We start from the raw sequence: 144179 nt of genomic DNA, 5'->3' as shown, positions 1-144179 counted from the left end.
GAGTATGAATTCCAACAACAATTCGATGCAAATTCTCATTCAACCTTTCAAAAGGAAGAGATGAGGGTCTCTTAAATAGACTTTCCTGGAATTCATCAACTGTTGAGATCGATTTCAATCAATGGTCAGGATTAAAGGTGAAGTTCAATCATAAAGGGAGATTTTCAAATTAAAGTGAGTTAACAGATTTAATTTGAGTAAAATAAGGAGTTAACTAATTCAATTTGAGTAGAAAAAGGAGTTAACTGATTTAAATCATTTTTGATCAATAGTGAACTGGAAATTTCCCTTTTTGAACTGAAGAGAGATTTTGTTGGGATATTTAATTTAATAAAATGAGATATGCTCTCATAATTACTTTTTCTATTAAATTAAATAATCTTTAATTAATTAGAGACACTTTTCTTATTCAATTAAATAACTTCATTTAATTAATTAGGAATGGATTCTCATTTAATTAAATAACTTTGTTTAATTAATTAGAAGTAATTACTCCATTTAATTAAATAATTTTGTTTAGTTATTTCAAAATTCTTTTCAAAACTAGTCAACTCAAGTCAACCGTGGTTAAATCTGGTCAACTTTTGGTCAAACTTAATCTCTGCATATGTGAATATGAGCAAATGTGAGTATGAATTCCAACAACAATTCGATGCAAATTCTCATTCAACCTTTCAAAATGAAGAGATGAGGGTCTCTTAAATAGACTTTCTTGGAATTCATCAACGGTTGAGATCGATTTCAAACAACGGTCTGAATTAAAGGTGAAGTTCAGTCATAAAAGGAGATTTCCAAACTAAAGGGAGTTAACAGATTTAATTTGAGTAAAATAAGGAGTTAATTGATTCAATTTGTGTAGTGCCTACCCTTGTTCACATCTTTTCTGGACATTGTTATTATTATCAGACTGTGATAGACTAGTTTTATGTTGATGGATTAGTGGTATTGTTTTGACACTATCAAACATTATGTTATGGATTCAATGGTTAAATGCTGAGATCATTTAGATTTTACATTTCATGCATACATGATGATCATTATACTATTTTCAGTTATTATTCATGATTAGATGGATGGTTATTATCTTATGTGTTTTATTATGGATACTTAGCCCATACTTGCATGTGAATGGTGTGCGTGTTTTCTTATTGTATGGCGTTTCTGATGTGGTTAAGGAAGGGAGTCGTAGTCACCTGCTTTGTTGGGATCTACACAATGCACCACTTCTTGCCATTGTCTATTTAGCTTAGCATTATATATTGTATGTACATGCATGGTTTTTTTGCAGGTTGTAGGTACCGGGTATCGACTTCTTTGAATTGTCAGGATGAGCGTACCCTATTATACTATCTCAATGATAAGAGAAGGGAGATAAATTCTCAAGTCCAAATTCCAAACCCTTAAACCATTTGTCCTAGTGAGTTAGGACAAGTATCAGAGTTGAGTACCCACCGAATGTGTCGGATGACATATTTCGTGATTTTTAACCCTTTAGACTGATTTTGTATGATTTGTTCTATGATGGGTTTTCATATTTTATCTTGGAGGTCTATGGTGAATTTTTTATTAATTAAGTCTTAATAAATGGATTTAATTAATAAATTAATTATTTTGGAGAACATTAATAAAATATCATGATCTTTGATGTTTTGATTGTAATTAATTAAATGTGAATTATTGAGGAGAATGAATTAAATAAAAGAAAATTAGAAATTAAAATTAATAATAATTATAAAATAATAATAAAGTAATAAATAAATAAAATAATAAAAGTTACAAAAATTAAAATAAAAGTTATAAATATTTAAATAGAAATTATATAAAAAGTGGATTGGAGTTATAAGCTTGCATGAGAGTTAACGTAGTTTTCTATTTCTCATGTGTCAACAACACGGGGGTTAGTGCATTAATTAAGCACATGGTGTCTACAACCCTATGGCTCATCTTGATGGTTGGAAAAGACCAATGCTTAGTTGGTGACACCTTCCAGTTGTTTTTAGAAACATTCTAGAGGTTTCCTGAGAGCTCTTTATATTCAGGCATCCCTAGAAGCTTAGATATAGCGTTTGGAGTGCAATTGGAGCATTGGAGGATTTGAGAATTCTGAAGAAGGGAGCTTGCTCTGCGGGTTTTCTGAGGAAGAGCGAATTAGCATCAGAATCTGGGTAGATTCTTGTGATTTTACTTATGCTATTTTTGCATCTTGCATTCCTTGTCTTCTTCGTGTCTTCCATATGTCTTCTCAGGAATTTCATATTTTTATTGTATGCATTCTCAATATGGGCAATTGAATTTATGTGGAAATCTTTATATGCATAGATCTGAAAGAAAATGGGGCTAGGGTTTAAACTCATAGCATTTCAAATCGCGATAGAGTTTCATGTTAATAGTATTTCATATCGCATGGGAACGTTTTTATAAAAATGTTATTGAAAATTGCGTTTAAAAAAATATATATATGATGAATTGGGTGGGTAGTAGATACCCCAACCACCATAGGCCTGCGAGACCGCAGTGTACCTGCGTGCAAATGTATTGGGCCGCACAATTTTAAAATCGCATTGCGATTTGAGTTTGGTTTTAAATCATATAAAGTTTTATTTGCAACATTATTTCATATGAGATTTGGGTATGAATCTCGATTTTGTTGCAATATCATTAATTATTAAATGTTATTTTATATATATATAAAAGTATATATGTATTATAAATGAATATTATAAAGTTCTAAATTAATGGATCACTATTTTAATGATTTAAAATATTGATATTGAGCTTGTCAATTATGAAGAGATATTAATAATTAATTTAATTAAACTTAGTTTAATTAAGATTAGTTATTAGAATATATAATCGAAGTTTTGATTCATTGGGAGTGTCAATTTTCAAACAATGTTATATAAACAAAATATTATTAGATCAATTAAAAAATTGAGTCTAATAGTTTTGGGGAGAAACTTTTATCTATCAAACAAATACATGGGTTAGGAAAAACGTGAAATTTCTCCACTTAATATAATTTGGAAAAATGTAAACTGAGACTTTTAAATTCAAATTTGAAAACTTAGCAAAACCAAAATATGTGTTTACATTGTGTATTCTGTATGCTATTATTTTGGGTTTATGGTTGACTAGTGTTGACCAGTATAGGACGTCTACCAGAGGCTTGGGGGTTATGTGATTGTGATGTCATGATGATGTTTTAATCTCGATCTTTATAAACCCAACCATGGTTTGTGATGGAATGCTCTATGTATTAGATGTGATTACTGACTATTATAGTTGAGATTCTTATGTATGAGATACTTGACTTAACCATTATATTTTTTCATCGATCAGTTATCGTTGATTATTTTCTAGTCGCCATGATGGGACTAAAATGTGGATTTATTCTTGATGATGTAATGTTGTGACATGTTTGACTCAACCATTTTTGGAGTCTTCAATCAGTATGATTGAGATATATATTTTGGTTATTGAGAACCATTGGATATTTGATTATTAGTGATACTTCAGTTGCCAATAGAGAGCTGTTGTGTTCATGATTTTCTATGGATGTTTGCTCATGAGATTTGATGCTTTTATGCATATTTGATGATTTTATTATGGATTATCTTTTGTGATTTTGAGATTTATGAGTCCATGAGCATTAAGGTAGGATATCTGCATGTAGTGATGGGAAGTGGCTTGCAATGGGGGCCGGGGCCCTAAGAGGTTGCTAGGGTAACTCATTGTAAGTTGGATTAATAAGTGATAACATTCACACCTAATACTAACTGAATGAACCTAAAAAGATAAGTGTTTTGTTCTCGCCCATGCCTTGAGTGCTTGTACAAGCTAGGATGGGAGTAGTGAGACGCATGGTTGCGACCTTGCATTCTGTAGTATGCCTCGTCAATATGAGAGGATACTAGTGGCCGCATGAAATCAATATGGACTCGTGGAGTTTATCTAACTACCAGGGTAACTTGTACGTGATAATTGCGATGACACTTTCCCGCTTGCATAGTAGGTTCCTACATGTCATTGTGTGTCTCTGGGATTAGATGTCAGTTTTGTGATTGGAACCTTTGAGTTAGTATACTTTTAGGATTCCTATACTTATGGAGATTTGTGCTATGTGATTTTGATAGCCTATTTGGGACTTGAGATTATCTCCTCAGCACGGTGGGAGTGGACCACTTTGGTACCATGCGGTCGGGTGGTAGTGTATTTTCCACTCTTATCATTTTGAGACTCATTGAGACATAGTGGTTGATGCGTCCTTCATGATGGTGGATATGTATCATTTTTCATTAATGTTTAGCATATGTTAGATGATGTTATCTTATGCTTTTATTTGCAAGTTAGATTACTTTCTACATATGATGTTGTATATATTAGGAGTGACATTCCTACTATGTTAATATCGATGATCTCTTCGGTGATTTGGAATGTTACGCACAGAGGGATGGCTAGGATCCATGATGGTCTAATGATGCTATAACGGTTGGGAGGAACGTGCACTTAGTTTATTATGTTTGATCTTTATGATGGATATATATGTTCTCTATGATGTTGTATCATGTGATTATCTCTACTTTGATGTATCATCGATTAGAATAGGATGATGTACCTTAACCTATGTATGTATATTTTTGTGCCTATCATACCCTGTGACATGTATAGTGGATGATTGTGCATTCTAGAATGTAATTCAGAAAGGAAATTTGTATATTGGATGTATCATTATTATTTCATGTGGATGTTGTGCTAGATGGATTCATGTATGTAAGGGATCTTTAAGAATGTAACCTGTTATTTATGTTATGTTTACTTTCGGATGGACAATGCTATTGCTTCCGTTATTGTGCATAAGTTATATGTGATGTTTACTTCTATGAAAAAAAAATGTTAGTGAAATTCTAGGTTAATTCTTTGGATCCCTTGGTGGGGCATTACAATTTGAGTAGAAAAAGGAGTGAACTTATTTAACTCATTTTTTATCAAGAGTGAACTGGAAATTTCCCTTTTTCAACTGAAAAGAGATTTATTGAGATATTTAATTTAATAAAATGAGATATGTTCTAATAATTACTTTTTCAATTTAATTAAATAATCTTTAATTAATTAGAGTAAAATAAGGAGTTAACTGATTAAATTTGAGTAGAAAAAGGAGTAAACTGATTTAACTCATTTTTGATCAATAGTGAACTGGAAATTTCCCTTTTTCAACTGAAGAGAAATTTTGTTGAGATATTTAATTTAATAAAATGAGATATGCTCTCATAATTACTTTTTTTATTTAATTAAATAATCTTTAATTAATTATAGGCACTTTTCTTATTTAATTAAATAACTTCATTTAATTAATTAGGAATGGCTTCTCATTTAATTAAATAACTTTGTTTAATTAATTAGAAGTAAGTACTCCATTTAATTAAATAATTTCGTTTAATTATTTTAAATTTTTTTTAAAAACTAGTCAACTCAAGTCAACCGTGGTTAAATCTGGTCAACTTTTGATCAAACTCAATCTTTGCGTATGTGAATATGAGCAAATGTGAGTATGAATTCTAGCAAAAATTCGATGCAAATTTTCATTCAACCTTTCAAAATGAAGAGATAAGGGTCTCTTAAATAGACTTTCCTGAAATTCATCAATAGTTGAGATCGATTTAAATCAACGGTCAGGATTAAAGGTGAAGTTCAGTCATAAAGGGAGATTTTCAAATTAAAGGGAGTTAACAGATTTAATTTGAGTAAAATAAGGAGTTGACTGATTCAATTTGAGTAGAAAAAGGAATTAACTGATTTAACTCATTTTTTATCAATAGTGAATTGGAAATTTCCCTTTTTGAACTGAAGTGAGATTTTGTTGAGATATTTACTTTAATAAAATTAGATATGCTCTCATAATTACTTTTTCTATTTAATTAAATAATCTTTAATTAATTAGAGCCACTTTTCTTATTTAATTAAATAACTTTATTTAATTAATTAGGAAGGTGATGTGTGCAAAATATTTCATCAAGTCATCAACCATGCGTTTGTAAGGAATTAGTTTTTCATCCTTTGTTTGATACACATCATTTACTTGGTTGATGACAAGCTGAGAGTGACCGAAGATATCTAACTGATCTACTCTCCATTTAGCTGCAATTTTCATACCATTGATCAAAGCTTCATATTCAGCAATGTTATTTGTACAAGAAAATAGAATCTTGTATGCTTTGGGCAATGAGAATTTTTGTGGTGTGATGAAAAGTAATCCAACACCTGATCCTTGCTGTGTGAAGGATCCATCGAAAAACATAACCCATGTATGTTGAGTGAGTGTTAGAATTGAGTAATCTGCAATTGCCTATCCCTTTATAGCTTTGCATTCAACATATTGGATGTCAAAATCACTTAGTATCATGACCCATTTAGCCAATCTTCCTGTGAGAGCTGCCTTACTGAGCAAATACTTTAATAGATCTATTTTAGCTACAAGCTGTGTAGTGTGGGCAAGCATGTAGTGTCTCAACTTTTCGGAAGCAGAGACAACTGCCAAGCAAGCTTTCTCAATAATACTGTAGTTTTTTTCATAAGAGACCAATGTTTGGCTCAAGTAATAAATAGCTCTTTCTTTGTTATCTTTCTAATTAAATAATTTCGTTTAATTATTTCAAAATTTTTTTTGAAACTAGCCAACTCAAGTAAACCATGGTTAAATCTGGTCAACTTTTGGTCAAACTTAATCTTTGCGTATGTGAATATGAGCAAATGTGAGTATGAATTCTAGCAACAATTCGATGCAATTCTCATTCAACCTTTCAAAATGAAGAGATGAGGGTCTCTTAAATAGATTTTCTTGGAATTCATCAACGGTTGAGATCGATTTCACTTAGGGGTCGGGATTAAAGGTGAAGTTCAATCATAAAGGGAGATTTCCAAATTAAAAGAAGTTAACAGATTTAATTTGAGTAAAATAAGGAGTTAACTGATTCAATTTGAGTATAAAAAGGAGTTAACTGATTTAACTCATTTTTTATCAATAGTAAACTAGAAATTTCCCTTTTTCAACTGAGGAGAGATTTTGTTGAGATATTTAATTTAATAAAATGAGATATGCTCTCATAATTACTTTTTCTATTTAATTAAATAATCTTTTATTAATTAGAGACACTTTTCTTATTCAATTAAATAACTTCTTATAATTAGTTAGGAATGGCTTCTCATTTAATTAAATAACTTTGTTTAATTAATTAGAAGTAAGTACTCCATTTAATTAAATAATTTTATTTAATTATTTTAAAATTCTTTTCGAAACTAGTCAACTCAAGTCAACCGTGGTTGAATCTGGTCAACTTTTGGTCAAACTTGATCTTTGCGTATGTGAGTATGAGAAAATGTGAATATGACTTTCAGCAAAATTTCAATGCAAATTCTAATTCAACCTTTCAAAATGAAGAGATGAGGGTCTCTTAAATAGACTTTCTTGAAATTCATCAACGGTTGAGATCGATTTCAATCAGCGGTCAGGATTAAAGGTGAAGTTCAGTCATAAAGGGAGATTTTCAAATTAAAAAGAGTTAATAGATTTCATTTGAGTAAAATGACGAGTTAACTGATTCAATTTGAGTAGAAAAAAGAGTTAACTGATTTAACTCATTTTTTATCAATAGTGAATTGGAAATTTCCCTTTTTGAACTGAAGAGAGATTTTGTTGAGATATTTAATTTAATAAAATGAGATATGCTCTCATAATTACTTTTTCTATTTAATTAAATAATCCTTAATTAATTAAACAAACTTTTCTTATTTAATTAAATAACTTCATTCAATTAGTTAGGAATGGCTTCTCATTTAATTAAATAACTTTGTTTAATTAATTAGAAGTAAGTACTGCATTTAATTAAATAATTTCGTTTAATTATTTAAAATTTCTTTTCGAAACTAGTCAACTCAAGTCAACCGTGGTCAAATTTGGTCAACTTTTGGTCAAACTTGATCTTTGCATATGTGAATATGAGCAATTGTGAGTATGACTTCCAGCAACAATTCGATGCAAATTCTCATTCAACCTTTCAAAATGAAGAGATGAGGGTCTCTTAAATAGAATTTTTTGGAATTCATCAATGGTTGAGATCGATTTCAATCAACGGTCATGATTAAAGGTGAAGTTCAGTCATAAATAGAGATTTCCAAATTAAAGGGAGTTAACAGATTTAATTTCAGTAAAATAAGGAGTTAACTGATTCAATTTGAGTAGAAAAAGGAGTTAACTGATTTAACTCATTTTTGATCAATAGTGAACTGGAAATTTCTCTTTTTGAACTGAAGAGAGATTTTGTTGAGATATTTAATTTAATAAAATGAGATATACTATCATAATTACTTTTTCTATTTAATTAAATAATCTTTAATTAATTAGAGACACTTTTCTTATTTAATTAAATAACTTCATTTAATTAGTTAGGAATGACTTCTCATTTAATTAAATAACTTTGTTTAATTAATTAGAAGTAATTACTCCATTTAATTAAATAGTTTTGTTTAATTATTTTTAAAAAAATTTGAAACTAGTCAACTCAAGTCAACCATGGTTAAATCTGGTAAACTTTTGGTCAAACTTGATCTTTGCGTATGTGAATACGAGCAAATGTGAGTATGAATTCCAGCAACAATTCGATGCAAATTCTCATTCAACCTTTCAAAATGAAGAGGTGAGGCTCTCTTAAATAGACTTTTCTTAAATTCATCAACTGTTGAGATCGATTTCAATCAGTGGGCAGGATTAAAAGTGAAATTCAGTCATAAAGGGAGATTTTAAAATTAAAGGGAGTTAACAGATTTAATTTCAGTAAAATAAGGAGTTAACTAATTCAATTTGAGTAGAAAAAGGAGTTAACTGATTTAACTCATTTTTGATCAATAGTGAATTGGATATTTCTCTTTCTAAACTAAAGAGAGATTTTGTTGATATATTTAATTTAATAAAATGAGATATGCTCTCATAATTACTTTTTCTATTTAATTAAATAATCTTTAATTAATTAGAGACACTTTTCTTATTTAATTAAATAACTTCATTTAATTAGTTAAAAATGGCTTCTCATTTAATTAAATAACTTTGTTTAATTAATTAGAAGTAAGTACTCCATTAAATTAAATAATTTTGTTTAAATATTTCAAAATTCTTCTCGAAACTAGTCAACTCAAGTCAATCGTGGTTAAATCTGGTCAACTTTTGGTTAAACTTGATCTTTGCGTATGTGAATATGAGCAAATGTGAATATGAATTCCAGCAACAATTCGATGCAAATTCTCATTCAACCTTTCAAAATGAAGAGATGAGGGTCTTTTAAATAGACTTTCCTTAAATTCATCAAAGGTTGAGATCGATTTCAATCAGCGGTCAAGATAAAAGGTGAAGTTTAGTCATAAAGGGAGATTTCCAAATTAAAGGGAGTTAACAGATTTAATTTGAGTAAAATAAGGAATTAACTGATTCAATTTGAGTAGATAAAGGAGTTAATTGATTTAAGTCATTTTTTATAAATAGTGAACTGGAAATTTTCCTTTTTGAACTAAAGAGAGATTTTGTTGAGATATTTAATTTAATAAAATGAGATATGCTCTCATAATTACTTTTTCTGTTTAATTAAATAATCTTTAATTAATTAGAGAAACTTTTCTTATTTAATTAAATAACTTCATTTAATTAGTTACGAATGGCTTCTCATTTAATTAAATAACTTTGTTTAATTAATTAGAAGTAAGTACTCCATTAAATTAAATAATTTCGTTTAATTATTTCAAAATTTTTTTCGAAACTAGTCAGCTCAAGTCAATCGTGGTTAAATCTAGTCAATTTTTGGTTAAACTTGATCTTTGTGTATGTGAATATGAGCAAATGTGAATATGAATTCCAGCAACAATTCCATGCAAATTCTCATTCAACCTTTCGAAATGAAGAGATGAGGGTCTTTTAAATAGACTTTCCTTAAATTCATCAACGGTTGAGATCAATTTCAATCAGCGGTCAGGATTAAAGGTGAAGTTTAGTCATAAAGGGAGATTTCTAAATTAAAGGGAGTTAACAGATATAATTTGAGTAAAATAAGGAGTTAACTGATTCAATTTGAGTAGAAAAAAGGAGTTAACTGATTTAACTTATTTTTTATCAATAGTAAATTGGAAATTTCTCTTTTTGAACTGAAGAGAGATTTTGTTAAAATATTTAATTTAATAAAATTAGATATGCTCTCATAATTACTTTTTCTATTGAATTAAATAATTTTTAATTAATTAGAGATACTTTTCTTATTTAATTAAATAACTTCATTTAATTAATTAGGAATGACTTCTTATTTAATTAAATAACTTTGTTTAATTAATTAGAAGTAAGTACTCCATTTAATTAAATAATTTCATTTAATTATTTCAAAATTATTTTCGAAACTAGTCAACTCAAGTCAACAGTGGTTAAGTCTAGTCAACTTTTGGTCAAACTTGTTCTTTGCGTATTTGAATATGAGTAAATGTGAGTATCAATTCGAGCAACAATTCGATGCGAATTCTCATTCAACCTTTCAAAATGAAGAGATGAGAGTCTCTTAAATAGGCTTTCTTGGAATTCATGAACGGTTGCAATCGATTTCAATCAACGATCAGGATTAAAGGTGAAGTTCAGTCATAAAGGGAGATTTCCAAATTAAAGGGAGTTAACAGATTTAGTTTGAGTAAAATATGGAGTTAACTGATTCAATTTGAGTAGAAAAAGGAGTTAACTGATTTAACTCATTTTTTATCAATAGTGAACTAGAAATTTCCCTTTTTGAACTGAAGAGAGATTCTGTTGAGATATTTACTTTAATAAAATGAGATATGCTCTCATAATTACTTTTTCTATTTAATTAAATAATCTTTAATTAATTAGAGACACTTTTCTTATTTAATTAAATAATTTCATTTAATTAATTAGGAATGGCTTCTCATTTAATTAAATAACTTTATTTAATTTATTAGAAGTAAGTACTCCATTTAATTAAATAATTTCGTTTAATTATTTCAAAATTCTTTTTGAAACTAGTCAACTCAAGGCAACCGTGGTTAAATCTGTTCAACTTTTGGTCAAATTTGATCTTTGCGTATGTGAATATGAGCAAACGTGAGTATGAATTCCAACAACAATTCGATGCAAATTCTCATTCAACCTTTCAAAATGAAGAGATGAGGGTATCTTAAAAAGGGTTTTTTGGAATTCATCAACGATTGAGATCGATTTCAATCAACGGTTAGGACTAAAGGTGAAGTTCAGTCATAAAGGGAGATTTTCAAGTTAAAGGGAGTTAACAGATTTAGTTTGAGGAAAATATGGAGTTAACTGATTCAATTTGAGTAGAAAAAGGAGTTAACTGATTTAACTCATTTTTGATCAATAGTGAACTAGAAATTTTCCTTTTTGAACTGAACAGAGATTTTGTTGAGATATTTGATTTAATAAAATGAGATATGCTGTTATAATTACTTTTTCTATTTAATTAAATAATCTTTAATTAATTAGAGACACTTTTCTTATTTAATTAAATAACTTCATTTAATTAATTAGGAATGGCTTCTCATTTAATTAAATAACTTTGTTTAATTAATTAGAAGTAAGTACTCCATTTAATTAAATACTTTCATTTAATTATTTCAAAATTCTTTTCGAAACTAGTTAACTCAAGTCAACTGTGGTTAAATCTGGTCAACTTTTGGTCAAACTTGATCTTTGCTTATGTGAATATGAGCAAATGTGAGTATGAATTCCAACAACAATTCGATGCAAATTCTCATTCAACCTTTCAAAATGAAGAGATGAGGGTCTCTTAAATAGACTTTCCTAAAATTCATCAACGGTTGAGATCGATTTCAATTAGCGGTCAGTATTAAAGGTGAAGTTCAGTCATAAAGGGAGATTTCCAAATTAAAGGGAGTTAATAGATCTAATTTGAGCAAAATGAGGAGTTAACTGATTCAATTTGACTAGAAAAAGGAGTTAACTGATTTAACTCATTTTTTATCAATAGTGAACTGTAAATTTCTCTTTTTGTACTGAAGAGAGATTTTGTTGAGATATTTAATTTAATAAAATGAGATATGCTCTCATAATTACTTTTTCTATTTAATTAAATAATCTTTAACTAATTAGAGACACTTTTCTTATTTAATTAAATCGCCTCATTTAATTAATTAGGAATGGCTTCTCATTTAATTAAATAACTTTGTTTAATTAATTAGAAGTAAGTACTGCATTTAATTTAATTATTTCATTTAATTATTTCAAAAAAAAATTTGAAACTAGTCAACTCAAGTCAACCGTGGTTAGATCTGGTCAACTTTTGGTCAAACTTGATCTTTGCGTATGTGAATATGAGCAAATGTGAGTATGAACTCCAGCAACAATTCGATGCAAATTCTAATTTAACCTTTCAAAATGAAGAGATAAGGGTCTCTTAAATAGACTTTACTGGAATTCATCAACTGTTGAGATTGATTTCAATCAGCGGTTAAGATTAAAGGTGAAATTCAGTCATAAAGGGAGTTAACAGATTTAATTTGAGTAAAATAAGGAGTTAACTAATTCAATTTGAGTAAAGAAAAGAGTTAATTGATTTAACTCATTTTTTATCAATAGTGAACTGCAAATTTTCCTTTTTGAACCGAAGAGAGATTTTGTTGAGATATTTAATTTAATAAAATGAGATATGCTCTCATAATTAATTTTTCTATTTAATTAAATAATCTTTAATTAATTATAGACACTTTTCTTATTTAATTAAATAACTTCATTTAATTAATTAGGAATGGCTTCTCACTTAATTAAATAACTTTGTTTAATTAATTAGAAGTAAGTACTCCATTTAATTAAATAATTTTGTTTAATTATTTCAAAATTCTTTTCAAAACTATTCAACTCAAGTCAACCATAGTTAAATCTGGTCAACTTTTGGTCAAAATTGATCTTTGCATATGTCAATATGAGTAAATGTGAGTATGAATTCCAGCAACAATTCGATGCAAATTGTCATTCAACCTTTCAAAATGAAGAGATCAGGGTCTCTTAAATAGACTTTCCTGGAATTCATCAACGGTTGAGATCGATTTCAATCAACGGTCAGGATTAAAGGTGAAGTTGAGTCATAAACGGAGATTTCCAAATTAAAGGGAGTTAACAGATTGAATTTGAGTAAAATAAGGAGTTAACTGATTCAGTTTGAGTAGAAAAAGGAGTTAACTCATTTAACTCATTTTTGATCAATAGTGAACTGAAAATTTCCCTTTTTGAACTGAAGAGAGATTTTGTTGAGATATTTAATTTAATAAAATGAGATATGCTCTCATAATTACTTTTTCTATTTAATTAAATAATATTTAATTAATTAGAGACACTTTTATTATTTAATTAAATAACTTCATTTAATTAATTAGGAATGGCTTCTCATTTAATTAAATAACTTTGTTTTATTAATTAGAAGTAAGTACTCCATTTAATTAAATAATTTTGTTTAATTATTTCAAAAAAAATTTCAAAACTAGTCAACTCAAGTCAACCGTGGTTAAATCTGATCAACTTTTGATCAAAGTTGATCTTTGCGTATGTGAATATGAGCAAATGAGAGTATGAATTTCAGTAACAATTCGATGCAAATTCTCATTCAACCTTTCAAAATGAAGAGATGAGGGTCTCTTAAATAGGCTTTTCTGGAATTCATCAACGGTTGAGATCGATTTAAATAAACGGTTAGGATTAAAGGTGAAGTTCAGTCATAAAGGGAGATTTTCAAGTTAAAGGGAGTTAACAGATTTAGTTTGAGGAAAATATGGAGTTTAATGATTCAATTTGAGTAGAAAAAGGAGTTAACTAATTTAACTCATTTTTTATCAATAGTGAACTAGAAAATTCCCTTTTTGAACTGAAGAGAGATTTTGTTGAGATATTTTATTTAATAAAATGAGATATGCTCTTATAATTACTTTTCCTATTTAATTAAATAATCTTTAATTAATTAGAGACACTTTTCTTATTTAATTAAATAACTTCATTTAATTAATTAGGAATGACTTCTCATTTAATTAAATAACTTTGTTTAATTAATTAGAAGTAGGTATTCCATTTGATTAAATAATTTCGTTTAATTATTTCAAAATTCTTTTCGAAACTAGTCAACTCAAGTCAACCATGGTTAAATCTGGTCAACTTTTGGTCAAACTTGATCTTTGCATATGTGAATATGAGAAAATGTGAGTATGAATTCCAGCAACAATTTGATGCAAATTCTCATTCAACCTTTCAAAATGAATAGATGAGGGTCTCTTAAATAGACTTTCCTGAAATTCATCAATGGTTGAGATTGATTTCAATCAACGGTCAGGATTAAAGGTGAAGTTCAGTCATCAATGGAGATTTCAAAATTAAAGGGAGTTAGTAGATTTAATTAGAGTAAAATAAGGAGTTAACTGATTCAATTTGAGTAGAAAAAGGAGTTAAATTATTTAACTCATTTTTTATCTATAGTGAACTGGAAATTTCCCTTTTTGAACTGAAGAGAGATTTTGTTGAGATATTTAATTTAATAAAATGAGATATGCTCTCATAATTACTTTTTCTATTTAATTAAATAATCTTTAATTAATTAGAGACACTTTCTTATTTAATTAAATAACTTCATTTATTTAATTACGAATGGCTTCTCATTTACTTAAATAACTTTGTTTAATTAATTAGAAGTAAGTACTCCATTTAATTAAATAATTTCGTTTAATTATTTCAAAATTATTTTCGAAACTAGTCAACTCACGTCAACCGTGGTTAAATCTGGTCAAGTTTTGGTCAAACTTGATCTTTGCATATGTGAATATGAGCAAATGTGAGTATGCATTCCAGCAACAATTCGATGCAAATTCTCATTCAACCTTTCAAAATGAAGAGATGAGGGTCTCTTAAATAGACTTTTCTGGAATTCATCAACGGTTGAGATCGATTTCAATCAACGGTCAGGATTAAAGGTGAAGTTCAGTCATAAAGGGAGATTTCCAAATCAAAGGGAGTTAACAGATTTAATTTGAGTAAAATAAGGAGTTAACTGATTCAATTTGAGTAGAAAAAGGAGTTAACTAATTTAACTCATTTTTGATCAATAGTAAACTGGAAATTTTTATTTTTGAACTGAAGAGAGATTTTGTTGAGATATTTAATTTAATAAAATCAAATATGCTCTCATAATTACTTTTTCTATTTAATTAAATAATCTTCAATTAATTAGAGACTCTTTTCTTATTTAATTAAATAACTTCATTTAATTAATTAGGAATGACTTCTCATTTAATTAAATAACTTCGTTTAATTAATTCGAATTAAGTACTCCTTTTAATTAAATAATTTTTTTTAATTATTTCAAAAAAAAATTTGAAACTAGTCAACACAAGTCAACTTTGGTTAAATCTGGTCAAGTTTTTGTCAAACTTGATCTTTGCGTATGTGAATATGAGCAAATGTGAGTATGAATTCCACCAACAATTCAATGCAAATTCTCATTCAACCTTTTAAAATGAGGAGATGAGGGTCTCTTAAATAGACTTTCCTGGAATTCATAAATGGTTGAGATCGATTTCAATCAGCGGTTAGGATTAAAGGTGAAGTTCAGTCATAAAGGGAGATTTCCAAATTAAAGGGAGTTAACAGATTTAATTTGAGTAAAATAAGGAGTTAACTGATTCAATTTGAGTAGATAAAGGAGTTAACTGATTTAACTCATTTTTGATCAATAGTGAACTGAAAATATCCCTTTTTGAACTGAAGAGAGATTTTGTTGAGATATTCAATTTAATAAAATGAGATATGCTCTCATAATTAATTTTTCTATTTAATTAAATAATCTTTAATTAATTAGAGACACTTTTCTTATTTAATTAAATAACTTCATTTAATTAATTAGGAATGGCTTCTTATTTAATTAAAGAACTTTGTTTGATTAATTAGAAGTAAGTACTCCATTTAATTAAATAATTTCGTTTAATTATTTCAACATTCTTTTCGAAACTAGTGAAATCAAGTCAACCATGGTTGAATCTGGTCAACTTTTGGTCAAACTTGATCTTTGTGTATGTGAATATGAGCAAATGTGAGTATGAATTCCAGCAACAATTCAATGCAAATTCTCATTCAACCTTTTAAAATGAAGAAATGAGTGTCTCTTAAATAGACTTTCCTAGAATTCATCAACGGTTGAGATCGATTTCAATCAACAATTAGGATTAAAGGTGAAGTTCAGTCATAAAGGAAGATTTCCAAATTAAAGCGAGTTAACAGATTTAATTTGAGTAAAATAAGGAGTTAACTGATTCAATTTGAGTAGAGAAAGGAGTTAACTGATTTAACTCATTTTTGATCAATAGTGAATTGGAAATTTCTCTTTTTGAACTGAAGAGTGTTTTTTTGAGATATTTAATTTACTAAAATGAGATATGCTCTCATAATTACTTTTCCTATTTAATTAAATACTCTTTAATTAATTAGAGACACTTTTCTTATTTAATTAAATAACTTCATTTAATTAATTAGGAATGGCTTCTCATTTAATTAAATAACTTTGTTTAATTAATTAGAAATAAGTACTCCATTTAATTAAATAATTTCCGTTAATTATTTCAAAATTCTTTTTGAAACTAGTCAACTTGTAAGGTCCCTCCATGCATGTACTTTTTAAATATGAATTTCTCGGTCAAATCTGTTGTAGGAGATTTGAATGGATATGGAGTAATGTTGTAGGTTTTTAGATGTCCTAATGAAATTAAGACCAACAGATACATCCATGCTTTAATAATTAAAGATTAGAGAATGACTATGTTGTCTCGACTGTTTAAACATTAACTTTGCACTAACAATAATACAAGGTGTTTCACTTAATGATGATGTTATTGATTTTGTTACCTCAATGATTATTCTTATATTTAATCTGAATTAATGAATAAGTTATGTGTCATATTGATTATGTAATTACTGATGATTAAATGTGAGTAGAAATGAATTAAATAGTTAAGTAATTGAAGCATTATGTTCTAAGTTCGCCCTGATCCATCGTAGCATAGTGATACATTACAATTATTTTGATACTCACGAATCGAGATATCGAGACATTGTCCGATGCTTGAACATATTGATTGTTCCATGGTGTGTGATGTTTCTTTTAGATATTTGATATTCATCATTTAAGGTTTTATGTATATGTATGTTGATGAATTAAGTAAAATGTAGGATTAACACATTGATTTTGGAATCTTTATGATTAAGGATAAGGATATAAGTAGGATGAAAGAAACCCTGATTGATGTACATTTCAATTTATGTGAATTTTTGAAATGCATATACATATGTACATGTGATTTTATGAGACTACTGATGTGTATTTTAGCCGAGAAACCCGACGAAGGAATAGAACTGATCTCTATGTGCTAATTTTGGAAACTTTGTTGTTCATAGTTAAATTAATTATGAGATGTATGTATGTATCTTTCTGTGATCGGTAAATGTTAATGTTCGTAACTATGTTCTTATAGTGTCTCTTGACACTCATGAATTTACTTATGTTCTCCAGCGTGCTAGTTAGGGTTGGCTGTGTAACCTTTGGACCTAAGTCAGTTTTAGTCAGTGTCAATTTGCTAATTGAGTTCTTAATCGAGTTTAGTCACCCTTAATCCGGATTAGTGCTTAATCTACTTATTAGAGTTGTTAGTTGGTCCTAGTTTTTCCTAGCCTTTGTTTGGCTCTAAACCTATTCCTAATGCTTCAAAACATGGAATAATTATACCCAAAGGGTATGGGTATGGGTTAGGGGTCTTTTCCAACCCCTAAGCCCCTTTTATTGACTTTTGAGGTCACTCAAAAGGTCTCTTTTTGCCTTTGTGCGAAAATTGACCATGGTTATCTTGAGTCACCTCACCTCACCTCCATTTAGGGTTTAACCATAGTGTAGGTTGAGTTAGGAGTTTCTAGAATTGCAAGTGGGTGGGGGTAGTTATTGATCCTTTTGGGTGGTTGAATTTGAGGCTTATTTAGAGGCCTTTCTTGGACTAGTAGAGGTGGTGACCCAATCTCTACATTTAGAGAGGAGTTTTAAGATTGAAGCAAGGAAAGGGAAACTCTACTCAAACTTGTTCATTTGCCATTACCTCTTGTGAAGGTAGGAAATTCTCATCTCCCTTGTTCAGTTTCCATGTTTGTTTCATGCTTATGCTACCTTGTTGTTGTTTCAATGTTTGTATGTTTGTGGGTATGTTGGGAAGCTTTGAAAACCATGTTATTTTTGGATGATTTCCTTTCATGTTTATGTTTGCAATTTTGAGTTTTTCTTGCATGGGAGTTTTGGTATTACTCACCCTTGGAGAGGGCAAAAGTGACCAATTTTGGGAAAGGTTTGTTTAGTCGAACTCCAACCAATGTAGAGTCTTTTCTCAAGATGGGAATAGGGAGAAAGGGTAGGGTGTTATGGGCCCCTACCTGTCAGCACAAATTTTGTATGATTATGATATGTTGAAATGGAAGAACGGAAGTTCTTGGTATATAGCCCCGATTGGGCATCTGTTTGGTATTGTGCTTGACTTCTCTTGGTTGGAAGAATCCACCTTTCCCTAGTTTTGATTCATTGTGAATCATGTTGTGATAACCTTGTATGTATATGCATGTTTGAATTGTTCTTGGTCATGCTTTTCGTCACCTGATCAGATTCTGTTCCCTCTACGATTCTCAGAAATGTGATGCAGAAAAAGATAAATACCCCTTGATAAGGGCCATGAAGGAAACTTATTTTGGATTGTTGAAAATTTGGAGATTGGAATCCTATGATTATTGTATTTCTATTTTGTTGTAGTAGCCATGACATCGGGTTTTCTTCCTGGTTCTTTCTCGGCTGAGCCTTTGAATCAAGTTTGCCAATAAAAATGAGATTGAGTAAATATACTTGCATTGAGTCTTATAGCTTTGTTTTCCTTTTTGCACATGTAATTTAAAAATCAGATGTGATGGTGTTACCTTACTGCACATTTTTATGTTTGGAAATCACATTCGTTTAAATTAGATTAATCAGATAACCTGTTGATATATATACTTAGCTATGAAATTTTAAGTTTAAAATATGTTAAGAAAATTTGCTTTTGAGTTGTGCTTAAATTTTATAATTATACATGTGCGTGAGGAAGTTAAGTGAATTTATTTGAATACTTGTTTATTACATTTAATCCTATTATCACTTTTAAATATTAAAACAAAACTTGTTGGTGTTTTTGGGCATGACATTTTGGTATCAGAGCGCCAGGTTTCATGACACTGGGGCAACAATGTGTCTTGTGTAAATTTTACATTCTTTGAGCTAAAATTAATTTGGTATGTGTTGGGGAAGGAATTTGAATCATGATATATTTTGAATGATGCACTGCACCTCATCACCTTGTTATCTCCATCTTTTCCAATTTTCTCTAAGGAGAACATTGTATGAGATGTTAAGTTATAATCTTTAAATGTTAACATATTAAGAAGAAGGATCAAGTTTCCTTGCAGACATTAACATAATGTAATTTACTATCTATTATTGTTGATGATCTGTATGTTATTAGATTGGTTGGAGAGCTTGGAATCAATTCAAACTCCTACATAGTGTAGAACAAATACATTGATAGATAGAGACATCATATTAGCTTCCTCTATACCATGGAAAGGATTCATTTTGTCTTTGAATACTAGTTTGTTAAAAGATGCATACAGAAGTTTATATCTCTTTGTGAGGGAAAATGTTAACTAGGAATTCATAAAAAGTTTATGTAGATTTTGATTAACTTGCAATAGTGGTTCATGTTGAACATGATGAACAATATAACGTTAATATTACTAAGAATTTAGACAAAAATTCTGAAAGATTGCATAGAATGATTTGTACCAACAAGTAAGCTTCAAAAATACATATAGAAGAGGCCTGTAGAAGCACACTTTACATTTTGGAAATTGTATGGCAAAAAAAAAAAAAAGTCAATCTATTACAGCCTATTAAAATAATAGCTTGATTAAAATATTAATATGTTGTTGGTAAGTAGCAACAAGTCCTCTCAAAATCCTATCAACTTCCAATCAACACAAAATTACTTTTAATGTGAAGGTGATACCTTGCATGGGATTTACAATTATGTGACAAGCACTAAATCTGACATGTGTCAGATTACCCTCCTTCCTTCTTAGCGCTTGGAAACTTCTTGATTGAAAGTTGCATTTATCATATCCTCTCTTATCATGCTGTACGTTACCAAGGACCCTTTTTGTCTATATCATTATTATAGGGGAGAAATCAATTTACCTTTGAGAAAGGAGGGGGCAGATAAAAGTCTTATTAGCTACATCAAGTTGACGTGATGGGGGGCATTGACTTGATGTAATGTTGTGAGCTCCACATAGGACAGACCTTTGATCCACGTGGGAGGACCTTTGGGAAGTGCCTTGGGCAACTGTTGTTTGAAGGTCGGTGGCAATTTGAATAAATAGCTAATGTCTTTAATGAAAAAACTTTGGTCCTAGTGATAAGACAGCCCCCTTACACCCTTCGTTGTTTGGTTGCTGCATGGGAGGAGGTGGGACAACATGTCCTCCCACTTGGGTGATGTGGGTGATGTGACTTGGGGGGGGGGGGGGGGGGGGACTTTTTTTTTTTTTTGAGGGACGACTGCCTTATCTTCTCACCCACTCGCATTTCACCTCTAATTCACCTTTGGTAGAGACAGCTCACGTGGATGGGGTGGTACGAGGAAGGCGGTATCCCTATGGTGGATGGGCCGTTGATCTTTGACCCACGTGTCACATGGGGGGGGGCATACTTGCTGCACTAAGTGCATTGAAGCACTAGTGGGAAGGACGTGGGAGTAGGGTGATGGGGTAGGTTAGAGTTTAGATTAAGTGGGGTGGGTTAGTATTATAGTTAGGATGTTAGGTTTGATAGGTTATTAATGTTAGAATTGATTAAAGTTGATGAAAGTTTTAAAACTTAGTTAGTATTATGTTGAAGCAATTTAAATTTTTAAAAATATTAGTTACGTAGTATTTTTTTTTTTAAATGTTAGCATTTATATTTGTTTAATATTTTAGTTAAAGTTCTTAGTAATTTATTTATTTTCTATATAAGTTAATAGTTAGAGTTTGAAATTAGATGTTAGAATATATATTTTGATGTTAAAGTTAAAGTTAGTTGTTAGTTATTAGTTTGCTTAAGATTTTTTTTTAGTATTTAGTTTAGTAGAATGTATTATAAGATTTGTATTAAGTTAGATTAATAGATAGTTCTTAATTTGGGTTAAAGTTATTTTATTGCTATGTGTTGGTGATAAAATTATATACAGTTTTGAGTTAATAAAGTTAATAAAGTAAAGCTAGAATTAGTTCACTTAGTTAATATTTTATTTAAGTATGGATTTGTTTTAACTTTTAGTATTAGCATAATGGTTGTGTTAGTTGTTAGAAAATTGTTATTTATTTTTTAAGTATAAGTTGGGTTAGATAATGTCGTTTGTTAATATTAGATAAATGTTAAGTGTTATTAAGTGTTAGCTAGTGTTATATGTTGGTTTTAGAATTAGTTGTTAAGGATTATTAGAAAAGGGGTTCCTTGATTAAATTGTTAGAGTGCAATATGGTATATTGAGTAGAATAGTTAAGTGTTAGGTTAGATAGAATTAGTTAGTAATTTAGCTAGTGATAGAAAGTTATGATTAGTAAGAAAATTAATTAGTGTATTGATGCTCTAAATTATGTTGTAATTAGATATTTTCAATTAGTAAAGTCATTTTGAAGTACTATTGTAGTATCTTTATGATTAGTAATCATTCTTTTAATAAGAGTAAATCTTGGAATAAGTCTAGATAAGGGCTAGCATAAAATGAACTTTTTAGTTGTGCGACTTCTAGGAGGAAGTCAAAGGCTAGTGGGGGAGGATGTAAGGTCCCTCCTCGCATGTACTTTTTAAATATGAATTTCTCGGTCAAATCTATTGTAGGAGATTTGAATGGATATGGAGTAATGTTGTAGGTTTTTAGATGTCCTAATAAAATTAAGACCAACAGATACATCCATGCTTTAATACTTAAAGATTAGAGAACGACTATGTTGTCTCGACTATTTAAACATTAACTTTGCACTAACAATAATACAAGGTGTTTCACTTAATGATGATGTTATTGATTTTGTTACCTTAATGATTATTCTTATATTTAATCTGAATTAATGAATAAGTTATATGTCATATTGATTATGTAATTACTGATGATTAAATGTGAGTAGAAATGAATTAAATAGTTAAGTAATTGAAGCATTATGTTCTAAGTTCGCCCCGATCCATCGTAGCATAGTGATACATTACAATTATTTTGATACTCACGAATCGAGATATCGAGACATTGTCTGATGCTTGAACATATTGATTGTTCCATGGTGTGTGATGTTACTTTTAGATATTTGATATTCATCATTTAAGGTTTTATGTATATGTATGTTGATGAATTAAGTAAAATGTAGGATTAACACATTGATTTTGGAATCTTTATGATTAAGGATAAGGATATAAGTAGGATGAAAGAAACCCTGATTGATGTATGTTTCAATTTATGTGAATTTCTAATATGTATATACATATGTACATGTGATTTTATGGGACTATTGATGTGTATTTTAGCTGAGAAACCCAACGAAGGAATAGAACTGATCTCTATGTGCTAATTTTGGAAACCTTGTTGTTCGTAATTAAATTAATTGTGAGATGTATGTATGTATCTTTCTGTGATCGGTAAATGTTAATGTTCGTAACTGTGTTCTTATAGTGTCTCTTGACACTCGTGAATTTTCTTATGTTCTCCAGCGTGCTAGTTAAGGTTGGTTGTGTAACCTTTGGACCTAAGTCAGTTTTAGTCAGTGTCAATTTGCTAATTGAGTTCTTAATCGAGTTTAGTCACCCTTAATCTGGATTAGTGCTTAATCTACTTATTAGAGTTGTTAGTTGGTCCTAGTTTTTCCTAGCCGTTGTTTGGCTCTAAACCTATTCCTAATGCTTCAAAACATGGATTAATTATACCCAAAGGGTATGGGTATGGGTTAGGGGTCTTTTCCAACCCCTAAGCTGCTTTTATTGACTTTTGAGGTCACTAAAAAAGTCTCTTTTTGCCTTTGTGCGAAAATTGACCATGGTTATCTTGAGTCACCTCACCTCACCTCCATTTAGGGTTTAACCATAGTGTAGGTTGAGTTAGGAGTTTCTAGAATTGCAAGTGGGTGGGGGTAGTTATTGATCATTTTGGGTGGTTGAGTTTGAGGCTTATTTAGAGGCCTTTCTTGGACTAGTAGAGGTGGTTACCCAATCTCTACATTTAGAGAGGAGTTTGAAGATTGAAACAAGGAAAGATAAACTCTACTCAAACTTGTTCATTTGCCATTACCTCTTGTGAAGGTAGGAAATTCTCATCTCCCTTGTTCAGTTTCCATGTTTGTTTCATGCTTATGCTACCTAGTTGTTGTTTCAATGTTTGTATGTTTGTGGGTATGTTGGGAAGCTTTGAAAACCATGTTATTTTTGGACGATTTCCTTTCATGTTTATGTTTGCAATTGTGAGTTTTTCTTGCATGGGAGTTTTGGTATTACTCACCCTTGGAGAGGGCAGAAGTGACCAATTTTGGGAAAGGTCTGTTTAGTTAGACTCCAACCAGTGTAGAGTCTTTTCTCAAGATGAGAAGAGGGAGAAAGGGTAGGGTGTTATTGGCCCCTACCTATCAGCACAAATCTTGTATGATTATGGTATGTTGAAATGGAAGAACGAAAGTTCTTGGTATATAGCCCCAATTGGGCATCTGTTTGGTATTGTGCTTGACTTCTCCTGGTTGGAAGAATCCACCTTTCCCTAGTTTTGATTTATTGTGAATCATGTTGTGATAACCTTGTATGTATATGCATGTTTGAATTGTTCTTGATCATGCTTTTGGTCACCTGATCAGATTTTGTTCCCTCCACGATTCTCATAAATGTGATGCAGAAAAAGATAAATACCCCTTGATAAGGGCCATGAAGGAAACTTATTTTGGATTGTTGAAAATTTGGAGATTGGAATCCTATGATTATTGTATTTCTATTTTGTTGTAGTAGCCATGACGTCGAGTTTTCTTCCTGGTTCTTTCTCGGCTGAGCCTTTGAATCAGGTTTGCCAATAAAAATGAGATTGAGTAAATATACTTGCATTGAGTCTTATAGCTTTGTTTTCCTTTTTGCATATGTAATTTAAAAATAAGATGTGATGGTGTTACCTTACTGTACATTTTTATGTTTGGAAATCACATTCATTTAAATTAGATTAATCAGATAACCTGTTGATATATATACTTAGCTATGAAATTTTAAGTTTAAAATATGTTAAGAAAATTTGCTTTTGAGTTGTGCTTAAATTTTATAATTATACATGTGCCTGAGGAAGTTAAGTGAATTTATTTGAATACTTGTTTATTACATTTAATCCTATTATCACTTTTAAATATTAAAACAAAACTTGTTGGTGTTTTTGGGCATGACACAACTCAAGTCAACTGTGGTTAAATCTGGTCAACTTTTGGTCAAACTTGATCTTTGCGTATGTGAATATGAGCAAATGTGAGTATGAATTCTAGCAACAATTCAATGCAAATTCTCATTCAACCTTTCAAAATGAAGAGATGAAGGTCACTTAAATAGACTTTCCTAGAATTCATCAATGGTTGAGATCGATTTCAATCAACGGTCAGTATTAAAGGTGAAGTTCAGTCATAAAGGGAGATTTCCAAATTAAAGGGAGTTAACAGATTTAATTTGAGTAAAATAAGGAGTTAACTGATTCAATTTGAGTAGAAAAAGCAGTTAACTAATTTAACTCATTTTTGATCAATAGTGAACTGGAAATTTCCCTTTTTGAACTGAAGAGAGATTTTGTTGAGATATTTAATTTAATAAAATGAGATATGCTCTCACAATTACTTTTTCTATTTAATAAAATAATCTTTAATTAATTAGAGAAATTTTCTTATTTAATTAAATAACTTCATTTAATTAATTAGGAATGGCTTCTCATTTAATTAAATAACTTTGTTTAATTAATTAGAAGCAAGTACTCCATTTAATTAAATAATTTTATTTAATTATTTCAAAATTCTGTTTGAAACTAGTCAACTCAAGTCAATCATGGTTAAATCTGGTCAACTTTTGGTCAAACTTGATCTTTGCGTATGTGAATATGAGCAAATGTGAGTATCAATTCCAGCAACAATTCGATGCAAATTCTCATTCAACCTTTCAAAATGAAGAGATGAGGGTCTCTTAAATAGACTTTCCTGGGATTCATCAATGGTTGAGATAGATTTCAATCAACGGTCAAGATTAAAGGCGAAATTCAGTCATAAAGGGAGATTTCCAAATTAAAGGGAGTTAACAGATTTAATTTGAGTAAAACAAGGAGTTAACTGATTCAATTTGAGTAGAAAAAGGAGTTAACTAATTTAACTCATTTTTGATCAATAGTGAACTGCAAATTTCCCTTTTTGAACTGAAGAGAGATTTTGTTGAGATATTTAATTTAATAAAATGAGATATGCTCTCATAATTACTTTTTCTATTTAATTAAATAAACTTTAACTAATTAGAGACACTTTTCTTATTTAATTAAATAACTTCATTTAATTAATTAGGAATGGCTTCTCATTTAATTAAATAATTTAGTTTAATTAATTAGAAGTAAGTAATCCATTTAATTAAATAATTTCCTTTAATTATTTCAAAATTCTTTTCGAAACTAGTCAACTCAAGTCAACCGTGATTAAATCTGGTCAACTTTTGGTCAAACTTGATCTTTGCGTATGTGAATATGAGCAAATGTGAGTATGAATTTCAGCAACAATTCAATGCAAATTCTCATTCAACCTTTCAAAATGAAGAGATGAGGGTCTCTTAAAAAGACTTTCCTGGAATTCATCAACGGTTGAGATCGATTTCAATCAACTGTCAGGATTATAGGTGAAGTTCAGTCATAAAGGGAGATTTCCAAATTAAAGGGAGTTAATAGATTTAATTTGAGTAAAATAAGGAGTTAACTGATTCAATTTGAGTAGAAAAAGGAGTTAACTCATTTAACTCATTTTTGATCTATAGTGAACTGGAAATTTCCCTTTTTGAACTGAAGAGTTATTTTGTTGAGATATTTAATTTAATAAAATGAGATATGCTCTCATAATTACTTTTTATATTTAATTAAATAATCTTTAATTAATTAGAGACACTTTTCTTATTTAATTAAATAACTTCATTTATTTAATTACGAATGGCTTCTCATTTACTTAAATAACTTTGTTTAATTAATTAGAAGTAAGTACTCCATTTAATTAAATAATTTCGTTTAATTATTTCAAAATTCTTTTCGAAACTAGTCAACTCACGTCAACCGTGGTTAAATCTGGTCAAGTTTTGGTCAAACTTGATCTTTGCATATGTGAATATGAGCAAATGTGAGTATGAATTCCAGCAACAATTTGATGCAAATTCTCATTCAACCTTTCAAAATGAAGAGATGAGGGTCTCTTAAATAGACTTTCCTGGAATTCATCAACAGTTGAGATCGATTTCAATCAACGGTCAGGATTAAAGGTGAAGTTCAGTCATAAAGGGAGATTTCCAAATTAAAGGGAGTTAACAGATTTAATTTGAGTAAAATAAGGAGTTAACTGATTTAATTTGAGTAGAAAAAGGAGTTAACTGATTTAACTCATTTTTGATCAATAGTGAACTTGAAATTTCCCTTTTTGAACTGAAGAGAGATTTTGTTGAGATATTTAATTTAATAAAATGAGATATGCTCTCATAATTACTTTTTCTATATAATTAAATATTCTTTAATTAATTAGAGACACTTTTCTTATTTAATTATGTCATGCCCTAAATTTAACCTAAATGTACATTAAGCACAATTTTTTATTTAAAAAATTATTATTATTATTATTATTATTATTCTTAATTAATTAATTTCATAAGCCTAAATAACCTCCAAAAGACATATGTGTGTTACAACTATATCATCACTGAGTTGGACATCCCTCTGACATCTACTGACCTAGGGTTTGGAAAGAGAATACTCATACCTACTACTTCAATCTCCACTCCACATTTCAATGTCATCTTTACTAATTTCTAATATGAGTTAACATTTCTTCAATGCATGTAACCCTCGATTAACCATCCATTAGAATTATCATCAAATTTGATGCCAACTATGCTACTCTAGGCAATGGATTCAAATAACAATATATATATACATAATTAACACTTTTTGTAGAGTATTTAAAATGTTCCCAAAATCAATGGGTGTATATTTTTATTTTTTTCATATCCCAACTTACATCTTCATTGACATAGTTATTAAGATTGAATTATCTATTTATTATTCATACTATATCTCTAATGAAAGCGACATCACATTTTAATATTAGGGTCAATACCTACTACAATTGAAATTGTAGTGAAAAGAATGATCAATTCATTTATATAAACATATATCATAAAAGAATGATTTTAAAAGATAATCTATCCTTACTAATACTAAGGTAACAAAATGAATGCATATGAACATATTAACTATCCATCTATCTAAAATACCCTATTAGTCATAGTCCATTAACTTGACCCCACTCACATTTCTTTTAAGAAGATGAAATACTTTTTCTCTAGCAAAGTTCCAAATCACCCTACTACCCACATGCTACTACCCCATAATCTTCTTCACTTACCCATAGACCAAGCAAATTCCTTGGGTTTCTCTCCATGGTGGACTCACTTACCAAATTTTTGGCCAAGACAAGCATAGGCACCTTTTCCATGAGTCAAATCCTATTAATTTTGAGCTAGAAGATATGCATTTTGAATTCCCATGTTAAATCGACTTGCTACTTGGTCCCATATTGTTGGCAGCGTGGAGTTTTTCCTAGTCTTAATTAGGTGGGTGAAGAAAGACATATAAAATGCCATAACTTCTTCCAAGGCAAATCAAGGCGTCAAGGACAAAATGGAAGCCATTCCCTCTTGTCAGAATTATGTCATAAACTTGCACGGTATTCCAATATAATATTTGAAGGCACAAAGTGCCTAGGGAATAGGTGGATGAAATAAGTCTTGTTCATGTCAGAGAAATTAAATACCATGGTCTCCATAGCATATTAAATTGTTTTCTCATAAACCATCCCATGCTAGCCTAGGGTAGATAATATAGTAGGTTATTTGTCACACTATGTTTTGTTTAAAATATTACTTGGTGCTAGTTTAGGTTTGTTTAACATGAGCATTGTATATTTTTTTTAAAAAAAGTTTCTTTTGATTTGATAGGTGTTGACTCGAGTTATGTGTCTCATATGAGGTCCCTTCTAATGCAATTAATATGATGGTTAGTTTATTATGTGAAAATATGCTTTATAGCTTATAGGGTCCTTGGAGTCTAAGGAATACTCTTGAATATTTTAATGTCTGTATTAAGAGAAGAGATTTATTTTACTTTCTCATACATTTTCTAGAGTACAAAATGTGCACCTACAACAAGCTTATGTCTTAAGTCTTGTATATTTTATATCATCACTTGATTTTCTTCTTATGTAATCTAGGATATTCAAGGTAAGTTATTGCAAGGATAATTAGAAGATAATTATAAACTAAGTACAGTTTTAAAATTGTGATTCATTTAGCATTCAAAACATTAACTTAATCAAATAACTCAACATTTCATGACAAGACTTTATATGAAGTTATCTGGATTATCCCTATCTATGAATTATGAAATTTAGAAACCATTTTCTCAACATTATCTTCTTATGCAGATCTAGATTTGAATGTACATTCACAATTGGTAAACAATGGAACTAAAATGATAATAGCAATCCACCAGGATAATCCTTCCTATGAATATTATCTCTTCTATGATATCAAATTTCTTTTGCATTCCACTCAAGATCATCAAGTAATTTGGATCTCTGATTGGTGTTACCATCCAATAAAACAACAATATTATTACAATGAATTATCTTCAGTGATACCCTCATGATACACAAAAAGGTGGTGAAGTCAACATACCATAATATACACAATGAAAAATACTTTTACTACACATGAGCACTCACAACCTTTCCATTGACAATCAAACCAAGACAGTAGCTTTCTCTTACAATACATTTAGGCTCACATAACAAAATGGAGTTTTTCTCTCTATCTCATCTCAATGCAATATTGTCTTCTCCTCCTATGCACATGGAAGATAACAAGGACTCCAAGTTTCCAAGATTTTTCTCTAAGAACTTGCAAATGCATCACAACAAAATAACAAGGACCATGGGTGCTTTCCACCCAACCATAGGCCTCAAAGAGACCACCCCCGCGCTAGGGGAACAAGGCTCAAACAAAATCCACATACACACTTGTAAGAAACATATACACCACATAAAAAAACTACAACAAATCCCATGCCAAGGATATTTCACAAAGGCTCACCATTGGAAACTTGAACATAGGGTGAAGGTGGAAACACAAGGAGGTTTACCATTTCATATCATATTTGCCATAAAACTCATGCCCTTTCGGGGCTAAATCAACAAAATACAAGGCCCTTTCGGGGCTTCATAATATCATGCCCTTTCGAGGCTTCATAAACATCTTCCACCACACACACTACCAACACAAAATCCTCCACCACACACAACCAACAGCTTTGGCTTCCTACAAACCCATACTTCAGTTACTTCCTTCCTCAACATTTTTTTTTTTTTTTTCTCATCTTCCCTGAAGAAAAAATATGAATATGACAATGGCATACAATGGAGCCCATACTCCAAGGTCCTCAACTATGAAATCCAACTGCTGCCCATTCACCCTGGACATCTCTTCCCTTCCCACAAGGGTGAGTGTAAGTCCCACACCCATAAGAACACTCAAGAACAACAAGAAAACAAAACCAAGTAGCAATAAAACAATAGATTTTCAAGAGCACATCATATTATCACAACACAATATCAACACCCATAATGCAACAAGGAAATAGAGGAAATCCAAACCTCGTACTCACAATACTCCACACAATACAACAAGGTGCACAATGGTGTCACACTAATCTACATGGAATGAACACCATTCAAACACTCACATGAATTCTACTCCACAATGCAATGCAATGCATACTCCATTGATAAACTCCACACTTGCAGATTGGCTTAACCATGCTAAAAGATAGAAAAAGGAAAGGAAGCAAGCTTGAGATACCAACCTTGGTCCAAGCTATGGTAAGGATAGTTGCAGTAGAGCTCCCCTACTCTCCCTCCAAAACCTAACTGTCTCTAAAATTAGAGAGTGGCCAAGTGGTTCCTCATTTAGCCATACCTCTATATACATATCCTTTTCATTTTCGGATTCCATAAAGAATGTCATTTTCATGTGGTCTCCTAGGTCCACTAGACACCCTAGAGGTCATTAATAGCTCCCTAGCCTATAGTACTAACATGGGTGGGGTTAATTTTAATCCCAACTTACCTTAAAGTTACTTTATGACCCTCCCAAAGCTAGGTGATTCAAATTTCAAATTCCCCAAGGTGATGACCTTGTCCTTTTACTGACTAAGGCAATAATCAAATTCCTGAATTGAGACATTTATCATGGAATAAGGTGGCCACATGATGCATTGGCGAATAACATGTCAGATCACATAACAAGCACAAGTGTCAAGTGACACACACAAAATATCACATTATATTAAAAAAAATGACTTGTTTTAGAATAATACATGAACTAGGCTACTAGGCACACATACAATTCACATATATGAAATAAAACACATTACAATTAGGTTTGAATCTTTTCCACTGATTCAACCTTGGTTATGTCATGTTTTTAGTAGTTTGAGCCTTAATTCCCCTTTAACCCATGGTCAAATTCTTGCACACTAAACTCGAGCATCAGTAGTCCAAGAAAATCATATAAGCATATGTAAAATAAATCATTATCTCATTCAACATTAGACTTGCATATATTTCATCATCTCAAATTAACTTTCCCTTTCTTAATCATTTCAAATATAACCTTCAAAATATTAAAATATCAAAACTTATATATCACATTCGACATTTGAGTTCCATACTTCATTCCTTATAATTACATTACTTCTTCTAACAATTTCCATGTAAAATGTTCAAAATACAATAAAACTAAACTTTATATATCAACATAACATGGTCAATTTAATATTCTGAATAACTTCATATTCTACGACAAGATGCTGAATCCATAACTATTGAATCCCTAGGTATGCGGGTTAGGTCTCAATGCATAACAAAATTTATCTTTTAACTCTAATTTGCACTTCAACATTACCTTCTTATATTACAAGCATTTCTACCATTCAAATTCTATTAAAGCAATGTCAATAGCTTACAACATGAAATAGAATCATTAAATGCATCTATTAGGTCATAATATGTAGAGGTAATTGCGGATCATCAAAATGCAGATATTAAAATGACATAACCCTATAGTTTTAAAAGTGTATCAAACATAGGATTAAAATCATCGTAATGCAATTATCTCATTGGTACTATGATGAATTGGGCGAGTCCTCACATCCTCCCCCCCTAGGCATGAACCTCCTCCTGAAGTTCATCAACTAGGTATTAGTGTTGTGTTATTGCCTATGTTGTAATTATTAGAGCTGACCCTACTTGAGTATTCTACTGTTGGTGCCGAGTAATCCAATCCTTTCTTTACTAAGGTCTAACTACTAAATTGCTTACGTCCTGGCTTATGGTCCCCAACATAACAGGCATCTATGGTCTTAACTAGTTTAATATACATAACATACCTATGGTAAAAGAGGTTGGTCCTTATTCCATAATTATGACATACAAAGGGGTTAGTGTCTTAGAAATCTTGTGTAGCAACTTTTCAATGGATAACTAGAAAGTTTATAGGTACATTAATTCCCTAAATGGTTTTTCAAGGATTCTCCTTGGTATGGCCATTTCAATACAATCCAAGAAAATGCCTCAAAAGAAACTCACAAATAAAAGGAATATTTTACAAGAAAATAATACATATGTGGCCACATTAGTAAATTTTAAAATAACACAAGACATGTCCCTGAGGCACAATGGGACCAACTTCAAGAAATCTAATGAAATGTGAAGTGTCAAATTATTGGTAGAAATAAAGATGATATAAATGTAAAGTTTGAACAAATGACCAACAAGAATTCACATCCAATATGAAGCTCATAGAAATAACATAGCCATACCAAGGTTCCCTAGTGGAGAAGAGGATACATTGTTGTTTTATGGAACTAATGGCTTAGTAAGAAGTCTCATATCCCCCTATGTCTCAAAGTGCTTCATCCATAGCTCATGGTTTAATTGGGTGTACTAATACATCTTACACCAAGTTGTCATTTATTGCATATGTTGAAACATAATGGGTTAGGCACCTAGTGTTGTAACTAAACTCTGCTAATAGTTGATCTCAGAAGGAAACATATTCTTACGCAACCTTACTATAGAAATATCCTTTATCAATGATTCAATTTAACATCCTATCCTTGAGGGTAAGCATGATATCTATAAAGTAACATGTAAATTCTTTTTGAAACCTAGATTCCCAATTTGAATTGTGTCCAAATGGATGTGCCTAAATAAGTAATTATCCAGCTTATCCAACATGTACACTACCCTAATTTATATGCTATATTTTTATGACACCTAGACCCTTCAACACTATTATTAAATATAATCAATTATAATTGTCATATATGTACAATTAATCATAAATAGTTAATGTTGTTAGTTATAGGAATAGTATTAAATTGGATCATAATATAATGGATGGTATACCTTGTATTTTTATATTTGTAATACCTCAAATTGGTCTCAAAAACTAACTTACTCCTAATCTTTCTAATGATCAACAAAATCCTAATTTATTAGGCATTTCTAGTCCTAATTGACTCTATTTGATTTAAATATCAATTGTAGAAAATCATTAATCTACAAAAATCACTATAAGAATAAATAAAGAAATAAATATAAATAAAATAATAAGCTCATGAATATTGACATCTTGGCTATTAAACCCACTAAATCAATTAATTTAATTTAATTTTCCTAATACTTTGATTATATTAATTTTGATATTTTCTAAAATTACATGCAAAATGAATTTATTACTTATTTGAATTAAATATCTACATATATATATTATTTGAATTTAAATATTCAAAATATGAGACTTAATTTTAACAAAATCTCTAAAATCTTCTTTTGATTTGTTTTTATAGAAAAAAATGGAAACATTGAGTAATTTTAAAAAGAACAAGGAAACAAATCAATTAACTCTCTCTTAAATCGAAACTTCCATTTCAAAGTGAACATTCATTCAATCTCCACCATTCATCTAATTGATATACACCATTGATTTATTTTGGATTTCTCTATAAATTGGGAAGTTATGTCTCTCATTTGAGAGGATGAAATTTGTGAATGAATAAACTCTATCAGTTTGAGTACTCCATTTTTGTGCTTTTTAAAACAGTTTATTACATTCTCATTCAATACTTTCATTTTACATGTTCTAGCTTCAATGTTTTCTTACTAACTCTTAGATTAAATTTGTATTTAATCTAGTTTATATTCATTTACTTGCATAGAAAATCTTAGATAAATCTTGCATTTATTTTCTTTACAATTCCTTCATTCTAGTTCAATCTATGGTCACTAAGCTCTCTTACATGTGACAAATGTGAATGGCATATAGGAACATTTTTGACACATAATATTAACTTAGTATTCCTTTATCAATGGAATGAGTAAAGAAATACAAGTTTAGCTAATGTTAGTTAAAAGCAAAACTGTATAGATTATATTTATTTATTTTTAAAAAAAGAGTAAAATCTTATAAAATAAATTTAATCTTTTAATTGAAATTCAATTCTTGTTTATTGTTGATTTCTTTCTTTTCTTATTTTCACTATAATGATATTAGTAGTGCCTCAGAAAGATCTTTCATCTAGGAATGTTAGAGGTAAATGTTTTTATATATGTCTTATCTTTAAGTTGAGAACGACACTAATGATAGATCATTGTTCACCTATGAGATAAGGAAAATGCTAGCTCCTTGATGCTATCTATATAACTCTTTAGATCTATATGTAAGTCCTTATTTATAGTAATTTTATGACAATGGCTTGTACTAAATCTATAAGTAGTGAGAGAAGGGTTTGGTGAATGTTTTATTAGGGTTAATTATTTTATTTTAGTATTAATGAAATTATTATTACGATGATGAACAAAGTTACCTAATACTAGGAGAATTATATTGGTTAGTATCATTTAGAATAATCTATTTGATATGATTAAAAGTCATTTATAAAAAAAATTGGTCAAAGGTTATCTTATCAACAGGTCAAGAACAATAAGGGTGTTATGCTTTAGTTGACTCTGTCATAGCAGATACTAGCTTAAAAGATGAGTCAATTGAAGTTTTTCTCTTTTAAAGGTAACATTTAAATTTTACATTTGTTTATGGACCCATCAATGCCCAGTGCTTCAACTAGGCTCTGATACCAAAATGTCATGCCCTAAATTTACCCTAAATGTACATTAAGCAATATTTTTTTAAAAAAAAAAATATTATTATTATTATTATCATTATTATTATTCTTAATTAATTAATTTCATAAGCCTAAATAACCTCCAAAAGACATATGTGTGTTGCAACTATATCATCACTGAGTTGGACATCCCTCTGACATCTACTGACCTAGGGCTTGGAAAGACAATACTCATACCTACTACTTCAATCTGCACTTCACATTTCAATGTCATCTTTACTAATTTGTCATATGAGTTAACATTTCTTCAATGCATGTAAACCATCCATTATAACTATCATCAACTTTGATGCCAACTATGCTACTGTAGGCAATCGATTCAAATAACAATATATAAATAATTAACACTTTTCTAGAGTATTTAAAATGTTCCCAAAATCAATGGGTGTATATTTTTATTTTTTTCATATCCCAACTCACATCTTTCATTGACATAGTTATTAAGATTGAATTATCTAATTATTATTCATATTATATCTCTAATGCAAGCGACATCACATTTTAATATTGGGGTCAATACCTACTACAATTGAAATTGTAGTGAAAAGAATGATCAATTCATTTATATAAACATATATCATAAAAGAATGATTTTAAAAGATAATCTATCCTTACTAATACTAAGGTAACAAAATGAATGCATATGAACATATTAACTATCCATCTATCTAAAATACCCTATTAGTCATAGTCCATTAACTTGACCCCACTCACATTTCTTTTAAGAAGATGAAATACTTTTTCTCTAGAAAAGTTCCAAATCACCCTAGTACCCACGTGCTACTACCCCATATTCTTCTTCACTTACCCATAGACCAAGCGAATTCCTTGGGTTTCTCGCCATGGTGGACTCACTTACCAAATTTTTGGCCAAGACAAGCACAGGCGCCTTTTCCATGAGTCAAATCCTATTAATTTTGAGCTAGAAGATATGCATTTCGAATTCCCATGTTAAATTGACTTGCTACTTTGTCCCATATTGTTCGCAGCGTGGAGTTTATCCTAGTCTTAATTAGGTGGGTGAAGAAAGACATATAAAATGCCATAACTTCTTCCATTGCAAATCAAGGTGTCAAGGACAAAATGGAAGCCATTCCCTCTTGTCAAAATTATGTCATAAACTTGTACAGTATTCCAATATAATATTTGAAGGCACAAAGTGCCTAGGGAATAGGTGGATGAAATAAGTCTCGGTCATGTCAGAGAAATTAAATACCTTGGTCTCCATAGCATATTAAATTGTTTTCTCATTCACCAACCCATGCTAGCCTAGGGTAGATAATATAGTAGGTTGTTTGTCACGCTATGTCTTGTTTAAAATATTACTTGATGCTAGTTTAGGTTTGTTTAACATGAGCATTGTATTTTTTTTTTTTTTTAAGTTTCTTTTGATTTGATAGGGTGTTGACTCGAGTTATGTGTCTCATATGAGGTCCCTTCTAGTGCAATTAATATGATGGTTGGTTTATTATGTTAAAATATGCTTTATAGGTTATAGGGTCCTAGGAGTCTAAGGAATACTCTTGAATATTTTAATGTCTGTATTAAGAGAAGAGATTTATTTTACTTTCTCATACATTTTCCAGAGGATAAATTGTGCACCTACAGCAAGCTTATGTCTTAAGTCTTGTATATTTTATATCATCACTTGATTTTCTTCTTCTGTAATCTAGGATATTCAAGGTAAGTTATTGCAAGGATAATTAGGAGATAATTATAAACTAAGTATAGTTTTAAAATTGTGATTCATTTAGCATTCAAAACATTAACTTAATCCAATAACTCAACATTTCATGACAAGACTTTATATGAAGTTATTTGGATTATCCCTATCTATGAATTATGAAATTTAGAAATCTTTTTCTCAACATTATCTTCTTCTGCAGATCTAGATTTGAATGTACATTCACAATTGGTAAAAAATGGAACTAAAATGATAATAGCAATCCACCAGGATAATACTTCCTATGAATATTATCTCTTCTATGATATTAAATTTCTTTTGCATTCCACTCAAGAGCTTCAAGTAATTTGGATCTCTAATTGGTGTTACCATCCAATAAAACAACAATATTATTACAATGAATTATCTTCAGTGATACCCTCATGATACACAAAAAGGTGGTGAAGTCAACATATCATAATGTACACAATGGAAAATACTTTTACTACACATGAGCACTCACAACCTTTCCATTGAAAATCAAATTAAGACAATAGCTTTCTCTTACAATACATTTAGGCTCACATAACAAAATGGAGTTTTTCTCTCTATCTCATCTCAATGCAATATTGTCTTCTCCTCCTATGCACATGGAAGATAACAAGGACTCCAAGTTTCCAAGATTTTTCTCTAAGAACTTGCAAATGCATCACAAAAAAACAACAAGGACCATGGGTGCTTTCCACCCAACCATAGGCCTCAAAGAGACCACCCCCGCGCTAGGGGAACAAGGCTCAACCAAAATCCACATACACACTTGTAAGAAACATATACACCACATAACAAAACTGCAACAAATCCCATCCCAAGGATATTTCACAAATGCTCACCATTGGAACCTTGAGCATAGGGTAAAGGTGGAAACACAAGGAGGTTTACCATTTCATATCATATTTGCCATAAAACTCATGCCCTTTCCGGGCTAAATCAACAAAATACAAGGCCCTTTTGGGGCTTCATAATATCATGCCCTTTTGGGGCTTCATAAACATCTTCCACTACACACACTACCAACACAACATCCTCCACAACACACAACCAAAAACTTTAGCTTCCTACAAACCCATACTTTAGTTACTTCCTTCCTCACCATTTCTTTTTTCTTTTTTTTCTTATCCTCCCCCAAGGAAAAATATGAATATGACAATGGCATACAATGGAGCCCATACTCCAAGGTCCTCAACTATGCAATCCAATTATTGGCCGTTCACCCTGGACTTCTCTTCCCTTCCCACAAGGGTGAGTGTAAGTCCCACACCCATAAGAACACTCAAGCACAACAAGAAAAAAAAACCAAGTAGCAATAAAATAAAAAATTTTCAAGAGCACATCACATTATCACAACACAATATCAACACCCATAATGCAACAAGGAAATAGAGGAAATCCAAACCTCATACTCACAATACTCCACACAATACAACAAGTTGCACAATGGTGTCACACTAGTCTACATGGAATGAACACCATTCAAACACTCACATGAATGCTACTCCACAATGCAATGCAATGCATACTCCATTGATAAACTCCACACTTGCAGATTGGCTTAACCATGCTAAAAGAAAGAAAAAGGAAAGGAAGCAAGCTTGAGATACCAACCTTGGTTTAAGTTAGGATAAGGATAGTTGCAGTGGAGCTCCTCTCCTCTCCCTCCAAAACCTAACTGTCTCTAAAATTAGAGAGTGGCCAAGTGGTTTCTCATTTAGCCATACCTCTTTATATATATCCTTCTCATTTTCGGATTCCATAAAGAATGTCATTTTCATGTGGTCTCCTAGGTCCACTAGACACCCTAGAGGTCATTAATAGCTCCCTAGCCTATAGTACTAACATGGGTGGGATTAATTTTAGTCGCAACTTACCTTAAAGTTACTTTATGACCCTCCAAAACCTAGGTGATTATAATTTCAAATTCGCCAAGGTCATGACCTTGTCCTTTTACTGACTAAGGCAATAATCAAATTCCTCAATCGAGGCATTTATCACGGAATAAGGTGGCCACATGATCCATTGACGAATAACATGTCATATCACATAACAAGCAAAAGTGTCAAGTGACACAAACAAAATATCACATTATATTAAAAAAAATGACTTGTTTTACAATAATACATTAACTAGGCTACTACGCACACATACAATTCACATATACAAAATAAAACACATTACAATTAGGTTTGAATCTTTTCCACTGATTCAACCTTGGTTATGTCATGTTTGTAGTAGTTTGAGCCTTAATTCCCCTTTAACCCATGGTCAAATTCTTGCACACTAAACTCGAGCGTCAGTAGTCCAAGAAAATCATATAAGCATATGTAAAATAAATCATTATCTCATTCAACATTAGACTTGCATATATTTCATCATCTCAAATTAACTTTCCCTTTCTTAATCATTTCAAATATAACCTTCAGAATATTAAAATATCAAAACTTACATATCACATTCGACATTTGAATTCCATACTTAATCCCTTATAATTACATTAGTTCTTCTAACAATTTCCATGTAAAATGTTCAAAATACTATAAAACTAAACTTTACTTATCAACATAACATGGTCAATTTAATATTCTGAATTACTTCATATTCTATGACAAGATGTTGAAGCCATAACTATTGAATCCCTAGGTATGCAGGTTAGGTCTCAATGCATAACAAAATTTATCTTCTAACTCTAATTTCCACTTCAACATTACCTTCTTATATTACAAGAATTTCTACCATTCAATTTCTATTAAAGCAATGTCAATACCTTACAACATGAAATAGAATCATTAAATGCATCAATTAGGTCATAATATGCAGAGGTAATTGCAGATCATCAAAATGCAGATATTAAAATGACATAACCCTACAGTCTTAAAAGTGTATCAAACATAGGATTAAAATTACCATAATGAAACTATCTCATTGGTACTATGACGAATTGGGTGAGGCCTCACAAATTAAATAACTTCATTTAATTAATTAGGAATGGCTTCTCATTTAATTAAATAACTTTGTTTAATTAATTAGAAGTAAGAACTCCATTTAATTAAATAATTTCGTTTAATTATTTCGAAATTCTTTTTGAAACTAGTCAACTCAAGTCAACCATGGTTAAATCTGGTCAACTTTTGGTCAATCTTCATCTTTGCATATGTGAATATGAGAAAATGTGAGTATGAATTCCAGCAACAATTCGATGCAAATTCTCATTCAACCTTTCAAAATGAAGAGATGAGGGTCTCTTAAATAGACTTTCCTGAAATTCATCAACGGTTGTCATCGATTTCAATCAACGGTCAGAATTAAAGGTGAAGTTCAGTCATAAAGGGAGATTTCTAAATTAAAGGGAGTTAACAAATTTAATTTGAGTAAAATAAGGAGTTAACTGATTCAATTTGAGCAGAAAAAGGAGTTAACTGATTTAACTCATTTTTTATCAATAGTGAACTGGAAATTTACCTTTTTGAATTGAAGAGAGATTTTGTTGAGATATTTAATTTAATAAAATGAGATATGCAGTCATAATTACTTTTTCTATTTAATTAAATAATCTTTATTTAATTAACGACACTTTTCTTATTTAATTAAATAACTTCATTTAATTAATTAGGAATGGTTTCTCATTTAATTAAATAACTTTGTTTAATTAATTAGAAGTAAGTACTCCATTTAATTAAATAATTTTGTTTAATTATTTGAAAATTCTTTTCGAAACTATTCGACTCAAGTCAACCGTGGTTAAATCTGGTCAACTTTTGGTCAAACTTGATCTTTGCGTATGTGAATATGGGCAAATGTGAGTATGAATTCTAGCAACAATTCGATGCAAGCTTTCATTCAACCTTTCAAAATGAAGAGATGAGGGTCTCTTAAATAGACTTTCCTTGAATTCATCAACGGTTCAGATCGATTTCAATCAACGGTCAAGATTAAAGGTGAAGTTCAGTCATAAAGGGAGATTTCCAAATTAAAGGGAGTTAACAGATTTAATTTGAGTAAAACAAGGAGTTAACTGATTCAATTTGAGTAGAAAAAGGAGTTAACTGATTAAACTCATTTTTTATCAATAGTAAATAAGGAATTTCCCTTTTTCAATCGAAGAGAGATTTTGTTGAGATATCTAATTTAATAAAATGAGATATGCTCTCATAATTAATTTTTCTATTTAATTAAATAATCTTTAATTAATTAGAGACACTTTTCTTATTTATGTGAATAACTTCATTTAATTAATTAGGAATGGCTTCTCATTTAACTAAATAACTTTATTTAATTAATTAGAAGTAAGTACTTCATTTAATTAAATAATTTTGTTTAATTATTTCAAAATTCTTTTCGAAACTAGTCAACCCAAGTCAACTGCGGTTAAATCTGGTCAACTTTTGGTCAAACTTGATCTTTGCATATGTGAATATGAGAAAATGTGAGTATGAATTCTAGCAACAATTCGATGCAAATTCTCATTCAACCTTTCAAAATGAAGAGATGAGGGTCTCTTAAATAGACTTTCCTAGAATTCATCAACGGTTGAGATCGATTTCAATCAACGGTCAGGATTAAAGGTGAAGTTCAGTCATAAAGTGAGATTTCCAAATTAAAGGGACTTAACATATTTAATTTGTGCGAAATAAGAAGTTAACTGATTCAATTTGAGTAGAAAAAGGAGTTAACTGATTTAACTCATTTTTTATCAATAGTGAACTGGAAATTTCCCTTTTTGAACTGAAGAGAGATTTGGTTGAGATATTTAATTGAATAAAATGACATATGCTCTCATAATTACTTTTTCTATTTAATTAAATAATCTTTAATTAATTAGAGACACTTTTCTTATTTAATCAAATAACTTCATTTAATTAATTAAGAATTGCTTCTCATTTAATTAAATAACTTTGTTTAATTAATTAGAAGTAAGTACTCCATTTAATTAAATAATTTTGTTTAATTATTTCAAAATTCTTATCAAAACTAGTCAACTCAAGTCAACCGTCGTTAAATTTGGTCAACTTTTGGTCAAACTTGATCTTTGCATATGTGAATATGAGAAAATGTGAGTATGAACTCTAGCAACAATTCGATGCAAATTCTCATTCAACCTTTCAAAACGAAGAGATGAGGGTCTCTTAAATAGACTTTCCTAGAATTCATCAATGGTTTAGATCGATTTCAATCAACGGTCAAGATTAAATGTGAAGTTCAGTCATAAAGGGAAATTTGCAAATTAAAGGGAGTTAACAAATTTAATTTGAGTAAAATATGGAGTTAACTATTTCAACTTGAGTAGAAAAATGAGTTAACTGATTTAACTCTTTTTTTATCAATAGCGAACTGAAAATTTCCCTTTTTGAACTGAAGAGAGATTTTGTTGAGATATTTAATTTAATAAAATGAGATATGCTTTCATACTTACTTTTTCTATTTAATTAAATAATCTTTAATTGATTAGAGACACTTTTCTTATTTAATTAAATAACTTCATTTGATTAATTAGGAATGGCTTCTCATTTAATTAAATAATTTTGTTTAATTTTTTCAAAATTCTTTTCGAAACTAGTCAACTCAAGTCAACCGTGGTTAAATCTGGTCAACTTTTGGTCAAATTTGATCTTTACGTATGTGAATATGAGCAAATGTGAGTATGAATTCCAGCAACAATTCGATGCAAATTCTCATTCAACCTTTCAAAATGAAGAGATGAGGGTCTCTTAAATAGACTTTCCTAGAATTCATCAACGGTTGAGATCGATTTCAATCAATGGTCAGGATTAAAGGTGAAGTTCAGTCATAAAGGGAGATTTCCAAACTAAAGTGAGTTAACAGTGTTAATTTGAGTAAAATAAGGAGTTAACTGATTCAATTTGAGTAGAAATAAGAGTTAATTGATTTAACTCATTTTTTATCAATAGTGAATTGAAAATTTTCCTTTTTGAACTGAAGAGAGATTTTGTGTAGATATTTAATTTAATAACATGAGATATGCTCTCATAATTACTTTTTCTATTTAATTAATTAGAGACTCTTTTTTTATTTAATTAAATAGCTTCATTTAATTAATTAGGAATGGCTTCTCATTTAATTAAATAACTTTGTTTAATTAATTAGAAGTAAGTACTCCATTTAATTAAATAATTTTGTTTAATTATTTCAAAATTCTTTTCGAAACCAGTCAACCGTGGTTAAGTTTTGTCAAATTTTGGTCAAACTTGATCTTTGCGTATGTGAATATGAGCAAATGTGAGTATGAATTCTAGAAACAATTCGATGCAAATTCTCATTCAACCTTTCAAAATGAAGAGATGAGGGTCTCTTAAATAGACTTTCCTGCAATTCATCAACGGTTGAGATCGATTTCAATCAACGGTCAGGAGTAAAGGTGAAGTTCAGTCATAAAGGGAGATTTCCAAATTAAAGGGAGATAATAAATTTAATTTGAGTAAAACAAGGAATTAACTGATTCAATTTGAGTAGAAAAAGGAGTCAACTAATTTAACTCATTTTTTATCAATAGTGAACTAGAAATTTCCTTTTTTGAACTGAAGAGAGATTTTGTTGAGATATTTAATTTAATAAAATCAGATATGCTCTCATAATTTTATTTTTATTTAATTAAATAATCTTTAATTAATTAGAGACATTTTTCTTATTTAATTAAATAACTTCATTTAATTAATTAGGAATGGCTTCTCATTTAATTAAATAACTTTGTTTAATTAATTAGAAGAAAGTACTCCATTTAATTAAATAATTTCATTTAATTATTTCAAAATTCTTTTCGAAACTAGTCAACTCAAGTCAACCGTGGTTAAATCTGGTCAACTTTTGGTCAAACTTGATATTTGCATATGTGAATATGAGAAAATGTGAGTATTAATTCCGGCAACAATTCGATGTAAATTCTCATTCAACCTTTCAAAATGAAGAGATGAGGGTCTCTTAAATAGACTTTCATGGAATTCATCAATGGTTGAGATCAATTTCAATCAACGGTCAGGATTAAAGGTGAAGTTTAGGCATAAAGGGAGATTTTCAAATTAAAGGGAGTTAACAGATTTAATTTGAGTAAAATAAGGAGTTAACTGATTCAATTTGAGTAGAAAAAGGAGTCGACTGATTTAACTCATTTTTAATCAATAGTGAACTGGAAATTTTCCTTTTTGAACTAAAGAGAGATTTTGTTGAGATATTTAATTTAATAAAATGAGATATGCTCTCATAATTACTTTTTCTATTTAATTAAGTAATCTTTAATTAATTAGAGACACTTTTCTTATTTAATTAAATAACTTCATTTACTTAATTAGGAATGACTTCTCATTTAATTAAATAATTTTTTTTAATTAATTAGAAATAAGTACTCCATTTAATTAAATAATTTCATTTAATTATTTCAAAAAAAAATTTGAAACTAGTCAACTCAAGTCAATCGTGGTTAAATCTGGTCAATTTTTGGTCAAACTTGATCTTTGCGTATGTGAATATGAGCAAATGTGAGTATGAATTCCAGCAACAATTCGATGCAAATTCTCATTCAACCTTTCAAAATGAAGAGATGAGGGTCTCTTAAATAGACTTTCTTAGAATTCATCAACAGTTGAGATCGATTTCAATCAACGGTCAGGATTATAGGTGAAGTTCAGTCATAAAGGGAGATGTTCAAATTAAAGGGAGTTAACAGATTTAATTTGAGTAAAATAAGGAGTTAACTGATTCAATTTGAGTAGAAAAAGGAGTCAACTGATTTAACTCATTTTTTATCAATAATGAACTTGAAATTTCTCTTTTTGAATTGAAGAGAGATTTTGTTGAGATATTTAATTTAATAAAATGAGATATGCTCTCATAATTACTTTTGCTATTTAATTAATTAGAGACACTTTTCTTATTTAATTAAATAACTTCATTTATGTCATGCCCAAAACTCGAAGGCAAAAACACACAGTAATTTTTTTTTTATAATAATAAAAGTGCTCTAAGTTGAAAGGATAGATAAAATTTTTAGTACAAGTTCTCTACATTAACCTTCAACAATAATAAATAATTATTTAAATGACAATGTAATGTATTCGAGTTTAGATTAATAGAAAGGATCTAATCAACATCAACTATAAATTCCTTAGACAATTATCGATTGAAAATCTTAGTCGAGAAAGGAAAGTCACTCTAAGAAAACAATTAACTAAAATTAAAACTGAATAAATAGGTATCTAAAATTTATTAACTTAAACATTCTGACTATTTTAAGATAAAAATCAACTATCATAAACTTACTAATTTTAAATTTAATCCACTAACAACTAAATAATTTCTAACTAATTATGAAATTTAAAGCTTCCTAAAATAATTAGACAATTTAAAACAAATCTAAAACCTAAACTATCTAAATCCATATTAAAACTAACTTCTCTTAAATTCATTCAAATTATCAAAACAAGAACTCATTAAAAGACGTATCGCATCTACCCACACACCTATATAAACTGTACTTAATTTTATTCCAATCGTAATTTTATAAAAAATAAATAAAACATTTCTAATATAATGACCATATGAATTTAAATTAAGATAAAAATATTTCATGAAACGTTATCTACAATTTTTAACAATACTTAATAAAACTAAATACATTTATAAATTTAAGAATTATTCTAAGTTAACGATGACATTAATAATATAACAAAAAATTAAATAAATTAAAATCTAAACTAGATTTCATTAGTAAAATCTTACTAACCTAAACTAAACTACTAAATAAATTATACAATTTAAAACAAATAACAACTAAACAAACTTAATTAATAACTAACTTTTAAACCAAAACTTTTAAAATAACAAAACAAACTAACCTAAAAATGTAACTGACATTTTAACTTAAATCTAAAATTAACTAAATTTAATAAAATCTAACTATAAAGAATATAAATTACCACTCACTAATCTAAACTAAAACTAACCTACACTAACATCTAAATGCTACTCTAACCCCAAACTCCCACTCCATCTCCCCCCTCTCCCATCGGTCACATCGATCTCCCAACCCCCAAACCCCTGCGCAATACCAAGCGCTGCATCAAGTACAACACTCTGCCCAAGGGTGGGCTCAAGCGCAGACCTAGGGCCTTAATACATGCTTAGGCCAACACTTGAAACGGAGGGTGAGATCATGCAAAAGTTTTAAACAAACTTTGCCCACTTGCAAGATAAACCATAATACAATAAAATCAAATAAAAACATGTAAGCTCTCCAAGTTTAGGAAAAAGTAGATGGGACATGGGGACAGGGTTACGTCACCCCCCCATGTACATTTCTAACTTTGCTTCCCTAAGATACGCCTAGATTTAAGGGTTATGGGTGTGTAATTATGTTTTAAAGTTTATTTGGTAGGATAGGATATTTTCTTACTTTATATGTTCATTTTTGTATTTATTTTATTTTTACTTTATTTTATTTAAACATTTAATATTAACAAGTTCAAGGGAATATTAATAGAATCCTTTTGATGCTCTGTGGTCAAAGAAAAATATATCTTGCTCCCCATACAAAAGGCAGTGAGCATTTTTGCTCTAAGAATAAATTTTCTCTAAGTGTAATTTTTTTGAAATTGATTGATTTATTAAGAGGGGTTATCCTTTTTTCTTTTTTTAAAAAGATCTAATAAGAGCTATTAAAAAATAAATATTCTAAGAATATGAATGATCCATTTACTATAATGTAAGAATTGTTTTTTGCTTCCAATAATCCCGAAACTGAACCTACATTCATAACATAAATTTCATTTTTTTTTTCCAACATAAAGAAAACTCAAAGTTTTAATTAATTAAACCATCATCATTTCATCCTAATTTGATGTGCATCCATCTAAATTAAAAGTTACGATTAAAACGCAAGATAAACAATTTTACTCAAACACCAATTTTATTGGCAAACTTGATTCAAAGGCTCAGCCGGAAAAGAATCAAGAAGAAAACCCGGCTTTGTTGCCAATTACAACAAGGTTTAAAATAAAATTTACAATAGGATCTCAATCTCAAATTTCAACAATTTAAACAAATTTTCTTCATGACCCTAATCAAGGGGATTATAATGTTTTCTACAACTCATTTCTACAACCATGGAGGGAATAGAATCTGATCAGGTGACCAAAAGCATGACCAAGAACAATTCAAAACATGCATATTTATACAAGGTTTTAACAACAAGATCTACAATGAATCAATACTAGGGAAAGGTGGATTTTTCCAACCAGGAGAAGTCAAGCACAACACCAAACAGATGCCCAATCGGGGCTATATACCAAGAACTTTCGTTCTTCCATTTCAACATACCAAAATCATACAAGGTTTGTGCTAATAGGCAGGGGCCCATAACACCCTACCCTTTCTCCCTCTTCTCATCCTGAGAAGAGACTCTACACTGGTTGGAGTCCAACTAAACAGACCTTTCCCAAAATTGGTCACTTCTACCCTCTCCAAGGGTGAGTAATACCAAAACACCCATGCAAGAAAATCTCAAAATTGCAAACATAAACATGATAGGAAAACATCCAAATAACATGGTTTTTCAAATCTTCCCAACATACCCACAACCATACAAACATTCAAACAATAAAAAGGTAGCATAAGCATGAAACAAGAATGAAATCTGAACAAGGGAGATGAGGATTTCCTACCTTCACAAGAGGTAATGGCAATGAACAAGTTTGAGTAGAGTTTCCTTCTCCTTGCTTCAATCTTCAAGAACTCCTCTCTAAATGTAGAGATTGGGTAACAACCTCCACTAGTCCAAGAAAAGCTTCTAAATAAGCCTCAAACTCAACTACCAAAAGGATCAATAACTTCTCCCACCCACTAACAATTCTAGAAACTCCTAACTCAACCCACACTATGGTTAAGCACTAGAAGGAGGTGGGGTGAGGTGACTCAAAATAACCACTTGCAATTTTCGCACAAAGGTAAAATGAGACTTTTTAAGTGATCTCCAAAGTCAACAAAAGGGGCTTAGGGGTTGGAAAAGACCCCCAACCCATACCCATACCCCTTGGGTATAACTATTTCATATTTTAAAGCTTTAGGAATAGGTTTAGAGCCAAACAAAAGCTAAGAATTAATTAGGACCAACTAACAACTCTAAATTGCAAATTAAGCACTAATCCATATTAAGGGTGACAAACTCGATTAAGAACCAATTAGCAAACTGACACTAACTTAAACCAACTTGGGTCCAAAGGTTACACCACGAACCCTAATCAGCACACTGAAGAACATAAACAATTTACGAGTGTCAAGCGATACTAAAAGAACATAGTTACAAACACTAAAATTCACTGAACACAAAAGATACATACATACATCTCACAATACAATACTAGGATTATGAACAACTAAGTTTCCAAAATTAGCACATAGAGATCAGTTCTGTTCCTCCTTCGGTTTTCTCGACTAAAATATCTGCACACTCATTGCACATATCAGTAGTCCCAAAAATCACATGTACATATATACGTATCAAAATTTTACATAAATTGAAACATACATCAATCAGGGTTCCTCTCATCTTATTTAATTCTTAACCATTTAAAATCTCTTAAATCAAAGTCTCCATCCTACATTTACTGATTTGCTCAACATACATATACATGAAACATTAAAAGACAATCATCAAATGTATCTGAAATTAACATCACACAACATTATAAAAATATAGTATAATATGTTCTAAGCATCAAATAATGTCTCGACATCTCAAGTCGTGAGTAACAAAATGATAAGGTAACAACTTAGGCTATGCAGGGTCGGGGCGAGGCCTCACAATTTAATTAATTAGGAATGGCTTCTCATTTAATTAAATAACTTTGTTTAATTAATTAGAAGTAAGTACTCCATTTAATTAAATAATTTTGCTTAATTATTTAAAAATTCTTTTCGAAACTAGTCAACTCAAGTCAACTGTGGTTAAATCTAGTCAACTTTTGGTCAAAATTGATCTTTGCGTATGTGAATATGAGCAAATATGAGTATGAATTCCAGCAACAATTCGATGCAAATTCTCATTCAACCTTTCAAAATGAAGAGATGAGGGTCTCTTAAATAGACTTTCCTGGAATTCAGCAATGGTTGAGATCGATTTCAATCAACGATCAAGATTAAAGGTGAAGTTCAGTCATAAAGGGAGATTTCCAAATTAAAGAGATTTAACAGATTTAATTTGAGTAAAATAAGGAGTTAACTGATTCAATTTGAGTAGAAAAAGGAGTCAACTGATTTAACTCATTTTTTATCAATAGTGAATTGGAAATTTCCCTTTTTGAATTGAAGAGAGATTTTGTTGAGATATTTAATTTAATAAAATGAGATATGCTTTCATAATTACTTTTTCTATTTAATTAAATAATCTTTAATTAATTAGAGACACTTTTCTTATTTAATTAAATAACTTCATTTAATTAATTAGGAATGGCTTTTCATTTAATTAAATAACTTTGTTTAATTAATTAGAAGTAAGTACCCCATTTAATTAAAAATTTTCGTTTAATTATTTCAAAAAAAAAATTGAAAGTAGTCAACTAAAGTCAACTGTGGTTAAATATGGTCAACTTTTGGTCAAACTTGATCTTTGCGTATGTGAATATGAGGAAATGTAAGTATGAATTCTAGCAACAATTCGATGCAAATTCTCATTCAACCTTTCAAAATGAAGAGATGAGGGTCTCTTAAATAGACTTTTTTGGATTTCATAAATGGTTGAGATCGATTTCAATCAACGATCATGATTAAAGGTGAAGTTCAGTCATGAAGGAAGATTTCCAAATTAAAGGGAGTTAACAAATTTAATTTGAGTAAAATAAGGAGTTAACTGATTCAATTTGAGTAGAAAAAGGAGTTAACTGATTTAACTCATTTTTATCAATAGTGAACTGGAAATTTCTCTTTTTGAACTGAAGAAATATTTTGTTGAGATATTTAATTTAATAAAATGAGATATGCTCTCATAATTACTTTTTTTATTTAATTAAATAATCATTAATTAATTAGAGACACTTTTCTTATTTAATTAAATAACTTCATTTAATTAATTAGGAATGGCTTCTTACTTAATTACTTTGTTTATCTAATTAAAAGTAAGTAGTCCATTTAATTAAATAATTTTATTTAATTACTTAAAAATTCTTTTCAAAACTAGTCAACTCAAGTCATTCGTGGTTAAATCTGGTCAACTTTTGGTCAAATTTGATCTTTGCATATATGAATATGAGCAAATGTGACTATGAATTCCAGCAACAATTCGATGCAAATTCTCATTCAACCTTTCAAAATGAAGAGATGAGGGTCTCTTAAATAGACATTCCTGGAATTCATCAACGGTTGAGATCGATTTCAATTAACGGTCAGGATTAAAGGTGAAGTTAAGTTATAAAGGGAGATTTCCAAATTAAAGTGAGTTAACAGATTTAATTTGAGTAAAATAAGGAGTTAACTAATTCAATTTGAGTAGAAAAATGAGTTAACTGATTTAACTCATTTTTGATCAATAGTGAACTAGAAATTTCCCTTTTTGAACTAAAGAGAGATTTTATTGAGATATTTAATTTAATAAAATGAGATGTACTCTCATAATTACTTTTTCCATTTAATTAAATAATCTTTAATTAATTATAGGCACTTTTCTCATTTAATTAAATAACTTCATTTAATTAATTAGGAATGGCTTTTCATTTAATAAAATAACTTTGTTTAATTAATTAGAAGTAAGTACTCCATTTAATTAAATAATTTCGTTTAATTATTGGAAAAAAAATTTTGAAACTAGTCAATTCAAGTCAACCGTAGTTAAATTTGGTGAACTTTTGGTCAAACTTGATTTTTGCGTATGTGAATATGAACAAATGTGAGTATGAATTCTAGCAACAATTTGATGCAAATTCTCATTCAACATTTCAAACTGAAGAGATGAGGGTCTCTTAAATAGACTTTCTTGGAATTCATCAATAGTTGAGATCGATTTCAATAAACGGTAAGGATTAAAGGTGAAGTTCAGTCATAAAGGGAGATTTACAAATTAAAAGGAGTTAATAGATTTAATGTGAGTAAAATAAGGAGTTAAATGATTCAATTTGAGTAGAAAAAGGAGTCAATTGATTGAACTCATTTTTTATCAATAGTGAACTGGAAATTTTCCTTTTTGAACTAAAGAGAGATTTTGTTGAGATATTTAATTTAATAAAATGAGATATATTCTCATAATTACTTTTTCTATTTAATTAAATAATCTTTAATTAATTAGAGGCACTTTTTTTATTTAATTAAATAACTTCATTTAATTAATTAGGAATGGCTTCTCATTTAATTGAATAACTTTATTTAATTAATTAGAAGTAAGTACTCCATTTAATTAAATAATTTCGTTTAATTATTTTAAAATTCTTTTCGAAACTAGTCAACTCAAGTCAACCGTGGTTAAATTTAGTCAACTTTTGGTCAAATTTAATCTTTCAATATGTGAATATGAGCAAAAGTGAGTATGAATTCCAGCAACAATTCGATGCAAATTCTCATTCAAGCTTTCAAAATGAAGAGATGAGGGTCTCTTAAATAGACTTTCCTAGAATTCGTCAACGGTTGAGATCGATCTCAATCAATGGTCAGGATTAAAGGTGAAGTTCAGTCATAAAGGGAGATTTCCAAATTAAAGGGAGTTGACAAATTTAATATTAGTAAAATAAGGAGTTAACTGATTCAATTTGAGTAGAAAAAGGAGTTAATTGATTTAACTCATTTTTGATCAATAGTGAACTGGAAATTTCCCTTTTTGAACTGAAGAGAGATTTTGTTGAGATATTTAATTTAATAAAATGAGATATGCTCTCTTAATTACTTTTTCTATTTAATTAAATAATCTTTAATTAATTAAAGACACTTCTTATTTAATTAAATAACTTCATTTAATTAATTAAGAATGGCTTCTCATTTAATTAAATAACTTTGTTTAATTAATTAGAAGAAAGTACTCCATTTAATTAAATAATTTCGTTTAATTATTTCAAAATTCTTTTTGAAACTAGTCAACTCAAATCAACCGTGGTTAAATCTGGTCAGCTTTTGGTCAAATTTGATCTTTGCGTATGTGTATATGAGCAAATGTGAGTATGAATTCCAGCAACAATTCGATGCAAATTCTCATTCAACCTTTAGAAATAAAGAGATGAGGGTCTCTTAAATAGAGTTTCATGGAATTCATCAACGGTTGAGATCGATTTCAATCAATGGTCAGGATTAAAGGTGAAGTTTAGTCATAAAGGGATATTTCCAAATTAAGCGAAGTTAACAAATATAATTTGAGTAAAATAAGGAGTTAATTAATTCAATTTGAGTAGAAAAAGGAGTCAACTAATTTAACTCATTTTTTATCAATAGTGAACAGAAAATTTCCCTTTTTGAAATGAAGAGAGATTTTGTTGAGATATTTAATTTAATAGAATGAGATATGCTCTCGTAATTACTTTTTTTATTTAGTTAAATAATCTTTAATTAATTAGAGACACTTTTCTTATTTAATTAAATAACTTCATTTAATTAATTAGGAATGGCTTCTCATTTAATTAAATAACTTTGTTTAATTAATTAGAAGTAAGTACTCCATTTAATTAAATAATTTCGTTTAATTATTTTAAAATTCTTTTCGAAACTAGTCAACTCAAGTCAACCGTGGTTAAATCTGGTCAATTTTTGGTCAAACTTGATCTTTGCATATGTGAATATGAGCAAATGTGAGTATGAATTCTAGCAACAATTCGATGCAAATTCTCATTCAACCTTTCAAAATGAACAGATGAGGGTCTCTTAAATAGACTCTCTTGAAATTCATCAATGGTTGAGATCGATTTAAACCAACGGTCATGATTAAATGTGAAGTTCAGTCATAAAAAGAGATTTCCAAATTAAATAGAGTTAATAGATTTAATTTGAGTAAAATAATGAGTTAACCGATTCAATTTGAGTAGAAAAAAGAGTTAACTGATTTAACTCATTTTTGATCAATAGTGAACTGTAAATTTTCCTTTTTGAACTGAGGAGAGATTTTGTTGAAATATTTAATTTAATAAAATGATATATGCTCTCATAATTACTTTTTCTATTTAGTTAAATATTCTTTAATTAATTAGAAGCACTCTTCTTATTTAATTAAATAACTTCATTTAATTAATTAGGAATGACTTTTCATTTAATTAAATAAGTTTGTTTAATGAATTAGAAGTAAGTACTCCATTTAATTAAATAATTTCGTTTAATTATTTCAAAATTCTTTTCGAAACTAATCAACTCAAGTCAAACATGGTTAAATCTGTTTAATTTTGGTCAAACTTGACCTTTGCGTATGTGAATATGAGCAAATGTGAGTATGAATTCTAGCAACAATTCGATGCAAATTCTCATTCAACCTTTCAAAATGAAGAGATGAGGGTCTCTTAAATAGACTTTTCTGGAATTCATCAATGGTTGAGATCGATTTCAATCAACGGTCAGGACTAAATGTGAAGTTCAGTCATAAAGGGAGATTTCTAAATTAAAGGGAGTTAACAGATTTAATTTGAGTAAAATAAGGAGTTAACTAATTCAATTTGAGTAGAAAGAGGAGTCAATTGATTTAACTCCATTTTTATCAATAGTGAATTGAAAATTTCTATTTTTGAAATGAAGAGAGATTTTGTTGAGATATTTAATTTAATAAAATGAGATATGCTCTCATAATTACTTTTTCTATTTAATTAAATAATTTTTAATTAATTAGAGACACTTCTCTTATTTAATTAAATAGCTTCATTTAGTTAATTAGGAATGGCTTCTCATTTAATTAAATAACTTTGTTTAATTAATTAGAAGTAAGTACTCAATTTAATTAAATAATTTCATTTAATTATTTCAAAATTCTTTTCGAAACTAGTCAACTCAAGTCAACCATGCTTAAATTTGGTCAACTTTTGGTCAAATTTGATCTTTGCGTATGTGAATATGAAAAAATGTGAGTATGAATTCCAGCAACAATTCGATGCAAATTCTCATTCAACCTTTCAAAATGAAGAGATGAGGGTCTCTTAAATAGACTTTTCTGGAATTGATCAATAGTTGAGATCAATTTTAATCAACGGTCAGGATTAAAGGTGAAGTTCAGTCATAAAGGGAGATTTTCAAATTAAAAGGAGTTAACAGATTTAATTTGAGTAAAATAAGGAGTTAACTGATTCAATTTTTGTAAAAAAATGAGTCAACTAATTTAACGCATTTTTTATCAATAGTTAACTAAAAATTTCTATTTTTGAACTGAACAGAGATTTTGTTGAGATATTTAATTTAATAAAATGACATATGCTCTCATAATTACTTTTTCTATTTAATTAAATAATCTTTAATTAATTAGAGGCACTTTTCTTATTTAATTAAATAACTTCAATTAATTAATTAGGAATGGCTTCTCATTTAATAAAATAACTTTATTTAATTAATTAGAAGTAAGTACTCCATTTAATTAAATAATTTTGTTTAATTATTTCAAAATTCTTTTTGAAACTAGTCAACCGTGGTTAAATCTGGTCAACTTTTGATCAAACTTGATCTTTGTATATGTGAATATGAGCAAATGTGAGTATGAATTCCAACAACAATTCGATGCAAATTCTCATTCAACCTTTCAAAATGAAGAGATGAGGATCTCTTAAATAGACTTTCGTGAAGTTCATCAACGGTTGAGATCGATTTCAATCAACGGTCAGGATTAAAGGTGAAGTTCAGTCATAAAGGGAAATTTCTAAATTAAAGGGAGTTAAAAGATTTAATTTGAGTAAAATAAGGAGTTAGCTGATTCAATTTGAATAGAAAAAGGAGTTAACTCATTTAACTCATTTTTTATCAATAGTGAACTGGAAATTTCCCTTTCTGAACTTAAGAGAGATTTTGTTGAGATATTTAATTTAATAAAATGAGATATGCTCTCATAATTACTTTTTCTATTTAATTAAATAATCTTTAATTAATTAGAGACACTTTTCTTATTCAATTAAATAACTTCATTTAATTAATTAGGAATGGCTTCTCATTTAATTAAATAACTGTGTTTAATTAATTAGAAGTAAGTACTCCATTTAATTAAATAATTTTGTTTAATTATTTCAAAATGCTTTTCAAAACTAGTCAACTCAAGTCAACCATGGTTAAATCTAGTCAACTTTTGGTCAAACTTGATCTTTGCGTATGTGAATATGAGCAAATGTGAGTATGAATTCTAGCAAAAATTCGATGCAAATTCTTAATCAACCTTTCAAAATGAATAGATGAGGATCTCTTAAATAGACTTTCTCGGAATTCATCAACGGTTGACATCGATTTCAATCAACGGTCAGGATTAAAAGTGAAGTTCAGTCATAAAGGGATATTTCCAAATTAAAAGGAGTTAACAGATTTAATTTAAGTAAAATAAGGAGTTAACTGGTTCAATTTGAGTAGAAAAAGTAGTCAACTGATTTAACTCATCTTTGATTAATAGTGAACTGAAAATTTTTCTTTTTGAACTGAGGAGAGATTTTGTTGAGATATTTAATTTAATAAAATGAGACATGCTCTCATAATTACTTTTTCTATTTAATTAAATAATCTTTAATTAATTAGAGATATTTTTCTTATTTAATTAAATAACTTCATTTAATTAATTAGGAATGGCTTCACAATTACTTAAATAACTTTATTTAATTAATTAGAAGTAAATACTCCATTTAACTAAATAATTTTGTTTAATTATTTGAAAATTCTTTTCGAAACTAGTTAGCTCAAGTCAACCGTTGTTAAATCTGGTCAACTTTTAGTCAAACTTGATCTTTGTGTATGTGAATATGAGAAAATGTGAGTATGAATTCCAGCAACAATTCGATGCAAATTTTCACTCAACCTTTCAAAATGAAGAGATGGTCTCTTAAATAGACTTTCCTTGAATTCATTAATGGTTGAGATCGATTTAAATCAACGGTCAGGATTAAAGGTGAAGTTCAGTCATAAAGGAAGATTTTCAAATTAAAGGAAAATAACAGTTATAATTTGAGTAAAATAAGGAGTTAACTGATTCAATTTGAGTAGAAAAGGGTGTTAACTAATTTAACTCATTTTTGATCAATAATGAACTAGAAATTTCCCTTTTTAAACTGAAAAGAGATTTTGTTGAGATATTTAATTTTATAAAATGAGATATGCTGTCATAATTACTTTTTCTATTTAATTAAATAATTTTTAATTAATTAGAGACACTTTTCTTATTTAATTAAATAACTTCACTTAATTAATTAGGAATGGCTTCTCATTTAATTAAATAATTTTGTTTAATTAATTAGAAGTAAGTACTCCATTTAATTAAAAAAATTTGTTTAATTATTTCAAATTTTTTTTCGAAACCAGTGAACTCAAGTCAACCGTGGTTAAATCTGGTCAACTTTTGCTCAAACTTGATCTTTGTGTATGTGAATATGAGCAAATGTGAGTATGAGTTCCAACAACAATTTGATGCAAATTCTCATTCAAACTTTTAAAATGAAGAGATGAGGGTCTCTTAAATAGACTTTCTTAGAATTCATCAACGGTTGAGATCGATTTCAATCAACGGTCAGGATTAAAGTTGAAGTTCAGTCATAATGGGAGATTTCCAAATTAATGAGAGTTAACATATTTAATTTGAGTAAAATAAGGCGTTAACTGATTCAATTTGAGTAGAAAAAGGAGTTAACTGATTTAACTCATTTTTGATCAATAGTGAACTGAAAATTTCCCTTTTTGAACTGAAGAGAGATTTTGTTGAGATATTTAATTTAATAAAATGAGATTTGCTCTCATTATTACTTTTTCTATTTAATTAAATAATCTTTAATTAATTAGAGACACTTTTTTTATTTAATTAAATAACTTCATTTAATTAATTAGGAATGGCTTCCCATTTAATTAAATAACTTTGTTTAATTAATTATAAGTAAGTACTTCATTTAATTAAATTATTTCGTTTAATTATTTAAAAATTCTTTTCGAAACTAGTCAACTTAAGTCAACCATGGTTAAATATGGTCAACTTTTGGTCTTTGCGTATGTGAATATGAGAAAATGTGAGTATGAATTCCAACAACAATTCGATGCAAATTCTCATTCAACCTTTCAAAATGAAGAGATGAGGGTCTCTTAAATACACTTTCTTTGAATTCATCAACGGTTGAGATCAATTTCAATCAACGGCCATGATTAAAGATGAAGTTCAGTCATAAAGGGAGATTTCCAAATAAAAGTGAGTTAACAGATTTAATTTGAGGAAAATAAGGAGTTAACTGATTCAATTTGAGTAGAAAAAGGAGTTAACTGATTTAACTCATTTTTTATCAATAGTGAACTAGAAATTTCCCTTTTTGAACTAAAGAGAGATTTTGTTGAGATATTTAATTTAATAAAATGAGATATGCTCTCATAATTAGTTTTTCTATTTAATTAAATAATCTTTAATTAGTTAGAGACACTTTTCTTATTTAATTAATTAACTTCATTTAATTAATTAGGAATGGCTTTTCATTTAATTAAATAACTTTGTTTAATTTATTAGAAGTAAGTACTCCATTTAATTAAATAATTTCATTTAATTATTTCAAAATTCTTTTTAAAACTAGTCAACTCAAGTTAACTGTGGTTAAATCTGGTCAACTTTTGGTCAAACTTGATCTTTGCGTATGTGAATATGAGCAAATGTGAGTATGAATTCCAGCAACAATTTGATGCAAATTCTTATTCAACCTTTCAAAATGAAGAGATTAGGGTCTCTTAAATAGACTTTCCTAAAATTCATCAACAGTTGAAATCGATTTCAATCAACGGTCAGGATTAAAGGTGAAGTTTAGTCATAAAGAGAGATTTCCAATTTAAATGGAGATAACAGATTTCATTTGAGTAAAATAAGGAGTTAACTGATTTAATTTGAGTAGAAAAAAGAGTTAACTGATTTAACTCATTTTTGATCAATAGTGAACTGAAAATTTCCCTTTTTGAACTGAAGAGAGATTTTGTTGAGATATTTAATTTAATAAAATGAGATATGCTCTCATAATTACTTTTTCTATTTAAATAAAAAAAATTTAATTAATCAGGGACACTTTTCTTATTTAATTAAATAACTTCATTTAATTAATTAGGAATGGCTTCTCATTTAATTAAATAACTTTGTTTAATTAATTAGAAGTAAGTACTCCGTTTAATTAAATAATTTCGTTTAATTATTTCAATATTCTTTTCAAAATTAGTGAACTCAAGTCAACCGTGGTTAAATCTAGTCAACTTTTCGTCAAACTTGATCTTTGTGTATGTGAATATGAGCAAATGCGAGTATGAATTCCAGCAACAATTCAATGCAAATTCTCATTCAACCTTTCAAAATGAAGAGATGAGGGTCTCTTAAATAGATTTTCCTTGAATTCATCAACAATTGAGATCAATTTCAATCAGCGATCAGGATTAAAGGTGAAGTTCAGTCGTAAAGGGAGATTTCCAAATTAAAGAGAGTTAACAGATTTAATTTGAGTAAAATAAGGAGTTAACTAGTTCTGTAATGCCCCGCCAAGGGATCCAAAGAATTAACCTAGAATTTCACTAAGTTTGGTAACATTTTATTTTTTTTCAAAAATAGCATGAAAGTAAATACCAGATATAACTTGTACTTAATAACAGAAGCAATATCAATGTCTATCTGAAATTAAACATAACATACATAACCAATTACATTCTTTAAAGATCCCTTAACTTTGAATTAGATACATGAATCCATCTAGTACAACATCCACATGAAATAATAATGATAAGTCCAATGTTTAAATTTTATATTTCAAATGCTCATTTATCCTCTGTACATGTCACAGGGTATGACAAGCTCAAAGAATATACATATGTAGAATAATGTACATCATCCTATTCTAATCCATGATACATCAAAGTAAAGATAATCACATGATACACATGATATATCATCATAGAAGACATATACATCCATCATAAAGATCAAACAAAATAAATTAAGTGCACGGTTCCTCCCAACCGTTAATAGCATCATTAGACCATCGTGGGCCCTAGCCATCCCTCCATGTGTAACATCCCAAATCATCGAAGGGATCATCAGTATTAACATAGTAGGAATGTCACTCCTAACATATACAACATCATATGTAGAAAGTAACCTAACATGCAAATATAAGCATAAGATAACATCATCTAACATATGCTAATCATCAATGAAAGGATACATATCCACCATCACGAAGGATGCATCAGCCACGATGTCTCAATGAATCTCAAATGATAAGAGCGAAAAATACACTACCACCCGACCGCGCGGTACCTAAGTGGTCCACTCCCACTGTGCTGAGGAGATAATCTCAAGTACCAAACAGGTTATCAAAATTACATAGCATAAATCTCTATAGTCCAGGAATCCTAAAAGTATACTAACTCAAAGGTTGCAATCATGAAACTGACATCTACTTCCCAGAGGCACACAATGACATGTAGGAACCTACTATGCAAGCGGGAATGTGTCATCGCATTTATCTCATACAAGTTACCCTGGCAGTTAGCTAAACTCCACGAGTCCATACTGATCTCATGTGGCCACTAGTATCCTCTCATACTGATGAGGCATACTATGGAATGGAAGGTCACAATCATGCGTTCTCACTACTCCCATCCTAGCCTATACAAGCACTCAAGGCATGGGCGAGAACAAAAACTCTTATCTTTTTAGGTTCATTCAGTTAGTATTAGGTGTGAATGTTATCACTTATTAATCCAACTTACAATGAGTTACCCTGTCAGCCTCTTAGGGCCCCGGCCCCCATTGCAAGCCACTTCCCGTCACTACATGCAGACATCCTACCCTAACGCTTATGGAATCATAAATCACAAAAGATAATCCAAAATAAAATTTTTAAATATGCATAAAAGCATCAAATCTCCATGAGCAAGCATCCATATAAAATCATGACCACAATAGCTCTCTATTGGAAACTGAAGTATCACTGATAATCAAAGTATCCAATGGTTCTCAATAACTAAAATATATCTCCATCATACTGATCGAAGACTCCAAAAATGGTTGAGTCAAACATGTCACCACATGACATCATCAAAAATAAATCCATATTACAGTCTCATCATGGCAACTAGAAAATAACCAAGGATAACTGATCGATGACCAAAAATAATGGTTAAGTCAAGTGTCTCATACATAAGAATCTCAACTATAACAATCAGTATTCGCATTCAATACATAAAGCATTCCATCACATAACTATGGTTGGGTTTATAAAGATCGAGATTAAAATATCATCATGACATCACAATCACATAACCCCCAAGCCTTTGGTAGACGTCCTAAACTGGTCAACACTAGTCAACCCAAAACCCAAAACAATAGCATAAGAATACACAATGTAAACACATGTTTTGATTTTGCTAAGTTTTCAAATTTGAATTTAAAGGTCTCAGTTTACGTTTTCCCAAATAAATATCAAGTGGAGAAGTTTCACGTTTTACCTAACCCATGTGTATGTTTGATAGATAAAAGTTTCTCCATTAGACTCAATTTTCTAATTGATTTATATGACATTATTTGGAAATTGACATTCTCAATGAATCAAAAATTTTGATTATATATTCTAATAATTAATCTTAATTAAACTGAGTTTAATTAAATTAATTATTATTATCTCTTCATAATTGACAAGCTCAATATCAATATTTTAATCATTAAAAGAGTGGTCCATTAATTTAGAACTTTATAATAATCATTTATAAATAATTATATATACATATATACTTATATACATACATACATATACATATATATATATATATACATATACATATATATATATATACATATACATATATATATATATATATATATATATATATATACATATATATACATATATATACATACATAAATATATATATAATAACATTTAATATCTAATAACAATGCAAACGAAATTGAAATTCATAATCAAATATCATATGAGATATCGTTGCAAATAAAATAAAACTTTTGTAATTTTAAACCAACGGTGATATAATAATCACCGCCGATACAATATATAAAACTTGCGGGTCGCAGAGTACACTGTGATCGCAGGTAGTTTGCGGCCGCAGTCCATATTAATGTGGTTGCCGGCGGGGCTGAGGAAATATATTTCCCCCCCGTCCATTCAAAATTTATCATATATATATTTTTTAAAAGTTGTGTTTTATTAAAACGCACCCCTCCAATGTAATCCGCGATGCAACATTTGCTTGCGGTGAAACATATATGTATAAATAATGCATATATATATATATATATATATATATATATGCAGATTTAAAAATATGAACATATATATACACAAAATTCCAATTCTCAAAATTTTTCTATAATCTTTTGATCTCAGATTTTATCCATTAAATAATCTGATGGTTTTGCCTACAAATTTAAACCCTAGCCCCGTGTTCATTCCAGATCTAAGCATATAGAATTCTCAAATAAAATTACCTACCATATTGAGAGTTGCATAAGAAATTCCTCAGAAGACATATGGAAGACACGAAGAAGACAGGGAATGCATGATGTGAAAATAGTATAAGTAAAATCACAAGAATCCACCCGGATTCTGATGCTAAATCGCTCTTCCTCAAAAAAATCAGCAGAGCAAGCTCCTCCCTTCTTCAGAGTTCTCGAGTCCTCCAATGCTCCAATTGCACTCCAAAACGCTCTCTCCCTAAGCTTCTATGAATGCCAGAATATGAAGAGCTCTCAAGAAACTTTTGGAATGCTTCTTGAAACCGCTGAAAGGTGTCACCAACTAAGCATGGGTCTTTTCCCACCTTTTTGGTGATACATAGAGTTGTAGACACCTTGTGCTTAATTGATGCACTAACCCCCGTGTTGTTGACACATGTTAATTCTCATGCAAGCTTATAACTCCAATTTACTTTTAAATAATTTCTATTTAAATTTTATAACTTTCATTATAATTTTTATAACCTTTATTATTATTATTTTATTTATTACTTTATTATTATTTTATAACTATTATTAATTTTAATTTCTAGTTTTCTTTTATTTAATTCCTTTTCCCCAATAATTCACATTTAATTACAATCAAAATATCAAAGATCATGATATTTTATTAATTTTCTCAAATAATTAATTTATTAATTAAATCTATTTATTAAGACTTAATTAATGAAAAATTCACCATAAACCTCCAAGATAAAATGTGAAAACACATCATAGAACAAATCATACAAAATAAATTTAAAGGGTTAAAAATCATGACATATGTCATCCGACACATTCGGTGGGTATTCAACTTTGATACTTGTCCTAACTCACTAGGACAAATAGTTTTTAGGTTTTGAATTTGGACTTGAGAATTTATCTCCCTTCTCTTATCATTGAGATAGTATAATAGGGTATGCTCAACCTGGCAATTCACGGAAGTCGATACCCGATACCTGCAACCTACAGAAAAACCATGCATGTACATACAATATATAATGCTAAGCTAAACAGACAATGGCAGGAAGTGGTGCATCGTGTAGATCCCAACTAAGCAGGTGACTATGACTCCCTTCCTTAACCACATCAGAAACGTCATACAATAAGAAAACACGTACACCATACACATGCAAGTATGGGGTAAGTAACCATAATAAAACACATGAGATAATAAACCATCTAACTAATCATCATTAATAACTGAAAATAATGTAATGATCATCATACATACATGAAATGTAAAGTCTAAATGATCTCATCATATATCAACTGAATCCATATAATAATATCTGATAGTGTCAAAACAACACCACTAAACCATCAATCATAAAACTAGTCTACATAGTTTGATAATAATAGCAACAATAAGTCTAGAAAAGATGTGAACGAGGGTAAGCACTACAGATTCAATTTCAGTAGAAAAAAGAGTTAACTGATTTAACTCATTTTTGATCAATAGTGAACTGAAAATTTTCCTTTTTGAACTGAAGAGAGATTTTGTTGTTATATTTAATTTAATAAAATGAGATATGCTTTCATAATTACTTTTTTTATTTAACTAAATAATTTTAAATTAATTAGAGATACTTTTCTTTTTTAATTAAATAACTTCATTTAATTAATTAGGAATGGCTTCCCATTTAATTAAATAACTTTTTTTAATTAATTAGAAGTAAGTACTCCATTTAATTAAATAATTTCGTTTAATTATTTCAAAATTCTTTTCGAAACTTGTTAGCTAAAGTCAATCGTCGTTAAATATGGTCAACTTTTGGTCAAACTTGATCTTTGCGTATGTGAATATGAGCAAATGTGAGTATGAATTTTAGCAACAATTCGATGCAAATTCTCATTCAACTTTTCAAAATGAAGAGATGAGGGTCTCTAAAATAGACTTTCCTGGAATTCATCAACGGTTGAGATCGATCTCAATCAACTGTAAGGATTAAAGGTGAAGTTCAGTCATAAAGGGAGATTTCCAAATTAAAGGGAGTTAACAGATTTAATTTGAGTAAAATAAGGAGTTAATTGATTCAATTTGAGTAGAAAAAGGAGTTAACTCATTTAACTTAATAAATTTTCCTTTTTGAACTGAAGAGAGATTTTCTTGAGATATTTAATTTAATAAAATGAGATACGCTCTCATAATTACTTTTTCTATTTAATTAAATAATCTTTAATTAAGTAGAGACACTTTTCTTATTTAATTAAATAACTTCATTTAATTAATTAGGAATGGCTTCTCATTTAATTAAATAACTTTGTTTAATTAATTAGAAGTAAGTACTCTATTTAATTAAATAATTTCGTTTAATTATTTCAAAATTCTTTTCGAAACTAGTCAGCTCAAGTCAATCGTGGTTAAATTTGGTCAACTTTTGGTCAAACATGATATTTGCGTATGTGAATATTAGCAAATGTGAATATGAATTCCAACAACAATTCGATGCAAATTCTCATTCAACCTTTCAAAATGAAGAGATGAGGGTCTCTTAAATAGACTTTCTTGGAATTCATCAAAAGTTGAGATTGATTTCAATCAACGGTCAGGATTAAAGGTGAAGTTCAGTCATAAAGGGAGATTTCCAAATTAAAAGGAATTAACAGATTTAATTTGAGTAAAATAAGGAGTTAACTGATTCAATTTGAGTAGAAAATGGAGTTAACTCATTTAACTCATTTTTTATCAATAGGGAACTGGAAATTTCCCTTTTTGAACTGAAGAGAGATTTTGTTGAGATATTTAATTTAATAAAATGAGATATGCTCTCATAATTACTTTTTTTTTTTAATTAAATAATATTTAATTAATTAGAGACACTTTTCTTATTTAATTAAATAACTTCATTTAATTAATTAGGAATGGCTTCTCATTTAATTAAATAACTTTGTTTAATTATTTAGAAGTAAGTACTCCATTTAATTAAATAATTTCGTTTAATAATTTCAAAATTATTTTCGAAACTAGTCAGCTCAAGTCAGCCGTGGTTAAATCTGGTCAACTTATGGTCAAACTTAAACTTTGCTTATGTGAATATGAGAAAATGTGAGTATGAATTTCAGCAACAATTCGATACAAATTCTCATTCAACCTTTCAAAATGAAGAGATGAGGGTCTCTTAAATAGACTTTCTTGGAATTCATCAACGGTTGAGATCAATTTCAATCAACGGTCAGGATTAAAGGTGAAGTTTAGTCATAAAGGGAGATTTTCAAATTAAAGGGAGTTAATAGATTTAATTTGAGTAAAATAAAGAGTTAACTTACTCAATTTTAGTAGAAAAATGAGTTAACTGATTTAACTCATTTTTTATCAATAGTGAACTAGAAATTTTCTTTTTGAACTGAAGAGAGATTTTGTTCAGATATTTAATTTAATAAAATGAGATATGCTCTCATAATTACTTTTTTTATTTAATTAAATAATCTTTAATTAATTAGACACAATTTTCTTATTTGATTAAATAACTTCATTTAATTAATTAGGAATGGCTTCTCATTTAACTAAACAACTTTGTTTAATTAATTAGAACTAAGTACTCCTTTTAATTAAATAATTTCATTTAATTATTTTAATTTTTTTTCGAAACTAGTCAACTCAAGTCAACCGTGGTTAAATCTGGTCAACTTTTGGTCAAACTTGATGTTTACGTATGTGAATATGAGCAAATGTGAGTATGAATTCCAGCAACAATTCGATGCAAATTCTCATTCAAACTTTCAAAATGAAGAGATGAGGGTCTCTTAAATAGACTTTCTTGGAATTTATCAACAGTTGAGATCGATTTCAATCAATGGCCAGGAATAAAGGTGAAGTTCAGTCATAAAGGGAGATTTCCAAATTAAAGAGAGTTAATAGATTTAATTTGAGTAAAATAAGGAGTTAACTTATTCAATTTGAGTAGAAAAAAGAGTTAACTCATTTAACTCATTTTTGATCAATAGTGAACTGGAAATTTCCCTTTTTGAACTGAAGAGAGATTTGTTGAGATATTTAATTTAATAAAATGAGATATGCTCTCATAATTACTTTTTCTATTTAATTAAATAATTTTTAATTAATTAAAGACACTTTTCTTATTTAATTAAATAACTCCATTTAATTAATTGGGAATGGCTTCTCATTTAGTTAAATAACTTTGTTTAATTAATTAGAAGTAAGTACTCCATTTAATTAAATAATTTCGTTTAATTGTTTCAAAAAAAAATTCGAAACTAGTCAGGTCAAGTCAACCGTGGTTAAATCTGGTCAACTTTTGGTCAAAGTTGATCTTTGCATATGTGAATATGAGCAAATGTGAGTATGAATTCTAGCAACAATTTGATGCAAATTCTCATTCAACCTTTCAAAATAAAGAGATGAGGGTCTCTTAAATAGACTTTCCTTGAATTCATCAACGGTTGAGATCGATTTCAATCAACGATCAGGATTAAAGGTGAAGTTTAGTTATAAAAAGAGATTGACAAATTAAAGGGAGTTAACAGATTTAATTTGAGTAAAACAAGGAGTCAACTGATTCAATTTGAGTAGAAAAAGGAGTTAACTAATTTAACTCATTTTTTATCAATAGTGAACTGAAAATTTTGCTTTTTGAACTGAAGAGAGATTTTGTTGAGATATTTAATTTAATAAAATGAGATATGCTCTCATAATTACTTTTTCTATTTAATTAAATAATCTTTAATTAATTAGAGACACTTTTTTTGTTTAATTAAATAATTTTGTTTAATTAATTAGTAATGGCTTCTCATTTAATTAAATAACTTTGTTTAATTAACTAGAAGTAAGTAGTCCATTTAATTAAATAATTTTGTTTAATTATTTCAAAATTTTTTTTGAAACTACTCAACTCAAGTCAACCATGGTTAAATTTGGTCAACTCTTGGTCAAACTTGATCTTTGTGTATGTGAATATGAGCAAATGTGAGTATGAATTCCAGCAACAATTCGATGCAAATTCTCATTCAACCTTTCAAAATGAAGAGATGAGGGTCTCTTAAATAGACTTTCTTTGAATTCATCAATGGTTGAGATCGATTTCAATCAATAGTCAGGATTAAAGGTGAAGTTCAGTCAGAAAGGGAGATTTCCAAATCAAAGGGAATTAACAGATTTAATTTGAGTAAAATAAGGAGTTAACTTATTCAATTTGAGTAAGAAAAAAGAGTTAACTGATTTACCTCATTTTTGATTAATAGTGAACTAAAAATTTCCCTTTTTGAACCGAAGAAAGATTTTGTTGAGATATTTAATTTAATAAAATGAGATATGCTCTCATAATTACTTTTTTTATTTAATTAAATAATCCTTAATTAATTAGAGACACTTTTCTTATTTAATTAAATAACTTCATTTAATTAATTAGGAATGGCTTCTCATTTAATTAAATAACTTTGTTTAATTAATTAGAAGTAAATACTCCATTTAATTAAATAATTTCATTTAATTATTTTAAAATTTATTTCGAAACTAGTCAACTCATGTCAACCATGGTTAAATTTGGTCAACTTTTGGTTAAACTTGATCTTTGCGTTTGGGAATATGAGCAAATGAGAGTATGAATTCTAGCAACAATTCGATGCAAATTCTCATTTAACCTTTCAAAATTAAGAGATGACGACATCTTAAATAGACTTTCTTAGAATTCATCAACGGTTGAGATCGATTTCAATCAACAGTCACGATTAAAGGTGAAGTTCAGTGATAAAGGGAGATTTTCAAATTAAATGGAGTGATTAGATTTAATTTGAGTAAAATAAGGAGTCAACTGATTCAATTTGAGTAGAAAAAAGAATTAACTGATTTAACTCAATTTTGATCAATAGTGAAATGAAAATTTCCCTTTTTGAACTGAACAGAGATTTTTTTGAGATATTTAATTTAATAAAATGAGATATGCTCTCATAATTACTTTTTCTATTTAATTAAATAATCTTTAATAAATTAGAGACACTTTTCTTATTTAATTAAATAACTTCATTTAATTAATTAGGAATGGCTTCTCATTTAATTAAATAACTTTGTTTAATTAATTAGAAGTAAGTACTCCATTTAATTAAATAATTTTGTTTAATTATTTTAAAATTCTTTTCGAAATTAGTCAACTCAAGTCAACTGTGGTTAAATCTAGTCAAATTTTGGTCAAACTTGATATTTGCATATGTGAATATGCGCAAATATGAGTATGAATTCAAGCAACAATTTGATGCAAATTCTCATTCAACCTTTCAAAATGAAGAGATGAGGGTCTCTTAAATAGACTTTCCTGGAATTCATCAACGGTTGAGATCGATTTCAATCAACGGTCAGGATTAAAGGTGAAGTTCAGTCATAAAGGGAGATTTTCAAATTAAAGGGAGTTAACGGATTTAATTTGAGTAAAATAAGGAGTTAACTGATTCAATTTGAGTAGAAAAAGGAGTTAACTCATTTAACTCATTTTTGATCAATAGTGAACTAAAAATTTCCCTTTTTGAACTGAAGAGAGATTTTGTTGAGATATTTATTTTAATAAAATGAGATATGCTCTCATAATTACTTTTTCTATTGAATTAGATAATCTTTAATTAATTAGAGACACTTTTCTAATTTAATTAAATAACTTCATTTACTTAATTTGGAATGGCTTCTCATTTAATTAAATAACTTTGTTTAATTAATTAGAAGTAAGTACTCCATTTAATTAAATAATTTCATTTAATTATTTCAAAATTCTTTTCGAAACTAGTCAACCCAAGTCAACCATGGTTAAATCTGGTCAACTTTTGGTCAAATTTGATCTTTGCGTATGTGAATATGAGCAAATGTGAGTATGAATTCCAGCAACAATTCGATGCAAATTCTCATTCAACCTTTCAAAATGAAGATATCAGAGTCTCTTAAATACACTTTCCTGAAATTCATCAACGGTTGAAATTGATTTCAATCAACAGTCAGGATTAAAGGTGAAGTTTAGTCATAAAAGGAGATTTCCAAATTAAAAGGAGTTAACAGATTTAATTTGAGTAAAATAAAGAGTTAACTGATTCAATTTGAGTAGAAAAAGGAGTTAACCAATTTAACTCATTTTTTATCAATAGTGAACTGAAAATTTCCCTTTTTGAACTGACGAGAGATTTTGTTAAAATATTTAATTTAATAAAATGAGATATGCTCTCATAATTAATTTTTCTATTTAATTAAATAATCTTTAATTAATTATAGACACTTTTCTTATTTAATTAAATAACTTCATTTAATTAATTAGGAATGGTTTCTCATTTAATTAAATAACTTTGTTTAATTAATTAAAAGTAAGTACTCCATTTAATTAAATAATTTCATTTAATTATTTCAAAATTCTATTCGAAACTAGACAACTCAAGTCAACCGTGGTTAAATCTCATCAACATTTGGTCAAATTTGATCTTTGCGTATGTGAATATGAGCAAATGTGAGTATGAATTCCAACAACAATTCGATGCAAATTCTCATTCAACCTTTCAAAATGAAGAGATGAGGGTCTCTTAAATAGATTTTTCTATATTTCATCAATGGTTGAGATCGATTTCAATCAACGGTCAGGATTAAAGGTGAAGTTCAGCCATAAAATGAGATTTTCAAATTAAAGGGAGTTAACAAATTTAATTTGAGTAAAACAATGAGTTAACTGATTCAATTTGAGTAGAAAATGGAGTTAACTCATTTAACTCATTTTTTATCAATAGTGAACTGAAAATTTCCCTTTTTGAACTGAAGAGAAATTTTGTTGAGATATTTAATTTAATAAAATGGGATATGCTCTCATAATTACTTTTTTTATTTAATTAAATAATCTTTAATTAACTAGAGACACTTTTCTTATTTAATTAAATAACTTCATTTAATTAATTAGGAATGGCTTCTCATTTAATTAAATAACTTTGTTTAATTAATTAGAAGTAAGTACTCCATTTAATTAAATAATTTCGTTTAATTAGTTCAAATTTTTTTTCAAAACTAGTCAACTCAAGTAAAGCTTGGTTAAATCTGGTAAACTTTTGGTCAAACTTAATCTTTGCGTATGTGAATATGAGCAAATCTGAGTATGAATTCTAACAACAATTCGGTGCAAACTTTCATGCAACCTTTCAAAATGAAGAGATGACCGTCTCTTAAATAGACTTTCCTAGAATTTATCAACGGTTGAGATCGATTTCAATCAACGGTCAGGATTAAAGGTGAATTTCAGTCATAAAGGGAGATAACTTATTTAATTTGAGTAAAATAAGGAGTTAACTGATTCAATTTGAGTAGAAAAATGAGTTAACTGATTTAACACATTTTTTATCAATAGTGAACTGAAAATTTTCCTTTTTGAACTGAAGAGAGATTTTGTTGAGATATTTAATTTAATAAAATGACATATGCTCTCATAATTACTTTTTCTATTTAATTAAATAATCTTTAATTAATTAAAGACACTTTTTTTATTTAATTAAATAACTTCATTTAATTAATTAGGAGTGGCTTCTCATTTAATTAAATAACTTTGTTTAATTAATTAGAAGTAAGTACTCCATTTAATTAAATAATTTCATTTAATTATTTCAAAATTCTTTTCGAAACTTGTCAACTCAAGTCAACCGTGGTTAAATCTGGACAACTTTGTGTCAAACTTGATCTTTGCGTATGTGAATATGAACTTATAGGAGTATGAACTCCAGCAACAATTCGATGCAAATTCTCATTCAATCCTTCAAAATGAAAAGATGAGGGTCTCTTAAATAGACTTTCCTGGAATTCATCAATGGTTGAGATCAATTTTAATCAACGGTCAGGATTAAAAGTGAAGTTCAGTCATAAAGGGAGATTTTCAAATTAAAGGGAGTTAACAGTTTTAATTTCAGTAAAAGAAGGAGTTAACTGATTCAATTTGAGTAGAAAAAGGAGTTAACTGATTTAACTCATTTTTTATCAATAGTGAACTGAAAATTTTCCTTTTTGAACTGAAGAGTAATTTTGTTGAGATATTTAATTTAATAAAATGAGATATGCTCTCATAATTACTTTTTCTATTTAATTAAATAATCTTTAATTAATTAGAGACACTTTTCTTATTTAATTAAATAACTTCATTTAATTAATTAGGAATGGCTTCTCATTTAATTAAATAAATTTGTTTAATTAATTAGAAGTAAGTACTCCATTTAATTAAATAATTTCATTTAATTATTTCAATTTTTTTTTTGAAACTAATCAACTCAAGTCAACTGTGGTTAAATCTGGTCAACTTTGGGTCAAACTTGATCTTTGCGTATGTGAATATGAGCAAATGTGAGTATGAGTTCCAGCAACAATTTTATGCAAATTCTCATTCAACCTTTCAAAATGAAGAGATGAGGGTCTCTTAAATAGACTTTCCTAAAATTCATCAACGGTTGAGATCGATTTCAATCAATGGTCAGGATTAAAGGTGAAGTTCAGTCATAAAGAGAGATTTCCACATTAAAGGGAGTTAACGGATTTAATTTGAGTAAAATAAGGAGTTAACTGATTCAATTTGAGTAGAAAAAAGAGTTAAATCATTTAACTCATTTTTGATCAATAGTGAACTGAAAATTTCCCTTTTTGAAATGAAGAGAAATTTTGTTGAGATATTTAATTTAATAAAATGAGATATGCTCTCATAATTACTTTTTCTATTTAATTAAATAATCTTCAATTAATTACAGACACTTTTCTTATTTAATTAAATAACTTCACTTAATTAATTAGGAATGGTTTCTCATTTAATTAAATAACTTTGTTTAATTAATTAGAAGTAAGTACTCCATTTAATTAACTAATTTTGTTTAATTATTTAAAAATTCTTTTTGAAACTAGTCAACTGAAGTCAACCATGGTTAAATCTGGTCAACTTTAAGTCAAACTTGATCTTTGCGTATGTGAATATGAGCAAATGTCAGTATGAATTCCAGCAACAATTTGATGCAAATTGTCATTCAACTTTTCAAAATTAAGAAATGAGGGTCTCTTAAATAGACTTTCATAGAATTTATCAACCGTTGAGATCGATTTCAACCAACGGTCAGGATTAAAGGTGGAGTTCGGTCATAAAGGGAGATTTCCAAATTAAAGGGAGTTAACAGATTTAATTTGAGTAAAATAAAGAGTTAACTGATTCAATTTGAGTAGAAAAAGGAGTTAACTGATTTAACTCATTTTTGATCAATAGTGAACTGGAAATTTCTCTTTTTGAACTTAAAAGAGATTTTGTTGAGATATTTAATTTAATAAAATGAGATATGCTCTCATAATTTCTTTTTCTATTTAATTAAATAATCTTTAATTAATTAGAGACACTTTTCTTATTTAATTAAATAACTTCATTTAATTAATTAGGAATGGCTTCTTATTTAATTAAATTACTTTGTCTAATTAATTAGAAGTAAATACTCCATTTAATTAAATAATTTCATTTAAATATTTTAAAATTCTTTACGAAACTAGTCAACTCAAATCAACCGTGGTTAAATCTTGTCAACTTTTGGTCAAACTTGATCTTTGCATATGTGAATATGAGCAAATGTGAGTATGAATTCTATCAACAATTCGATGCAAATTCTCATTCAACCTTTTAATATGAAGAGACGAGGGTCTCTTAAATAGACTTTCTTGGATTTCATCAACGGTTGAGATCGATTTCAAAGAACGGTTAGGATTAAAGGTGAAGTTCAGTCCTAAAGGGAGATTTCCAAATTAAAGGGTGTTATCGTATTTAATTTGAGTAAAATAAGGAGTTAACTGATTCAATTTGAATAGAGAAAGGAGTTAACTGATTTAACTCATTTTTTATCAATAGTGAACTGGAAATTTCCCTTTTTGAACTGAAGAGAGATTTTGTTGAGATATTTAGTTTAATAAAATGAGATACGCTCTCATAATTACTTTTTCTATTTAATTAAATAATCTTTAATTAATTAGAGACACTTTTCTTATTTAATTAAATAACTTCATTTAATTAATTAGGAATGGCTTCTCATTTAATTCAATAAATTTTTTTAATTAATTAGAAGTAAGTACTCCATTTAAATAAATAATTTCATTTAATTATTTCAATTTTTTTTTCAAAACTAGTCAACTCAAGTCAACTGTGGTTAAATCTTGTCAACTTTTGGTCAAACTTGATCTTTGCGTATCTGAATATGACCAAATCTGAGTATGAATTTCAACAACAATTTGATCCAAATTCTCATTCAACCTTTCAAAATGAAGAGATGAGGGTCTCTTCAATAGACTTTCTTGGAATTCATCAACGGTTAAGATCGATTTCAATCAACAGTCAGGATTAAAGGTGAAGTTCAGTCATAAAGGGAGATTTTCAAATTAAAGGGAGTTAACGGATTTAATTTGAGTAAAATAAGGAGTCAACTGATTCAATTTGAGTAGAAAAAAGAGTTAATTGATTTAACTCATTTTTTATCAATAGTGAACTAGAAATTTCGCTCTTTGAACTAAAGAGAGATTGTGTTGAGATATTTAATTTAATAAAATGAGATATGCTCTCATAATTACTTTTTCTATTTAATTAAATAATCTTTAATTAATTAGAGACACTTTTCTTATTTAATTAAATAGCTTCATTTAATGAATTAGGAATGGCTTCTTATTTAATTAAATAACTTTGTTTAATTAGTTAGAAGTAAGTACTCCATTTAATTAAATAATTTCGTTTAATTGTTTCAAAATTCTTTTCGAAGCTAGTTAACCCAAGTCAACCATGGTTAAATCTGTTCAACTTTTGGTCAAACTTGATCTTTGCGTATGTGAATATGAGCAAATGTAAGTATGAATTCCAGCAACAATTCGATGCAAATTCTCATTCAACCTTTCAAAATGAAGAGATGAGGGTCTCTTAAATAGACTTTCCTGAAACTCATCAACGGTTGAGATCGATTTCAATCAACGGTCAGGATTAAAGGTGAAGTTCAGTCATAAAGGAAGATTTCCAAATTAAAGGGAGTTAACGGATTTAATTTGAGTAAAATAAGGAGTCAACTGATTCAATTTGTGTAGAAAAAGGAGTTAACTGATTTAACTCATTTTTTATCAATAGTGAACTAGAAATTTCCCTCTTTAAACTAAAGAGATTTTGTTGAGATATTTAATTTAATAAAATGAGATATGCTCTCATAATTACTTTTTCTATTTAATTAAATAATTTTTAATTAATTAGAGACACTTTTCTTATTTAATTAAATAGCTTCATTTAATGAATTAGGAATGGCTTCTCATTTAATTAAATAACTTTGTTTAATTAGTTAGATGTAAGTACTCCATTTAATTAAATAATTTCGTTTAATTATTTCAAAATTCTTTCTGAAGCTAGTCAACTCAAGTCAACCGTGGTTAAATATAGTTAACTTTTGTTCAAACTTGATCTTTGCGTATTTGAATATGAGCAAATGGGAGAATGAATTCCAGCAACAATACGGTGCAAATTCTCATTCAACCTTTCAAAATGAAGAGATGAGGGTCTCTTAAATAGACTTTTTTGGATTTCATCAATGGTTGAGATTGATTTCAATCAATGGTCAGGATTAAAGGTGAAGGTCAGTCATACAGTGAGATTTCCAAATTAAATGGAGTTAACGGATTTAATTTGACTAAAATAAGGAGTTAACTGATTCAATTTGAGTAGAAAAAGGAGTTAACTGATTTAACTCATTTTTTATCAATAGTGAACTGAAAATTTCTGTTTTTGAACTGAAGAGAGATTTTGTTGAGATATTTAATTTAATAAAATGAGATATGCTCTCATAATTACTTTTTCTATTTAATTATATAATTTTTAATTAATTAGAGACACTTTTCTTATTTAATTAAATAACTTCATTTAATTAATTAGGAGTGGCTTCTCATTTAATTAAATAACTTTGTTTAATTAATTAGAAGTAAGTACTCCATTTAATTAAATAATTTTGTTTAATTATTTCAAAATACTTTTCGAAACTTGTCAACTCAAGTCAACCGTGGTTAAATCTGGTCAACTTTTGATCAAACTTGATCTTTACATATGTGAATATGAACTAATGTGAGTATGAATTTCAACAACAGTTCGATGCAAATTCTCATTCAACCTTTCAAAATGAAGAGATGAGGGTCTCTTAAATAGACTTACCTGGAATTCATCAACGGTTGAGATTGATTTCAATCAACGGTCAGGATTAAAGGTGAAGTTCAGTCATAAAGGAAGATTTTCAAATTAAAGGGAGTTAACACATTTAATTTGAGTAAAATAAGGAGTTAACTGATTCAATTTGAGTAGAAAAAGAAGTTAACTGATTTAACTCATTTTTTATCAATAGTGAACTAGAAATTTCCCTTTTTGAACGTAAGAGAGATTTTGTTGAGATATTTAATTTAATAAAATGAGATATGCTCTCATAATTACTTTTTCTATTTAATTAAATAATCTTTAATTAATTACATACACTTTTCTAATTTAATTAAATAACTTCATTTAATTAATTAGGAATGGCTTCTCATTTAATTAAATAACTTTGTTTAATTAATTAGAAGTAAGTACTCCATTTAATTAAATAATTTCGTTTAATTATTTCAAAATTCTTTTCAAAACTAGTCAGTTCAAGTCAACCGTGGTTAAATTTGGTCAACTTTTGCTCAAACTTGATCTTTGCGTATGTGAATATGAACTAATGTGAGTATGAATTCCAGCAACAATTCGATGCAAATTCTCATCCAACCTTTCAAAATGAAGAGATGAAGGTCTCTTAAATAGACTTTCCCTAAATTCATCAACGGTTGAGATCGATTTCAATCAGCTGTCGGGATTAAAGGTGAAGTTCAGTCATAATTAAAGCGAGATTTACAAATTAAAGGGAGTTAATAGATTTAATTTGAGTAAAATAAGGAGTTAACTGATTCAATTTGAGTAGAAAAAGGAGTTAACTGATTTAACTCATTTTTATCAACAGTGAACTGGAAATTTCCCTTTTTGAACTGAAGAAAATTTTTGTTGAAATATTTAATTTAATAAAATGAGATATGCTCTCATAATTACTTTTTCTATTTAATTAAATAATCTTTAATTAATTAGAGACACTTTTCTTATTTAATTAAATAACTTTATTTAATTAATTAGGAATGGCTTCTGATTTAATTAAATAACTTTGTTTAATTAATTAGAAGTAAGTACTCCATTTAATTAAATAATTTCATTTAATTATTTTAAAATTCTTTTCGAAACTAGTCAACTCAAGTCAACCGTTGTTAAATCTAGTCAACTTCTGGTCAAACTTGAGCTTTGCATATGTGAATATGAGCAAATGTGAGTATGAATTCCAGCAACAATTCGATGCAAATTCTCATTTAACCTTTCAAAATGAAGAGATGAGGGTCTCTTAAATAGACTTTCTTGGAATTCGTCAATAGTTGAGATCGATTTCAATCAACAGTCAAGATTAAAAGTGAAGTTCAGTCATAAAGGAAGATTTCCAAATTAAAGGGAGTTAACAGATTTAATTTGAGTAAAATAAGGAGTTAACTGATTCAATTTGAGTAGAGAAAGGAGTTAACTGATTTAACTCATTTTTTATCAATAGTGAACTGAAAATTTCCCTTTTTGAACCGAAGAGAGATTTTGTTGAGATATTTAATTTAATAAAATGAGATATGCTCTCATAATTACTTTTTCTATTTAATTAAATAATATTTAATTAATTAGAGACACTTTTCTTATTTAATTAAATAAGTTTATTTAATTAATTAGGAATGGCTTTTCATTTAATTAAATAACTTTGTTTAGTTAATTAGAAGTAAGTACTCGATTTAATTAAATAATTTCTATTAATTATTTCAAAATTCTTTTCGAAACTAGTCAACTCAAGTCAACCGTGGTTAAATCTGGTCAACTTTTTGTCAAACTTGATCTTTGCGTATGTGAATATGAGCAAATGTGAGTATGAGTTCCAGCAACAATTCGATGCAAATTCTCATTCAACCTTTCAAAATGAAGAGATGAGGGTGTAATGCCCCGCCAAGGGATCCAAAGAAATAACCTAGAATTTGACTAAGTTTAGAAACAATTTTTTTTTCATGATTGTAAACATCACATATAACTAATGCACAATAACGGAAGCAATAGCATTGTCCATCTGAAAGTAAACATAACATAAATAACGGAAGCAATAGCATTGTCCTGCATGGAAAAAATCCTATCGAGAGAAATAAGCCATTGTTCGGCCACATAACCAGAACCTTGCCCATTAAAAGGCTTAACCTTGGATCTTGAAAGATCCTTCATCTGAGTGGACACAATGGACCTCTGACGATCCTTCCGAGGACTCCTACACCTAGGTCTATGCTCTTGTTCTGTCTGATGCACTTTAGGCTGTTCTTGAACAGGAGGTAGATGTTCTAGAATAGTCTGCATCATTTGTCTCAAACCAACCTCTTCAGACTTAGCTTGGTCCTCTCTACGACTCTCTTCTTGCTGCCTACTAGAGTGCTCTTCCTTGCTCTCTACACGAGCCGATCCCTCATGGGCAGACTCATGGGCACTGACAGCTCTGCCACGACCACGGCCTCTACCATGGCCTCTAACAAAAGACCTAGTCCTAGATACCATCATACAACAGTATAAAGTACTATTAAAATCACATGTTGCCATAGACTATGTTCAGTTCTATTTTTAGGTTTAAGTAAAATTTCCAGTTTTGAAAACTAAGTGTTGAAGTATGAAAAATATTAAAGTAACAGTTCAAGTTCTATTTCAGTTCACCTAGTTTCAAATTGAACAGATACACTTGATAGTTCAAATTTCTAGTTGTTCCAAAATACCCAGAGCTCCCAATATAGAAACTCAGGCTCTGATACCAAATATAATGCCCTGCCAAGGGATCCAGAGAATTAACCTAGAATTTCACTAAGTTTAGAAACTTGTTTTTTCTTTTCATGATAGTAAACATCACATATAACTTATGCACATTAACGGAAGCAATAGCATTGTCCATCTGAAAGTAAACATAACATAAATAACAGATTACATTCTTAAAGATCCCTTACATACATGAATCCATCTAGTACATCATCCACATGAAATAATAATGATACATCCAATATACAAATGTCCTTTCAGAATTACATTCCAGAATGCACAATCATCCACTGTACATGTCACAGTGTATGATAGGCACAAAGAATATACATATGTAGAATAAGGTACATCATCCTATTCTAATCCAGTATACATCAAAGTAGAGATAATCACATGATACAACATCATAGAGAACATATACATCAATCATAAAGATCAAACATAATAAACTAAGTGCACGGTTCCTCCCAACCGTTAATAGCATCATTAGACCATCGTGGATCCTAGCCATCCCTCCATCCGTAACATTCCAAATCACTGAAGAGATCATCAGTATTACATAGTAGGAATGTCACTCCTAATATATACAACATCATATGTAGAAAGTAATCTAACATAAAAGCATAAGATAACATCATCTAACATATGCTAATCATCAATGAAAAAGGATACATATCCACCATCATGAAGGACGCAACAACCACGATGTCTTAATGAATCTCAAAATGATAAGAGTGGAAAATACACTACCACCCAACTGCGTGGTACCTAAGTGGTCCACTCCCACTGTGCTAAGGAGATAATCTCAAGTCCCAAATAGGCTATCAAAATCACATAGCACAAATCTTCATAAGTCCAGGAATCTTAAAAGTATACTAACTCAAATGTTCCAATCACAAAACTGACATCTAATCCCAGAGGCACACAATGACATGTAGGAACCTACTATGCAAGCGGGAAAGTGTCATCGCATTTATCACCTACAAGTTACCCTAGCAGTTAGCTAAACTCCATGGGTCCATACTGATTTCATGCAGTCACTAGTATCCTCTCATACTGACGAGGCATACTACGGAATGCAAGGTCACAACCATGTGTCTCACTACTCCCATCCTAGCCTGTACAAGTGCTCAAGGCATGGGCGAGAACAAAACACTTATCTTTTTAGGTTCATTTTGTTAGTATTAGGGGTGAATGTTATCACTTATTAATCCAACTCACAATGAGTTACCCTGGCAACCTCTTAGGGCCCCGGCCCCTATTGCAAGCCACTTCCTGTCACTACATGCAGATATCCTACCCTAATGCTCATGGACTCATAAATCTCAAAATCACAAAAGATAATCCATAATAAAATCATCAAATATGCATAAAATCATCAAATCTCCATGAGTAAATATCCATAGAAAATCATGAACACAACAGCTCTCTATTGGCAATTGAAGTATCACTGATAATCAAATATCCAATGGTTCTCAATAACCAAAATATATATATCAATCATACTGATCGAAGACTCCAAAAATAGTTGAGTCAAACATGTCACAACATGACATCATCAAGAATAAATCCACATCCCAGTCCCATCATGGCGACTAGAAAATAATCAAAGATAACTGATCGATGACCAAAATAATGGTTAGGTCAAGAGTCTCATACACAAGAATCTTAACGTTAACAATCAGTAATCACATCCAATACATAGAGCATTCCATCACAAACCATGGTTGGGTTTATAAAGATCGAGATTAAAACATCATCATGACATCACAATCACATAACCCTCAAGCCTCTGGTAGACGTCTTATACTGGTCAACACTAGTCAACCCAAAACCCAAAACAATAGCATAAAGAATATACACAATGTAAACACATGTTTTGGTTTTGCTAAATTTTCAAATTTAAATTTAAAAGTTTTAGTTTATGTTTTTTCAAATTATATTAAGTGGAGAAATTTCACGTTTTTCCTAACCCATGTATTTGTTTGATAGATAAAAGTTTCTCCCCAAAACTATTAGATTCAATTTTTTAATTGATCTAATAATATTTTGTTTATATAACATTGTTTGAAAATTGACACTCTCAATGAATCAAAACTTCAATTATATATTCTAATAACTAATCTTAATTAAATTGAGTTTAATTAAATTAATTATTAATATCTCTTCATAATTGACAAGCTCAATATCAATATTTTAAATCATTAAAAGAGTGATCAATTAATTTAGAACTTTATAATATTTATTTATAATTAATTATATATACATATATACTTTTATACATATATATATATATACATACATAAATATATATATATATAATAACATTTAATAATTAATGATATTGCAACAAAATCGAGATTCATATCCAAATTTCATATGAAATAACGTTGCAAATAAAACTTTATATAATTTAAAATCAAACTCAAATCGCAATGCGATTTTAAAATCGTGCGGCCCGATACATCCGCACTGTAGGTACTCGCAGGCCTGCGGTGGGTGGGGTATATAATACCCGCCCAACATCATATATATATATATATATATATATATATGTATATATATATGTATATATATATATATATAGATATATATGTATATATATATATATATGTATATATATATATATACATATATATCTATATATATATATATACATATATATATACATATATATATATATATATATATATATATTTAAACGTGATTTTCAATAACATTTTTTATAAAAACGTTCCCATGAGATATGATATACTATTAACATGAAACTCTATCGCAATTTGACATTCGATTATTATATAAATAAATATATATATGTATATATATATACACACACAGAGTTTATCACCATCACAACACACACACACACACACACACACACACACACACACACACACACATATATATATATATAATGATATATACATATATGTGTATGCAGATTCAAGAATATACATAGTTTACTTAGAAATTCTAATTTTTAAAAAATTTCTTTAAATCTTTGATCTTCAAATTTATCCAATAAATAATCTAATGGGTTTGGCTATGAATTTAAACACTACCCCATTTTCTTTCAGATCTATGCATATAAAGATTTTCACATAAATTCAATTGCCCATATTGAGAATGCATACAATAAAAATATGAAATTCCTCCGAAGACATATGGAAGACACGAAGAAGACAAGGAATGCAAGATGCGGAAATAGCATAAGTAAAATCACAAGAATCTACTTGGATTCTAATGCTAATTCACTCTTCCTTAGAAAATCTGCAGAGCAAGCTCCCTCCTTCAGAATTCTCGAATCCTCCAATGCTCCAATTGCACTCCAAACGCTATATCTAAGCTTCTATGAATGCTTGAATATAAAGAGCTTTCAGGAAACATTTAGAATGCTTCTAGAAACAGCTAGAAGGTGTGACCAACTAAGCATGGGTCTTTTCCAACCTTCAAGATGAGTCATAGGGTTGTAGACACCATGTGCTTAATTGATGCACTAACCCCCGTGTTGTTGACACATGAGAAATAGAAAAGTGGGTTAACTCTCATGTTAGCTTATAACTCCAATTTACTTTTATATAATTTCTATTTAAATGTTTATAACTTTTATTTTAATTTTTGTAACTTTTATTATTTTATTTATTTATTACTTTATTATTATTTTATTATTATTATTAATTTTAATTTCTAATTTTCTTTTATTTAATTCTTTTTCTCAATAATTCACATTTAATTAATTACAATCAAAATATCAAAGATCATGATATTTTATTAATTTTCTCCAAAATAATTAATTTATTAATTAAATCTATTTATTAAGACTTAATTAATAGAAAATTCACCATAGACCTCTAAGATAAAATATGAAAACCCATCATAAAACAAATCATACAAAATCGGTTTAAAGGGTTAAAAATTACGAAATATATCATCCGACACATTCGGTGGGTACTCAACTCTGATACTTGTCCTAACTCACTAGGACAAATGGTTTAAGGGTTTGGGATTTGGACTTGAGAATTTATCTCCCTTCTCTTATCATTGAGATAGTATAATAGGGTATGTTCATCCTGGCAATTTAGGGAAGTCGATACTCAGTACCTGCAACTTGCAGAAAAACCATGCATGTACATACAATATATATAATGCTAAGCTAAACAGAGAATGGCAAGAAGTGGTGCATCATGTAGATCCCGACTAAGCAGGTGACTACGACTCCCTTCCTTAACCACATCAGAAATGCCATACAATATGAAAACACGCACACCATACACATGCAAGTATGGGGTAAGTATCCATAATAAAACACATGAGATAATATACCATCTAACTAATCATCATTAATAACTGAAAACAATGTAATGACCATCATACATACATGAAATGTAAAGTCTAAATGATCTCATCATATATCAACTGAATCCATATCATAGCATCTGATAGTGTCAAAATAATACCACGAAACCATCAACATAAAACTAGTCCATCAAAGTTTGATAATAATAGCATCAATGTCCAGAAAAGATATGAACGAGGGTAGGCACTACGATGAACACAACAGCTCTCTATTGGCAAGCTTATAACTCCAATTCACTTTTTATATAATTTCTATTTAAATATTTATAACTTTTATTTTAACTTTATAAATTTTATTATTATTATTTATTTATTACTTTATTATTATTTTATTATTATTAATTTTAATTTCTAATTTTTTTTTATTTAATTCTTTTCTCTCAATTAATTCTCATTTAATTAATTATACTCAAAATATCAAATAACATGATATTTTATATTAATTTTCTCCAAAATAATTAATTTATTAATTAAATCCATTTATTAAGACTTAATTAATAAAAAATTCACCATAGACCTCCAAGATAAAATATGAAAACCCATCATAGAACAAATTATACAAAATCAGTCCAAAGGGTTAAAAATCACGAAATATGTCATCCGACACATTCGGTGGGTACTCAGCTCTAATACTTGTCCTAACTCACTAGGAAAAATGGTTTAAGGGTTTGGGATTTGGACTTGAGAATTTATCTCTCTTCTCTTATCATTGAGATAGTATAATAGGGTACGCTCATCCTGGCAATTCAGGGAAGTCGATACCTGGTACCTGCAACTTGCAGAAAAACCATGCATGTACATACAATATATATAATGCTAAGCTAAACAGACAATGGCAGGAAGTGGTGCATCATGTAGATCCTGACTAAGCAGGTGACTACGACTCCCTTCCTTAACCACGTCAAAAATGCCATACAATATGAAAACACGCACACCATACACATGCAAGTATGGGGTAAGTATCCATAATAAAACACATGAGATAATATACCATCTAACTAATCATCATTAATAACTGAAAACAATGTAATGATCATCATACATACATGAAATGTAAATTCTAAATGATCTCATCATATATCAACTGAATCCATATCATAATATCTGATAGTGTCAAAAAAATACCACTAAACCATCAACATAAAACTAGTCCATCAAAGTCTGATAATAATAACAATGTCTAGAAAAGATGTGAACAAGGGTAGGCACTACATCCACCCCCCCTTGGGTTAGGCTTACTCCTGGAAGCCTACAAAAAAATAGGGATATAACTCCCTCAATTTGGCTGCATCCTCCCAAGTAGCTGAAGAATCATCAGTAGGGTCTCATTGGACCCTTACCTGCTCGATGGTTCGACCCCTAAGGGTCAAACCCCGCTACTCCAGAATACAAACCGGCTCCAAAGCCAGCTGCCCGTCCTCTACCTGCAACGCATTCCAATCAAGAACATGCACAATATCAGGAATATACTACCTAAGCACTGAAACATGGAAAACATCATGAATGCGAGCTAGGCTAGGTGGTAGAGCAAGACGGTAAGCAACCGGGCCAATCCTCTCTAGAATCTTGAATGGTCCCACAAAGTGAGGTGCTAGCTTAGAACCCTTTCCATAACAGATCGGACTCTTTCGCGATCACACTCTGAAGAAAACCTTATCTCCCATAGAAAATTTCTTATCAGTCCTATGAGCATCGGCATACTTCTTCTGCCTATCGTGTATCGTAGTCAAGTGCTCACGGATACGCACTACCTGTTGCTCCATATCACGAAGCATCTCAAGACCCAATAGGATGTGATCCTCAAGACTGTCCCAACTCAATGGTGTATGACAAGGATGCCCATATAATTCTTGAAATGGTGCCATACCAATAGAACTGTGATATCCGTTGTTGTAAGCAAACTCCACTAGGTAGAGATAATCCTCCCAATGTGTCTGCCTATCCATCACATACATCCGTAACATATCCTCCAAAACCTGATTCACCCTCTCTGTCTGACCATCAGTCTCTAGATGATATGCCAAACTAAAGTTTAACTGCGCTCCAAGCTCATGCTGCAACGATGTCCAGAATGTAGATGTGAATACAGGATCCCTGTCAGAAATGATCTTTCTAGGAATACCATGTAATCTCACAATATCACGCATAAAGACATTAGCTACAGAAGTTACTATGTAGGAAGACCTAATTGGTGAAAAATATGCCACCTTAGTCAACCGATCAATGGTGACCATGATAGCATCATGACGTCGAACTGTCATAGGTAATCCTACAATAAAATCCATGGAGATGATATCCCACTTCCAAGAAGGAATGAGATTAGGCTGCAAAAGTCTAGCCAAGTGTTGATGTTCTGCCTTAACTCTCTAACACTCAAGGCACCTAGCCACAAAATCAGCAATATCTCGCTTCATCCCAGACCAAAAGAACAAACGTCTCAAATCAGCATGCATCTTCTTGACACCTAGATGTGCAGAGTAAGGTGTATGATGGGCTTCTGCCAGTATCAAGGTGCGAAGCTCATCCGAAAATGGCACATAAATCCTCCCCAAATGTCTCAAAAGACCATTTGACTCTCGAACGTAGCCTGCAAACTTACCTTCCAAAGATCTTCCTGAATCAATCTCTCTGCACACTTCCTGATACCAAGAATCCATAGGAAGTGCCTGAAGAATCTGACTCCTCAAGTCCACACTAAGAGTCATCGATGATACCACATGTCTCCTGCGACTCAAAGCATCTGCCACCACATTCTCCTTACCCTAAATGTACTTAACCTCAAAATCATACTTGCATAGAAACTCCATCCATCGCCTCTGGCGAGCATTCAAATTAGGCTGAGTAAAAATGTACTGAAAACTACGATGATCGCTATGTAGCTCAAATTTTTGCCCCAACAAGAAATGTCTCCATCTTGTCAAAGCATGAACTACTGCTGCTAACTCAAGATCATGCATAGGATAATTTAACTCATGATCCTTGAGCTTGCGTGATTCATACACAATCACCCATCCATTCTGCATCAATACTGCCCCAATCCTTTCAAGAGAAGCATCTGTACATACCATGAAATCACCTTCTGGATCCGGTATAGCTAGAATCGGTGCACTGGTCAAAAGCTCCTTGAGCTTCTGGAAAGCTTCCTCACATTTCTCTGTCCATACAAATTTCTTTCCTTTCCTTTGAAGAGAAGTGATAGGATGTGCTATCCTAGAGAAGTTCTAGACAAATCTATGATAATAACCAGCTAAACCCATGAAACTACGAATTTTTGACACATTAGTCAGTGTAGGCCATTCTATTATCGCCTTAATCTTTGCAGGATCCATTGAAATACCATCTCCTGAAATAACATGCCCTAAATACTGAATCTCCATTTTGTAGAATTCACACTTAGTTGCATTAGCATAAAGCTGATTGTCCTTCAAACACTACAACACCAACCGTAGGTGTTCCTCATGCTCCTTCTGAGTCTTAGAATATACCAATATGTCATCAAGAAACACAAGTACAAACTTGTCAAGAAATGATCAAAAAACACCATTCATCAAACTCATGAAAACCGATGGAGCATTAGTCAATCCAAAAGGTACCACTGTGAACTCATAATGCCCATAACGAGTTCGAAAAGCAATCTTGTGAATATTTGCTTCCTTAATACGAAGCTGGTGGTATCCTGACTTAAGGTCAATCTTGGAGAATATTGTAGCTCCCTTGATTTGATCAAATAAGTCATCAATCCTAGGAAAAGGATACCTATTCTTAATAGTCACCTTATTCAACTGTCTATAGTTGATACAAAGGTGCAAAGAACCGTCTTTCTTCTTCACAAAGAGCACTGGAGCTCCCCATGGTGATACACTATGTCAAATGATCCCTTTGGCCAGAAGTTCCTCTAGCTGAAGACGTAGCTGACTCAATTCCTAAGTAGTCATGCGATAAGGAGCTTTAGAGATAGGCTCCGCTCCAGGAATCAAATCAATACTAAAGTCAATGTCCCTCTTAGGAGGCATGCCTGGAATCTCACTTGGAAAAATATCTGCGTACTCTTGCAAAATTGGGTGATCTAAACTCTCCCTCATGGAATCTTCCTCATCAAGATCATTTACCATAATAGCAAATATCTGACATCCCTTACAGAAACTTCACTTCAATTGCATAGCAGAAATCATCCGCAGAGATATAGGACTCGGTATCCCAACTATCACCACATCATTCCCTTGGTCATCTTGGCACATAATGATCTTCTTCCTACAATCTATACTGGATCTATGAGATCCAAGCTAGTCCATGCCTAAAACCACATCATAGGAACCAAGGGGTATGACTCGAAGATCCACTGCCGTATCAAAGCTTCCTAAGCTAAGCCCGCACTTATGAACTACAAAATTTGTGGAAACCTTAATGCCTGAGGCTAGTTCCACTTGCCAACCATGATCTTGCTTCACCACATCCAGCTTACACTTAGAAACTATAGATGGTGAAATAAATAAATCTGTAGCTCCTGAATCAAACAATATTGAAAGGGATATACCTCTAATAGAACTTGTGGTCTCAACCACTGTTCCTTGATGATCTGCCTAAGACTGATCAACTGCTGCAAAAACTCTATGAGCTCTACCTGCATCACCAACTGTAGGCTCTGAAACTATAGGTCTAGGTCCTAAAAACTGAGGTGCTCTCTAAGGACACTGAGCTGCATAATGTCCAATCTGACCACATGAAAAATATTCTGTATTTCTGCCAGAACCTCTTCCCATAGGTGGTACATTAGATTGCTGGTGACTGTTCCTACTCACAAAAGACTGGCTACTTTGAGCTGGCTGATTGGTCTAATTCTGTTTATTGCATTGAGCATTGTGGTTGTTCTTGGTGTTATAACCTTTTCCATCACCTTGAGCTTGAGAATTTGAGCCCTTCTGTTGTTGTGTCTGTTGAGATTGCTGCTGATACTGTTTCCCCTTAGAGAAAGAAAAATTCTTGTTACCACCTGAATTGTAGTTGCTTTTAGATTTTGATGCCACTGGCGCTCCTACAAAACCACCTTGACCAAGGTTGACACTTTGCTCAACAAGGATAGCTCGATGCACCACATCCTTGAGGGTTTTTGGCTCAAATACCTTAACTCCCTAGTGTGGGAGCATCTTGACCCTTCATACATTATGATGAATTGCATAATATTGTAATATTTAAGTCATTTAGATTTCATATAACTATGTTGAAAAAATGGTTAAAATGTGTAACTTTGCATTGTGATGTATTAAAAGTAGAAAAAAAAATACATTTTCATTGTAATGGGAGTGCTTCAAAAAGCATTGAAAATGTACAAGGGTTAAAAGATTGTGTTGGGTTGGTTAAAAAGGTGGTTGGGAAGTTGTAAACCACCAAAGACACTTTAAAATCATTGTATTGGTTGTTCCAAATAGAGAGGGGTGAATGAGAATAAAAAAAAAGTCATTTTGAAGCAATTGGTTTTCAAGCATTTGTCATTTTGATTGGTTTTAACTGATTTAGTGCTTGTTCCAGGTCTTGTACGGCCATGTACAGCTTGGAACCCTTGTATTTTCTATATATTTGAAGAGCAGGATGAATAATATTCTCTTTCTTTTTGGTTTGGAACAATTTTATTAAGTTTTGAAGAAGTTAAGCTAGTTTTGGTAAAAGTGGTCATTTGCAGATTTGAGGATGCCCAGCTACAGTCGAATTTATATGTTTGGTACAGGCATATTTGGATGAAAAAAAAGTTCTAGTTATATTCATAGGAAATATATATTAATCAGCTTTTATTTCCAATTGGTTTGAGTAGTTTTCATTCAGATATGTGTCAGTTATGGTCATTTTAATGAAGACTGATTTTTAAGGATTTATTTTAAAGTTACAGGCAATGATTGGTACTTATAGAACAGTTTATGAATTGGAAAATTTAATGGCTTAGATATTCAGAATCTAAACTCATATAGGGTTTATGAAAAATTAGTTTGGTTTTATTTGAAGTCTTTTTGAGAAAGTAATTAGATGTGCAAGGAAGGGTTACTGGTTTTACTTCTGATTTATGAAAGAGAAAATGGGTCTACATGCAGAGACTATAACTTCTAATGGATTCAGTTATTTTGTCTCATCTTTTGATATGTTTTATAATTTCTAATTTAGAAAAAATTATTTGAAGGGTTTTGCAATAAAATCTAAGGATTGAAAGTTATGATTAATGTACTCGGGTATAGCAGTCAGACCATGTGAATGGCAAAGTATTGTAAACCAATGTTGGAAAGAGTTTTGTTTTGCCTCATGAGATGTCTAAAAATGGAATTTATTTCATGGATTTTTAAAAGATACTCATGTATCTCAACATGTGGTTTACTACATTGTTGCTATTTACATGGTCTGACTGCTATACCCGAGTACATTAATCATAACTTTCAATCCTTACATTTTCTTGCAAAACCTTTTGGATAATAGCAACAATGTAGTAAACCACATGTTGGGATACATGAGTATCCTTTAAAAATTCATGAAATAAATTCCATTTTTAGACATCTCATGAGGCAAAACAAAACTCTTTCCAACATTGGTTTACAATAGTTTGCCATTCACATGGTCTGACTGCTATACCCGAGTACATTAATCATAACTTTCAATCCTTACATTTTATTGCAAAACCCTTTGGATAATTTTTTCTAAATTAGAAATTATAAAACATACCAAAATATGAGACAAAATAACTCAATCCATTAGACGTTATAGTCTCTGCATGTAGACCCATTTTCTTTGTCATAAATCAGAAGTAAAACTAGTAACCCTTCCTTGCACATCTAATTACTTTCTCAAAAAGACTTCAAATAAAACAAAACTAATTTTCCATAAACCCTATATGAGTATAGCTTTTGAATATATAAGCCATTAAATTTTCCAATTCATAAACTGTTCTACAAGCACCAATCATTGCCTGTAACTTCAAAATAAATCCTTAAAAATTAGTCTTCATTAAAATGACCATAACTAACACATATTTGAATGAAAACGACTCAAACCAATTGGAAATAAAAGTTGATTAATATATATTTCCAATGAATATAACTAGAACTTTTTTTTCATCCAAATATGCCTGTACCAAACATATAAATCCGACTATAGCTGGGCATCCTCAAATCTGCAAATGACCACTTTTACCAAAACTAGCTTAACTTCTTCAAAACTTAACAAAATTGTTCCAAACCAAAAAGAGAGAGAATATTATTCATCCTACTCTTCAAATATATAGAAAATACAAGGGTTCCAGGCTGTACATGGTCGTACAAGACCTGGAACTAGCACTAAAACAGTTAAAACCAATCAAAAGGACAAATTCTTGAAAACCAATTGCTTCAAAATGACCTTTTTTTGGTTCTCATTCACCCCTCTCTATTTGGAACAACCAATAAAATGGTTTTAAAGTTTCTTTGGTGGTTTACAACTTCCCAACCACCTTTTTAAGCAACCCAAAACAATCTTTTAACCCTTGTACATTTTCAATGCTTTTTGAAGCAGTCTCATTACAATGAAAATGTTTTTTTTTTCTACTTTTTAATAGATCACAATGCAAATTTACACATTTTAACCATTTTTTCAACATAGTTATATGAAATCTAAATGACTTAAATATTAAAATATTGTGCAATTCATCATAATGTATGAAGGGTCAAGATGCTCCCACATCACCATTCCTAATTAATTAAATGAAGTTATTTAATTAAATAAGAAAAGTGCCTCTAATTAATTAAAGATTATTTAATTAAATAGAAAAATTAATTATGAGATCATATCACATTTTATTAAATTAAATATCTCAACAAAATATCTCTTCAGTTCAAAAAGGGAAATTTCCAGTTCACTATTGATCAAAAATGAGTTAAATCAGTTAACTCCTTTTTCTACTCAAATTGAATCAGTTAACTCCTTATTTTACTCAAATTAAATCTGTTAACTCCCTTTAATTTGAAAATTTTCCTTTATGACTGAACTTCACCTTTAATCCTAACTGTTAATTGAAATCGATCTCAACCGTTGATGAATTCCAGGAAAGTCTATTTAAGAGACCCTCATCTGTCCATTTTGAAAGGTTCAATGAGAATTTGCATCGAATTGTTACTGGAATTCATAGTCACATTTGCTCATATTCACATACGCAAAGATCAATTTTGACCAAAAGTTGAGCAGATTTAACCACGGTTGACTTGAGTTGACTAGTTTCGAAAAGAATTTTGAAATAATTAAACGAAATTATTTAATTAAATGGAGTACTTACTTCTAATTAATTTTAAAAAGTTTTTTAATTAAACAAGAAGCCATTCCTAATTAATTAAATGAAGTTATTTAATTAAATAAGAAAAGTGTCTCTAATTAATTAAAGATTATTTAATTAAATAGAAAAAGTAATTATGAGAGCATATCTCATTTTATTCAATTAAATATCTCAACAAAATCTCTCTTCAGTTCAAAAAAGAAAATTTCCAGTTCACTATTGATCAAAAATGAGTTAAATCAGTTAACTCCTTTTTCTACTCAAATTGAATCAGTTAACTCCTTATTTTACTCAAATTAAATCTGTTAACTCCCTTTAATTTGGAAATCTCCTTTTATGACTAAACTTCACCTTTAATCCTGACCGTTGATTGAAATCGATCTCAATCGTTGATGAATTCTAGGAAAGTCTATTTAAGAGACCCTCATCTGTTCATTTTGAAAGGTTGAATGAGAATTTGCATCGAATTGTTGCTGGAATTCATACTTACATTTTCTCATATTCACATACGCAAAGATCAAGTTTGACCAAAAGTTGACCAGATTTAACCACAGTTGACTTGAGTTGACTAGTTTCAAAAATAATTTTGAAATAATTAAGCGAAATTATTTAAATAAATGGAGTACTTACTTCTAATTAATTAAACAAAGTTATTTAATTAAATGAGAAGCCATTCCTAATTAATCAAATGAAGTTATTTAATTAAATAATAAAAGTGTCTCTAATTAATTAAAGATTATTTAATTAAATAGAAAAAATAATTATGAGAGCATATCTCATTTTATTAAATTAAATATCTCAACAAAATCTCTCTTCAATTCAAAAAGGGAAATTTCCAGTTCACTATTGATCAAAAATGAATTAAATCAGTTAACTCATTTTTCTACTCAAATTGAATCAGTTAACTCCTTATTTTGATCAAATTAAATCTGTTAACTCTCTTTAATTTGGAAATATCCCTTTATGACTGAACTTCACCTTTAATCTTGACCGTTGATTGAAATCGATCTCAACCGTTGATGAATTCCAGGAAAGTCTATTTAAGAGACCCTCATCTCTTCATTTTGAAAGGTTGAATGAGAATTTGCATTGAATTGTTGCTGGAATTCATACTCACATTTTTTTCAAATTCACATACGCAAAGATCAAGTTTGACCAAAAGTTAAACAGATTTAACCACGGTTGACTTGAGTTGCCTAGTTTCGAAAAGAATTTTGAAAATATTAAAGGAAATTATTTAATTAAATGGAGTACTTACTTCTAATTAATTAAACAAAGTTATTTCATTAAAAGAGAAGCCATTCCTAATTAATTAAATGAAGTTATTTAATTTAATAAGAAAAGTGTCTCTAATTAATTAAATATTATTTAATTAAATAGAATAAGTAATTATGAGAGCATATCTCTTTTTATTAAATTAAATATCTCAAAAAAATCTCTCTTTAATTCAAAATGGGAAATTTCCAGTTCACTATTGATAAAAAATGAGTTAAATTAGTTAACTCCTTTTTCTACTCAAATTGAACCAGTTAACTTCTTATTTTACTCAAATTAAATCTATTAACTCCCTTTAATTTGAAAATCTCCCTTTACGACTGAACTTCACCTTTAATCTTGACCGTTGATTGAAATCGATCTCAACCGTTGATGAATTCCAAGAAAGTCTATTTAAGAGACCCTCATCTCTTCATTTTGAAAGGTTGAATGAGAATTTCCATCGAATTGTTGCTGAAATTCATACTCACATTTGCTCATATTTACATACGGAAAGATCAAGTTTGACCAAAAGTTGATCAGATTTAACCACGGTTGACTTGAGTTGACTAGTTTCAAATTTTTTTTTGAAATAATTAAACAAAATTATTTAATTAAATAGAGTACTTACTTCTAATTAATTAAAAAAAGTTATTTAATTAAATGAGAAGCCATTCCTAATTAATTAAATAAAGTTATTTAATTAAATAAGAAAAGTGTCTCTAATTAATTAAAGAATATTTAATTAAAAAGAAAAAGTAATTATGAGAGCATATCTCATTTTATTAAATTAAATATCTCAAGAAAATCTCTCTTCAGTTCAGAAAGGGAAATTTCCAGTTCACTATTGTTAAAAAATGAGTTAAATTAGTTAACTCCTTTTTTTACTCAAATTGAATCAGTTAACTCCTTATTTTACTCTAATTAAATCTGTTAACTCCCTTTAATTTGGAAATCTCCCTTTATGACTGAACTTCACCTTTAATCCTGACCGTTGATTGAAATCGATCTCAACCGTTGATGAATTCCAGGAAACTCTATTTAACAGACCCTCATCTCTTCATTTTGAAAGGTTGAATGAGAATTTGCATCGAATTGTTGCTGGAATTGATACTCACATTTGCTCATATTCACATACACAAAGATCAAGTTTGACCAAAAGCTGACAAGATTTAACCACAATTGACTTGAGCTGACTAGTTTCAAATTTTTTTTTGAAATAATTAAACGAAATTATTTAATTAAATGGAGTACTTACTTCTAATTAATTAAACAAAGTTATTTAATTAAATGAGAAGTCATTCCGAATTAATTAAATGAAGTTATCTAATTAATTAAGAAAAGTGTCTCTAATTAATTAAAGATTATTTCATTAAATAGAAAAAGTAATTATGAGAGCATATCTCATTTTATTAAATTAAATATCTCAACAAAATCTCTCTTTAGTTCAAAAAGGGAAATTTCCAGTTCACTATTGATAAAAAATGAATTAAATCAGTTGACTCCTTTTTCTACTCAAATTGAATCAGTTAACTTCTTATTTTACTCAAATTAAATCTGTTAACTCCCTTTAATTTGGAAATCTCCCTTTATGAATGAACTTCACCTTTAATCCTAACCGTTGATTGAAATCGATCTCAACCGTTGATGAATTCCAAGAAAGTCTATTTAAGAGACCCTCAACTCTTAATTTTGAAAGGTTGAATGAGAATTTGCATCGAATTGTTGCTGGAATTCATACTCACATTTGCTCATATTCACATATGCAAACATCAAGTTTGACCAAAAGCTGACCAAATTTAACCACAGTTGACTTGAGCTGACTAGTTTCAAAATTTTTTTTGAAATAATTAAACGAAATTATTTAATTAAATGGAGGACTTACTTCTAATTAATTAAACAAAGTTATTTAATAAAATGAGAAGTCATTCCTAATTAATTAAATATGAAAAGTGTCTCTAATTAATTAAAGAGTATTTAATTAAATAGAAAAAGTAATTATGAGAGCATATCTCATTTTATTAAATTAAATATCTCAACAAAATCTCTTTCCAATTCAAAAAGGGAAATATCCATTTCACTATTGATAAAAAATGAGTTAAATCAGTTAACTCCTTTTTCTACTCAAATTGAATCAGTTAACTCCTTATTTTACTCAAATTAAATCTGTTGACTCCCTTTAATATGAAAATCTCCCTTAATGACTGAACTTCACCTTTAATCCTGACCGTTGATTGAAATCGATCTCAACCGTTGATGAATTCCAGGAAAGTCTATTTAAGAGACCCTCATCTGTTCATTTTCAAAGGTTGAATGAGAATTTGCATCGAATTGTTGCTGGAATTCATACTCACATTTCCTCATATTCACATACGCAAAGATCAAGTTTGACCAAAAGTTGACCAGATTTAATCACAATTGATTTGAGTTGACTAGTTTCGAAAGGAATTTTTAAATAATTAAATGAAATTATTTAATTAAATGGAGTACTTACTTCTAATTAATTGAACAAAGTTATTTAATTAAATGAGAAACCATTCCTAATTAATTAAATGGAGTTATTTAATTAAATAGGAAAAGTATCTCTAATTAATTAAAGATTATTTAATTAAATAGAAAAAGTAATTATGAGAGCATATCTCATTTTATTAAATTAAATATCTCAAAAAAAGCTCTTTTCAGTTCAAAAAGGGAAATTTCCAGTTCACTATTGATAAAAAATGAGTTAAATCAGTTAACTCCTTTTTCTACTCAAACTGAATTAGTTAACTCCTTATTTTACTCAAATTAAATCTGTTAACTCCCTTTAATTTGAAAATCTCCGTTTATGATTGAACTTCACCTTGCATCCTGATTGTTGATTGAAATCGATCTTAACCATTGATGAATTCTAGGAAAGTCTATTTAAGAGACCCTCATCTCTTCATTTTGAAAGGTTGAATGAGAATTTGTATCGAATTATTGCTAGAATTCATACACACATTTTCTCATATTCACATACACAAAGATCAAGTTTGACCAAAAGTTGACCAGATTTAACCATGGTTGACTTCAGTTGACTAGTTTCGAAAAGAATTTTGAAATAATTAAAGAAAAATTATTTAATTAAATGGAGTACTTACTTCTAATTAAGTAAACAAAGTTATTTAATTAAATGAGAAGTCATTCCTAATTAATTAAATGAAGTTATTTAATTAAATAAGAAAAGTGTCTCTAAGTAATTAAAGATTATTTAATTAAACAAAAAAAGTAATTATGAGAGCATATCTCATTTTATTAAATTAAATATCTCAACAAATTCTCTCTTCAGTTCAAAAAAGAAAATTTTCGGTTCACTATTGATCAATAATGAGTTAAATGAGTTAAATCCTTTTTCTACTCAAATTGAATCAGTTAACTCCTTATTTGACTCAAATTAAATCTGTTAACTCCCTTTAATTTGGAAATCTCACTTTATGACTGAACTTCACCTTTAATCATAACCATTGATTGAAATCGATCTCAACCGTTGATAAATTCCAGGAAAGTCTATTTAAGAGACCCTCATCTCTTCATTTTGAAAGGTTGAATGAGAATTTGCATAGAATTGTTGTTGGAATTCATACTCACATTTGCTCATATTCACATACGCAAAGATCAAGTTTGACCAAAAGTTGACCAGATTTAATCACGATTGACTTGAGTTGACTAGTTTTGAAAAGAATTTTGAAATAACTAAACAAAATTATTCATTTAAATGGAGTACTTACTTCTTATTAATTAAACAAAGTTATTTAATTAAATGAGAAGCCATTCCTAATTAATTAAATGAAGTTATTTAGTTAAATAAGAAAAGTGTCTCTAATTAATTAAAGATTATTTAATTAAATAGAAAAAGTAATTATGAGAGCATATCTCATTTTATTAAATTAAATATCGCAACAAAATCTCTCTTCATTTCAAAAAGGGAAATTTCCAGTTCACTATTGATTGAAAATAAGTTAAATCAGTTAACTCCTTTTTCTACTCAAATTGAATCAGCTAACTCCTTATTTTACTCAAATTAAATCTGTTAACTCCCTTTAAATTGGAATTCTCCTTTTATGACTGAACTTCAACTTTAATCCTGACCATTGATTGAAATCGATCTCAACCGTTGATGAATTCCAAGAAAGTCTATTTAAGAGACCCTCATCTGTTCATTTTGAAAGGTTGAATGAGAATTTGCATGGAATTGTTGCTAGAATTCATACTCACATTTCCTCATATTCACATACGCAAAGATCAAGTTTGACCAAAAGTTCACCAGATTTAACCACGGTTTACTTGAGTTGACTAGTTTCGAAAAGAATTTTGAAATAATTAAACGAAATTATTTAATTAAATGAAGTACCTACATCTAATTAATTAAACAAATTTATTTAATTAAATGAGAGGCTATTCCTAATAAATTAAATGGAGTTATTTAATTAAATAAGAAAAGTGCCTATAACTAATTAAAGATTATTTATTTAAATAGAAAAAGTAATTATGAGAGCATATCTCATTTTATTAAATTAAATATCTCAACAAATTCTCTCTTCAGTTCAAAAAAGAAAATTTCCAGTTCACTATTGATCAAAAATGAGTTAAATGAGTTAAATCCTTTTTCTACTCAAATTGAATCAGTTAACTCCTTATTTTACTCAAATTAAATCTGTTAACTCTCTTTAATTTGGAAATCTCCCTTTATGACTGAACTTCACCTTTAATCATAACCATTGATTGAAATCGATCTCAACCGTTGATGAATTCCAAGAAAGTCTATTTAAGAGACCCGCATCTCTTCATTTTGAATGGTTGAATGAGAATTTGCATAGAATTGTTGTTGGAATTCATACTCACATTTGCTCATATTCACATACGCAAAGATCAAGTTTGACCAAAAGTTGACCAGATTTAACCACTATTGACTTCACTTGACTAGTTTCGAAAAGAATTTTGAAATAACTAAACAAAATTATTTAATTAAATGGAGTACTTACTTCTAATTAATTAAACAAAGTTATTTAATTAAATGAGAAGGTATTCCTAATTAATTAAATGAAGTTATTTAGTTAAATAAGAAAAGTGTCTCTAATTAATTAAAGATTATTTAATTAAATACAAAAAGTAATTATAAGAGCATATCTCATTTTATTAAATTAAATATCTCAACAAAATCTCTCTTCAGTTCAAAAAGGGAAATTTCCAGTTCACTATTGATCGAAAATAAGTTAAATCAGTTAACTCCTTTTTCTACTCAAATTGAATCAGTTAACTCCTTATTTTACTCAAATTAAATCTGTTAACTCCCTTTAAATTGGAATTCTCCTTTTATGACTGAACTTCACCTTTAATCCTGACCGTTTATTGAAATCGATCTCAACTGTTGATGAATTCAAGGAAAGTCTATTTAAGAGATCCTCATCTCTTCATTTTGAAAGGTTGAATGAGAATTTGCATCGAATTGTTGCTGGAATTCATACTCACATTTTCTCATATTCACATACGCAAAGATTAAGTTTGACCAAAAGTTGACCAGATTTAACCATGGTTGACTTGAGTTGACTAGTTTCGAAAAGAATTTTGAAATAATTAAACAAAATTATTTAATTAAATGGAGTACTTAGATCTAATTAATTATACAAATTTATTTAATTAAATGAGAAGCTATTCCTAATTAAGTAAATGAAGTTATTTAATTAAATAAGAAAAGTGCCTATAATTAATTAAAGATTATTTAATTAAATAGAAAAAGTAATTATGAGAGCATATCTCATTTTATTAAATTAAATATCTCAACAAAATCTCTCTTCAGTTCAAAAAGGGAAATTTTCAATTCACTATTGATCAAAAATGAGTTAAATCAGTTGACTCCTTTTTTTACTCAAATTGAATCAGTTATCTCCTTATTTTACTCAAATTAAATCTGTTAACTCCCTTTAATTTGAAAATCTCCCTTTATGACCAAACTTCAACATTAATCCTGACCGTTGATTGAGATCGATCTTAATTATTGATGAATTTCAGGAAAGTCTATTTAAAAGACCCTCATCTCTTAATTTTGAAAGGTTGAATGAGAATTTCTATCGGATTGTTGTTGGAATTCATACTCACATTTTCTCATATTCACATATGCAAAGATCAAGTTTGACCAAAAGTTGACTAGATTTAACCATGGTTGACTTTAGTTGACTAGTTTCGAAAAGAATTTTAAAATAATTAAACGAAATTATTTAATTAAATGAAGTACTTACTTCTAATTAATTAAACAAAGTTATTTAATTAAATGAGAAGTCATTCCTAATTAATTGAATGAAGTTATTTAATTAAATAAGAAAAGTGCCTCTAATTAATTAAAGATTATTTAATTAAATAGAAAAAGTAATTATGAGAGCATATCTCATTTTATTAAATTAAATATCTCAACAAAATCTATTTTCAACTCAAAAAGGGAAATATCCAGTTCACTATTGATCAAAAATGAGTTAAATCAGTTAACTCCTTTTTCTCCCTTTATGACTGAACTTCACCTTTAATCTTGACTGTTGATTGAAATCGATCTCAACCAATGATGAATTCCAGGAAAGTTGTGAAGAACCTCCTTATAGCAATATCGTGAGAATGCTCGAAATAACAGAATACAAAGTGATAGCAGAACTCAGAATGAATCTACTGATCGCAGGCCACTTCGAGGGGGTAACCTCCTTTGAGCAAGCTCAATACAATAAATTCGTCTGTGCCCATCAAGGGCCTCAACCTATTCTTATATACTGGGTACGATCTAGAAAAGTAATACTACCTATGCATGTGGGATAATAAAATATACTCACGGGACGACTTACAAAGCATATGCATCCAACAACACTACTCTAACAAAATAAACAGAAGGAACACACAGGTTCCTAACAAAAGTCTATTTAAGAGACCCTCATCTCTTCATTTTGAAAGGTTGAATGAGAATTTGCATCGAATTGTTGCTGGAATTCATACTCACATCTTCTCAGATTCACATACGCAAAGATCAAGTTTGACCAAAAGTTGACCAGATTTAACCATGGTTGACTTGAGTTGACTAGTTTTGAAATTTTTTTTTAAAATATTAAACGAAATTATTTAATTAAATGGAGTACTTACTTCTAATTAATTAAACAAAGTTATTTAATTTAAAAAAAAGGCATTCCTAATTAGTTAAATGAAGTTATTTAATTAAATAAGAAAAGTGTCTCTAATTAATTAAAGATTATTTAATTAAATAGAAAAAGTAATTATGAGAGCATATCTCATTTTATTAAATTAAATATCTCAACAAATTCTCTTTTCAGTTCAAAAAAGAAAATTTTCAGTTCACTATTGATCAAAAATGAGTTAAATAAGTTAACTCCTTTTTCTACTCAAATTGAATCAGTTAACTCCTTATTTTACTCAAATTAAATCAGTTAACTCCCTTTAATTTGGAAATCTCCCTTTATGACTGAACTTCACGTTTAATCCTAACCATTGATTGAAATCGATCTCAACCGTTAATGAATTCCAAGAAAGTCTATTTAAATGACCCTCATCTCTTAATTTTGAAAGGTTGAATGAGAATTTGCATCGAATTGTTGCTGCAATTCATACTCACATTTGCTCATATTCACATAAGCAAAGATCAAGTTTGACCAAAAGTTGACCAGATTTAACCACAGTTGACTTGAGTTGAATAGTTTCGAAAAGCAATTTTAAATAATTAAACAAAATTATTTAATTAAATAGAGTACTTACTTCTAATTAATTAAACAAAGTTATTTAATTAAATGAGAAGCCATTCCTAATTAATTAAATGAAGTTATTTAATTAAATAAGAAAATTGCCTCTAATTAATTAAAGATTATTTAATTAAATATAAAAATTAATTATGAGAGAATATCTCATTTTATTAAATTAAATATCTGAACAAAATCTCTCTTCAGTTCAAAAAGGGAAATTTTCAGTTCACTGTTGATAAAAAATGAGTTCAATCAGTTAACTCCTTTTTCTTCTCAAATTGAATCAGTTAACTCCTTATTTTATTCAAATTAAATCTGTTAACTCCCTTTAATTTGGAAATCTTCCTTTATGACTCAACTTCACCTTTAATCCTGATCGTTGATTGAAATCGATCTCGACCGTTGATGAATTCCAAGAAATTCTATTTAAGAGACCCTCATCTCTTCATTTTGAAAGGTTGAATGAGAATTTGCATCGAATTGTTGCTGGAATTCATACTTACATTTGCTCATATTCACATACGCAAAGATCAAGTTTTACCAAAAGTTGACCAAATTTAACCATAGTTGACTTGGGTTGACTAGTTTCGAAATTTTTTTTGAAATAATTAAACGAAATTATTTAATTAAATGGAGTACTTCTAATTAATTAAACAAACTTATTTAATTAAATGAGAAGCCATTCCTAATTAATTAAGTGAAGTTATTTAATTAAATAAGAAAAGTGTCTCTAATTAATTAAAGATTATTTAATTAAATATAAAAAGTAATTATGAGAGCATATGTCATTTTATTAAATTAAATATCTCAACAAAATCTTTATTCAGTTCAAAAAGGGAAATTTCCAGTTCACTATTGATCAAAAATGAGTTAATACAGTTAACTCCTTTTTTTACTCAAATTGAATCAGTTAACTCCTTATTTTGCTCAAATTAAATCTGTTAACTCCCTTTAATTTGGAAATCTCCCTTTATGATTGAACTTCACCTTTAATCCTGACCGTTGATTGAAATCGATCTCAACCGTTGATGAATTCCAAGAAAGTCTATTTAAGAGACTATGAGGCCTCACCGAATTTGTCATAGTACCAATGAGATAATTTCATTACGGTGATTTTAATCCTATGTTTGATACACTTTGGAGACTGTAGGGTTATGTCATTTTAATATTTTCATTTTGATGATTCACAATTACCTCTACATATTATGACCTAATTGATGCATTTAATGATTCTATTTCATGTTGTAAGCTATTGACATTGCTTTAATAGAAATTGAATGGTAGAAATGCTTGTAGTATAAGAAGGTAATGTTGAAGTGGAGATTAGAGTTAAAAGATAAATTTTGTTATGCATTGAGACCTAACCCGCATACCTAGGGATTCAATAGTTATGGATCCAGCATCTTGTCGTAGAATATGAAGTTATTCAGAATATTAAATTGACCATGTTATGTTGATAAGTAAAGTTTAGTTTTATAGTATTTTGAACATTTTACATGGAAATTGTTAGAAGAAGTAATGTGGTTAAAAGGAATGAAGTATGGAGCTCAAATGTCGAATGTGATATGTAAGTTTTGATATTTTAATATTTTGAAGGTTATATTTGAAATTATTAAGAAAGAGAAAGTTAATTTGAGATGATGAAATATATGCAAGCCTAATGTTGAATGAGATAATGATTTATTTTACATATGCTTATATGATTTTCTTGGACTACTGACGCTCGAGTTTAGTGTGCAGGAATTTGACCATGGGTTAAAGGGGAATTAAGGCTCAAACTACTACAAACATGACATAGCCAAGGTTGAATCACTGGAAAAGATTCAAACCTCATTGTAATGTGTTTCATTTCGTATATGTGAATTGTATGTGTGCATAGTATCCTAGTTCATGTATTATTGTAAAATAAGTCTTTTTTTTTTTAATAATGTGATATTTTGTGTGTGTCACTTGACACTTGTGCTTGTTACGTGAGTGGCATGTTATTAGTCAATGGATCATGTGGCCCTTATTCCGTGATAAATGCCTCAATTGAGGAATTTGATTATTGCCTTAGTTAGTAAAAAAGGACAAAGTCATCACCTTGGGGAAGTTGAAATTTTAATCACCTAGCTTTGGGAGGGTCATAAAGTAACTTTAAGGTAAGTTGTGATTAAAATTAACCCTACCCATGTTAGTACTATAGGTTAGGGAGCTATTAATGACCCCTAGGCTGTCTAGTGGACCTAGGAGACCCCATGAAAATGACATTCTTTATGGCAAATATGATATGAAATGGTAAACCTCCTTGTGTTTCCACCTTCACCCTATGTTCAAGGTTCCAATGGTGAGCCTTTGTGAAATATCCTTGGGATGGGATTTGTTACAGTTTTGTTATGTGGTGTATATGTTTCTTACAAGTGTGTATTTGGATTTTGTTTGAACCTTTTTCCCCTAGCGTGGGGGTGGTCTCTTTGAGGCCTATGGTTGGGCGGAAAGCACCCATGGTCCTTGTTGTTTTGTTGTGATGCATTTGCAAGTTCTTAGAGAAAAATCTTGGAAACTTGGAGTCCTTGTTATCTTCCATGTGCATAGGAGGAGAAGACAATATTGCATTGAGATGAGATAGAGAGAAAAACTCCATTTTGTTATGTGAGCCTAAATGTATTGTAAGAGAAAGCTACTGTCTTGGTTTGATTGTCAATGGAAAGGTTGTGAGTGCTCATGTGTAGTAAAAGTATTTTCCATTGTGTATATTATGATATGTTGACTTCAACACATTTTTGTGTATCATGAGGGTATCACTAAAGATAATTCATTGTAATAATATTGTTGTTTTATTGGATGGTAACACCAATCAGAGATCTAAATTACTTGATACTCTTGAGTGGAATGCAAAAGAAATTTGATATCATAGAAGAGATAATATTCATAGGAAGGATTATCCTAGTGGATTGCTATTATCATTTTAGTTCCATTGTTTACCAATTGTGAATGTACATTCAAATCTAGATCTGCATAAGAAGATAATTTTGAGAAAATGGTTTCTAAATTTCATAATTCATAGATAGGGATAATCCAGATAACTTCATATAAAGTGTTGTCATGAAATGTTGAGTTATTGGATTAAGTTAATGTTTTGAATGCTAAATGAATCACAATTTTAAAATTGTACTTAGTTTATAATTGTCTCCTAATTATACTTGCAATAACTTACCTTGAATATCCTAGATTACAGAAGAAGAAAATCAAGTGATGATATAAAATATACAAGACTTAAGACATAAGCTTGCTGTAGGTGCACATTTTATCCTCTGGAAAATGTATGAGAAGGTAATATAAATCTCTTCTCTTAATATAGACATTAAAATATTCAAGAGTATTCCTTAGTCTCCTAGGACCCTATAACCTATAAAGCATATTTTAACATAATAAACTAACCATCATATTAATTGCATTAGAAGGGACCTCATATGAGATACATAACTCGAGTCAACACCCTATCAAATCAAAAGAAACTTTTTTTTTAAAAAATATACAATGCTCATGTTAAACAAACCTAAACTAGCACCAAGTAATATTTTAAACAAGACATAACGTGACAAACAACCTACTATATTATCTACCCTAGGCTAGCATGGGTTGGTGAATGAGAAAACAATTTAATATGCTATGGAGACCAAGGTATTTAATTTCTCTGACATGACCAAGACTTATTTCATCCACCTATTCCCTAGGCACTTTGTGCCTTCAAATATTATATTGGAATACCGTGCAAGTTTATGACATAATTCTAACAAGAGGGAATGGCTTCCATTTTGTCTTTGACGCCTTGATTTGCCTTGGAAGAAGTTATGGCATTTTATATGTCTTTCTTCACCCACCTAATTAAGACTAGGATAAACTCCACGCTGCCAACAATATGGGACCAAGTAGCAAGTCGATTTAACATGGGAATTCAAAATGCATATCTTCTAGCTCAAAATTAATAGGATTTGACTCATGGAAAAGGCGCCTATGCTTGTCTTGGCCAAAAATTTGGTAAGTGAGTCCACCATGGAGAGAAACCCAAGGAATTCGCTTGGTCTATGGGTAAGTGAAGAAGATTATGGGGTAGTAGCACGTAGGTAGTAGGGTGATTTGGAACATTGCTAGAGAAAATGTATTTCATCTTCTTAAAAGAAATGTGATGGGGTCAAGTTAATGGACTATGACTAATAGGGTATTTTAGATAGATGGATAGTTAATATGTTCATATGCATTCATTTTGTTACCTTAGTATTAGTAAGGATAGATTATCTTTTAAAATCATTCTTTTATGATATATGTTTATATAAATGAATTGATCATTCTTTTCACTACAATTTCAATTGTAGTACGTATTGACCCTAATATTAAAATGTGATGTCACTTGCATTAGAGATATAATATGAATAATAAATAGATAATTCAATCTTAATAACTATGTCAATGAAAGATGTAAGTTGGGATATGAAAAAAATAAAAATATACACCCATTGATTTTGGGAACATTTTAAATACTCTAGAAAAGTGTTAATTATGTATATATTGTTATTTGAATCGATTGCCTAGAGTAGCATAGTTGGCATCAAAGTTGATGATAGTTCTAATGGATGGTTAATCGAGGATTACATGCATTGAAAAAATGTTAACTCATACGACAAATCAGTAAACATAACATTGAAATCTGGAGTACAGATTGAAGTAGTAGGTATGAGTATTCTCTTTCCAAACCCTGGGTCAGTAGATGTCAGAGGGATGCCCAACTTAGTGATGATATAGTTGTAAAACACATCTGTCTTTTGGAGGTTATTTAGGCTTATGAAATTAATTAATTAAGAATAATAATAATAATAATAATTTTTTAAAAAAATTGTGCTTAGTGTACATTTAGGATAAATTTAGGGCACGACATAATTAAATAAGAAAAGTGTCTCTGAATAATTAAAAATTATTTAATTAAATAGAAAAAGTAATTATGAGAGCATATCTCATTTTATTAAATTAAATATCTCAACAAAATCTCTCTTTAGTTCAAAAAGGGAAATTTCCAGTTCACTATCGATAAAAAATGAGTTAAATCAGTTAACTCCTTTTTATACTCAAATTGAATCAGTTAACTCCTTATTTTACTCAAATTAAATCTGTTAACTCCCTTTAATTTGGAAATCTCCCTTTATGACTGAACTTCACCTTTGATCCTGACCGTTTATTGAAATCGATCTCAACCGTTGATGAATTCGAAAAAAGTCTATTTAAGAGACCCTCATCTCTTCATTTTGAAAAGTTGAATGAGAATTTGCATCTAATTGTTGCTGGAATTCATACTCACGTTTTGCTCATATTCACATACGCAAAGATCAAGTTTGACCAAAAGTTGACCAGATATAACCATGGTTGACTTGACATGACTATTTTCGAGAAGAATTTTAAAATAATTAAACAAAATTATTTAATTAAATGGAGTACTTACTTCTAATTAATTAAACAAAGTTATTTAATTAAATGAGAAGCCATTCCTAATTAATTAAATGAAGTTATTTAATTAAATAAGAAAAGTGTCTCTAATTAATTAAAGATTATTTAATTAAATAGAAAATGTAATTATGAGAGCATATCTAATTTTATTAAATTAAATATCTCAACAAAATCTCTCTTCAGTTCAAAAAGGGAAATTTCCAGTTCACTATTGATCAAAAATGAGTTAAATTAGTTAACTCCTTTTTATACTCAAATTGAATCAGTTAACTCCTTATTTTACTCAAATTAAATCTGTTAACTCCCTTTAATTTAGAAATCTCCCTTTATGACTGAACTTCACCTTTGATCCTGACCGTTTATTGAAATCGATCTCAACCGTTGATGAATTCCAAAAAATTCTATTTAAGAGACCCTCATCTCTTCATTTTGAAAGGTTGAATGAGAATTTGCATCGAATTGTTGCTGGAATTCATACTCACATTTGCTCATATTCACATATGCAAAGATCAAGTTTGACCAAAAGTTGAACAGATATAACCACAGTTGACTTGACATGACTATTTTCGAAAAGAATTTTGAAATAATTAAAGGAAATTATTTAATTAAATGGAGTACTTACTTCTAATTAATTAAACAAAGTTATTTAATTAAATGAGAAGCCATTCCTAATTAATTAAATGAATTATTTAATTAAATAAGAAAAGTGTCTCTAATTAATTAAAGATTATTTAATTAAATAGAACAAGTAATTATGAGAGCATATCTAATTTTATTAAATTAAATATCACAACAAAATCTCTCTTCAGTTCAAAAGGGAAATTTCCAGTTCACTCTTGATCAAAAATTATTTAAATGAGGTAATTCCTTTTTCTACTCAAATTGAATCAGTTAACTCCTTATTTTACTCAAATTAAATCCGTTAACTCCCTTTAATTTGGAAATCTCCCTTTATGATTGAACTTCACCTTTAATCCTGACCGTTGATTGAAATCGATCTCAACCGTTGCTGAATTCCAAGAAAGTCTATTTAAGAGACCCTCATCTCTTCATTTTGAAAGGTTGAATGAGAATTTGCATCGAATTGTTGTTGGAATTCATACTCACATTTTCTCATATTGACATACGCAAACATCAAGTTTGACCAAAAGTTGACCAGATTTAACCACGGTTGATTTGAGTCGACTAGTTTCGAAAAGAATTTTTAAATAATTAAACTAAATTATTTAATTAAATGGAGTACTTACTTCTAATTAATTAAACAAAGTTATTTAATTAAATGAGAAGCCATTCCTAATTAATTAAATGATGTTATTTAATTAAATAAGGAAAGTGTCTCTAATTAATTAAAGATTATTTAATTAAATAGAAAAAGTAATTATGAGAGCACATCTCATTTTATTAAATTAAATATCTCAACAAAATCTCTCTTCAGTTCAAAAAGAAAAATTTCCAGTTCACTATTGATCAAAAATGAGTTAAATCAGTCAACTCCTTTTTCTACTCAAATTGAATCAATTAACTCCTTATTTTACTCAAATTAAATCTGTTAACTCCCTTTAATTTGAAAATATCTCTTTATGACTGAACTTCACCTTTAATCCTGACCGTTGATTGAAATCTATCTCAACTGTTGATGAATTCCAAGAAAGTCTATTTAAGAGACCCTCATCTCTTCATTTTGAAAGGTTGAATGAGAATTTGCATCGAATTGTTGCTGGAATTCATACTCACATTGTCTCATATTCACACACGCACAGATCAAGTTTTACCAAAAGTTGACAAGATTTAACCACGGTTGACTTGAGTTGACTAGTTTTGAAAAGAATTTTAAAATAATTAAATGAGATTATTTAATTAAACGGAGTACTTACATCTAATTAATTAAACAAAGTTATTTAATTAAATGAGAAGCCATTCCTAATTAACTAAATGAAATTATTTAATTAAATAAGAAAAGTGTCTCTAATTAATTAAAGATTATTTAAATAAATAGAAAAAGTAATTATGAGAGCATATCTCATTTTATTAAATTAAATATCTCAACAAAATGTCTCTTCAGTTCAAAAAGGTGAATTTCCAGTTCACTATTGATCAAATATGAGTTAAATCAGTTAACTCCTTTTTCTACTCAAATTGAATCAGTTAACTCCTTTTTCTACTCAAATTCAATCAGTTAACTCCTTATGACTGAACTTCACGTTTAATCCTAAACATTGATTGTAATCGATCTCAACCGTTAATGAATTCCAGGAAAGTCTATTTAAATGACCCTCATCTCTTAATTTTGAAAGGTTGAATGAGAATTTGCATCGAATTGTTGCTGCAATTCATACTCACATTTGCTCATATTCACATAAGCAAAGATCAAGTTTGACCAAAAGTTGACCAGATTTAACCACAGTTGACTTGAGTTGAATAGTTTCGAAAAGCAATTTTAAATAATTAAATAAAATTATTTAATTAAATAGAGTACTTACTTCTAATTAATTAAACAAAGTTATTTAATTAAATGAGAAGCCATTCCTAATTAATTAAATGAAGTTATTTAATTAAATAAGAAAATTGCCTCTAATTTATTAAAGATTATTTAATTAAATATAAAAAGTAATTATGAGAGAATATCTCATTTTATTAAATTAAATATCTGAACAAAATCTCTCTTCAGTTCAAAAAGGGAAATTTTCAGTTCACTGTTGATAAAAAATGAGTTCAATCAGTTAACTCCTTTTTCTTCTCAAATTGAATCAGTTAACTCCTTATTTGATTCAAATTAAATCTGTTAATACCCTTTAATTTGGAAATCTTCCTTTATGACTCAACTTCACCTTTAATCCTGACCGTTGATTGAAATCGATCTCAACCATTGATGAATTCCAGGAAAGTCTATTTAAGAGACCCTCATCTCTTCATTTTGAAAGGTTGAATGAGAATTTGCATCGAATTGTTGCTAGAATTCATACTCACATTTGCTCATATTCACATACGGATAGACCAAGTTTGAACAAAAGTTGACAAGATTTAACCACGGTTTACTTGAGTCAACTAGTTTCGAAATAAATTTTGAAATAATTAAACAAAATTATTTAATTAAATAGAGTACTTACTTCTAATTAATTAAACAAGGTTATTTAACTAAATGAGAAGCCATTCCTAATTAATTAAATGAAGTTATTTAATTAAATAAGAAAAGTGTCTCTAATTAATTAAAGATAATTTAATTAAATAGAAAAAGTATTTATGAGAGCATATCTCATTTTATTCAATTAAATATCTCAAAAAAATCTCTTCAGTTCAAAAAGGGAAATTTCAAGTTCACTATTGATAAAAAATGAGTTAAATCATTTAACTCCTTTTTCTAAGTTCAAATTGAATCAGTTAACTCCTTATTTCACTAAAATTAAATCTGTTAACTCCCTTTAATTTGGAAATCTCCCTTTATGACTGAACTTCACCTTTAATCCTGATTGTTGTTTGAAATCGATCTCAACTATTGATGAATTCTAGAAAAGTCTATTTAAGAGACCCTCATCTCTTCATTTTGAAAGGTTGAATGAGAACTTGCATCAAATTGTTGCTAGAATTCATACTCACATTTGCTCATATTCACATTTGCAAAGATCAAGTTTGATCAAAAGTTGACCAGATTTAACCACGGTTGACTTGAGTTGACTAGTTTCGATAAGAATTTTGAAATAATTAAATGAAATTATTTAATTAAATGGAGTACTTACTTCTAATTAATTAAACAAAGTTATTTAATTAAATGAGAAGCCATTCCTAATTAATTAAATGAAGTTATTTAATAAAATAAGAAAAGTGTCTCTAATTAATAAAAAATTATTTAATTAAATAGAAAAAGTAATTACAAGATCATATCTCATTTTATTAAATTAAATATCTCAACAAAATCTCTCTTTAGTTCAAAAGGGAAATTTCCAATTCACTATTGATCAAAAATGAGTTAAATGAGTTAACTCCTTTTTCTACTCAAATTAAATTAGTTAACTCCTTATTTTACTCAAATTAAATCCGTTAACTCCCTTTAATTTTCAAATCTCCCTTTATGACTGAACTTCACCTTTAATCCTGACCGTTGATTGAAATTGATCTCAACCGTTAATGGATTCCAAGAAAGTATATTTAAGAGACCCTCATCTCTTCATTTTGAATGGTTGAATGAGAATTTGCATCGAATTGTTGCTGGAATTCATACTCACATTTGCCCATATTCACATATGCAAATATCAAGTTTGACCAAAAGTTGACCAGATTTAACAACGGTTGACTTGAGTTGACTAGTTTCGAAAAGAATTTTGAAATAATTAAACAAAATTATTTAATTAAATGGAGTACTTACTTATCATTAATTAAACAGAGTTATTTAATTAAATGAGAAGCCATTCCTAATTAATTAAATGAAGTTATTTAATTAAATAAGAAAAGTGTCTCTAATTAATTAAAGATTATTTAATTAAATAGAAAAAGTAATTACGAGAGCATATCTCATTTTATTAAACTAAATATCTCAACAAAATCTCTCTTAGTTTCAAAAAGGGAAATTTCCAGTTCACTATTGATCAAAAATGAGTTAAATGAGTTATCTACTTTTTCTACTCAAATTGAATCAGTTAACTCCTTATTTTACTCAAGTTAAATCCGTTAACTCCCTTTAATTTGAAAATCTCCCTTTATGACTGAACTTCACTTTTAATTGTGACCGTTGATTGAAATTGATCTCAACCATTGATGAATTCAAGGAAAGTCTATTTAAGAGACCCTCATCTCTTCATTTTGAAAGGTTGAATGAGAATTTGCATCGAATTGTTGCTGGAATTCATACTCACATTTGCTCATATTCACATACGCAAAGATCAAGTTTGACCAAAAGTTGACCAGATTTAACCACGGTTGACTTGAGTTGACTAGTTTCGAAAAGAATTTTGAAATAATTAAATGAAATTATTTATTAAATGGAGTACATACTTCTAATTAGTTAATTAAATGAGAAGCCATTCCTAATTAATTAAATGAAGTTATTTAATTAAATAAGCAAAGTGTCTCTAATTAATTAAAGATTATTTAATTAAATAGAAAATGTAATTACGAGAGCATATCTCATTTTATTAAATTAAATATCTCAGTAAAATATCTCTTGAGTTCAGAAGGGAAATTTCCAGTTCACTATTGATCAAAAATGAGTTAAATGAGTTAACTCCTTTTTCTACTCAAATTGAATCAGTTAACTCCTTATTTTACTCAATTTAAATCCGTTAACTCCCTTTAATTTGAAAATCTCCCTTTATGACTGAACTTCACCTTTAATCCTGACGGTCGATTGAAATCGATCTCAACCATTGATGAATTCTAGGAAAGTCTATTTAAGAGACCCTCATCTCTTCATTTTGAAAGGTTGAATGAGAATTTGCATCGAATTGTTGCTGAAATTCATACTCACATTTGCTAATATTCACATACACAAAGATCAAGTTTGACCAAAAGTTGACCAGATTTAACCACGATTGACTTGAGTTGACTAGTTTCGAACTTTTTTTTGAAATAATTAAATAAAATTATTTATTAAATGGAGTACATACTTCTAATTAGTTAATTAAATGAGAAGCCATTCCTAATTAATTAAATGAAGTTATTTAATTAAATAAGCAAAGTGTCTCTAATTAATTAAAGATTATTTAATTAAATAGAAAATGTAATTACGAGAGCATATCTCATTTTATTAAATTAAATATCTCAACAAAATCTCTCTTGAGTTCAAAAGGGAAATTTCCAGTTCACCATTGATCAAAAATGAGTTAAATGAGTTAACTCCTTTTTCTACTCAAATTGAATCAGTTAACTCCTTATTTTACTCAATTTAAATCCGTTAACTCCCTTTAATTTGGAAATCTCCCTTTATGACTGAACTTCACCTTTAATCCTGACGGTCGATTGAAATCGATCTCAACCGTTGATGAATTCTAGGAAAGTCTATTTAAGAGACCCTCATCTCTTCATTTTGAAAAGTTGAATGAGAATTTGCATCGAATTATTGCTAGAATTCATACTCACATTTGCTCATATTCACATATGCAAATATCAAGTTTGAGCAAATGTTAACCAGATTTAACCACGGTTGACTTGAGTTGACTAGTTTTTAAAATAATTTGTAAATAATTAAACGAAATCATTTAATTAAATGGAGTACTTACTTCTAATTACTTAAACAAAGTTATTTAATTAAATGAGAAGCCATTCCTAATTAATTAAATGAAGTTATTTAATTAAATAAGAAAAGTGTATCTAATTAATTAAAGATTATTTAATGAAATAGAAAAAGTAATTATGAGAGCATATCTCATTTTACTAAATTAAATATCTCAACAAAATCTTTCTTCAATTCAAAAAGGGAAATTTCCAGTTCACTATTGATCAAAAATGAGTTAAATCAGTTAACTCTTTTTTCTACTCAAATTGAATCAGTTAACTCCTTATTTTACTCAAATTAAATCTGTTAACTACCTTTAGTTTGGAAATCTCCGTTTATGACTAAACTTCACTTTTAATCCTGACCGTTGATTGAAATCGATCTCAACCGTTGATGAATTCTAGGAAAGTCTATTTAAGAGACCCTTATCTCTTCATTTTGAAAGTTTGAATGAGAATTTGCATCAAATCGTTGCTAAAATTCATACTCACATTTGCTCATATTCACATATGCAAAGATCAAGTTTAACCAAAAGTTGACCAGATTTGACCACAGTTGACTTGAGTTGACTAGTTTCGAAAAGAATTTTGAAATAATTAAATGAAATTATTTAATTAAATGGAGTACTTACTTCTAATTAATTAAACAAAGTTATTTAATTAAATGAGAAGCCATTCCTAATTAATTAAATGAAGTTATTTAATAAAATAAGAAAAGTGTCTCTAATTAAGTAATGATTATTTAATTAAATAGAAAAAGTAATTATGAGAGCATATCTCATTTTGTTAAATTAAATATCTCAACAAAATCTTTCTTCAGTTCAGAAAGGGAAATTTCCAGTTCACTATTGATCAAAAATGAGTTAAATCAGTTAACTCATTTTTCTACTCAAATTGAATCAGTTAACTCCTTCTTTTGCTCAAATTAAATCTGTTAACTTCTTTTAATTTGGAAATCTCCCTTTATGACTGACCTTCACCTTTAGTCCTGACCGTTGATTTAAATCGATCTCAACCGTTGATGAATTCTAGGAAAGTCTATTTAAGAGACCCTCATCTCTTCATTTTGAAAGGTTGAATTAGAATTTGCATCGAATTGTTGCTGTAATTCATACTCTTATTTTCTCATATTCACATATGCAAAGATCAAGTTTGACCAGAAGTTGACCAGATTTAACCACTGTTGACTTGAGTTGACTAGTTTCAAAAAAAGTTTTGGAATAATTAAATAAAATTATTTAATTAAATAGAGTACTTACTTCTAATTAATTAAACAAATTTATTTAATTAAATGAGAAGCCATTCCTAATTAATTAAATGAAGTTATTTAATTAAATAAGAAAAGTGTCTCTAGTTAATTAAAGATTATTTAATTAAATAGAAAAAGTAATTATGAGAGCATATCTCATTTTATTAAATTAAATATCTCAACAAAATTTCTCTTCAGTTTATAAAGGGAAATTTCCAGTTGACTTTTGATAAAAAAATGAGTTAAATCAGTTAACTTTTTTTTTCTAATCAAATCGAATCAGTTAACTCCTTATTTTACTCAAATTAAATCCGTTAACTCCTTTTAATTTGGAAATCTCCCTTTGTGACTGAACTTCACCTTTAATCCTGACCGTTGATTGAAATCGATCTCAACCGTTGATGAATTCCAGGAAAGTCTATTTAAGAGAACCTCATCTCTTCATTTTGAAAGGTTGAATGAGAATTTGCATCGAATTGTTGCTAGAATTCATACTCACATTTGCTCATATTCACATACACAAAGATCAAGTTTGACCAAAAGTTAACCAGACTTAACCAAGTTTGATTTGAGTTGACTAGTTTTGAAAAGAATTTTGAAATAATTAAATAAAAATTATTTAATTAAATGGAGTACTTACTTCTAATTAATTAAACAAAGTTATTTAATTAAATGAGAAGCTATTCCTAATTAATTAAATGAAGTTATTTAATTAAATAAGAAAAGTGTCTCTAATTAATTAAAGATTATTTAATTAAATAGAAAAAGTAATTATGAGAGCATATCTCATTTTATTAAATTAAATATCTCAACAAAATCTCTCTTCAATTTAAAAAGGGAAATTTCCAGTTCACTATTGACCAGAAATGAGTTAAATCAGTTAACTCCTTTTTCTACTCAAATTGAATCAGTTAACTCCTTATTTTACTCAAATAAAATTCGTTAACTCCCTTTAATTTGGAAATCTCCCTTTATGACTGAACTTTGCCTTTAATCCTAACCGTTGATTGAAATCGATCTCAACTATTGATGAATTCCAGGAAAGTCCATTTAAGAGACCCTCATCTCTTCATTTTGGTCATGCCCAAAACTACGAGGGCAAAAACACACACACTTTTTTTTTTTTAAAGTTAATAATTACTAGTCACTAAGTCTGATACTTTTATATCATAGTGAAAGAATAGGTTCACTACATTTTCTCTTAAGTTTAAAATCATAAAAATGAATTAATCACTAAATTTGAACTCTCGTAGTTAAAATGATATTGACATTCGTTCCACTATTACATTACTTATACATCATTATATTTAAAAATATTGAATAACAACTTAAACGAAAAAGGATCTAATAAAATTGAGAAATTAAATCAAAGAACAAATTTGTTTTAAAATAATTGTCACATCTAATCATACACATAACTATCCTCTATTTAGCTTTGGTCAATATTAACCTCTTAGACTAACATCAATTGACAATCTAACTAATTTATTGAAAAGTCCCAGTTAATAACCTTAACTAAATCAAAATTTAACTACATTTATAATACTAATAAAACAACTAATTAAATAACTTAACATTCTAACTTAAATAAATATTAAAACTAACCTAACATCTAATCCTACTAAATTGATACTTAACCTTAATCTAAATAAAATTATACTATACTAAAGAGAATAAATTAGATAACTAATAATAAATAAATAAATTCACATTAAGATTGTTTTAATTGAAACATACTAATTCCATGAAGGAGATGTTAAAGTTAGAATTAAGTTATTATCCTAACAACTAAAATTCTATTCTATACTAACATCTCCCTAACATAAAAATATTATGCAACTGCCCTATATGACAGATTAATTACTAATCTAATCCTATTATGGAATAAAACCTACATTAATTTCTAACTTAACATCTCTAAAGCTAGCCTAGACTTCTTACCTATACCCTAGGCTACCTATAACACCCACTAGCCACTACTTGGCTAAACTCCTTAATAACCCACGCTGCCCCATGCGTACTGTGCTGACATCAACGCAGTCTTGTCCCCACCCTGCGTGGATTATGGCTTATAAAGTCATGAGCAAGAGTTGGGTAATGGGAAAAGTGGGTTGAGCGAGCTATGGTGGAGAAAATATACTTAATTTCCCTACCTTTTTGACTTTCTTTCCCTACTCCAAATCGAATGACATGACATGAATGTCATGTGTCAGATGGGATGAGTAGGTGGTCGGATAGGCAACCCAGTCCTTTAACTTGGAAGAGGAGGAAAAAGATTTGCAAAGTCAATGTACTTTGATTGAAACAACAATTTTATTAACCTTTCTCTCCCAAGGATGAGCGCTTATGTTGGCTAAGGAGGTTGGGGATGGGACATGGGGTAGGGTTACGTCACCCTCCCCATGTTCAACTTGATGACAAGCAAAACTTTAAAAATAAAACCTCTTAAAATATGCATCCTAAGAACTGACGCCCAAAAGGGGAGATGGGTAAACTTTTAAGTTAAAAAGTTTATTAGGTAAGACTTAGATGTTTAGGATATTTGGAAAAGTGACAAGTCTATATTGGAATTGCACAATTATTAATAAATTGATTTATATATGTTTATATATTTCAAAAAAAGAATAAAAGGAATCTTTATAAGATTCTATGTTGTAGTGAGGGAAATTGAATTGTCTTCCCATATAAAAACCAGACAGTATTTACTCTCTTATAACATTTTCTTTTTGATCATATTTTCTAAGTATAGGATTTCAAGGCAAAGTATATTTTTTTTTTTGGTCTATAAATTTGAATAGATTTAAAACATAGATTTTTCCATTGTGGGACAATAATGCAAGTTTGATTAATATCTAATAATCATAAAAATTAAATCTACATGCATGATCATAAATTTTCATTTTTCAACATATATCAACAACTTGATATTTTGCCAAACTGAACATCAACATTATTCCCATCCTATTCTTGATGTGCATCCATCTAAATTAAAATTATGATCAAAATACATGATAAGCAATTATACTCAAACACCAATTTTATTGGCAAACCTGATTCAAAGGCTCAACCAGGAAAGAATCAGGAAGAAAACCCAGCTTCATTGCCAATCCAACAAAGTTTTGAGATACAATTTACATAGGAATTCAATCCTAAACTACAACACTTAAATGAAATTTCCTTCATGACCCTCAACAAGGGTTCCATATCCAATTCTGCAACACATTTTTAGAACCATGGAGGGAACAAAATCTGATTGGGTGACAACCAAGCATAACCAAGAGACAATCAACATACAAACTCATACATGGTTTACACAATAGGATTCACAATGAATCAAAACTAGGGAAAGGTGGATTCTTCCAACCAGGAGAAGTCAAGCACAACACCAAACAGATGCCCAATCAAGGCTATATACCAAGAACTTTTGTTCTTCCATTTCAACATACCAAAATTATACAAGGTTTGTGCTGACAGGTAGGGGGCCATAACACCCTACCCTTTCTCCCTCTTCTCATCCTGAGAAGAGACTCTACACTGGTTGGAGTCCGACTAAATAGACCTTTCCCAAAATTGGTCACTTCTACCCTCTCCAAGGGTGAGTAATACCAAAACATCCATGCAAATTTTTTTTCAAAAATTGCAAACATAAACATGAAAGGAAATCATCCAAAATAACATGGTTTTCCAAGCATCCCAACATACCCACAAACATACAAACATTCGAACAACAACAAGGTAGTATAAGCATGAAACAAGAATAAAATTTGAACAAGGGACATGAGAATTCCAACCTTCACAAAGAGGTAATGGCAATGAACAAGTTGAGTAGAGTTTCCTTCCCCTTCCTTCAATCTTCAAGAACTCCTCTCTAAATGTAGAGATTGGGTAACAACCTCTACAAGTCCCAGAAGGGCCTCTAAATAAGCCTCCAACTCAACCACCCAAAAGGAGCAATAACTACTTCCACCCACTAGCAATTCTAGAAACTCCTAACTCAACCTACACTATGGTTAAACCTTATGTGGAGATGAGGTGAGGTAACTCAAGATAACCATGGTCAATTTTCGCACAAAAGCAAAAGGAGACTTTTTGAGTGGCCTCAAAAGTCAAAAAAAGGGGCTTAGGGGTTGGAAAAGACCCCTAACCCATACCCATACCCTTTGGGTATAATAATTTCATGATATAAAGCCTTAGGAATAGATTAGAGCCAAACAAAAGCTAGGAAATAAAATAGGACCATTTAACAACTCAAAAATGCAAATTAAGCACTAATTCAAATTAGGGATGACTAAACTTGATTAAGAACCCAATAAGCAAATTGACACTAACCTAACTCAACTTGGGTCCAAAGGTTACACAACTAACCCTAAATAGCATACTGAAGAACATAACCAAATAATGAGTGTCAAGCGACACTAACAGAACACTCTATCACCAACCTGATACCCTCGATCTATCCTCTTCGCATCAACATACTTCTTCTGTCTATCCTGTGCCTCTCTTAGGTGTTGTCTAATCAGGGTCACCTACTGCTCCATCTCCTTTACTAACTAGGAACCAATAGATACTCGATCCTCGATCTTGTCCCAACTCAAGGGTGTCCTCCATAGTCTCCCGTATAAGGCATCATAAGGTCTCATTCCTATGGAAGAATGATGCCCATTGTTATAGGCAAACTCTACAAGATGTAGGTATTCCTCCCATTTGACTTGATGATCCATCACATACATACGTAGCATGTCCTCCAAAACCTGATTCACTCACTCGATCTGGCCATCGGTCTGAGGATGGTACGCTATACTAAAATTGAGCCTAGTGCCCAAAGCTGACTGCAACTCTCTCCAAAATGAAGAAGTGAACAAAGAGTCTCTATCAGAGATGATCTTACGGGGGACACCATGAAGTCTAACAATGTCCCGCAAGAACACCTGAGCTATGTCTCGTGCTGTGAATGTAGTACGCATGGGTGAGAAATGGGCAACCTTGGTCAATGTGTCAACTATCACCAAAATGGCATCATGGTGACAAGATGACATAGGAAGACCAACAATAAAATCCATAGATACAGTGTCCCATTTCCACAATGCAATCTCATGTGGTTGGAGAAGCCCACCAGGATGACGGTGCTCTGCCTTCACCCTCTGGCACTCAAGGCATCTCACAACTAAGCTAGTAATCTACACTCTCATGCCTGGCCAATGATACAACTGCCTCAAATCTGCATGTAACTTCTTAACACTGGGGTGCGCTGCATAAGGTGCTCTGTGAGCCTCAAGTACAATGAGCTTGAGCAAACCCGCAATGGAAGGTACATACATACGTCCCCTATGACGCAAAAGTCCATCGGACTCCAAAGAATACTCTGCAAACTTCCCTTGCAAGGGTCTCTGAGAATGTACTGACTAACTAACTTCTGCATAAAGCTCGTCAGCTGGTAAGTGCTATAAGATCTGCTCTCTCAAGTCAGTGCAAGTAGTCATAGATGAAAGCTCATGGCGCCTTCTACTTAAGGCATTTGCAACCACATTCTCCTTTCCCTTGATGTAATGTACATCAAAATCATACTCACACAGGAACTCCATCCACCTTCTTTGCCTAGCATTAAGGTTTGGCTGAGAAAATATGTACTGGAAGCTCTGGTGATTAGAATGAAGCTCAAATCTATGACCCAGAAGGAAATGTCGCCATCTCACAAGGGCATGAACTACTACTACTAGTTCTAGGTCATGAGTAGGATAATTGAGTTCATGAGTCTTCAACTTCCTAGACTCAAATGAAATAGGTCATCCTTCCTGCATAAGGACTGCCCCTAAACCATCTAAAGATGCATTGGTGCATACCACAAAATTTGCAATAGGATCTGGTACTGCAAGAATCGGTGCACTCATGAGGGCTCTCTTGAGCTTTTCAAAAGCTCTACCACACTTCTCTGTCTACTCGTACTTCTTCCCCTTTTTCTGAAGAGAAGTGATGGGGTGTGCCAATCTAGAGAATCTTGAAATGAAGCGTCGATAATATCCTGCTAGCCCCATAAAGCTCCTCACTTCAGTAACACTGGTTGGTGCTAGCCAATCCATGATAGCCTTAATCTTTGATGGGTCTATTGAGACACCATCACCTGATATGACATGACCCAAATAATGTATCTCGGGTTTGAAGAATGCACACTTCGACAAGCTGCCAAACAACTGATTCTCTCTCAGCTTTTGCAATACTTGTCTCAGGTGCTCTTCATGCTCTCTCTCATCATGAGAATAAATCATAATGTCATCAAGAAACACAATCACAAACTTATCCAAAAATGTACGAAATACTCCATTCATGAGGCTCATGAATATAGCTGGAGCATTCGTAAGGCCAAAAAGTACCACGGTGAACTTGTAGTGGCCATACCTAGTATGAAAAGCTGTCTTGGGGATATCACTATCCACAATCCTCAACTAATGGTAACCTAACTTAAGGTCAATCTTTGAAAATACTCGAGCACCCTGCAACTGATCAAAGAGGTCATTGATTCTGGGAAGAGGATATTGGTTCTTGATGGTCACTTTGTTCAATTGCTGATAATTGATGCACAACCTAAGTGATCCATCCTTCTTCTTGATGAAGATCACTGGTGCACCCCAAAGTAACACACTAGGTTGAATATGCCCCTTCTCTAAGAGTTCCTCCAACTGAGCCTTTAGCTCACTAAGCTCATGAGTAGTCATCATGTATGGTGCTCTCGAAACTGGCTCAGCTCCTGGCACTAGGTCTATGTGAAAATCCACTGCTCTAGGTGGAGGCATACTAGGAAGCTCTGAAGGAAACACATCTGAAAACTCCTGAAGGATTGGAAAATCATCAAGGGATGCTTCATAGAATCTTCCTCTTAGTCACTAATAGTGATAGCAAACAAATGACAACACTTTCGCATGCACCGTCTAAGCTGCATAGCGGAAATCATATGAAGGGACACTGGCCTCTTCACTTTGAAGATCTCCCTAGAGATACCATCATCATCCACACATTTCACCCTCTTCTGTCGACAATCCATCTTGGCACTGTGGCCATAAAGCCAATCCATGCCAAGAACAACATCATAAGAACCTAGAGGGGTAATGCGTAGATCAGTCCTAGTGGACATGTCTCCAATCTGCATCTGATAACTCCGCACCAAGGAACTAATTGACACTCTAGCTCCTGAGGCTAACTCTACCTCCCAACTAACATCATGTCTAACTGCCACTAGCCTGTAACGCTCCACCACAAATGGAGATATAAAAGAGTTAGTAGCCCCAGAATCAAATAAATATGCAACCATACGGCCCTGTATAATACCTGTAGCCTCGATAACTATGGCTTGATGCTCAACGTGGCGATTGTCAACCACTACAAAAACTCTATGGGATCTACCCATGTCACCAACTGTCAGCTCTGAAAAAGCCCTTCTCTGACCACTGGATGCCTATCCCTATGGGCACTCCCTAGCTATATGACCCATGCCACCACAAGTGTAGCATGGTCTGCGAGTATAAGATCATGCAACCTATGACCCAGACTGTTGTGGGCCCCGTGACCTGCTAGATCTACTGAATCCACCCCTAGAAGACTGATGAGTCTTCACTGACTATGACTATGGGGCCTGTACTTTTTGATCCTTCCTAGGACCCTGTGACTGCCACTTCTTGTGCCTGGAGCCCTGATAACCCTAAGAACATCTCTGCTGCTGCTGCTGGGGTTTTGGCTACTGAGACTGATGGCCCTTAGAGGACCCTGCTATATAGTTCTGATTCCCTTTCCAATGGGGTTTCTGCTAGGAGGAGTTTCAATTCTGAGATTGATCCCGTGACTCCTGCCTACCTCGAGTATCCTCAGCAACTAGTGTTATCTCCACTGCCTGTCTAAAGGTGGTAGGGAATGCCATCCGAACTGGTCCCTGAAGAGAGAAATTCAGCCCCATAATAAAGCGATGCACCCATAGTTTCTCGTCCTTCATGTATTCCACATAAGGAAGGAGCTCAAGAAACCTACTCTCATACTGTACCACTGTAAGACCTCTCTGGTAAAGAGAATGGAGCTCTAAAATGCTCTGACAAGTACCTCTGTCGAAATCTTTCTAGGAAAGATTCCCATGTGAGAGTGTCCATCCTCACTCCACCTATGATCTCCTCCTAATGCCACCAGTTGGAGGCATCCCCTCTCAAATGATGAACTACAAGCATGCTTTTAGATTACTCCCATAAGGGCGTAACCCAAAGCACTTCTGTAGGCTCTGCACCCATGCCTCTGCTACTGAACCCTCAGTGGAATCGGTAAATAGTGGTGGCCCAACTCAAATCAATTCCCTGATATCATCTCCTACATGTCTAGGAGGTTTGTCAAATGGGGGTCCTCTCTGGTGTATGGACTCTTCCTCGTGTTCACCCTGACCCTCTAACTATCTCGGTGGGGGACTCCTAGTCCTCTCTCTGACTTTGGGCCCGCCTCCTCTGGGTCCCTCTGCTTCCACTACTGGGATCTGTTGAACTGGCTAAACTACAGGTACTACTTTCTGCTGAACTATATCGATCAAAGTTTGAAGTGCATCTATAATGTCCTGGTTCGGGTTCGATGGTGGTGGAGGTGGAGGTGGTGGTGGTGGAGGTGGTCAATCCTCCTGTCTCGCTCTACCACCCCTAGCCCTACGACCTCTGCCTCACTGGCTACAAGTAACAGGCAGCATCTACACAATTAAAAGTTTGAGTTAAGTTTAGGAAGCACAATGGTTTAAGGTTCCTAGTGGTGAAACATAGGCTCTGATACCAAAATGTCATGCCCAAAACTACGAGGGCAAAAATGCACAATTTTCTTTTTTTAAAGTTAATAATTACTAGTCACTAAGTCTGATACTTTTATATCACAGTGAAAGAATAGGTTCACTACATTTTCTCTTAAGTTTAAAATCATAAAAATGACTTAATCGTTAAATTTGAACTCTCATAGTTAAAATGATATTGACATTCGTTCCACTATTACATTACTTATACATCGTTATATTTAAAAATATTGAATAACAACTTAAACGAAAAAGGATCTAATAAAATTGAGAAATTAAATCAAAGAACAAATTTGTTTTAAAATAATTGTCACATCTAATCATACACATAACTATCCTCTATTTAGCTTTGATCAATATTAACCTCTTAGACTAACATCAATTGACAATCTAACTAATTTATTGAAAAGTCCCAGTTAATAACCTTAACTAAATTAAAATTTAACTACATTTATAATACTAATAAAACAACTAATTAAATAACTTAACATTCTAACTTAAATAAATATTAAAACTAACCTAACATCTAATCCTACTAAATTGATACTTAACCTTAATCTAAATAAAATTATACTATACTAAAGAGAATAAATTAGATAACTAATAATAAATAAATAACTTCACATTAAGATTGTTTTAATTGAAACATACTAATTCCATGAAGGAGATGTTAAAGTTAGAATTAATTTATTACCCTAACAACTAAAATTCTATTCTATACTAACATCTCCCTAACATAAAAATATTATGCAACTGCCCAATATGACTAATTAATTACTAATCTAATCTTATTATGGAATACAACCTACATTAAGTTCTAACTTAACATCTCTAAAGCTAGCCTAGACTTCTTACCTATACCCTAGGCTACCTATAACACCCACTAGCCACTACTTGGCTAAACTCCTTAATAACCCACACTACCCCATGCATACTGTGATGACATCAGCACAGTCTTGTCACCACCCTACGTGGATGATGGCTTATAAAGCCATGAGCAAGAGTTGGGTAATGGGAAAAGTGGGTTGAGCGAGCTATGGTGGAGAAAATATACATAATTTCCCTACCTTTTTGACTTTCTTTCCCTACTCCAAATCAAATGACATGACATGAATGTCATGTGTCAGATGGGATGAGCAGGTGGTCGGATAGGCAACCCAAGCCTTTAACTTGGAAGAGGAGGAAAAAGATTTCCAAAGTCAATGCACTTTGATAAAAACAAAATTTAATAACCTTTCTCTCCCAAGGATGAGCGCTCACGTTGGCTAAGGAGGTTGGGGATGGGACATGGGGCAGGGTGATGTCACCCTCCCCATGTTCAACTTGATGACAAGCAAAACTTTTAAAATAAAACATCTTAAAATATGCATCCTAAGAACTGACGCCCAAAAGGGGAGATGGGTAAACATTTAAGTTAAAAAGTATATTAGGTAAGACTTAGATATTTAGGATATTTGAAAAAGTGACAAGTCTATATTGGAATTGCACATTTATTAATAAATTGATTTATTTATGTTTATATATTTCAAACAAAGAATAAAAGGAATCTTTATAAGATTCTCTGTTGTAGTGAGGTGAATTAAATTGTCTTCCCATATAAAAACTAGAGAGTATTTACTCTCTTGTAACATTTTTTTTTTAATTATATTTTCTAAGTATAGGATTTCAAGGCAAAGTATATATATATTTTTGGTCTATAAATTTGAATAGATTTAAAACATAGATTTTACCATTGTGGGACAATAATGCAAGTTTGATTAATATCTAATAATCATAAAAATTAAATCTACATGCATGATCATAAATTTTCATTTTTCAACATATATGAACAACTTGATATTTTGCCAAACTGAATATCAACATTATTCCCATCCTATTCTTGATGTGCATCCATCTAAATTAAAATTACGATTAAAACACATGACAAGAAATTATACTCAAACACCAATTTTATTGCCAAACCTGATTCAAAGGCTTAGCTGAGAAAGAATCAGGAAGAAAACTTGGCTTCGTTGCCAATCCAACAAAGTATTGAGATACAATTTACATAGGATTTCAATCCTGAACTACAACACTTAAATGAAATTTCCTTCATGACCCTTAACAATGGTTCCATATCCAATTTTGCAACACATTTTTAGAACCATGGAAGGAACAAAATTTGATCGGGTGACAACCAAGCATAACCAAGAGACAATCAACATACAAACTCATACATGGTTTACACAATAGGATTCATAACGAATCAAAACTAGGGAAAGGTGGATTCTTCCAACTAGGAGAAGTCAAGCACAACACCAAACAGATGCCCAATCGAGGCTATATACCAAGAACTTCCGTTCTTCCATTTCAACATACCAGAATCATACAAGGTTTGTGCTGACAGGTAGAGGCCCATAACACCTTACCCTTTCTCCCTCTTCTCATCCTGAGAAGAGACTCTACACTGGTTGGAGTTCGACTAAATAGACCTTTCCCAAAATTGGTCACTTCTGCCCTCTCCAAGGGTGAGTAATACCAAAACATCCATGCAAAAAAAAATTTCAAAAATTGCAAACATAAACATGAAAGAAAATCATCCAAAATAATATGGTTTTTCAAGCATCCCAACATACCCACAAACATACAAACATTCAAACAACAACAAGGTAGTATAAGCATGAAACAAGAATAAAATTTGAACAAGGGACATGAGAATTCCAACCTTCACAAAGAGGTAATGGCAATGAACAAGTTGAGTAGAGTTTCCTTCCGCTTCTTTCAATCTTCAAGAACTCCTCTCTAAATGTAGAGATTGGGTAACAACCTCTTCAAGTCCAAGAAGGGCCTCTAAATAAGCCTCCAACTCAACCACCCAAAAGGAGTAATAACTACTTTTACCCACTAGCAATTCTAGAAACTCCTAACTCAACCTACACTATGGTTAAACCTTAAGTGGAGATGAGGTGAGGTAACTCAAGATAACCATGGTCAATTTTCGCACAAAGGAAAAAGGAGACTTTTTGAGTGGCCTCAAAAGTCAAAAAAAGGAGCTTAGGGGTTGGAAAAGACCCCTAACCCATACCCATACCCTTTGGGTATAATAATTTCATGATATAAAGCCTTAGGAATAGGTTAGAGCCAAACATAACCAAATAACGAGTGTCAAGCGACACTAACAGAACATAATTACGAGACATTCACATTTACTGAACATGAAAAGATACATTCATACATTTCACAATTAATTTAGTTACAAACAACAAGGTTTCCACTAATGGCACATAGGGATCAATTATGTTCCTCTGTCAGTTTTCTCGGCTAAAAATATCTGCAGACTCATTGCACACAACAGTAGTCCCGTAAAATCACATGTACATAAATGTATACGTATCAGAAATTCACATAAATTAAAACATACATCAATCAGGGTTCCTCTCATCCTATTCACTTCTTAACCATTTAAAATCTCTAAAATCAAAGTAACAATCCTACATTTACTGATTTCATCGACATACGTATACATGAAACATTTAAATGACAATCATCAAAAGTATCTGAAAGTAACATCACACAACATGAAATAATATAGTATAATATGTTCTAAGCATCAGATAATGTCTCAACATCTCAAGTCATGAATATCAAAATAATAGTAATGCATCACTATGCTACGATGGGTCGGGGCGAGGCCTCACAAATTTGAAAGGTTGAATGAGAATTTGCATCAAATTTTTGTTGGAATTCATACTCACATTTGCTCATATTCACATACGCACAGATCAAGTTTGACAAAAAGTTGACCAAAATTAACCACGGTTGACTTGAGGTGACTACTTTCGAAAAGAATTTTGAAATAATTAAACGAAATTATTTAATTAAATGGAGTACTTACTTCTAATTAATTAAACAAAGTTATTTAATTAAATGAGAAGTCATTCCTAATTAATTAAATGAAGTTATTTAATTAAATAAAAAAATTGTCTCTAATTAATTAAATATCATTTAATTAAATAGAAAAAGTAATTATGAGAGCATATCTCATTTTATTAAGTTAAATATCTCAACAAAATCTCTCTTCAGTTCAAAAAGTGAAATTTCAAGTTACTTATTGATCAAAAATGAGTTAAATGAGTTAACTCCTTTTTCTACTCAAATTAAATCAGTTAACTCCTTATTTTACTCAAATTAAATCCGTTAACTCCCTTTAATTTGGAAATATCTCTTTATCACTGAACTTCACCTTTAACCCTGACCGTTGATTGAAATCGATCTCATTCGTTGATGAATTTCAGGAAAGTCTATTTAAGAGACACTCATCTCTTCATTTTGAAAGGTTGAATGAGAATTTGCATCGAATTGTTGCTGGAATTCATATTCACATACGCAAAGATCAACTTTGACCAAAACTTGACCAGATTTAACCACGGTTGACTTCAGTTGACTAGTTTCGAAAAGAATTTTGAAATAATTAGACGAAATTATTTCATCAAATGGAGTACTTACTTCTAATTAATTAGACAAAGTTATTTAATTAAATGAGAAGCCATTCCTAATTAATTTAATTGAAGTTATTTATTAAATAAGAAAAGTGTCTCTAATTAATTAAATATTATTTAATTAAATAGCGAAAGTAATTATGAGAGCATATCTCATTTTATTAAATTAAATATCTCAACAAAATCTCTCTTCAGTTCAAAAAGAGAAATTTCCAGTTCACTATTGATCAAAAATGAGTTAAATCAGTTAACTCCTTTTTCTACTCAAATTGAATTAGTTAACTCCTTATTTTACACAAATTAAATCTATTAACTACCTTTAATTTGGAAATCTCCCTTTATGACTGAAATTCACCTTTAATCCTGACCGTTGATTGAAATCGATCTCCACCGTTGATGAATTTCAAGAAATTCTATTTAAGAGACCCTCATCTCTTCATTGTGAAAGTTTGAATGAGAATTTGTATCGAATTGTTACTAGAATTCATACTCACATTTGCTCATATTCACATACACAAAGATCAAGTTTGACCAAAAGTTGACCAGATTTAACAACGGTTGACTTGAGTTGACTAGGTTCGAAAAGAATTTTGAAATAATTAAATGAAATTATTTAATTCAACGCAGTACTTACTTCTAATTAATTAAACAAAGTTATTTGATTAAATGAGAAGCCATTCCTAATTAATTAAATGAAGTTATTTAATTAAATAAGAAAAGTGTCTCTAATTAATTAAATATTATTTAATTAAATAGAAAAAGTAATTATGAGAGCATATCTCATTTTATTAAATTAAACATCTCAACAAAATCTCTCTTCAGTTCAAAAAGGGAAATTTTCAGTTCACTATTGATCAAAAATGAGTTAAATTAGTTAACTCCTTTTTCTACTCAAAATGAATCAGTTAACTCCTTATTTTACTCAAATTAAATCTGTTAACTCCCTTTAATTTGAAAATCTCCCTTTATGACTGAACTTCACCTTTAATCCTGACAGTTGATGGAAATCGATCTCAACCGTTGATAAATTCAAGGAAACTATATTTAAGAGACCCTCATCTCTTCATTTTGAAAGGTTGAATGAGAATTTGCATCGAATTGTTGTTGGAATTCATACTCACATTTGCTCATATTCACATACGCAAAGATCAAGTTTGACCAAAAGTTGACCAGATTTAACTACAATTGTATTGAGTTGACTAGTTTCGAAAAAAAATTTGAAATAATTAACAAAATTATTTAATTAAATGGAGTACTTTCTTTTAATTAATTAAACAAAGTTATTTAATTAAATGACAAGCCATTCCTAATTAATTAAATTAAGTTATTTAATTAAACAAGAAAAGTGTCTCTAATTAATTAAAGATTATTTAATTAAATAGAAAAAGTAATCACGAGAGCATATCTCATTTTATTAAATTAAATATCTCAACTAATTTTCTCTTCAGTTCAAAAAGAGAAATTTCAAGTTCACTATTGATAAAAAATGAGTTAAATCAGTTAACTCCTTTTTCTACTCAAATTGAATCAGTTAACACCTTATTTTACTCAAATTAAATCTGTTAAATCCCTTTAATTTTGAAATCTCCTTTTATGACTGAACTTCACCTTTAATCCTGACCATTGATTGAAATCGATCTCAACTGTTGATGAATTCCAAGAAAGTCTATTTAAGAGACCCTGATCTCTTCATTCTGAAAGGTTGAATGAAAATTTGCATCGAATTGTTACTAGAATTCACACTCACATTTGCTCATATTCACATACGCAAAGATCAAGTCTGACCAAAAGTTGACCAGATTTAACCACGATTGACTTGAGTTGACTAATTTTGAAAAGAATTTTAAAATAATTAAATGAAATTATTTAATTAAATGGAGTACTTACTTATAATTAATTAAACAAAGTTACTTAATTCAATGAGAAGCCATTCCTAATTAATTAAATGAAGTTATCTAATTAAATAAGAGAAGTGTCTCTAATTCATTAAAGATTATTTAGTTAAATAGAAAAGGTAGTTATGAGAGCATATCTCAATTTAATAAATTAAATATCTCAACAAAATCTCTCTTCAGTTCAAAAAGGGAAATTTTCAGTTCACTATTGATCAAAAATGAGTTAAATGAGTTAACTCATTTTTCTATTCAAATTGAATCAGTTAACTCCTTATTTTAATCAAATTAAATCTGTTACCTCCCTTTAATTTGGAAATCTCTCTTTATGACTGAACTTCACCTTTAATCCTGACCTTTGATTGAAATCGATCTCAACCGTTGATGAATTTCAGGAAAGTCTATTTAAGAGACCCTCATCTCTTCATTTTGAAGGGTTGAAAGAGAATTTGCATCGAATTGTTGCTGGAACTTATACACACATTTGATCATATTCATATACACAAAGATCAAGTTTGACCAAAAGTTGGCCAGATTTAACCACGGTTGCCTTGAGTTGACTAGTTTCAAATTTTTTTTAAAATAATTTAATGAAATTATTTAATTAAATAGAGTAACAACTTTTAATTAATTAAATAAAGTTATTTAATTAAATGAGAAGCCATTTCTAATTAACTAAACGACGTTATTTAATTAAATAAGAGAATTGTCTCTAATTCATTAAAGATTATTTAGTTAAATAGAAAAGGTAATTATGAGAGCATATCTCAATTTAATAAATTAAATATCTCAACAAAATCTCTCTTCAGTTCAAAAAGGGAAATTTCCAATTCACTATTGATAAAAAATGTGTTAAATCAGTTAACCCCTTTTTCTACTCAAATTGAATCAGTTAACTCCTTATTTTACTCAGATTAAATCTGTTAACTCCCTTTAATTTGGAAATCTTCCTTTATGACTGAACTTCATATTTAATCCTGACGATTGATTGAAATTGATCTCAACCGTTGATGAATTTCAGTAAAGTCTATTTAAGAGACCATCATCTCTTCATTTTGAAAAGTTGAATGAGAATTTGCATCGAATTGATGCTAGAATTCATACTTACATTTGCTTATATTCATATACGCAAAGATCAAGTTTGACCAAAAGTTCACCAGATTTAATCACGGTTGACTTGAGTTGACTAGTTTTAAAAAAGAATTTTGAAATAATTAAATGAAATTATTTAATTAAACGGAATACTTACTTCTAATAAATTAAACATAGTTATTTAATTAAATGAGAAGCCATTCCTAATTAATTAAATAAAGTTATTTAGTTAAATAAGAAAAGTGTCTCTAATTAATTAAAGATTATTTAAATAAATAGAAAAAGTAATTATGAGAGCATATCTCAATTTATTAAATTAAATATCTCACCAAAATCTCTCTTCAATTCAAAAAGGGAAATTTCCAGTTCACTATTGATAAAAAATGAGTTAAATCAGTTAACTCCTTTTTTTACTCAAATTGAATCAGTTAACTCCTTATTTCACTCAAATTAAATCTATTAACTCTTTAATTTGGAAATCTCTCTTTATGACTAAACTTCACCTTTAATCCTGACCGTTGATTGAAATCGATCTCAACCGTTGATAAATTTTAACAAAGTCTATATAAGAGACCCTCATCTCTTTATTTTGAAAGTTTAAATGAGAATTTGCATCAAATTGTTGCTAGAATTCATACTCACATTTGCTCATATTCACAGACGCAAAGATCAAATTTGACCAAAAGTTGACCAGATTTAACTACGGTTGACTTGAGTTGACTAGTTTCAAAAAAAAATTTGAAATAATTAAACGAAATTATTTAATTAAATGGTGTACTTACTTCTAATTAATTAAAAAAAGTTATTTAATTAAATGAGAAGCCATTCCTAATTAATTAAATGAATTTATTTAATTAAATAAGAAAAGTGTCTCTAATTAATTAAAGATTATTTAATTAAATAAAAAAAGTAATTATGAGAGCATATCTCATTTTATTAAATTAAATATCTCAAACAAATCTCTCTTCAATTCAAAAAGAGAAATTTCTAGTTCACTATTAATAAAAAATGAGTTAAATCAGTTAACTCCTTTTTCTACTCAAATTGAATCAGTTAACTCCTTATTTTACTCAAATTAAATCTGTTAACTCCCTTTAATTTGGAAATCTTCTTTTATGATTGAACTTCACCTTTAATCCTGACCGTTGATTGAAATTGATCTTAACCGTTGATGAATTCCAGGAAAGTCTATTTAAGAGACCCTCATCTCTTCATTTTGAAAGATGGAATGAGAATTTGCATCGAATTGTTGCTGGAATTCATACTCACATTTGCTCATATTCACATACGCAAAGATCAAGTTTGACCAAAAGTTGACCAGATTTAACCATAGTTGACTTGAGTTGACTAGTTTCGAAATGAATTTTGAAATAATTAAACAAAATTAATTAATTAAATGGTTTACTTACTTCTAATTAATTAAACAAAGTTATTTAATTAAATGAGAAGCCATTCTTAATTAATTAAATGAAGTGATTTAATTAAATAAGAAAAGTGTCTCTAATTAATTAAAGATTATTTAATTAAATAAAAAAAGTAATTATGAGAGCATATCACATTTTATTAAATTAAATATCTCAAACAAATCTCTCTTCAGTTCAAAAAGAGAAATTTCCAGTTCACTATTGATAAAAAATGAGTTAAATCAGTTAACTCATTTTTCTACTCAAATTGAATCAGTTAACTCTTTATTTTACTCAAATTAAATCTGTTAACTCCTTTTAATTTGAAAATCTCCCTTTATGACTAAACTTCACCTTTAATCCTGACCGTTGATTGAAATCTATCTCAACCGTTGATGAATTCCAGGAAAGTCTATTTAAGACACCCTCATCTCTTCATTTTGAAAGGTTTAATAATAATTTGCATCGAATTATTGTGAAATTCATACTCAAATTTGTTCATATTCACATACACAAAGATCAACTTTGACCAAAAGTTGACCAAATTTAACCATGGTTGACTTGAGTTGACTAGTTTCGAAAAGAATTTTAAATGCAGTACTTACTTCTAATTAATTAAACAAAGTTATTTAATTAAATAAGAAGTCATTTCTAATTAATTAAATTAAGTTATTTAATTAAATAAGAAAAGTGTCTCTAATTAATTAAAGATTATTTAATTAAATAGAAAAAGTAATTATGAGAGCATATTTCACTTTATTAAATCAAATATCTCAAAAAAATCTCTTTTAAGTTCAAAAAGGGAAATTTCTAGTTCACTATTGATAAAAAGTGTGTTAAATCAGTTAACCCCATTTTCTACTCATATTGAATCAGTTAACTCCTTATTTTACTCAAATTAAATCTGTTAACTCCTTTTAATTTGAAAATCTACCTTTATGACTGAACTTCACCTTTAATCCTGATGGTTGATTGAAATCAATCTGAACCATTGATGAATTTCAGGAAAGTCTATTAGAGAGACCCTCATCTCTTCATTTTGAAAGGTTGAATGAGAATTTGCATTGAATTGTTGCTGGAATTCATACTTACATTTGCTCATATTCAAATACGCCAAGATCAAGTTTGACCAAAAGTTGATCAGATTTAACCATGGTTGACTTGAGTTGACTAGTTTCAAAAAGAATTTTGAAATAATTAAACCAAATTATTTAATTAAATGGAGTACTTACTTCTAATTAATTAAACAGGGTTATTTAATTAAATGAGAAGCCATTCCTGATTAATTAAATGAAGTTATTTAATTAAATGGGAAAATTGTCTCTAATTGATTAAAGATTATTTAAATAAATAGAAAAAGTAATTATGAGAGCATATCTCATTTTATTAAATTAAATATCTCAACAAAATCTCTCTTCAATTCAAAAAGGGGAATTTTCAGTTCACTATTGATCAAAAATGTGTTAAATTAGTTAACTCCTTTTTCTACTCAAATTGAATCAGTTAACTCCTTATATTACTCAAATTAATTATTTTAACTCCCTTTAATTTGGAAATCTCCCTTTATGACTGAACTTCACTTTTAATCCTGACCGTTGACTGAAATCGATCTCAACCGTTGATGAATTCTAGGAAAGTCTATTTAAGAGACCCTCATCTCTTCATTTTGAAAGGTTGAATGTGAATTTGCATCAAATTGTTGCTGGAATTCATACTCACATTTGCTCATATTCACATACGCAAAGATCAAGTTTGACCAAAAGTTGACCAAATTTAACCATGGTTGACTTGAGTTGACTAGTTTTGAAAAGAATTTTGAAATAATTAAACGAAATTATTTAATTAAATTGAGTACTTACTTTCAATTAATTAAACAAAGTTATTTAATTAAATGAGAAGCCATTCCTAATTAATTAAATGAAGTTATTTAATTAAATAAGAAAAGTGTCTCTAATTAATTAAAGATTATTTAATTAAATAGAAAAAGTAATTATGAGAGAATATCTCATTTTATTAAATTAAATATCTCAACAAAATCTCTCTTCATTTCAAAAAGGGAAATTTTCAGTTCACTATTGATCAAAAATGAGTTAAATCAGTTAACTCTTTTTGCTACTCAAATTGAATCAGTTAACTCCTTATTTTACTCAAATTAAATCTGTTAACTCCCTTTAATTTGAAAATCTCCCTTTATGACTGAACTTCACACCTTTCATCCTGACCGTTGATTGAAATCGATCTCAACCGTTGATGAATTTTAGGAAAGTCTATTTAAGAGACTCTCATCTCTTCATTTTGAAAGGTTGAATGAAAATTTGCATCGAATTGTTGCTGGAATTCATACTCGCATTTGCTCATATTCACATACGCAAAGATCAAGTTTGACTAAAAGTTGACCAGATTTAACCACGGTTGACTTGAGTTGACTAGTTTCGAAAAGAATTTTGAAATAATTAAACGAATTTTTTTAATTAAATAGAGCACTTACTTCTAATTAATTAAACAAAGTTATTTAATTAAATGAGAAGCCATTCCTAATTAATTAAATGAAGTTGTTTAATTAAATAAAAAAAGTGTTTCTAATTAATTAAAGATTATTTAATTAAATAGAAAAAGTAATTATGAGAGCATATCTCTTTTTATTAAATTAATTATCTCAACAAAATCTCTCTTTAGTTCAAAAAGGAAAATTTCTAGTTCACTATTGATCAAAAATGAGTTAAATTAGTTAACTTCTTTTTTTACTCAAATTGAATAAGTTAACTCCTTATTTTACTCAAATTAAATCTATTAACACCCTTTAATTTGAAAATCTCCCTTTATGACTAAACTTTACCTTTAATCCTGACCGTTGATTGAAATCGATCTCAATTGTTGATGAATTCTAAGAAAGTCTATTTAAGAGACCCTGATCTCTTCATTTTGAAAAGTTGAATGAGAATTTGCATCGAATTGTTGCTGGAATTCATACTCACATTTTCTCATATTCACATATGCAAAGATCAAGTTTGACCAAAAGTTGACCAGATTTAACCATGATTGACTTGAGTTGACTAGTTTCGAAAAGAATTTTAAAATAATTAAATAAAATTATTTAATTAAATGAAGTACTTATTTCTAATTAATTAAACAAAGTTATTTTATTTTATTTTATTTATTTTTAGACTGCAGGAATCGGTGCAGCACGGCCTCCCTATAAATTGCAGTGCACCTGGTAAACTTTTTAACGTTACCGGTAGCCCTGGCACGATATGCCCACTTATACCACAAGGACAGGGGAGACTAGAACCTGTAACCAACTCCCTGCAACAGGGAAGATTTAGCCAACTGAGCTAGGGCGCCCACCCTACAAAGTTATTTAATTAATTGAGAAGCCATTCCTAATTAATTAATTGAAGTTATTTAATTAAATAAGAAAAGTGTCTCTAATTAATTAAAGATTATTTAATTAAATAGAAAAAGTAATTATGAGAGCATATCTCATTTTATTAAATTAAATATCTCAACAAAATCTCTCTTCAGTTCAAAAAGGGAAATTTCCAGTTCACTATTTATCAAAAATGAGTTAAATTAGTTAACTCCTTTTTCTACTCAAATTGAATCAGTTAACTCCTTATTTTACTCAAATTAAATCTGTTAACTCACTTTAATTTGAAAATCTCCCTTTATGATTGAACTTCACCTTTAATCATGACTGTTGATTGAAATCGATCTCAATTGTTGATGAATTTTAGAAAAGTCTATTTAAGAGACCTTTATCTCTTCATTTTGAAAGGTTGAATGAGAATTTGCATCGAATTGTTGCTGGAATTCATACTCACATTTGCTCATATTCACATACGCAAAGATCATGTTTGACCAAAAGTTGACCAGATTTAACCACAGTTGACTTGAGTTGACTAGTTTCGAAAAGAATTTTAAAATAATTAAATGAAATTATTTAATTAAATGGAGTACTTACTTCTAATTAATTAGACATAGTTATTTAATTAAATGAGAAGGCATTCCTAATTAAGTATATGAAGTTATTTAATTAAATAAGAAAAGTGTTTCTAATTAATTAAAGATTATTTAATTAAATAGAAAAAGTAATTATGAGTGCATATCTCATTTTATTAAATTAAATATCTCAACGAAATCTCTCTTCAGTTCAAAAATAGAAATTTACAGTTCACTATTGATCAAAAATGAGTTAAATGAGTTAACTCTTTTTTCTACTCAAATTGAATCTGTTAACTCCTTATTTTACTCAAATTAAATCTGTTAACTCCTTTTAATTTGAAAATCCCCCTTTATGACTGAACTTCACCTTTAATCCTGACCGTTGATTGAAATCGATCTCAACTTTTGATGAATTCCAGGAAAGTCTATTTAAGAGACCCTCATCGCTTCATTTTGAAAAGTTGAATGAGAATTTGCATCGAATTGTTGCTGGAATTCATACTCACATTTGCTCATATTCACATACGCAAAGATCAAGTTTGACCAAAAGTTGACCAAATTTAACCATAATTGACTTGAGTTGACTAGTTTCGAAAAGAATTTTGAAATAATTAAATGAAATTATTTAATTAAATGGAGTACTTACTTCTAATTAATTAAACAATGTTATTTAATTAAATGAGAAGCCATTCCTAATTAATTAAATGAAGTTATTTAATTAAATAAGAAAAGTGTCTCTAATTAATTAAAAATTATTTAATTAAATAGAAAAAGTAATTATGAGAGCATATTTGTAATGCCTGTCCCTAGGTTGCATTTTTGTTATCATTGTTGAACTCTTTTAAGAGGTAGTTTTATGTTGATGGTTAGCAGTATTGTTATGAGATTATCAGATATTGTGCCATGGATTCAGTTTATTATATGATGAGATTACTTAGACTCTACATTTTATGTATGTATGATGATTATTTTTTGTGTTCGCAATTATTGATGATGATTATTACATTGCTTTCAGTTATTAATGGTGATTATTAAGATGATTTATTATCATATGTGTTTTCTTATGAATACTTATCCCATACTTGCATGTGTATGGTGTGCGTGTTTCATTTGTGTGTTTGCTTTTGTATGGCGTGTCTGATGTGGGTAAGGAAGGGAGTCGTAGTCACCTGCTAGTCGAGATCTACACGATGCACCATTGCCTGCCATTGCCTATTTAGTTTAGTGTATATTGCGTTTGTACATGCATAGTTTTTATGCAGGTTGCAAGTACTGGGTATCGACTTCTCTGAATTGCCAGGATGAGCGTACCCTATCACAATATCTCAATGATAAGAGAGAGGAGATAAATTCTCAAGTCCAAATTCCAACCCTTTAAGCCATTTGTTCTAATTGAAAAATTAGGACAAGTATCTGAGTTGAGCACCCTCCAAATGCGTCAGATGACGTAATTCGTGATTTAAACCCTTGATTTGATTTTGTATGTATTTTGGCTATGATGGGTTTTCATATTTTTACCTTGTGAGTCTTCTATGTATTTTCTATTAATTAAACCTAATTAAAAATATTTAATTAATGGTTTAATTAAATAAAAAATTAATAAGATATTTTAATATTTATTTTATTTAATTAATTGAGAAATTAATTAAATAAAATAATTAAACTTGAAAATAAAAATTAAAAGTTTAAATTTGGAATGTGACAATATTTATTTTAATAATAATATATTTGGAGTTCATTTTTAAATAAATGACTAAATAATAATATTATTAAAGCTAATAAATATTTTAGCAATAAGGTTTTGGAAAATGAAATTTAAAAGTGGAAAATATATTTAAAATTATTAAAAGATTTTAAATCTCATGTGATTAAAATATAAATATATTAAGATTGAAAAGTGGAAATATTAAAGTCAGTGCATGAGATTTAATAAATAAAATTGGAAAGAGTAAATCAAATATTATATTAATGATTGTGCATTATTTTAATATTTAGGAGTTTGCAAATTCTCGAGAGTTGTCATGTAGACAATACAGAAGTTTGCACTAGTTGTCTACACTTAGAAGTTAACATTTTATTTGAGCACATGGTCTCTACAACCTTAAGACTTATCTAGAAGGTTGGAGAAGACTCATGCTTGGTTGTCATGCTTATCTTCTAGTTGTTTCTAGAGACACTCTAGATGCATCTTAGAGGCCTTTAAATAGAGGCTCTCTTAGTGTGTTTGGACAAGCTTAATGGAAGCTTCAAGCTACAAGCTTCAAAATGGAAGCTTCAAGCTTACATGCTCATATTCTTCTTCATGCTCACATGCTCCTTCATGCTCGTATGTTTCTACATGCTCATATATTTTTACATGCTCATATGCTTCTATATGCTACCATGCTTCTTCTAGCACTTCTAGTCACTTGGAGGATTCGATTGGCTTGGATCTTGGAGGAATTGCGAAAGATGGAGAATGAAGGAATTTTCTATGGACTTCTGAGGCATGGCAATTTAGCATCAGTGTCCAGGTGCACTCGTGATATTTGCATATTCTCTTTGCACTATTTCTCTTCCTATTTTCATTATGTTTGTTATATGTATCTGAATACTCTCTGTGATTAAATCTACAATTGGAATTTAGATATGTTATTTGGTTGAGAAGAAAATATTAGAAACCCTAGATCCAATTAAGGAAGAAATTAGATCTAAATGGGTTTGGATTTGAATTATAATCAAATTGAGAATGATAATTTCAAATTTATAAATAAACTTATTGGATGGATTAATGAATATGTTTAGAGAACAATTATTTTAAGAGGAAATTCTTAATTCATCACAAACTGCCCTATCACTGCCCTTTGGATAGATCCGAACTCAGTTATTCATAACTTTTTATTGTGATCGAATTCATTCGATCGCTCCAATCAGAAGTGGCGCAACTTGGCCCTCTCCAACATATTTCAATTTCAGCCCGATCTAACGGTTCATTAGGGAGATGTGGCCCTCATACTTGGACTATTTTATTCAAGGACATATATTTTTTTATTTCTCATAACCAAGAATCCTTTATGCTTAAACTTCACAAAAATAATATACCAAAGCATGGAATGAATTAAAGATATTATTGTAATCTTCTCTTATTAGAATATTATTAATATGCATTAGTTTAATATGGTTTATTATCTAATCTAATTAAATCAAATTTAATTAAGATTAGTTAATAGTAGAAGAAGTGTAATTAATTATTAGTCAATCTAAGTAAATGAATTTTTAAATGAGGAAAAAATTTTAAAAAAGAGATTTTGATATAGTTTATATAGTGGACTTTTTATATTTATTTAACGTATATTAAATACTATTTAATATATATTAAATAATTTAGAGATGGTAATTTTATATTATGAAGATGATTTTAAATTAAGAGACTCAAATTTTAATGATATTGGACAATGGGTCATTGTTACATTTTGACCTTGTTATAACATAGTTACAACTTGAATTATTGTTATGATTAATACATTGTGTATTATTGATATACCTTAATGGTATTAAGAGTTAGTTAATGAAGTTCTATGTAAAGGTTCTTTAGATTGACTATTTATAGTTGTGATAAGTTTATTATTTATTAATATTTGTTGGGTCTAAGAAATTATTAGTAAATAATAGTATAATGATCTAAATGGTTATTGATGATATGGATTAATTAAGGAAACATCAGTATTCATATAAGAATGACGAATGTGGTCATTACAGAATTATTATTAAGACTTTCAATGTAGCTTGTAATTAAATAGTAACAAGTTATTATTATTGAATTAGTGATATGATCATTTGAGTATTGAATTATAGTTGACTTTTATTTTATAGAATTCTAGTTAGTTATTAGTCAATTGATATTAATTGGAATGTTGCTATGGTTATGCAATTATTAATTAAATCAATTAATGAGAGTTAAATAGATTTAATTAATTATTAAGTTATGTAATAGAGATTTAATTGATATAATTCTTTTAATGAGATTGTAAAAATATTGATATCAAGTTGATAAGTCTTATTTTAATGACTTGAATAACAACTTTAGATATTTTAATGAAAGACTTAGTAATATATATAATTGAGAATTATTAGAATGATAAAAGGTCAAGAATTGTGAACCGATGTTAATTGATCATTTTAATAAAGTTATAATCTTCTTATTCGAAGACTGGTAATTGGCCTTTTTATATTTTAACGAATAATGATTTTTGATTTATGTTGGAAGTTGAAGTAACAATAAAGGAGAGCTAATCAATTTAATATGGATCTTAGTTAAATAAAAAGGGCAATTTAATTAAAGGTCAATGATGATCAGTTTAGTGAATATTTATCCTTCAATTATTCTTAAAATGTAATTCTTAATAATGGAAGGATAATGCTTTCAGGAAACAAACGGGTTGACTTGTAGGTCAAATAATTAAACTTAGGCACTTGAAGTATACTTGAAACGAAAATTGGAAACCTCTACACTTAACTCATCTATGTGATATTAGTAAACCAAAACATGTGTTTGCATTGTGTATTCTATATGCTTCTTGTTTTGAGTTTTGGGTTGATTAGTGTTGACCAGTCTTAGGTTGTTACCAGAGGCCTGGGGGTTATGAGATGTGATGGCATGTTGATCTTATTTGGTCTTGATCTTTATAAACCCAACCATGGTTATGTGATAGAATGCTCTATGTATTGGATGTGATTACTGATTGTTATAGTTGTGATTCTTATGTATGAGACACTTGAGCTAATCATTTTTGAGTCATCAATCAGTTATCCTTGGATTATTTTTTAGTCGCCATGATGGGACTGAAATGTTGATTTATTTTTTGATGATGTCATGTTTTGACATGTTTGACTCAACCATTTTGGAATCTTTGATCAGTATGATTTTGAGATATTCTTGGTTGCTTGTTGAGGACCAATAGATATTGTGATTTATTTTGGGATATATTTTGGTTATTGAGAACCAAATGATACTTATGATTATCAGTGATGCCTTCAGTTGCCAATAGAGAACTGTTGTGGTCATGATTTTCTATGAATGCTTTTTGGATGCTCATGGAGATTTGATGATTCTTATTTTGGAGATTTGATGATTCTTATTATGGATATTTGATGTTTATATTGTGGATATTTGATGATTTTATTATGGATTATCTTTTTTTATTTTGAGATTTATGATTCCATGAGCTTAGGATAGGTAATCTACTTGTAGTGTCGGGAAGTGGCTTGCAATGGGGGCCGAGGCCCTAAGTGGTTGCCAGGGTAACTCATTGTAAGTTTGGTTAATAAGTGATAACATTTACACACTAAATGAGAATTAAATGAACCTAAAAAGATAATTTTTTTGGTTCTCGCCCATGCCTTGAGCGCTTGTAAAAGCTAGGATGTACAGGCTAGGATGGGAGTAGTGAGAACGCATGGTTGCGACCTTGCATTCCATAGTATGCTTCGTCAGTATAAGAGGATACTAGTGGTCGCATGAGATCAGTATGGACCCATGGAGTTTAGCTAACTACCAGGGCAACTTGTACGTGATAATTGCGATGACACTTTCCCGCTTGCAGAGTAGGTTTCCTACATGTCATTATGTGCCTCTAGGAATTTAGATGTCAATTTTGTGTGTGATGGAACCTTTGAGTTAGTATACTTTTAGAAATTCCTGGACTTATAGAGATTTATGCTATGTGATTTTGATAGCCTATTTGGGACATGAGATTATCTCCTCAGCATGGTGGGAGTGGACCACTTAGGTTTCATGTGGTCGGGTGGTAGTGTATTTTTCACTCTTATCATTTGAGATCCGTCTGAGACACCGTGGCTGATGCTTTCTTGGTTGATATTTATCTTTATTTTGTTCTTGGAGCATTATGATAGATGATATACCTTATGATGGATGTATTTACTGGTATATTTATTATATTGATGATTTGCATATATTAGATGACGTTATCTTATGATTTACTTTGCATGTTAGTAGGATGTTTTAGGAGTGACATTCCTACTATGATAATATCAATGATCTCTTCGATGCTTTCAAATGTTACACATGGAGGGATGGCTAAGATCTACGATAGTCTAATGATGCTATTTACGGTTGGGAGGAACCATGCACTTAGTTATTTATGTTTGTGATTTATAGTTATATCTTATTATGGATGTTTATATCTTTGTGATGATGTATCATGTATGATATGTGGTTTCATTTATGCTAATTCATCATGGATTAATATTGGATGATGATGTAGTTTATTTTCACAAATGTATATTCTTTTAAGCCTTTCAAAACCTGTGACATGTACAGTAGATGATTGAGCTAAAATATAATTACAAAAAAGACACTTGTAATATTGTTTAAGAACATTGGACGTAACATTGCTAAGGATGTGATATTAGATGAATAGTTATTTAGATGTGATACAACATTAAGGGATCTTTAAAGAATGCAATCTGTTATGTTACGTTATGTGTACTTTTATTTGAATTGTTACTATTACTTTTGCAAATGTTATAGATGGTTTATCTTTCAAGTTTTAAAAAAAAAATTGTTTGGCAAACTTAGTGAAATTCTTTGGATCCCTTGGCGGGGCATTACAATATCTCATTTTATTAAATTAAATATCTCAACAAAATCTCTCTTCAGTTCAAAAAGAGAAATTTTCAGTTCACTATTGATAAAAAATGAGTTAAATCAGTTAACTCATTTTTTTACTCAAATTGAATTAGTTAACTCCTTATTTTAATCAAATTAAATCTGTTAACTCCCTTTAATTTGGAAATCTCCCTTTATGACTGAACTTCACCTTTAACCCTGACCGTTGATTGAAATCGATCTCAACCGTTGATGAATTCCAGGAAAGTCTGTTTAAGAGACCCTCATCTCTTCATTTTGAAAGGTTGAATGAGAATTTGCATCGAATTGTTGCTGGAATTCATACTCACATTTGCTCATATTCACATACGCAAAGATTAAGTTTGACAAAAAGCTGACCAGATTTAACCACGGTTAACTTGAGTTGACTAGTTTCGAAAAGAATTTTGAAATAATTAAACAAAATTATTTAATTAAATGGAGTACTTACTTCTAATTAATTAAATAAAGTTATTTAATTAAATGAGAAGGCATTCCTAATTAATTAAATAAGAAAAGTGTCTCTAATTAATTAAAGATTATTTAATTAAATAGAAAAAGTCATTATGAGAGCATATCTCATTTTATTAAATTAAATATATCAACAAAACCTCTCTTTAGTTCAAAAAGGGAAATTTTCAGTTCACTATTGATAAAAAATGAGTTAAATCAGTTAACTCCTTTTTCTACTCAAATTGAATCAGTTAACTCCTTATTTTACTCAAATTAAATCTGTTAACTCCCTTTAATTTGGAAATCTCCCTTTATGACTAAACTCCACCTTTAATCTTGACCGTTGATTGAAATCGATCTCAACCGTTGATGAATTTAAGGAAAGTCTATTTAAGAGACCCTTATCTCTTCATTTTGAAATGTTCAATGAGAATTTGCATCGAATTGTTGCTAGAATTCATACTCACATTTGCTCATATTCACATACGCAAAGATCAAGTTTGACCAAAAGTTGACTAGATTTAACCACGGTTGACTTGAGTTGACTAGTTTTGAAAAGAATTTTGAAATAATTAAACAAAATTATTTAATCAAATGGAGTACTTAGTAATAATTAATTAAACAAAGTTATTTAATTAAATGAGAAGCCATTCCTAATTGATTAAATGAAATTATTTAATTAAATAAGAAAAGTGTCTCTAATTAATTAAAAATTATTTAATTAAATAAAAAAAGTAATTATGAGAGCATATCTCATTTTATTCAATTAAATATCTCAACAAAATCTCTCTTCAGTTCAAAAAGGGAAATTTTCAGTTCACTATTGATTAAAAATGAGTTAAATCAGTTAACTCCTTTTTCTACTCAAATTGAATCAGTTAACTCCTTATTTTACTCAAATTAAATTTATTAACTCCTTTTAATTTGAAAATTTCCCTTTATGATTGAACTTTACCTTTAATCCTGACCGTTGATTGAAATCGATCTCAACTGTTGATGAATTTCAGAAAAGTCTATTTAAGAGACCCTCATTTCTTCACTTTGAAAGGTTGAATGAGAATTTGCATCGAATTGTTGCTAGAATTCATACTCCCATTTGCTCATATTCACATACACAAAGATCAAGTTTGATGAAAAGTTGACAAGATTTAACCACATTTGACTTGAGTTGACTAGTTTCAAAAAGAATTTTGAAATAATTAAATAAAATTATTTAATTAAATGGAGTACTTACTTCTAATTAATTAAACAAAGTTATTTAATTAAATGAGAAGTCATTCCTAATTAATTAAATGAAGTTATTTAATTAAATAAAAAAAGTGTCTCTAATTAATTAAAGATTATTTAATTAAATAGAAAAAGTAATTATGAGAGCATATCTCATTTTATTAAATTAAATATCTCAACAAAATCTCTCTTCAGTTCAAAAAGAGAAATTTCCAGTTCACTATTGATCAAAAATGAGTTAAATCAGTTAACTCCTTTTTCTACTCAAATTGAATCAGTTAACACCTTATTTGACTCAAATTAAATCTGCTAACTCCCTTTAATTTGGAAATCTCCCTTTATGACTGAACTTCACCTTTAATCATGACCGTTGATTGAAATCGATCTCAACCATTCATGAATTCAAGGAAAGTTTATTTAACAGACCCTCATCTCTTCATTTTGAAAGGTTGAATGAGAATTTGCATCGAATTGTTGCTGGAATTCATACTCACATTTGTTCATATTCACATACGCAAAGATCAAGTTTGACCAAAAGTTGACCAGATTTAACCATGGTTGACTTGAGTTGACTAGTTTCAAAAAAATTTTTGAAATAATTAAATGAAATTATTTAATTAAATGGAGTACTTACTTCTAATTACTTAAACAAAGTTATTTAATTAAATGAAAAGCCATTCCTAATTAATTAAATGAAGTTATTTAATTAAATAAGAAAAGTGTCTCTAATTAATTAAAGATTATCTAATTAAATAGAAAAAGTAATTATGAAAGCATATCTCATTTTATTAAATTAAATATCTCAACAAAATCTCTCTTCAATTCAGAAAGAGAAATTTTCAGTTCACTATTGATCAAAAATGAGTTAAATCTGTTAACTCCTGATTTTACTCAAATTAAATCTGTTAACTCCCTTTAATTTGGAAATCTCCCTTTATGACTGAACTTCACCTTTAATCCTGACCGTTGATTGAAATCGATTTGAACCGTTGATGAATTCCAGGAAAGTCTATTTAAGAGACCCTCATCTCTTTATTTTGAAAGGTTGAATGAGAATTTTCAGCAAATTGTTACTAGAATTTATACTCACATTTGCTCATATTCACATACGCAAAGATCAGGTTTGACCAAAAGTTGACCAGATTTAACCATGGTTGACTTGAGTTAAGTAGTTTCGAAAAGAATTTTGAAATAATTAAACGAAATTATTTAGTTAAATGGAGTACTTACTTCTAATTAATTAAACAAAGTTATTTAATTAAATGAGAAGCCATTCCTAATTAATTAAATGAAGTTATTTAGTTAAATAAGAAAAGTGTCACTAATTAATTAAAGTTTATTTAATTAAATAGAAAAAGTAATTATGAGAGCATGCCTCATTTTATTAAATTAAATATCTCAACAAAATCTCTCTTTAGGTCAAAAAGGGAAATTTCTAGTTCACTATTGATAAAAAATGAGTTAAATCAGTTAACTCCTTTTTTTACTCAAATTGAATCAGTTAACTCCATATTTTACTCAAATTAATTCTGTTAACTCCCTTTAATTTGGAAATCTCCCTTTATGACTGAACTTCACCTTTAATCTTGACTGTTGATTGAAATCAATCTCAACCATTGATGAATTTCAGGAAAGTCTATTTAAGAGACCCTCATCTCTTTATTTTGAAAGGTTGAATGAGAATTTGCATCAAATTGTTGCTGGAATTCATACTCACATTTGCTCATATTCACATACGCAAAGATCAAGTTTGACCAAAAGTTGACCAGATTTAACCACAGTTGACTTGAGTTGACTAATTTTGAAAAGAATTTTGAAATAATTAAACGAAATTATTTAATTAAATAGAGTACTTACTTCTAATTAATTAAACAAAGTTATTTAATTAAATGATAAGCCATTCCTAATTAATTAAATGAAGTTATTTAATTAAATAAGAAAAGTGTCTCTAATTAATTAAAGATTATTTAATTAAATAGAAAAAGTAATTATGAGAGCATATCTCATTTTATTAAATTAAATATCTCAACAAAATCTTTCTTCGGTTCAAAAAGGGAAATTTCTAGTTCACTATTGATCAAAAATGAGTTAAATCAGTTAACTCTTTTTTCTACTAAAATTGAATTAGTTAACTCCTTATTTTACTCAAATTAAATCTGTTAACTTCTTTTAGTTTGGAAATCTCTCTTTATGACTGAACTTCACCTTTAATCCTAACCGTTGATTGAAATTGATCTCAACCGTTGATGAATTTTAGGAAAGTCAATTTAAGAGACCCTCATCTCTTCATTCTGAAAGGTTGAATGAGAATTCGCATCGAATTGTTGCTGGAATTCATACTCACATTTGCTCATATTCACATACCCAAAGATCAAGTTTGACCAAAAGTTGGCCAGATTTAACCACGGTTGACTTGAGTTGACTAGTTTCGAAAAGAATTTTGAAATAATTAAACAAAATTATTTAATTAAATGAAGTACTTACTTCTAATTAATTAAACAAAGTTATTTAATTAAATGAGAAGCCATTCCTAATTAATTAAATGAAGTTATTTAATTAAATATGAAAAGTGTCTCTAATTAATTAAAGATTATTTAATTAAATAGAAAAAGTAATAATGAGAGCATATCTCATTTTATTAAATTAAATATCTTAACAAAATCTCTCTTTAGATCAAAAAGGACAATTTTCAGTTCACTATTGATCAAAAATAAGTTAAATCAGTTAACTCCTTTTCTACTCAAATTGAATCAGTTAACTGTTTATTTTACTCAAATTAAATCTGTTAACTCCCTTTAAT

The sequence above is a fragment of the Cupressus sempervirens genome, chromosome 6 (assembly GCF_028749045.1).
Source record: "Cupressus sempervirens isolate cs-2001-9-10 chromosome 6, ASM2874904v1, whole genome shotgun sequence".
NCBI lineage: Eukaryota > Viridiplantae > Streptophyta > Pinopsida > Cupressales > Cupressaceae > Cupressus > Cupressus sempervirens.
The sequence above is the reverse complement of the archived record's forward strand: the minus strand, read 5'-3'. Positions refer to the sequence as shown.